This window comes from Condylostylus longicornis, unplaced genomic scaffold, assembly GCF_029603195.1.
Source record: "Condylostylus longicornis isolate FDR11 unplaced genomic scaffold, ASM2960319v2 ptg000005l, whole genome shotgun sequence".
NCBI lineage: Eukaryota > Metazoa > Arthropoda > Insecta > Diptera > Dolichopodidae > Condylostylus > Condylostylus longicornis.
Genome location: NW_026577974.1, coordinates 2,873,774 through 3,017,952, shown reverse-complemented (window position 1 = coordinate 3,017,952; position 144,179 = coordinate 2,873,774). Strand labels below are relative to the sequence as shown.

General features: G+C 25.6%; 1 protein-coding gene across 3 annotated transcripts; it reads right to left on the bottom strand.

The window, feature by feature from the left end:
* Positions 1 to 44,272: 44,272 nt before the first annotated feature.
* On the bottom strand, positions 44,273 to 138,822 carry LOC129614850 (protein sickie-like). 3 transcript variants are annotated; one of them, XM_055529798.1, is made up of 14 exons: positions 138,674 to 138,822; positions 99,506 to 99,885; positions 68,679 to 68,806; positions 68,494 to 68,608; positions 66,836 to 68,386; positions 49,141 to 49,763; positions 48,936 to 49,080; positions 48,532 to 48,843; positions 48,158 to 48,450; positions 47,945 to 48,096; positions 45,969 to 47,875; positions 45,651 to 45,906; positions 45,109 to 45,588; positions 44,273 to 45,039 (listed from the first exon to the last, which is right to left on the bottom strand). In XM_055529798.1, the coding sequence occupies exons 1-14, from the start codon at positions 138,704 to 138,706 to the stop codon at positions 44,908 to 44,910; spliced, it is 6,507 nt and encodes a 2,168-aa protein (XP_055385773.1). In that variant the 5' UTR covers positions 138,707 to 138,822; the 3' UTR covers positions 44,273 to 44,907. The 3 variants fall into 3 exon arrangements, with proteins under 3 accessions (XP_055385773.1, XP_055385781.1, XP_055385790.1); XM_055529806.1 differs by lacking the exons at positions 99,506 to 99,885; positions 138,674 to 138,822 and adding an exon at positions 70,787 to 71,041 and having other exon boundaries at positions 44,274 to 45,039; XM_055529815.1 differs by lacking the exons at positions 66,836 to 68,386; positions 68,494 to 68,608; positions 68,679 to 68,806; positions 99,506 to 99,885; positions 138,674 to 138,822 and adding an exon at positions 58,253 to 58,397 and having other exon boundaries at positions 44,291 to 45,039.
* Positions 138,823 to 144,179: the final 5,357 nt, after the last annotated feature.

The window sequence follows — 144,179 nt, the reverse complement described above, 5'->3', positions numbered from 1 at the left end:
AATAATTTTCATTTATACATTTTTTCCTGTTCTTCAAATCTAACTACTTGTACAATAATATTCTTCATAATTCACATACGTTACAAAATGCTCACACATGTGGGGTTGTTACAGAGATAACATTAAAATTCATAAATTTAAATTACTTATTAATTTTCTTATATGTATATAGTGAGAGTTTAAAAATTTAAAGAGATAATATTCTGCCTGTTTTTAACTTAAACTATAATATAATGAAAAATTTATTGAACTCCTCTCTTCTTTAAGATTTTTAATTAAAATTTTCAATTTCTTTATGTTCTGTTTTGAATTCTGATATAATACTTATATGTAATTAAATATATATGTAGTGTACATATAGCCACTTATGTAATTATAATAACATAAAATATAAGAGCATATAATACAGATGGAAAAAGAGAGGCGAGTGAATTTACTTTAATTTTAAGTGAAAAATTTTCTCACTTGCAACAATAATTCATGCGTGTGTACAGAAATACATTAATGCAATTACACCCATACCCAAACAAAATAAATGTTTAAATATATGTATTCATATACCTATAGTTCAATTGTTGTAGATGAAAACAATCTTCTTGCCTTGAAGATTTATTTGCATTATGTATGTGTGAATGTGTGTAGATATATATTTTCTATAAGTAATATTTTGGTAATAAATTTTTAATAAATGTTATAATATGTGCTATACTTTTCCCTATCGAAATAGTAGGAGCTTATGGCTTAACAGACATAACCAAAGAGGAAAGCGAAAAACGAAAACGGCGAACGATTTCCATTGTTAAAACAGAACAATAGCTGATCGGTAAAATCAGCATTTAATGTCACGTAAATACACAGAAACAGATGATGTTGAAAAATGGCGTGAGGTAAAATATATTTTTAGGCTATTTTATCGCCGTCAGTTAAAATCGTGATAGCACTTTGGTTTTATTCTGGGCAGCCACTCTCATTTTTATAATATGTGTGTTTTATATAAATTTTGACATTTAACCGTGGAAAATCGCTTTTGTTCTGCTTTTGTCTTAAAGTTACAAAGTGAACATATGTAATTCCCGATATCTTTATTTTGCGGCATCCGTATTCAAAAATATTTTTGGACTTCATTTGTAACACATATAGTTACACATATGGTTAATTTTTATTTCATGGGTAAACAAGTGCATATATAAGAATAAATATAGACAACTTTGAAAGTCCTCATCATAACCCATACGTAATATCCTTTTTAAAGTTAAATAACAACAAAAATGTAAAATTCATTAAAGTAATATACTATTCGAAAATATTCGAAATTTTGCAATATAAAAGAAAACCAACTGGCGATCTTCCTTTATATTCAACTTTTTTTTATATCCGTACGAAAGTATAAATTTGCTTAACCGTTTGCAAGCATGATGGTCTGAGATATAGACATAAATGTAAGAATTCTGAGTCGATTTAGCCAGGTGTCCGTTCGTCTCATGATAACTCAAAATTTCATAAATTTTTACAAATAATTTATTATAATATTGTAAATGCCGGAAACTTATTTCAATTGGATGTCATTGAAGCAGTAGTGCGGGTAGCTGCCCGTCAATTCAAAAGACATTTCGCTATATTTCAGAAATTATTAAGGCTATAATATCGAAATTTCACATAAGCAAATATACCATAATAATTAGGGTGTTATGTGTGATAATCGTTGAAATTTGTGATTCCTTGCAGTAGCTGCCTTCACACTTCAATAATTATTTAGTCATATCTTAAAAACTATTGAAATTATTTTATTGAAATTGTGAATAAATTAATATGGTAATACGGCAACTATTATTTCCGTGTGAACATAAGTTTGAAGGCTATTGTAAATTCGCTAATAGGATAACAAGTTCGTACTGATATCATATAGTTGACATGATCAACTCAATTTTTCCTCATATTTTTTTTTTTAATTTGAATCAATTTTTGAAAAGTAATTTAATTAAAATTGTTCAAAATAAACTTTTATAATCAAGATAATATGAAATTAAGTAAAAAATAATATTCTTTTTCTATTTTTAAATATTTTTAAATTTGTTTGCTAGCATTTAAAACTAAAAGTAGATTTAAAATAACTTTAATTATTTCTTTTTTTTTTCAGTTTACTAGTTGGCTAATTTTATTTAAAAATAAAATAAATTTTTTTTCAGTGTTTGTTCATTTATTTTTGTAGAAGTTTTTCTCATCTCTCTTCTTTGCTTATAATTGCTTTGGATCAAAATATTAATGCACAAGTTTAAATTAAAAATAATCGAAAAAGGATTAAAAATTGAAAACTATTATAAATCAGGATTTGAAAATTTTTTTTCCTTCGTTAAATGAACAGAAAATAATAAAAAATAAAAAAATATTAAAAAATTAGTCATTTTCCCATTAGGAAAATTATTTGTTTTTTTTTTTTGTTTCTGTCTTTTTTATTCTCTTTATAATTTTCACACTTAATAATGCCATATTGACCCTTTCTTAGGTACCATTTTCAAATAATATTATTGATTTGAATTAGGGAGAAAATTTCAATTCTAATGTACCGTACCGTACCGAAGCCAAAGTACTCTTCTAAAGAGAATTCAAATTATGAATTTTTATATTGTATGTACAGTAAGTATTTGCGATGAAGAGAGAGCATGAGGAGGTGAGAATACATATATTTTAAAGGTTATCGAAATGTGCTGAGTAAACAAAAATGCTATTGGCATAATTGATTTTTTTTCCATAAGGTTTTTGTTTTTTGTAAAATAGCTATATACACATATATAAATTTAAGTGTTTGTAAGTATATCTATCTACAATAACACAAACAATTCAATTTTTGAATTACATTTTTTTTTGTGCAATAATTGCATTAAAAAATTGTCTTCTTCAGCACACTAAAATATTTTTTATGTTTATAAAAATTTTAAACTTTTCTAAAGGTATAAGGTATGTAGATTCTACGAAACAAAAAGAAAACGAACGATTAATGATGCTGATTTTGAATAAGGAGAGTTTTGTATTTAAAAGTTTATATATTTTTATTTTTAGTGGGACTATGACAGAAGTATTCTGTGAGGAAACGGAGCTTGGAGTATATTTTAAGCTGCCAGACTACTGGAGTGTATTTTAGTAGACTGAAGTCGTTACTATTGATGTTGACAGCAGAGTGGCTCTTGAGGCACTGGGCTCCTGCACTGTCAAATCTAGATTAGTGAGGCGGTACAGGGCGGCATTAAGGGCTTTATGCGGGATATATAGGGTGGGTTTCCGAAGAATCGAATTTCATTTCGAAGAAAATGAGAGAGTCGATGAACTAGTGAGATAGGGGGTGGGAGCTGACAATGCGGCAATAGACTGATTAGTGCTTTCACCCTTGGGCGAGTTGAATAACATTATAGCATTAATTCAATACCAAAACCCAATATATATGATAAAAATTAGTAATAAGGAACTCAAACTTATACAGACTATAATTTTATATTTTCTCTTTCTTGAACATTTAATTCAAGAGTGGTTTTCTAGTACGTCACGGTAAACAATATGAAAGACAACATTGAAAATCAATGTAAATTTTCTCTTAAGTATGAAAAAAATGAAAAAGAATGAAAAAGAAATCAATTGCAATACTCGTATCTTTAATATATAAAACAATAATTATGTACGTGCTGAAACGGGATGACATTAATTTAAGTGCCATTGAAATAATTAAGTATGCATTATTTACATTAAAAAACGAGTCCTGTATATAAGTATATAAAATATTTTACTATCACTGTGTTTGAAGTGAATATGGAATACAGTAATAAGATATTATAATTCATATATTCATTTTGTATATATAAGTAGTTTGAATGTTGTTCTTATTGTATTCAATAGTAAGTATTATTCTTTCTTATAGAGAAAGGAAAATAATAAAATCCTGACTTGCGTAATTATATTACCTAATAAAAAATCTAATGTCGTATAAGTGATTGAATTGTGTTCTTCAAATTCATATATAAAATTTCAAGAAATATCTATATATACTTTTTCAGATATTACCAAAAATGTAATAATAGCACATAACAAAAGTTTAGTGTCCAGAGTATAGACTTCAAAGAATCTTTTGATTCGTTCTTGTTCGGACTAGAATCCCCAAAACCCTTTGTGTTTCGAACAGATTTTATATAATATTGTCAAGTATTTTTTCCCTCATTTTATTTAAAATTTACTCATCATTATACTGTTGATGAAGAAGAGAATACAAGAAATTATTCTGCTAATTAATTTAAATTTTCATATTTTCAATAATATTATACGTTAATAAGAGGAATACGAAATATGATTGAAAATTTATTAAATATAGTGGCATAAATATTTACACATAAACTTATATAATATACATATGAATTGCATACCATAGTAATCGGCATTCGTATGTAATATAACTTCCAAATTTCAGGAATCAACAATAAATTAAATTTATTAATGCTATTTACCAAAAGCATATTGGCAGTGAGATCCGGATACATTTGATTTTTAATATTTTTACTATTTAATTAACTACCTTTTATAAATTTTTAATCAGAAAATAAAATAATGCATGAGTTTGGGTGTATTATTTCCTGAAAATAATACGATCATAATTTCATTTTTAAATTTTATTTAAAATTTTTAAAAAATCTTTTAAATTCACATTCATTTTAAATAGTAAATGTGAATAATAATAATTCCACTTAATAACTTCAATATATTAATTCCATTGTCATGAATAAAATATATTATTATAATAGTATTGTAATGAGAAATAAATATCCTTGATTCGTGATGAATGTGACAATATTATTATATCATATTTTTTTTTTGTTTTTTATTTATGAACTGAAAAATACAATTGTCACATCGAATATATTCTCTTAAAGTAAGTGAACTTTAAATAATTTTAAAAAAAAATTTATTCATTGTACGTGATAGTAATTTTAAAATGGAGGGAAATATAATATTATTGTGTTGTTTTTGTGAAAATTTAATTAAAATATTCCAATATTTAATTTAATATATTCGATTATTGACATTAAGGGTTTGGTATCAGTTTGGTGTATTAAATTATTGCATATATGTAGGCGTAGTTTTAATTGAGTGCTATGGATATAAGTGTTGAAGCACTATTTTATTGTAGAAATTTATTTCGATTCAACTTGTGTTTCTTGTGATTTAAGGCATGTCGGATTAATTACTTAGAATTCAGAAAATATCCAAATAAATTTTAAATTTTAATTTTTCTTAAAATTTAATTTAAATTTAATTTAAAACATTTTTCTATATTTGAAGAAAAAATTTTGAAAAATCTAAAAAAAAATTCAAATGTTTATTTTAAATTTTATTTGTTTAAATTAAAAATAAATTTTTAAATTGTTTAAATTTTTTCTGTTTTTGAAAAAAATTCAAGATATGCAATTGGAAAAGTGTTTTTTATTTAAAAAGGACTTATTTAATTTTATTGAATTTTTTATTGTTGTTGTTATTATTACTCTTTTTGTTTTTTAATATAAAAAGAGAATCAATCAATTAAAAGCAATTAAAGAGAAAATATCCTTGCAAGTTGCAGACATTATATATATACTACATTATTTCAATATATTTTGAATACATGGTGTTCTCACTCCCTTAAGTTGAATATTGAACAAGGGCGATTTTACATGGCGAAATGTCAATATTCATATAGAATACAAATATTTAAATGAGACTGTCGTTTAGGCAAATAATTTGACTATTTTGAGAATTTAGAAAATTATATATATTATAGTCCTATAGGAGCTAGAAAGGTTTTAAGTTAAGTGACTTCATTAGAACGATTTGAATCCATGTATATGAATTTTGTTCCAACGTTTCAATGTTAGAGTACTTCTTTTTGATTATTATCTATAACTTTCTAAATTACATTCAGATTAGAAGGGTAATTATTTTCTTACCAAATAAATTGTTTCACTGAATTCTATATTTAGAAAAAAATATTTTCTATACTCTCACTTCCGACTCATCTAAAGATGAGAAGTGATGGGACAACTGGTATATGTAAAAAACTTATATTTTACTATATATATGCATTTATTCCATAAAGCTTGTAATTTTCTTCCGTCTTATTTTTTATATTATTCCAAAAACAAAAGGTAGTGCTAAATAAAAATTTTCACAAAAGCACATTATTCCGTTCTATAAAATTGACAAAAAATCATAAAATAATTAAGATTTGTGCTTTGATAACTGAAAATTTTAATATTATTAACATTATCAGGAACTCCAAGAATTTTAATTTCAAATGAGTAAATGAACAGCTTCTTAAGAAAAAAGAATATTCCATTCATAATTTCCTTATTTTAAAAGTGGTTTATTTGCAAAAAAAGAATGGTTTGTACAATAATAACCTCAAAATTTTGTTTAGCTTAATTTGCACCCATTTCAAGTATTTTTTTCGTACATATATACCCCAGGCCTATGAGACGGAAAGCATAATATACTGCAAAACAGTTCTGATATAAAGCAAAATTTTATTCTCATTTGAGAGCATTGCCGTTCATATGTTTTCTAAAACAAAAGTTTTTTTATTCAACTGCAATCCAAAAGCTCCTACGACTCAATCCACGCCAAACATTATCAAGTTTTAAATCACAAGTCGAAAATAGATCAGCCCGTCGCGAGGCTGATAATAAATGTAGCCTAAAAAATGAGGAAATATATTGGTGTTTTATATGGTTTATGAATACACCAAATATCTTAAAGCTTCTCAAATGAAAGTGTACAGACTACAACTGCATGAACATTTAATAAAATTTTTACTTTTCCAACTATATTGAAAATGTTATATTAAAAAGAATTCTTGTTTAAGGTTTTTGTTTATTACAATTTTTCATTTTTCTTATTTTTTTTTTAATGAAATTCTACCATCAATCAATTTTGTAAAGAAAACTCTAGGTTCTTGTCAAGAGGAAATCAATCATTTAAGTGTTTTACAAGAGTGTCTTAGACGAAGTCTTTTACTTTTTCATATATCTACATTTTGTACAATATTTCACGCCATATAAGTTAACAATCTCTCTTGTAAAATACCGATTATTGCAAATTTACACGCACACATACATACATACATTTATTTCTTATTGTTTTTACATTTTATTTCTACCCTTTTTAATATTATAAGAAAAAAAAAACTCAAGTCTTCTTTCGGTCTTATTGTTTTTTTTTTTTTTTGTAATATTTTACTTACATTATGTTACAATCCCTATATAATGTACTTAAGAAAGATGAACGTGTCCCTCCATATTTTTGTTTAAATGCACACACACAATTCCACATGGTCGTATACAAATTATACACACGTATTTTAATTATTTTATAATAAAATAAAGGGATTTTATTGAAAGGAAAAGGATATATAATGAAGTCCTTCGTTTTTTATATTGTTATATTATTACACAAGTATGATGTTAAACAGAAACTATAAGAGAAAAAAGGATTCGGAAGAAATTATAATGTTATAGAACAAAAAAAAAAAGGATTTTTTCTTAAGTATTTTGATAATATGCTATTAATGAATTCCGCTCTAAGAAGTCATTATACTATTAAGTGATTATTATGTGGTGTTTAGCATTAGCTGTAGGTTACAATATCATGTATATATTTGTTAAAATAGCATAAAATTAATTAAATTAATTGAATTATGTATAAATTCAGTGGTGAATCAGTGAATTCATTAACTAATTGTGATTCCTATTTGGCCTCTTTTAAAAGTAGACCCGGTTCCCAAAAATACTCAGTAATAGATGTTATTAACATATTACGGATGTTTTGTAATATAGGAGAATAAGAGTCTGAAGGCACAGCTGTCCTTCAGCTCCAGATTAGCTTTATATAATTCTACTTGAAGCCAGAGGTATCTAACTTAACGGTACAGTAATACCAATGCACGCAGCCCTTTGAACCGTACTTAACTTGGTAGACGAGAATTAGTCGCACATCCGCTGATTACAAGCACATAATGATGCTAAGTTTTTTGCTTGCAATAATTTTCTTACAGGCCCAGAGAGCCAAGTAGATTTTCCTCACACTTTCCTCCACGTCCATTCTCTACTTAAGCTTTGAGTCCAACACAATATCCAAATACTTAACCACCCAATTTGGGCAAACGGAAGTTCGGAAGAAATACTACCGAATATAAGAAGAAATTGGGCAGCGAATCGTCGGGAATTTTGGTTTTTGTCGTAAAAAATACTAGCTCCGTTTTATTCCTTTACTTCTTACTCACATTTCTCGGTATAAGAGCTCATTTCAGTCTCTCCAAGACACTGATGATCGTTGGAGGGTCAAACCCTAAAACGAGAATAGCAACGTAATCTGCATATGCAACCGCCTAAACCCACTTCACATCAAGTTTTATCTGGATCTCATTCATGACTATAAACGACAGCAGCAGAGAAGAAGCCCCAAGTCAGCTATCCCGTACATACACATTTTTTTAGATGTAAGTATGTACCTGAAAACAACAATACAAAAGAATAATATTAAAACTTTTTCTAGCATGCAAACCAATCTTAATAAAAATATTTTGTAAGCAATAAATTTATGGATTTTAAAATTACCTTATAATTTATAATTGCAAATTATTAAGATTGGGACCGGAAATTCCAATTTAATTTTAATTTTAATATATTATCAAGATGAATGAAAGTAGGCTTCTTGCAATTTGATTTAAAAAAATCCGAACCCTATTTAAATTTATTCACGCATATTATTTACTTATTATGAACCGCTTCATGTAGTATAATCCCACTTGAACGATTTACTAAAAGGAACAAGACCTTGAATTTTATAAACTTATTTAAAAATAAGTCAATTACCTACATAATAATCGCACCTCAAGTTTTTTCACGCATATTTTAATAATACGGGTAAAATTTTTGCTTTTATAGTAATTTTTTACCCAATGGTATTTACTTATATATGCTATTATTATATAATATTACTGAGTGTATGTATGATGGTAGTTAGTAGAACTTCAATATTAACTGAAATTCATTTAGTATACTTCATCATCCTCTTCATACTTTTATTCTCGATCCTAATTGCTGTTTGTTTTAATTCAAACATGAATTCGTTTTAAATATTTTTGCTGACATTTTATAAAAACAATGCATATAAATCAAGACCCACGAGTAAATTTAATATATAATAATGAATTTCCATAATTAACTTTTGACCAAATTAATTTACAAAAAAAAAAAATATAGGTGAGTAAGCAAAAAAAAAAAAAATTATTTAAATTAACAAATCGCGAATAAAATTATTTAACGTGCTGGATAAATGTAAAAGGGCTAAATGCGAATGTGCATAAACACAATTTTTAAATTTTATAATATTCAACATGATTTACATAATAATTATATTGTTACTATATACTTGTCCCACAAAATATTTATTATTTATGTATTAAACCAGTAACTAGGACCGTCAAACATTTCTATTTTAAATTGCATTTTAATTGGGTTTTCGTTTTCGAATTATTTAGAATTCTTAAGCTGCAAAATAGGGTCATATTATGGCGCGACGTCCCGGATATACTTACCTACTTTGGAGGCAATCAGTCTCTTTAAGTACTTCATTTTCTGTAATTGAGATTCCAAGAGATCATGGTTTAAGTCCACACAATTTTAAAGAAAATCTTGTTGTTATAGGGTAACTATTTTTTTCGCTCCACCAAATTTATTTGTTTTACTGATAATATTTATATATCTATATGGAACAAAATTATAGCCTTACCAAAATATTTTAAGCCAGTGCTTTGAAATTCTATTTGTTTTGTGTTATAAACTACATTAATGCTACTTGAATTGACTATAATTTCACAATAATTTTAAATTTCCACACAAGAATACAATATATGCATATTGCAGTATTCAAATGGGAAGTGTTTAACATTGCATCATTGTTGTATATGTTGTGTCGAGACGCATCTAAGCATCACATTAATCGAATTCAAATTAAGTATCCTCTAGTCACCTTTCCTTTGTTATTTTGAATTGTATTTTGTGATATTTAATTCTCTGATGACCTAAAAACATATATACATGCTCATATACCAATGGAACCGAACGAGTTAAAATGAATGTATATGTTTTTAAGGACACAAGCACAATATTCATGTAACATCTGCTTTTGTTTGACCACAATCAGACACAATAAAAAAAATTGTGTCTCATCTGAATTCTTTATATACGATTTATACATTAACGAGAAATGTAGAAAATATACAAATTGTCTGCTGCAGTAAGTTTAAATTCATTGAAACAGGATAATTTTTTTTTTTTGGATATTTTAAGTGATTCTTTTTATAGTTTCTATTATTTGATCCTGTATTTGAAAAACAAAGGAGGTGGAAGACAAAATTGAATTTCATATATAGAATAAAAAATGCAAATAAAAATATTCTCAAATTATAGAATAACAGGAAGAAAAATCATTTTTGATCATTTTGATTTTATATACAAACATTAATACCTACGAACATATGTGCTATGTGTAGTTTAGTGTTGAACTGTAACATCTACGTATATAAATTGTTTGGTGTTCTGCGGTATTATTGTAAAAATTTATAGAACTAAAAAATGGGATTAGATGAATTCAATTGTAATCTAATATGCAAATTGAAAGTTTACAGTCAAAACAAGAAAAAAAAACAGAAGGGGGTAATATAAAGCTTAAAAGTTACACAAATATATAAATATAAAATTTAAATATTTTACTTGGATAGGACAGAAATAATTGTCTGATGGGGTCTTTTATACGCCTATTATGCCACTTATCGAATTCTATATAAAATGTGAATAATGATAATATAAAACGACAGTAAATTGAGTGTGTATTGATTAAATTTAAAAATATTTGTGGTGGTGTGAAACTTGTCCCTATGTAAGGTGATCAAGTGTGGTGTTCGGCGCTCTGTACAGCTGCAAACCTTAAATTGATAAGCAAAATTCAAAGGCTAGCAATGTTATGTATTGGTGGAGTGTTGTACTCCAACCCTACTCAGGCTCTTGAGGTACTCTTGCATTTTCTTATACTTGGCCGGCAGATGGTTGCGGATCAAATGCATACGATTCGAAGCGGCATCACAGTGGTATATAGGACTACATTCATGCTTCCATTCTTGCGAACAATTGGTTTTGTTTCTTCCGTGCTTTCATTCGTGAAGAATTTTAATACTACGATTCTATCGAGACAAGCCTGAAAAGACGAAGGTGGCGTCGGAGGCCGATCCATTCATTTTTATACGGATTGTTGCGGACAATTGGTTCTGTTCCTCTCGTGGTTTCATTCGTGAATAATGAATATAGTCTCATAGATAGTTAGACTTACGTTGCACAAAATATCTGATATCTCTTCGAAACAGGATGTTGATGCGATAATAAAATTCTTTACTAATAATTTTTGAGCCGGTGTTTACACATGGTATTATCATAGGAGTTAAATAAATGAAATGTTATCAAATTTTTAAACTATTATTTTTGCATACTAACTTGTTGTAATCAAATTGAAATTATTTTAAATTTGTTTTAAAGCTATTAAAAATTAGTTATAAAGTAGAAAATTCAAAAAAATTTAAATGCATGTGTAAAGTAAATAAACTGCAACCATAATATAATGATTATCTTTTAATGAGCCGTACCATAATAAAGTGACTGCGGAATAAAAATTTCATGTATTGAACTAAGTACATATACTCGTATGTAAGTATGGTGTACATAGTAATATTATAATAAATTTATACCAAATAAAATAGCGTTATCAGAGTATTATTAATTGGTGGCTGAATTTCGCATTATGAATAAACAATTTGTTTACGCATATGTTTTATAATAGCGTTTGCAAGAATTTCCCTTTAAAAAATACAATTTTTATATTATACGCAAATGCGCTACTCCTCAGTGAAAGCATTTTAACTTTGGTATGGAATTTGTAACCACTTAAAGGAGTTGTCTATTGTATGAACGTGTATATAATATGCTCTTACTCATTGTAGAGTTCTGTGTTCTTTAAGGCATGTCTGGCTCTCAGTCACGATAATTCAAAGACGAAAAGAACAAATATCACCAACTTCCAAAAATAGTCCTTTTTCTGTCATGAACGGTTGGTATTGTAATTAAACCGTTTCGAGCAAAGGATTCTAATATAGCTACCCTACAATTCGAAAATAAAATTTTAAATATTTGACAAAGCAGTGTTTATAATTATATTGTCAAAGTGTAGGGTGTTATTTAGTCAGTTATGATCAACTGAAACAATTTTACTTGTTTTTTTTTTTTTTGCTTTTAAATGATTAATTTTAAATTTTCAAACATAGCCTTGAAAAATGTCATTTAGACAAATATTTAAAAAAAAAAAATTATTTAAAATAAGAGAATCGACTAAGGATTTTCAAAATTTTAGTTTAAATAATTTTTTTTAATTTTATTTTCCCAATCAGTTCTGGATTTTCTAAATAATGAAAGATACATAGAAGACTCAAGTAATTAAGAGGAATTGTAAATTATAATGCTTGGAAGTAGTTACTAATTCAATTTATTAAAAGAAAGAGGAATCAATGATGGCGGCTGAGAAAAATATGTAGTAAAAAAACGTATGATACGATAGGATCAGCTTACATTTATGCTTATAACAAGATCAAACTAAAATAATTAAATTTGAATTTATTGAATGCAACATACAGCCAACTGAAGCTTACAGCCATGGTAAGTTTTATCAAATGTTAAGAATTTTTGAAAGGGTATACGTTATTATCTTCATTTTAATTGAAGCAAATTTATATGTAAGTAGATTTCAGTAACGAAAACCTGCTTTTTCGGAAAAATTTTTATTACATCGAGTCTTAGACTTCCGACTAAGGTTTTTTAACATTTTGAGCCAATTAACATTAAAGGTACCGCATTTTTTGTATAACCAATTCATGTTATTCCAATATGTATAGTTCATGTACATAGAACCTATATACCGAAGATTCAAAATATATTCCTAATTACCAGCATAAATTGAACCGGCGCATATTTTTGTTTTTTTTGTAATTAAAGAATAAATTTGAAAGACTAATCAGCCAAATAGCATTTGCTTTTACTTTTCTATTACATCGTGTACATCGTATTTAACACTTCTTTAACATTGTAATATACAGCAACTAATACATCGTCAACGCACATACACACAATCTAAATTGATTTTAAAGTTTATCTATATTTTTATACAGTTACAATGTTTTTTTTTTTATAAATCGAAGGAAAATGTTTTGCTATTCTTCCTGTCATATCTTTTGAATTGCTTTCGTATGCAAATTTTCTTTGCTTATTAATTCATAAAAAGTAAAAAGCAAAGAAAGTTTTACTTTTTGATATAAAAAAAAACAAAAATAAGAAAATAAAAGTGAAAAAATAAATTTAGAGGAAAAGCGTTAAAAATATTCTTCACACCGCCATCTATTGTGGAAAAAAAAAGAAAATGGCAAAATATTTAAGAGTTTTTTTCTGCCACGAAAGTTCCCGAAAATCTTTAGTCCTCATCTGTCGGTGAAATTATTTTTTTTTTTTGGTTTGCTTTTTTCTTTGCCCTGTTTTTATGAATATTGAAGCGGATTCAAAGAAAAAACTGAAAGAGAGAATATTATAAAATCATTTTTTTTGGCATTTTTAATCCTTCATAGTTTGATAAGTTTTTTGAATACGGTGTGTTTTAGAACACATTCAAAGTTATGCAACTACATATGTATTAGTTTCTCCCGAGATATGACAAGGCGAACTAAGTGTATCAATTGAATAGACCCACTGGTACGCCTTGCTTGTCTCGCCTTTTCTTAAGGTGAACTAATATTTACTTCTCTGAAAGGGTACCCATAATCCTGGCGTCATCTTAAATAGTGACTACACTTGACATGATCATATTAATATGGTTGCTTCAAAGGTTTTTCTTTGTTTGCGTATGCTTTGGAAATTTGCTGTTTTTCTGACTGAAACGGCCAGAGCCAGAACTCCGTGATGGTGCTTTCTTCTATGGGTGTTACCGAGCTGATAAAACTGAGAGGAATCTTCAATACGTGTACTATGTTAACAGCTGGAAGGATGAGATTCGACAGCTTTGCTAGCAGGAGGAAACTTTTGCTAGGCTGTTCATTTGACATTTTAATGAAGACGTTGAAAGGTTTTGCACACAATTCACATATTCGAGTTATTAGAAAGGGTGAAGTTTTGCAGAGTTATTAATGAAGTTTGCAAAATTTCAATTATAAGACCAAGATTTTCAAATTTGCTGTTATAAAGAACCTAAGACCCTCCTGTCATCATATAAATTTTTGCCTGTAATGTTTTAGTTGTGTGCTTTATTTTAGAAAATATCCCGGTACAATATATTATATAATAAATTTGAAATTCTATCAGCATTTCACAAAAGGCAAAAATTATTTTTAATAAATTCTTTTTATTTTTTTATTTTTTTGTTATTATTATTTTCCTTTCGCATTATCCGCATGTAATTTGAAGTAAGAAAGAAAAAGAGAAGAAAAAGAGAAAAACTTTCTTTTATTGTGTGTTGCCATTTCTGTCTTTTTTTATGTTTTTAGAACGGAATTCTCATTTTCATTACGCATTTTTCTTTTTTTTTTGACTAAAACAAAAGTTAAGAAAATTTTGTTGCCATTTTCATGTTTTTTTTTTATATTACATTTAAAATCTCTGTGGTGAATAATGGAATAATTTTTTTTTTGTTTTTGTTAAAATGAGTACATTGTTTCAGTTAAGATTTCAATAAACTTATGTACCGGAATTAGAAATCGACAAATTTTTTTTGTTTTTCGTGTTGCTTTTTTTTTAAGGATGTCAAAAAAAAAATTATGAAATTGATCCCTAAAAGGATACAAGATTAGATAAGAATTTAAAGATGTGACAATAATTCTTAATGAAGATCTAGGCGACTAAGCCTATATGGTATTTTGTATGACGGCTGAAGCTCTATATATACAATAGTACTCTTAAATTCTAAAGGTTTTATGTTTAAATGATGCCTATGTCCTGTGTATTTTGAAAATTTTTTTATTAAAATTAAAATTTTCTCTTATGCAGACCTTTGTTTATTGATTTTATAATAAAAGAATAATGTGTCTAAATTATAATTTAAAAAATTCAAACTCGTGTTTCGAATTCAATATAAAACTAGTTATTTGGAACGAGTTTTGTATATTAATATTTGTCTGAATAGTTTTTTTCTTTATTTTCAATTTCTTGTTAAAGTTCAAGCTCGTGTGAGAAAATTGAAATTTGTGCAATTTAATAAAAAATTTATTTAAAATATTTTTTTGGCAATTTTATAAAAAAGACTTTGGTTTTTAAGTCGAAATTGTGGATTTTAAATCTAAACAAGACTTTAGAGTAATGTCCTTTAAAATAATATTTTAATTTTCAAAAAAATATTCTCAAAGAATGTTTTAAATTTTGTTCTGCTTTCATTTAACATTTTCAGTATTTTAAGAGAATTTCAATATGAAAAACAAAATGGAGTAATGATTTTTATTTAAAAAATGTTCTGAAATTATTAAGCGGGTAGTATATTTTGTGCTAACACAAATAAAAAACAAGTGTGTAAGAAGCTTATGCTATATTTAATGTCATGCGACATACAAAAGGAAACAAACCCATATATAGGGGGATACGATGAGTCGCAGAGAAGGGAGCAAAAACTTAAACTTTAAGAAAGTAAATTATATAAATGTATAAATTTATATAGAGTGGTTATTAGAGCATTTTTAACTTAAATATAATTATAAGAAGGTACTTACGTAAAAAGACTCGAGCGTTTCGTTTGTCTGTCGGTTGGCTTGTTTGCTTATAAGATTTTTATTTTGTTGAATACAATAACTTTAGTACGAGTATTAAACATAAAACTGTCATTTAGGAAAATCTGATTTCTTTTTAAATATGTCAGTTATTCTCTCTCCTCTCTTAAATTAAGAGGTGATTTCACAATTTCTATTGTTCAAATTGAAAAAAGAGGAAATTTAGTTGGCTTTCCTAGAAAATTGAAAAACGAGTTAATTATAATTTGATGCGTTCTGCGGGATGGTCTTAAATCCCTAATGAAATATTTACCATTGTTCTTTTTTGAAAGCATAGAGATTTGCAGATACGTCGAAACATTCTCAACTGAAACAAAAAAGTAGCAAAAATTTTTTTCTATCAGAACATTATCAAATACCTACCAGAACATAAATATGATATATATATATAGTATCTTATTGACCTCCACAGTATCGATTCAATGATACACCATCCGTAGTCAGCAAAATAATTACAACAGAGAAGTTCACAGATGTCAGGTGTTTAATCTTTCTCTCGATATATTGATGACATGAAAATGAAAGGATATCTGTACGAATTTTTGGCTATCTCTTGATAACATGTGAAAGCATATAGCGAGGTGGGATATTACCGATAATTTAATTGATATTTCAATTTTCTGCCTTCTTTATTTAAACAGTAAACCAAATTTTTCAAGAAACAAAGACTTTTCACAAAGATGTGTGCTCTTTTGGAAAACCATTGATCCAAAAACTTTCTAATGGCATCTTAAAAGGTCCCTATTTTTTACTTTTTAAAATTTTTTTTTCTGCTATCATTTTTAATGGTTTTGGAGTTACTTCAAAATTGAAGCGATACACAAAGAATGATTCAAGTTAAGGGTGCATATAAATTAGCCGGCACATACAAAAAAAGGCAAAAAACAAAAAATAACTTAAAAAAATTATATTTACTTACTCGTACACACATACAAAAACACTCTATGATATTAATGTTTACAGTGGAAACGGATTTATTGAAGGATAACGTCTGTTGCTTTTCTTTGCAATCGTTTGTAGTGTTTTTTTTTCATCCTCTTTATCATTTTGATTTAAATTGATACAAGATTTTTTTTTTATTGCTTAAATTATACAATTACTAACTAAAGCCCAGCCAGCTATCTTTCTATACTCTTATATAAAAGTTATTTATTTTCTCGTGTTTTTTTCTTTGCACTGCTGGGCTCTACTGAATATCATTTCAAATGTTAATAAATGGTTTCTTTTTTTTCTGCCCTATACTTTAATCCTAAGCTACGCCATTTTTTTTTTTTTATTATTTACTGGTATATAGTCATTAATATGTAGTTTTTATTTATTTTTATTTTTTTTGCTATTGTTTATGAATTATGCTTTATTATCATTATCCTTTATAAATGGAAAAAAAAGAGAAAAATATTACAAATTACTTATGAAAAGGATGATTTATGGAGTAAAAAAAATTTATATAGGAAAATTAACCAAAAAAAAAGCTACAAGAATTTTGATTTGTTGAAGCAAACAATCTAATTGATCATTAAAAGAATAACTAAAAGGAAATCTAAAGAAAAATATAAAGAACATGGAAAACAAGATCTTCGTTTTTTTGTTTTCAAAATTAAAGAGGATTTGATTGTTTGAAAGTGTTTTAGGTTAAACCTGTTTTACTATAATAATAATTTAATATTAATACTCCTGTTTTTTGGTAAAACTTACAATTAAAATGGAATTTATTAATGCATGTAATGCGGCCATACAGAAAAATGGATTAATTTTCAAAATGAGCATCGTAAAGCACATTCTACCTCGCATACGGATAAAGGGAAAACTATGTTCCAGATAGACAAAATTCTTGTAGTTTTTGAATATTTTTATTAGATAGACGGCCTTCCAGATAGATAATTTGCTTTTGAGTTGTCATTTCATATGAAATTCTACAATGAAACTGTGCAATGAAGTCTTACCATCAAACATTTTGTGACATGAAGTTTATGAAATTTTTTTCAAAACCTTTTTATAATAGAATAAATATTGTATTTTCACTTTGTATATTATAAAAATTTTACCAAGAAGAAGATATTTTTCGTCCATTTTTCTATATAAAATTCGAAAGGACAATAATAGCCTTTAATATAATAATTTTGTAAATTTTTCTTTTTTTTTTTTTTTGTCACATAGATTATTGATTTTTGTTTTAATTTTAACACTTTTGTATTATTAAAGCAATATTGGCAATATTATTGTTAATATAATTTGCTTTATTCCATTTCTCTCATATAATTTATCCTTTTATAGTTTCATTTTGTATTGTTATTCTTCTTAAGAACATTAAAGAGGATTATTTTCTTTCTACTTTCATTATTGTTATTATTTTACTTGAACGGCATAAAATTGAAAAATTATTTTATTTCAAAGTTTGGTTTTTCTTTTTTCTAAAATATTGTTTTAATCTATAAGTTTAACCCTCTGCTACCAATAGCAATTGTTATTATAGTAATAGTGGACAAACAATAATGTACTGTGTAATAAGTAATGAATTATAAGACGCGGGACTAAAGTAATGAATTATAGCACGTGGGAGTCAAGTAATGAATTAAAGCACGTGAGACGTAACATAATACGTAACATAACACGTAACTTAACACGTAACGTAACCCCTAAAATAACACGTAACGTAACACGTAACGTAACACGTAATGTATCACGTAACGTAGCATGTAACGTAACACGTAACGTAACACGTAACGCGTCACGTAACGTAACACGTAACGCGTCACGTAACGTAACACGAAACGTAGCATGTAACGTAACACCTAATGTAACAAACAACATAAAATACAGTGAATACACAACGTAACGCGTAACGTAATGTTAATAAAAGATATTATTGTTTGAGTAAACCCCAAAGTTTAAGTAAACCCTTAGTCCACTTTCAATTTCATATCTATTAAAAATTGGTGCAGTCCGACCATATTTTACAATAGTGATACCCTACATTTAATGAAAATATAATTTCGTCTTATTTGTATTCCAAATTATCCTGTGATTGTTAGTAATAACTTCTACTATTACCAATATTTTTCCCAATATATTTCAGTTTATCTAGATTTCATATTTTTCCAATACCACACGCACACTTTTCTTTGAAAACAATAAGGATTGCTATACGTAGGTACTTTGAAAAATACGAGTAATATTATACTTTCGTTAAAATCATTAAAAAATTATAAGTTTCTTTCCACTTTTAAACTATTATATAAAGTAAGTTTAAGTACTAAACTTTGTCTTTTTAATCTTTATCTAAGGAAAGTTATACACACACGAACCTAACTACGAACCTAACTATATTAATGTACATATAAGTGCTTGAATAAGATTTTTTAAAACAAAAAAAATATATATCTAGTAGAGAGTAAAATCATAGGTACAATTGTACTTGGATTGTAAAATTTTCTTTTATTTTTAAATTTTAACCAAATACGAGTACTCATAAACACTAAAAAAAGGACAAAATAAAATTGAAAAATTAGAAAAGGATTAAGATTTTCTTTAAAAAAAAATGATTTTGTATTATTTTTTTTTAACATGCTCCGTATTTCATATGTGTTGGTTTAGAGAAGGGTTTTAATCCATACACAAAAATTTATTTTTTTCTTGTTCGAATGGCTCAAAGTTTTAAAGAAGTTCTAAACATACCAATCCCTTCTATACATACATACGTACATACATTCATAATATGAACAGTTTTGGACTTTTCTTTAATATTATTAGTTATCGTTTCTTCTTTTATTTTGCTTTTTGGTAAGGATAAGGACAATGCCTTGTTATTTAAAACAATTCGAATAAGTTTTCTCCTCAAATATGGTAGTGTAAACAGTACTAATTTAAGTTTTTTTTTAAGATTCTTAAAAAGTTCAATTAAATTCGAACAAAATTTTGAATTAAAAATTTCTTTTTTTTTAAATAAAATGTTAAAAGAGTATAATTTTTAAATTAAATTACAAAAATCAAGAAAAAAGGGAATGTGTACCTCAAGAGGTCATTAAGAAAGTTTTCAATAATTTTCCATTATTTTAAAATTTTAATTAAATTTTTCGAAAAGGTTTTGATTACAAAAAAAAAACTTGCATAGAAAATTGAAAAATCGCATATACAAAAATATTTTATAATTAAATACAAAATATTGGATTAGGTAACAGTAGTATGTAAATGTGTTTAGATATGTATATATGGAAATTGAATATAAGATATTCAAACTTGGAAATTAGAAGAGCAGAAGGTTCATAGTTTGGTTATTGAATTTGTAGAATGTGAAAATAATTGGAAATCTCTTAAAATTTTGAGGTCAATGAATGAAAATTGAAAATTATTTTTAATAATGACGCATTTTTGATTGTTCCAATGCTGATAGAATTGAAAAATGCTTTATACAAGTGTGATTAATGGCAGTTTTTAGTTTTATTTTCAAAAGTGTTCATATAGAAGTCACAAGCCAATAAGTTATTTCATGTTTCATATATACTAAACATTTTCCATTACTTAACATATACCAAACATTTTATTTTCAGTAATTTAGCGCACAGTACTATCAAAATTCAAAACGAATGAGATGATTTCCGAAACTCGATAGTATTTCCGAAACCTACTAATGGAAAAGACATAAATCAATCATATGGGACGCTAATGAATCTTTTAATCAACATAGAAATAAGAATGTTTCAAAAGCCCTATTACAAAGCTATCTAGAAAACAGGATGCAATTTGTTTAAATTAAAGAAATTCTTAGTGATGAAGTAACTATAAGAACAGGTGTACCACAACCCTTTATGATTGGTCGTCTGTATTTGCTATCACTTTTGTATCTGCCAAAAGGCAAGTTTATATCAAACTATAACAAAATCCAAACATTAACAGAATTGGAAGATATACGAAATAAAGATTAGAAAAACCTTGCATCAACGCAAAAAATTATAAAATTCAAAACATCTAAAAGAATGGTAAACGATATCATAATTATGGTAATCCAATTCAAAATGTGGATAATGTTAAGTATTTGGGAATGATAATTGATGAAAATTTGAGGTGAGCACACAAAAAAATTAAAGAATACGATAAACACTATAAGCATATGACAATAAAAATATCTGGTTATATACCCATAATTTCCGTAATTGACGCAGAGATATTAAACACTTGCACCTTGTTGCTGAAATGATGAAGGATGATTGTCGGGACGATTTCGCTCCTAGCGCTACCTAGGGACAACATGGTAAGAAAGTGCAGCTTCGAGAAAAATTCTATCTTGTTTTTAAACAATCAAAACTAATTTTTCGGTTATCCAGTACAATCTCACGTCATCAAGTGGTACACTAATAGGTAAAAAAAGACCTGCAGGAGGACCAGGGGTGAGGGGTATTTAGACCAAGAACCAAACTCTTCGAACCTATAGCCAAATTTCCGAGCATATTTCAGGTTGACGTGCATCCCTTTGAATTATGTCTGCGATTCAGCCTTGAACGGCGGTATTGAAGACAAGAAGCTGTGATTATGTCAGATATCCGGACTCCCACCGGATTACTGAATTTATTTTCAGTATTCTCCGCAGCAGTATGGAGCTGTCTTGAGAAAAGTAGGTGCAATCGGGTCACTATGTATACTGGGTGTCACAATATATGGTCGCGCTGGTTGCCTTTTACGTGGTCCCGGTACACTGTTGTCCCAGTTTTACAAATCTACAAAACTACTTTATTAAAAAATTTAATTCAAAATTTTTAATTAAATTAACAGATTTCTTAAGAAAAGTTCTTATGAAACTTATATAATATTGTTATATTTATTTTACTTAGTAAATGTAATATAGACCTGTAGTGAAAATTTATAAATAATCTCTATGAAAAAATTTTCATATTTAATGAGAATTACAAAAACAAAAAGTTCTAAAATATTAGGTGGATTATATAATATTAAAAATTTTTGGGTATAACGGTGAAAATATCATAAAATGTTTCCTTACTTCTTCTCAAAACTTCTATTCATTTTATAATTTTTCATAAAAATTTCACACAAAAGATTTCCTTCATCTTTTTATCCTTTCTTATATAGTGAAAACATGTTCTATATTAAAAATAAGTAAAAATTACACTTTCCTTCTCAATTTCTTTTTTTTTTTTTTTCTATATTACTTTGATGTTCCTTATTTTGTCATATATCCTTGTCAGTTTATTCAAATAAAATTGGCGTCACGTGACAGTGATAAGAAATTCAAATAATAGTAGTAAAAATATAATAAAAATAAAAAATAGAATAATGAAATAAAAAATACTTTTTATTGTTGTAAAATCAAATATTTTCGCAAACAAAAAAAAATTTTTAATTCACACCATCAAAAAATTCACAATGGATTTAATATTTTGTGCAAGAAAAATCTCAATATATGATTGGTGCCGGTTATGTTTGGTGCGGATGGTGTTGGTGATAGTACAGAGAAATACGAGTATTTATTAAGAAAATGAAATTTTAACGATCCTGTTTTGAGTTCCACTTCTCTCTATCATATTTCTTTAATGTGATTCGGAAGAAACTTTGAATGTGAACATTTATTTAATGGATTACAGGATGTCATCAAAAATAGCTATATAATTTATAAAATATAGCAGAGAATAGAAGTGTTAAATGAAATTATGCGTTGCTATTAAATTTTTATTTAAAAAATTTTTGAAAATTTTGCTTCCTATTTTCAATTTAATTTAATTCCCTTAATAGCATTAGTTGCACATGTACAGATTTTTACGTTTGACAACAAACCAATGTTCCTTACCTTAATTACTTTTGAAACTAAGGTGTTCTTTTAATAAAATTTATTTAAACTTAAATTTAGTTTTCGTTTGCTATTAAAAATGTTCTTTAAATTAAATTTTCAAGCATTTCCTCAGAAAATTTAAACCTTAAGCAAAGAGGGATGCTATATGTTTTTCATTTTTTTAACTTTACTTCCGAATATAAAAAAAACAATATTAAATTAAAAAAAATAAAAAGAAATTTTAAGAAAATTTATTACATTTTGTCTGGGAAAATTTCGTTTTATTAAAAATATGATAAACTTGCGTTGAAAATTCATACAAATATGTAAAAATATGAACACAAATTTTGATTGCATACTTTCAGGCAGTTAAAAAATTTTATTTATTTTGTTTGTTTTTTGCACACTATATAATGCAATATAACTAAAATTGTGTATTAACAATAAAATAATCATAAATAAATAACAATATAGTAAATAATAACAATAATAACAGTATAACAGTATATAATATATAATAATATTTTAATGAAAGATGGCGCCATTATATGAGTATAAATTCTAACAGACATTTATTTTTTTTATTATATTATTTACTATTTAGCATATTGTCACCCTCATATTAAAAGAATGAGATGCATAAAAAACAACAACTACTTATAGGACGAGCAAGAAGAAAGAATAGAGAAAAAAAAACATTGACAAACACGGTAGAGCAGGGGGAAAATGTTGAGAATATTTATAAGTAAAAATGATTCTCATATTATAAATCCGGTGTATTTTTTGCTAGAATATTAAAATTGACTTATACAAAAAACATTAACACATAGTTTATCATAAACTTTTAGGAAATAACGAAGAAATTTCTTTTATATTATAAGAGAGAACTTGTTAACATTTTTTGAGAAAGAACGGGAATAAAGCTCTCTCTCTATACATATTTACTCAATAGCAATTTTTCAAAATTGCATAGCCTAAAAGCATGCAATTTTTCAAAATTGATTAACCTAAAAGTATGCAATTTTTAATGCGTTATTTATTAATTTTTCTTAATGTGTGCTCAAGTTTTCCGGATTTTCTAACTGAATAAAATAAATTAAATTTTATTTTGTAATTGTCAATTTCTAATTCGTATTTTCGAATGTTAATTAGAATTTTCGAATTTTAATACGCCTTGGAATCGAAAATCGATACGCGTTTGGAATTACCGATTGTCAATACCAAGGCGTATCGATTGTTGAAGCAATTTTCGTTATTAAACCCACCAGTCTACACTCTTTAATGTTCTAAAAAGCTCTTGTGTTCACTTCACGTTCACTTCATTTTTCGGTTAGAGAATATTGCAGTACTATAATAGGAAAGTACGAAAGTAAAATCGTGTAAATCGGCCCGGCCCGAATTGTAAATAATTTTGTTATAATCTGCAAAAGAATTTATTTATCATAAACATACAACTATGAATATGTGTAAATACATTATGTAGATATATTTATTTTACATTTATTATAAAAATAATGATATATGTAAATATAGGGGAGCGCAATGGAAAAAATTTTTGGCAGATTTTCATAAAAATGAAATTTACGTATAACGTACAAGTGATAATTTTTGTTGGAAAACTTCTATTTTTTTTTTTTTATAATTTTGAAATGTTTGTCTGTTAGTTTTTTTTTCTATTTTTATAACTTGTATTTCTATTTTTCCATCAACGTAATAATATTTGAAAACTGTTATATAACTATATTTAATAATGTAATATTTATAGGTATAGATGAGTTTTATACACACACAATACTCACTAACGTTATACACGTGTATTCATCACCCGTAAATTTTTACACCGACCGAAATGAATATATAAAATTATTTTAACTGTTATATCACTCCATTATATAAAAGTTAATTTTAAAATTTACATATATTACTAAATAATAATATGTTTTGTGTGTTTATTAATAGTATATTAAAATTTGTAAAATTTCAAAATTTTACATAATTTTATAACACAATGTTTGAATAAAGGATGTTAAAGGCGGAAATTAAGAATTCGTTTGTTATTGTTGCTATTATATATAAATATTAATATTTCAATTTTTGGTTTTTATATATTAATATAAAAGTGTTTGATTTGAAATTATAATTTAATATTTGAAGAGCTTAAATATTTTGTTCAAAATTATTACAATTTTATGCTTATATTTTAAATTATTATTCGGGTTTTTGTGTCAATAAAGGATGTAGATGGTAAATTACATCAAGGGTAATTAAAATTAAATATTTTATATAATACAGCAATGACTGTATTGATATTAATTTTAAAAAACTAAATTTATGTAAGTATTACAGATTAGAGTGAAAACAATATTATAAATTAATATGTTGGCCATTTGATTTACTAGTGGTATACTTTTACAAAATTATTGGCCACATAATTTTGTGGAACAAATTAACATTGTTTCATTTAATTAGAAATTTAATTAAGTAATATTGATGTATTTGGATTATTTATGTTAAAATATCAAGAGTGTGAATATAGGGAGTGACGCGTACTATAGCTTTTATGGAGGAGATGGGAGGATATCCTGGTGCACCTTCTCAATGAGTGTGAAGTGCTAATTCGTAGGAAAAAGAGCAGCTATTGGTATACATTCATCGGTTAGGCACCGGGTGGTGCTCAAGACAAGACAGTGTGCCTTATATGGGGGCGGGGCGCACAAAATATTTTTTAGGTCACATGGTGGAACCTTATTAAATATTGTTTTCGCTCATTGCGAAATTAGCTTTTCTCTGCCAAGTCGCCAGCAACCTGCAACGTTTAACTTGCTGAGATATAAATTCACAACAGTTTACCTTCCAATTTTTAAACTATTCATTTAAATACTATATAAGCTTATTGTCTATCAAAAAATTAATAACACAATTAATTGCGTCCCTATACTATATTGAATGACAAATTGTTAAAAAATAAAATACTTGCAGCTTTAAGTTAGTTATTTAATTGTAAAATTATTTTAAAAATTTAATTCCATTTTAATAATATAACATTATCTCCATATTGTGTGTATATCAATTGAAATAATCAACTAAATAAAAACCTTATTAAAATTAATTCTAAAGTTCTGTTGAACCGTTCACATTACTCAAACCCCATACTAGCACCATAAATGAATTTCGTATTTTTTTTCTAGAAGTACACAAATACCAAATTGGCTCATATTGTTTCTCTTTTTTTTTATTATTTTTTGTTGTTGTATTACAGTATACTTTATGCATCAGACCAGTATGCGGTTTTCGTATTGGTATCATATAAAAATTAAGGATACAAAAAACGAAAAGGACATAAATGAAAATTCAGTCGGAATATGTTGTTAATCCTTTATTTTGTTTTTACTTATTTAATTTTAATCTTTTTATTCGAATAGGATTTATTACCGTTTTGCTATTATATGATAAATGAAAGAAAACAAGAGAGAAAAAAACACAACAAACAAACGCCAATTACGGTTTACATGTTATTTACAAGTTGCGTGAGAAATTACACTACAAATTTTGTATGTACACCTATATAATCGTGAGCATTTTTTGCTCACATATAGAGCTAAAGAAAAATTAGCGTTAGCAATTAATTTTGAAACATTGTAAAACGAGATTATGGCGAAAAAAAATGTGCGAAAAAAAAACAAAAACATTTTATTGTTTTCATTAATTATTTTTGTTTTTTCTTTTTTAACACGTACTCTATACAAATGTGCGCTCAATATAATAAATTAAACATGATCACATGTTATTCTAAGTGGAGAGTAGAATTTAATTGTTTATCTTATTACAACCTGTGATATTGAGCACATAACACATTTAGTGTAGTGAATGAAGTGGGGTAGTACCAGTACAACCAATATGACCAGTACGGAATACGTCCGGAACGAAAACATATTTAAATGCTTTTTACTTATACAAGTATTTAGCTATATTCCATTACTACAATTTATTGGACACGCGTTTAAGCTGTTCGATGTTTCAAACTGAAATACATGCAATAAAGATTTTACGAAAAGTGACCTTAGAAAAGTGATATAAAAATTAACCATTATATATACGTACCATTTATATGTGCTCTCAGATGACAGGTAGGAAGTTCTCTTCAGAACTGCTATGTGAATGAAGAAAAATTGGATTTATTCTATTACTAGCTTCTTCAATTGACATTGTCAAACTCGCACAAACAAGAGGTAAATCGGACTCTTGTTTGTATCGGATATGGCTTGGACGAACTTATTGAGTGTTTAGCAGCTCGCATCCAACTGCATTAGAGACATTTCCAGGTATTTACTTGGGATATTACTGTGATAATATAAGTAAATTAACTGGTAAAGTTAATAAGTTAATAAAGCTACAATAAGTTATGAGTACCTGCGATGATTGAAGGGGTGAACTTCCCTTGCCCATAATTCTCTTCAGTAAATTACAATCTTCAATTTACTACAAATTAATGTTATCGGCTAATATCTATTTCACAACTCACAAAAAAGGGTTTACAAAAATGAATTTATTCTATTATAATTTAAAATTTCAAAAAAAAAAAAATGTAATAATTATATAAAATTTGAAATTGCACTATAGAAATGGCTGTCATATTTTATTTTAATATTCTCGGCTAAAACAATGAGCTGTACTATACAAAAGCTAGTAGGAAACCCGTGTATACCTGCGTATATCTAATATACGCTGCACAAGTATTACTTTATATTACTTTACAATAAATACACACATATATTCCATTTATAACTATTGAATAAACCTAAAAATATTTGTTTTAAATCATAAAAAAGAGAAAAAAAACGGTATAGTAAAAGATTTGTTTTTGATAATAAATTATTCAAAATAAAATAAAAAATATTATGTAAATATTTACTACATTAATATACATGTATGTCTATTTGTAAATTATTGTTTGGAAAATCTCCAAAACAAAATATTTCCGAAAGTTGAAAAATTCTCTTTCAAAAAAAATATAATATTTCGAATAGTTTACTCTGTTAGTCCGATGCAATACAATGTAAATCTCGGAATTGGTGATTAAATAAAACAACATTAGCTTATTTATTTAATTTAACCCTTAACTGCTAATCTGAAAAATGTACACTTTTCATTTTTTAGAGAAAAATCTTCAACAAACTGTCTCAAAAATAAGTTGGCGATATTTTTCGAACATTATAATTTTAAAATTCAAAATAGAAGTATAGGTCAGAAACGAAGTTTGGAAGGTGTATTAAAAGTGTGTTAGAAGGTAAGGGTTAAACATTCCTTAATATTGTGATATCTGCTGCTTTTAAAGTGGTCCTATTTCTTGATTATTAAATTTAGGTATCTTTTTTCATATTTTCGTATATAGTTCTTGAATTTGTTAGAAACAAAATTAAAAATTATTTTAAATGTGCTGTTTACCGCCCAACTTTTATTACCGCGTATATTGACCAGTTTTCATGTCATTACACAACATATTCCTATATTTTCTTATTTTATATATTTTTGATAATTTTCTACATTTTCTTATATTTTCGTGTTTATTTTTTAATATCGTTTCTGTTGAAACATTATATTATGCTCCATTAGACATGAAAACCAAAAATAAATATCCTTTACAGAGGAACTATAGTTCCTAAATAAATTTTTTTTTTGTTTTTCAATTTTATTGCTTTCTCACATTTCTGTTCTATTATTTTTACTCATTTTTATTTTCATATAATGCAATTATATGTAGGACTCTAATACCCTACTGAAATTCGGTTCCATATATATGAGTATACAATGCAGAGCCCTACTATATACATATATATAGATATATAATAAGGTACAATAATAATAATAATTGTATTCAACTTAAATTTTGTAGCTCACCTTAATATAATAAGCTTTCGACTGAACAATATTGTTCATTTTTTTTTTTTGCCTACATATTTTCATTACATATGTGTACAAACTCTTAAAGTAAATTGTTCATATATTTATTTATTTATTTATTTGTATGCCGAAAGTAAATAAAATTTAGTGTTGTGGAAAGACCACAATTTAATGTTCTAATTTTATTTTATTTTTTTTTTCACTCCAAAATGTATGCTTTTCTAATAGTAATATCTGCATTTATATAGTAAGCATTAGATATGTGTACATGGATGTGTATTAAATATATTAGAGCTCGTATATAGTTGAACTTGTTGTTTATACATATACATATGTATGTACAAAATAAAATTCCTTAAAAATACTTTAATTCATCCTTTTTTTTCGAGAAATTTCAAACCAAAAAACAAATGGAAATTCATAATGCAAACATTTCATATCAGCTTTAGTATATACGAGTATTCTTGTACATACTGTAGTATTTACTCCTACAATTACTTCTACTCATATATACCTAGGCATACACATAATTTATGTAGTATATACATATATAAATATATATTTATGTGGGTTTATAAAATATAATTTTTGGAGTCTTACCTAAATAAAATTTTATCATTTTCATTTAATTTTTTTCCCTTTAATTTCCTTAAAAAAACAGCCTTATATAGAATCTTAACTGAAACCACATATATGATAATAATCTATACCCTGATGAGAACCAAATGCTTTCCTCATAGTATAGAAATTCTTCATATTGTTATGTATGTATGTATGTTTGTGCATGGAACTCATAATTCAGTTAAATAAATTATAGAATTTAATTTTTTTTTCACCTACAAAATAGAATAATATGAAATGTATATTTAATAGAATTGGAGGAATTGGAGGAGAAGAATAAGAGGATTTATGAATTTATTTCTATTTGAAAGAACTTTAATTTGCAATAATTTTAATTTGTAATTTTTATTTCTCATTTCTAAGAAAATAATTTCAAGTAGACAGGCATTTTATCTTTAATTTTCAGTCGAACCTCTTTTTAAAAACCAAATATTCCAAAAATATTTGAATTTAAGGCAAAAATTTGAACTCAAGAGAAAGAAACTGGAAAATTTAATTATTTTTGCAATATAGGGTATCATAGAAGAAAAATCTATAGGCTTAGAGACGCATCCCTAATATATACACACATATATAACGTACTTAATATGCCGTCATATTTACATATATAGCGAGCATAATACATAATAATAGATATATATACATAGTATGTATGTATATAATTTATTATATAAGAATAAAAATCTTTTAATACAAATAACAAACAAAAATTCTGGAGGAAAAAAAATAAATAAAAAAAAAGCAAAAATAAACAATTTTCAAGGTTTCTCCCGGTTTTCCTTTTTCCCTTTTTTCATTACAGAGAAAATTAAGTATACAAGAGAAGGAGAGAAACAAAAAAAAAGAAAATGAGAGAGAGAAAAACAATATTTTAAAATTTTTTTAATTTAACATTTGATATTCTTTAATAAATTCTTGTATTCTCTCAATGCTCTCCAAAAACAACACTAAAGAGTAATAGAGAGAAATAAATTTTTATAGCAACATTTTTAATTTTATATTGTTCTCCTCTCATATACTATATTTTTATAATTGAAATCTTCCTTACCCTTCAACAAAGCAAAAAAAAATTCTGCCAACCCGTATACACATAATTTACTTTCTATACCTCCTATTTTTGTATTTATTCATATTCTCAGACAGAAAGGTTATCAAACCATAGACGAGGCCAACAACCCTTTTCAAAAAAGAAAGTTTGTATTTTTACATATATATACATTTACAAACACTCACAAAATATGTACATCGAAAACAAACAAAAAAAAAAAATTTCTCAGCAAAATATGGATGATTCAGCTTATTCAGCTAAATAAATGAATTCAGCTTTATAATTTCATTTTTGAGTAATATATATTAATTTTACGTGTAGCTGAAGAGTAATAGAATTCAAATTTTAAACACGAGATTATATTATATATGTGTATATGTGTGCGAATGAGTTAAACTCAATTCAAAATAAAGTGAGGGAGAAATGAGTTGTAAGCAAGGATTAAATGAATTTACCGTTTCCTGAATTCACTGAATTCATTTTTCTTTTTAGTGCTGACATTATCCCTTAAATGGGGTTGCATATTTGTTTTTCTTCTTCTTCTTTTCATATAAATTTTTAATGCGGAGGTTTTTGAGGGCATGCGTTGAGTTGAGTTTTTTTTTTTGAGTGAAATTACAATGAGTTTTTTTTTGTTTGCAGGATTATAAAAAATGTTTTTCTTAATGGATTTTAATTGTTGATTTTTATAAAAATAAAATGCCGATTCTGAATTGAAAAAAAAACAAATTGTTTACAGAATTTTTTTCGCTTTAAAATTTCTTTGCAGAATTTTTTTTGCTTATAAAAATATTTTGCAGAATTTTTTTCGTATTTTAATGATTGCAGATGCATGTTAGTATAAGTACTTATTGTTAGTCGTATAATGCTTTGAAGGAAAGCGTAAAAACGTTTATGTTTAGAAAGATAACAGTCTGTGTGTGCACGTGTGTACCTCAACAATCTAAACACGATTTGCAGTTAAAATGGAAGGGATAGACTACTTTAAATTGTTTCTCGTCAGTATCATAAAAATTTTTTTTTTAATTTTTAAATAAAATTTCGGCTGCCATAGATTTACTGTAATGAAGCCCAACATTTCCAACGATTGCCAATCCAAACGATTTTAGGGCAACTGTACATACTTCCGTTGAGAAAGCCAGAGTAAATTCCTATTGGGAAACGAGCTACTTTTGTTGCAACTACAAGACAGAATAATGATTTTATCACTGCAAAATTTACCAAATCACCCGCCACTACTTTCTATTTGTTTATATATGCATTTGTACAAATGTACGAGATACCGGCCGGTATACATTATAAAATTATCTATAATATTTTTAAATGTTATTAGGTTCACAATAGATCCGTTAGCATATACATATGTACTTGTTCATAAACTCACATTTGACTCCTTTTTCTCAATTTTTATTAAAATCCTTTACATTTTACATTTATAAGCAATAATATTATTGTGTTTTGTAACAAATTTAATAAATAAATTTATAGCGACCCTATATAATATTTTCCTAAATCCACTTAAAATATTACACAAAATTTTAGAAGACCAAGAAAAAAAACCTGAAAAAAATCAAAAATTTTTTTTTGTTTTCTTTTTTTTTATTCCTTCCAATTTAATCTTTTCCAAACGAATTCCTTTAATTTAAAACTTATGTTGTCCAATATACTATTTTTGATATTTTTTATTATTTGAAAATCTGTCATGGGTTTTTGCAAGTCCTAAAATTGGAATATAAAAAAAAAACATAGAAAATTCCAATTCTATTCATTGCAATTTTAATTTATGACCTTAGAACAAGAAAAACAAATAAAATTTCTGTGAACACAAGGAGTTGGAAGCTTACATAAATTATGTGTGTATGTAGGCATACTTTAATAAAATTATCCTTAAACTTTAGAACAAAAATTGATTTAAGGTCAAAATTTTATATTTTCCAAATTTCTTGCTTGCACATAATATTTTCTTATTCACAATAATCAGGATAAAAATAAAGAAGAAAATTGAAGAACATTTTTTTCTTTTTTCATATTCTAAGTTTTTTTTTCGGAGTCCTTTTTATAAACTATAATTCCAATTTGATTTAGTATTACTTGGGATTTTTCATTTTGGTTTTTGCTTCTGTTTCTTTATTCTTTTAACAAAAATGAAACTATGAACTAAAGACTCTGGCTAGACCCAGTGATATTATTGATTGTATATGGTTAAAATTTCGTTTAATTTAACAAACATCGAATTTGTTTCTTCTTTCTCTTTAGTTATAAATAAAACGCTCTATACAAGCATTGAAAATTTATTTATTTTTATGTCTTTCCAATGTTCGAAGGGAATGGAGAAATGTTAAATCGGTCAAATATTCACAAGTAGAAAATGTCCTTTTTCCTTAAATATTTATTTGACCTAGATGATCCTAAAAGAAAAGACAAATTTCTTTTAAAACAAAAAAAAAAATTTTCTCTTGAATTTTTTTATTTGCTTTTTTTTATGGTACAAAAGACAAAACAGTAAAGTTAAAATCCGTTAATGTAATCTTGAATGTCCACAAAACAAAAATCCTTATTTTTGGCATTTTGTATATTTTTTTTTTCTTTATTTTTTTTTTATATGATAATAAAGGATAACTATCGAATAACAAAATTTGAGTGTCGAGGAAACCGCCTTCATTTTAGTTTCTCTTTTGGAATTTCGTTCCAAAAAGTTCAATAACCTATTTAACAAAATGCTTAAATGTACAATTACCTTTTAAAGTTATTTAATATTTCGAAACCGGACTATATATTGCACCTTTTATTCCTATAAGTCGCTAAGGGAATTCTATCTGGATTATGTTTTTTCTTGCGAATAAATTCTCAAATCACTGACCTGTTGCCTATTTAATCGAAATGACATCTAAAGTAATTCAGAAAACATAAGAAATCACTCCGAATCAACACAGAAAATTTACCAAATCATCCGCCATTACAAACACAAGTTCAATACAAGATATCGAACAATTCAATTATCTTGGCAGTATAATATATCGGCAACTGGAGGAATTCATGAAAACATTTAAAATATTTTGAAGCTGGTTAAGACGACGTTTCGCTATTTATGGATTACTTGTAAATCCCCACAATTATCCAGAAATGTGAAATTTAGATTATTCAACACATGTATGAAATCAATACTCTTGATGCTTCTAAAACGCAAGGTTTGCAAAAGATGAATACACATATAAAATATAGTTATTAATAAATAGAAGCATGAGAATCATAAGTTGGTTATTCTGGGCCCAACGTATAAACAATACATACTTTGAGCTCCGGGATGTAACCCACTAAGAGCTAATTGTATACAAACTAAGGGAGTGCTGCAATACAAACATTGCGAACATAACATTGGAAGAAAAAAAGAGAATATTTGAAGCTTATTATGAAGTAACTGAGCAAAATATAGAATGCCTTAAATTTGAATTGAGGTTATGAGTTTTTTCCAAGAAAATTCAATATAGATTTATGTATGTATTAAAAAATTACAATTAAACACATAAATGAAAGAGTAATTCTTCCTCTCCCTCCCCCCCCCCCCTTATTTTTAAAAAATTATACAAAATTTTCAACTTTAACAGACACTGCCATAATCTTAACCCTAAATCCTAGTACGTTTAAAGTAAAAAAACCTTCTTAACATTTTAAATATTTAAACAGTTAAAATGAGTGAATGGCACTTCAAAAAGGTGCTTTACTCTACATTATTTAAAATAAAAAACAAAAATGTACGAGTTACACAAGAATAAATTAAAAGTAAATGAAAATTTTACAATTATTTTAAATAAAAATTTATTTGATTCATGCAATGTATGTGACTAGGATTATGTTAAATGAACACGCAAGGATTTTTACATTAAAATTACAAAAACAAAAAACAAAGAAAAACCTTTTATTTGGTGCATGTTAAATGTGAAAACTTACAAAAATTTTAAGAACTGCAGATACAAATAAACTTTTTTTTTTAAATAAAAATATTTTTATTTTTTTTCCTAAGAAACTCATTATTATTTTGATAGCCCTTAAATGTAATTATAAAGTTTAATTTATAAATAAAAGATCATAATTTTAAAATTTTAAAATTTTTTTAAATAATCATGAATCTAGTTTTAATTCTTATGTAAAGATATTAAGTATGTGAAACGAAACACAATTTGGGAAGTCAATAACCTATACGTTATATATAAAATTAAATAACGCTGTTCATATAGCATGCCACTGGGATGACTAATAGAGTACCCCTTTATAATTTTAATTGCTTTCTTATAAACTATATTAAATTTAGACAAGACAGTTTGTTATGTCCTACCCCATTAAGGATTCAAGTAAACTATATTCAACTAAAACATATAGGGAAAAAAAATTGGAAAATTGACAATGAGATCTGAGCTAAAAATATAAGACAAAATTTTTCTAATTAGATATTCCAATTGTCCTACTCATATATGCTCACTATCAGGTTTTCACCACCTGAAACACCAATAACACCGAAAAACAAAGACATCACAATTTTCATAAGAGACGTCATAATTTTCAACTGTAACTCAAGAGACCTCATAATTTTTGTTTTGTCAATATTAAGCAAAAGACGAGGTTTTTTCAGCCAGTTACATATCGTTAAGAGATTCTCTTAAATTGCATCCGTTAAATTTGCTTCACTGATTACAGCATACTTCAAAACCACGTCGTCTGAATAAAGTTGAATATAGACCACTTCAAGTTCAATGAAGTCATATCATTGATTTACAATTTAAACAATAGAATATTAAGATTTAGATATGTAGATCCCCGCACTATAAATACATAAAATCAATTATTTTATTAACTACAAATTAAATATTAAAAATTAAACTGATTACCATTTTTATTATTTAAAAATCATTGCAAGTATGTATATAAAAACCAAGAAAATTCATTAAATTTCAAGTATAATCAAATGATAATAATCATCAATAGATTCTGGATCTAGACGCACAATATTTTTTCCAACGAAATTCCTTTATTATTGTAACAATACTCGAGTTCTTTCATATAGGACATAGGTACATATATGTGTAGTTGTGCTTGTATAAATAAATTTTATCATTCTTCAAAAAGGATTGGGAAAAATTTTTATTACCATTTTAAAATAATTACACCGTTATATTTCTTGTTCTTTATGATACCGTTCTATATATATAACGTAGAAGGAGCCCCCTATATAACATAATATCCTTTTTAAAAATTTTTCCTCTGTTTTTGTTCTCGTTCTATTTTCTATTTATTATGAACCTATTACGAATATCTGAAACAAAAGTATTAAATGTAAAACATGAATTCTAAATAATAAAATTACTTTCTATGATCATTTTATGTTAATATGGATAAATTTGAAATAAAATTTAATATCCAATTTTAATAATACAAGAGGGGGAACCAAGAAAAACAACAACAAATGGGTTTGAAACCTTACGGTTTTCCATTTTCTGTTCCCTAAAATTGTTTCTTCTTCTACGTTTTTCTTATTTTGCGTTTTGATTTAAGTTTCGCCTTTTTTTTTTCTTTTTGCTTGCTATCTTTTCTGTTGAACCATAATTCGCTTCTTCTCCAAATGTTTTAAATCTCTTCGTAATTTGATACTAAAAACTGGTAACATTAAATTTTACGAGCATAATTTTTGGCCCACATTTTTTTTCTTGCTTGTTATTATTGTTTTTTTCCTAGTTTTTCTATCTTGTTGTGTTTTCTTTTTTATGCTTCTTACTCTACATAACTTCTTTGTTTTATTCCCATCGGGAAAAATTTTGGTAATCATGTATAAACAGGGTGTCTCGCAACGTTATTTATAATTAAAATAAATTTAATTTATGAAATTATAAAATGTTGCCATTTTATTCATAGTAATCTTAATCAGCGAAAACGTGTAGCATGGCTCTTCCACACAACATCAAGTACTAGGCCAAAAATGAGGAACGTCAGGAACTCTCGAAATCGAAAACCTCTCCTAATGGAAAAAATTGACGAAGAACAGCTCCCCTGCCGGAAGCCTAATGAGAATGATTTAAAAAAGTGATTTAAGGTATTTTTTAGCTTCTATTAAAGTATAAGTTTTCAGGTGCATAGTGCAGTACAAACTAAATTCTAAGAAGAAATTATTTCTTTTAGGTTTTTTGTTTCAAATTTTCGAACTGTGATCAGACCATTAAGAGATCATTTATGTTCATACATGTTCCTATACTGTACGTGTAATGGAACAATTCAGGCAAAAGTGGAATCTAACGTAAATAATAACGACAGATGTTTATCAGGGATGTCAGGATATTGCGGAGGTGCAAAATATTGGTCATGCTCTTTGTGCCTGTCCGTCTCTGATGTTTAATAAGAAGTGCATCCTTAAAGGGAGGAGGTTAATTTGCGGTTGATATTATATGGAGGCCAAGCGGGGACCCCCACATTTATTACTACTACAATTCAATTGAACTCAAATGCTAAGTATAACTTCAAATGGAGCACTTTATACCAAGAAGTTAGCTAGATGAAATTTTATCTGAATACAAGGCTATTTTGGAGAACACATCATACAATATTATTCTATAAGTGTGTATGTATAATATTAAAAATCAAATTTCCGACACATATCCTTCACATATCCTATATGTATATGATATTTTTTTGAATGAATGGGTAATAAAAATATAATAAAACATGAATCTGTAAAACTTTTACTGAAAAATTTGCTTTTTGTTTTTTATGGTGTTTTTTTTTTCGCTTTTAATTTGCTATATATGCAGTGCGCCTATACTCCAAACATCTTTATACGCATATGTTAATAAAATCTTACTCTACTTATACCATTAAAATTACTTTATATAATATAATATTATATAGGATTTTTTATTCTAAAATTCCACCACAATCTTTAATATTATATATCTTATAAATGTCTAGGGGGCAGAATTTATACAAAAAAACAAGAAAAATAAAAATTAGAAATAACTTTTTAACTCAATTATCCTTTTAATGTATCCTTTGAGATACATATATATATATACATATAATATAGATACATAACAGAAATAAAGAAAAATGTTAAGAGAAAAAAAATTCGGAAAAGAATATTAGGTGCGGATGATATTAATTGCGGCTATTTATCGGTTTTTCGTGAAATCTTTAGTAACATTATTAAATAACTGGCGAATATACACATATACAATGTACATATTTATATTCGTTTATTATAGACTCACAAGTTCAAATGTCTGCTTTTATGTGTGATTTTATCACTTTCCGGTTAATTAAAACGTTCATTGTATGTAGGGTTCAAATAAATCCACTTGAATCATTTCTGTATATAATTTGCCTTGGAAGGAAATGTACTTTTAGGAGAATGTTAGGAGTCTACTACGTTTTTTATTCATCAGATTTATTCTACGAGATCAGAAGATCATTTGTGATTCTCATCTTGACCAACATAAACGCTGTAAATCTAAGTCCTTGAATGCAATACGGCAACCGCATCATATTTCAATACTTCTTATTTCGGTGTTGCAAATCCTATTCCAAAATAAGGTTGTTTTGTACTAATCACAACTGAAAAGCAAGTGCTCCTCCGAATTGTTACCTTAAATAAAGCTGATATTTAATATCATTCTGGCTCATATGAGAGACCATCAAAGACAATGTTCAGTGAGTATGCATATAAAACACAAAAACCTCATATTAGGATGCCTAAACACTCCCAGTTCTTATCATATGAATTTTGTAGAACTTTATCCTTCCAATCGAGAAATCTCCGTTGAATAGTAAATTTACTTCATTGTCTGGTATTTTAATAATATGGAAAATGTTAAAACTTTTCAATACTTTTACTAATACACAGAATACACACAGATATACACAATATGTTAATAATGAAAAGTTAATCAAGTTTTACTTAAATTTATTGATTTTAAGGCCATAAATATGAAAAAAAAATATGTTTATGTGTCATAAACATTGTATACATTGTAAAAGAGAAAAAAAAATATCCTTACGGGTTAAGAATAAAATTTCATTTTACGTTCAAAGTTTTTTTTTCTTCTGCTTTTTTAAGAGAAAGTAAAATTTATGGTGAAAGTTTGAAATTCCTTATGATATCAAAAATCGATAAATATATTTAGTTTTTTCATCTTAATATTCTATAATCGGTTTGGTTGATGAAATATGGTAGAAAACAAAAAATTGATTATCCAAAAATAACACTGAAGAAATTTTGTGTTTGGAATTTCTTAAAATAATTTGGAGGTTTCTGTTGCGTTTGCTGTTTTTTTTTTATTAAAATTATTTATTACAAATAATTAGTTTTTATTAAATAATTTACAAAATATATTTATGTTTATTCATTAAAACAATATACACGTAGTTATATAAGAACTAATGTTGTATGTAAAAGAGAAATCGTTAGAGTTTGATTAAATTTTCGAGAAATCTTAAGATCTTAATATAGGCCTTCTATAAATTAGCACTTTATAATTAGTAAAACTTTTGGCGAAAAATATGCTATAGTAAAAATAAATCACGGTATTTTTAGAGATATTAGAGCAAACTGGTATTATTAACTTTTCTTAATTAATGTGCTTTAATGTTTCCCATACTAGATTTGCTTTAAATAATATAAACACCTATTATAATATTATAGTTCTCTTTATAAAACATCACATCATGTCGATAAATTTGACTGATTAATGAGAACACTTTAATAGACATGCTATGCGAGTTGAATGACATTGAGACTGTAATTACTAGGAATACAAATTAAGTTGAGAATTGTTGCTCATTTGTTATTCGTATAGTTTCGGAACTAAGTAACGAATCTTTCTAATTGAAAAATCGAAATTTTATGTTACATTTTAAGTTGTTGGTAAAACATAAATCCTATAATTCTTCTGATTTCTTTTTCTTCTTAGATATTAAAGGTATTCAAAAGTTTAGTTAAGAAGGTTTCCAAAGAATTCGGACATTAATAGATTGCGATCCACTATAGTCTTTGTAATGATTTTGAAAATGGTTTTGTAGAGCTTTACAATTTTTTTCCATATGCTTTTTCATCAGTATACTCTTCGAATGGATCTGAAATCCATGATCAAATGTGAACATGCGGCATATATCCGAAAAAAAAGTTATGTTAAGTTCTACGACTTTTCTTAGGGGATGTTTTTAAATTCGATTTTGGGATGTGTTGTCCGAAACTCCAAATAGATATTACCAAATATTATCCTGTGACATCTTTAATTAATTTAATTGTATTAGACCCACTTATAGCTCTTATTAATCTACACTAAGTAACTTTTAATTCGTTCATAATTTTTTCTGGATCAAAATATGTAAACTTTTTCCTTAAATCATTTTAAAACGATTTTTAATTTCAAAGCATTTCTTGTAATCACGAATAAATCCATCTTGGTTTTGTTGTTTTTATCATTTCAAAAAAGCGTAAAAATAATTCAATAAATATTTTTAAGAATGAAGAAAGCATTGTCATTCAATAATTTAGCTAAAAAATAACAAAAATCCAGGAAAATATCTAAAAGAGAAACAAAAAATTCAATTAAATTTCTTACAACCACTATAACATTTATTATTTACCTGCAATTAACTTTTAAAATACACAAAAATTCTTTATAGGAGATGAAAAAATTTTCTCATGCTTAATTCTCTTCCCGTTTCCTTCATTTCTTAATTCTTAAGAATTATTTTTAGACCTATATTTTACTACATTTCCACCACCACTTAATAAAAATAAATTATCGCCCATTTTTTAATAAAATTCTCAAATTTTTTATAATCGACTTTAATAATTCAACAGTTGTCAAATAAAATGTATCGAAAGAAATTAGATTTAATAGTGATGCCATTTATTATCAATATAAAAATATTTTACATTTTTATTATTATATATAAATATTTAAATAATATAGAAAAAAATTTAAAGATTTCTAAATTAGAAAATCTATGTAAAATACACAAGCTTTAATATATTTTTACCCCTTTTAAAGAATATTTATTTGATTAAGAGATTCTCATCCCACCCCTACTTTTGTATATAATTAAAATGTTGTAATTAATTAAGCATCAAATAAAATTTATTATAATAAAGTTACAAAGAATTTGAACGGAAAAAACACAATTTTTTGAATTAAATTATTTCTTTTACTTGTTATAAATATACAGAGTGTGTCTAATAAATTGTCAGATGTTTAATAAATAAAAATGATCTAATAAAAAATTTATTAAGATATTAAAAGAATTAAAATAATGTGAGTAAAATAAAATTCTTTTAAAATTTTAATTATTCAATTAAAATTTAATTTATATTTTATGTAGGTAACTATCTTCGTTAACAAAGTATTGATAAAATTAGGAATTATGCTTGGTTCAAATCGATTTTGATGTAGACGAATTGAGTGCATATGCTTAGATATAGATGGAGATTTACTTAGATGGAAACTATTGTCTTCCAATTATAACACAAGCAAGTGTAATTCTACAAAAAATTCTAAACACATAACAGTTTAGATGTATAACAACCAGAAATGCGCCAGCCAATATGCAAGGAAGAATTAGAGATGACTTGTAACGTATATTTATACTGGTAAGATGTCATTTTTAAAAAAAATTAATATTAAACCCTCAATATTTAAGATTAGAGATTTTTTCCTAATGCACCTGGATTTCGTTAAATTAACAAAGTATTCAAAATTGTTCCGGATTAACTTGAATTGTCATATTTATTCAAAAGAAAGGCATCTATGATGAAAACTTTCAGTGCGGACAAAAGATTGCCTAAAAACTTTAAGGAACGAAATTCTTTTGCCGGTTTAAATTTAAGTTTTAAAGTGTTTAGAGTGCCACAAGTAGTAAAATATTTGTAAAGTACTAAAATATTCTGAACTAGTTTTATAATTTCTAAAATTTATTAAGTGTACTTTGTAAAACTTAACCATATGATTTTTAGGGTTAATTTACTCTATGTACCTTTGAGTTTTTATAGTTAAAAAGTTTGATATCAATTACAATTTTTCATTCGAATCCCCCTTAATCGAATATAATGAGCATCCTAAACTGATTTCTTGTAATTTTACTTGTTATTTTATTATTTAACTCTATATATATATTTGATATAGGCAACTTAACACATATCTTATTTACTTAACAGCCTCTATATATATTCATTCATATATATTTCATATTATAATTTTTCACTAGTTAAATAGTTATACATATAAATATTTCTGCTAGCAAAAATACAGATTTCTCATGCGAAACATTTTATTATTCAATATTCACACAAAAAAAAGAGAAAGTTGAACCCTTTTAAATTTTATTCCTTAACTGCATATACAACTTTTATTAGAAATATTGATATACATACATACATTACATATAAGTATTATACAATGTACATAATTTATTATATTCGCTGTATAATAAACAAAAGGTTTATATCATTAAATTTTGAAATCCTTTTTAGTATTAAAGTTTAAACCAAAAATTATTTGAATTATATGTAAAATATTAAAAACTATGAACTTGTGTATGTATGTATGTATATTTACATTACGGTTACTGTGGATCGAAAAGCGAACGGGGACAAAATTTTTTATTGCAAAATTTAAATTGGGGATGAAAATAAAAATTTCAAGAAAATTATAAAAAAAAAAAAACTTTCACTCTCATTTTTCCATCTAACTAAATATCTAACTCTTCGTCTCCAAAAAATTTTAAAATAAAAATTGCACTATTCTTGCTCGTTATTTTCCATCATTAAATAAAGGCTAGTAACAAATAAAAACTAAATAATAATCAACATAAAATAAAAAAAAAATTATATTGCCTTCGGAAAGCTTAAATTTTTTTCTTCCTCTCCTATGTACATGTATGTAAATAGGTAGGTATTCGACCTCAACCCCCTTTTTCTTTTTCTAAAAATAAAACAAACCTTTTGTTTTTCTTTTTGTTAGTTTACTTACCATTAATTTTTATTTGAATATTTTGAAAAGCTTTAAAAGATTCATCAAAATTGCAATCATATTTTTGTAAACGCCTTTAAATTATACTTTTATTTTAGTTTATGTCTTTATAATATGGGTTTGATTAGATGTGATTAAAATTTGATATTTTGAGTAGGGGTTATTCCACATTTAATGTTTGAAAGTTTTTGACAATGATAGCTAAAAAAAAAAATATTGATGTAACACTAGAAATTTTCATTATAGGTCCTCATGTATATAAGCAATGAGTACAAATAATTAGGGAAACAACTTACTATCGTAATTGTTCACAAAGTTCTTGCAAAAGGTCTCGTTTAAGCCTTCAATTTATTACAAATATTCTATTAATTACCAAAAAATTTTTATGTATCCGAAAATAATTCCATGGAATCATATTCGTACCATTGATTTGTGAATCCATCCATTGTTCCACGGAATCTCAAATTTTTGTAAGTTTTCAAATATAATTAGCTCTTAAATTTTTTATGTGCCGAGATCCTAAAAATTAAAAAAATTATGAAAATAATTTAAAACTCCACATGTTTTTTTTCAAAAAGATATTCAAAAGACCGATTCTAATTCTCTACAACTAATTGTTTTTGAATATAAAAATAGTTTTACTGTTTATTATACCCCAGGTTCATTATATTGTAATAAATCTGCAACAAAAAAGAGGTGAAGGGGGCCGAAGAAAACAAGATTTTTATTTATATTTGAGTTTTATGTACATAAATTCAAAGAGTTATTGAAAGTTGTTTGCATACACATAAATCACCACCGTCGTCATTGTATCTTTTGATTTGCTTTCATATCCTTTTTTTCTTATTAAAATATGTATGTAAGTATAGCATTACATAAACATATACATTATACAACAATGTATTATATGAAAAAAAAAAGAAAAAATAAAAATGTTTTTTTGTAATTTATGAAAATTTTCGCCTTGAACTTTTTTCATTTAGTTTATAAACAAAAATAACAAAAAAAAATGTTTGTAGAATGGGGTTAAAATTAATAGGTTTACTTATACAATATACATTTTGTACATTAATATTCTATAAAGTTGTAATTTTACCCCCTTAATTTTTATCATTTTCAATTCAAATCTCTTTTATAATATTAAAGTATGAAATTATTATTTTCAATTCTACTTTCACTTTCTAATAATTTTCTTAAAGTTATTCTTTATTATTCGACAAACAAACCAAAAAAATAATGGTAAATCTTTATTCAATATTTTATATTGTACCAACATAATAATAAAGACATTATAAAAACTTTTCATACCATCCTTATATTCAACACAAACACAAAACACAAAAAAAAAACAAGAAGAAAATTCATAAAAGAAAAATTTTGTTGTTTTCTTTTGTAAAGGTTCTCTAAACACAAACGTGTCTGGAAAACTTTTATTTCTTCTTCAGTTTTTTTTTCATGTCCTTTTTGTTATACATTTACGATGTTCTCGTAAAAGTAAATGTATATCAAGGTGTTATAAGATTATCATTGATTTTGGTGGGAACGCGTATGAAGAAACAATTTAACATTTAAAACCCATTTCAATACAATTCGTTTTGTGGCTTTTTTTATTTTATTTTCATATTATACAAGTTCTAATTTAAAGGATCTCAAAGAAAATTTAATGTGTCATAAAACAATTTTTTAACGCGTACAAATGTGGCATATATGTACGTACATGGGCGGATGAAGGCGTATAATATTTAGAGTATGTGGTATGAGTTTACAAAATTTTATTGAAGGGGTATTCAAAATTATGTTAACTGTATTAACTTAATAAAAGAATGTTTTTATGTATGGGTAGAGTCTATAAGATTGTAAATCTTGAAATTTCAATACAAAATATTTTAAAAAAAATTGTCAAAAGAAATCAAAAATTTCATTATATGTGAGATACCAGAAGCTTTTTAGTTTCTGTAAAAATCTATAAAGTGGTCTTTATCCAAAATTTCCACGAAATTTGTCCGATGAAAATTTAATTCTTATTTTCAATATTAAAACGATCCATAATCAAATAAATTGATTCATTCATGTAATAATATTATAATATTAAGGAAAAATAATAATATAGAACAATTTAAACTTGCCTGGTTTGACTGCTTTAAAATATTTCCCACAATATACTTTTCGTATGCTACTTACAAAGGTTTAAAGATGTACCAACAGTTTCTATATGTTGATTTTAGCCATTATTCATTTTAAATTTCTGAACTTCGCCATATTTCTTACAAAGATTATTTTAAAAATATTTTAAATATTTATATTCTTATCAATTATTTTATTGCAATTTTTTGATTAACATACAAAGCGTTCGGTTTGATTTTACTTGTTTTTCTTTACATAATTTTATTGGTTTTTGTTTTCTACCTTATTACTTAATTAACTTTAGGGTTTACATTCATTCCTACCAATTTAAATTTTCATTCTCAAGTAATATGCAATAACTTAGTACAAAAAAAAAAAAACATTTTGAAATTAACAGATTTGTCACCGAAATATCACAGTATGAAATTGTTAAGTGAGCTCTTCTTTCATTTGGAAAATAACTCATTATTTATTATATTTTATTTTATTATTATTGTTGTTTTTAATTTCTTCCCTATTCAACTTCATTTTCTACGCCTGCTGAACTATCCTGTGTTAAATTTGAATCTAAACTAACACAATCGGATTCTGGTTCTTGATTTTCTGAATAATTTGCAGCCTCTTGAAGATGTATCAACATATTAAGCTAAAAATTTTTAAAAATAAAATATCATTGCAATGCTCAATTATACTCATTTTTAATATAAATAATTACCAAAGGATCATGCGAATCGCTTTTACCAATTTCGCAACCTTCTAAACCAACATCGTCAGCATTTATTTGTCGTAGTGCTGGTACTGAATCTGGGCCATATTTCCATGGATAAGTATCTCTAATAAATGTTGATGGATCATTCCATGCACCACCACGACGTCCATATAATTGAACACCTTCACGTACTGCTTCTATTAGATATGGTACAATATGATAGTTCCAAATGTCGGTGAACCAAACTTGTGAATCTTTTAAATTTAATGGACACGAGAGGAATAATCTCGGTCCAATGGTGACATCACTGCTACTGTGAATTTCTAAAAATCGATTAATATGTTGCCAAACAGTTGGTAGCCAGGCAAACACTGCTGTTAATTCAGGTTGATGATTTTGGGAATGTAATTCTAATGTGTAAAGACGTCTTCTTAAATAACGTCCTAAGAAACCTTTGACAGGTTCCATATGATTTGCTGTCAGAACCTATGAATTTTAATTTTTATGATTATAAAATATATAAAAATGTGATATGTAAATAAAGTTACCCATCTGAAATTATGGTGAAGTTGAAGATTTGTTGTATTACATGTTGCTTGTGACATTGTTCCAATAATGCATGGTAATTTCGCTGCTGGACCCGAACTTAATAATGACGAAAACACGTCTCCAAGAGCAGATGCATGGTGTAAATTATCTAATATAATCACAGATGGCAATTCTGATTCTCCATTAGGCATTGATGCTTGTTCACCAATATAACTTAAAAATTGCCGAAGCTCTTTGGATGATTTATTGTCAACACTGTAAGAAAGTTGAAAAATTTTAATCTTGGTAGATATATAAAATATAGTTAAAAATATTACTTAAATGTAGCAATTGCTTCAGATATATTATTCCTTCCCCCGCGAGCTACAATAAATTCTGCCAACTTTCTGGCTAGGTAAGATTTACCAGTGCCACTTGGCCCACATAATATCAGTCGACGATGTTCAGTTAACAAAGTGATATATCTATGAACAATACTACGCGGTATCAAACTATCAAAAGCTAAACTACCAACTCCTTGAAGACATATATATAAAGTTTTTACATTTCCAATAATATAACCACAAGGAAGTAATTGTGGGAAACCAATTTCAGGACCACGTTTTGCTTCACCCAAATGATACGAAGTTATTGAATCTGTATTTAAACCCAAATTGGTCCCTGGATCAATACGTGCTAAATAATCTTTAAATGTTTTTCTAACTATATAATCTAAATTTTGCCATGTTGTCTTGCCAGAAATGTATGTACAAGCTATTACAAATTCATGAAAGTTTGGATTAGAATACATTCTCTCATCTATTTCTGTCGCTGCATTGCTATAAATTTCTTCAGATTCTTTTTTATCTTTGTGAAAATCTGAATTGGAATAAATTGCCTCGGGGTTGGAGGAATCTATTATTTCCTCAAGATATTTCGAAAATGATTCCGGCTGCCCAAGGTACACGGCTATTTCAATTTTTTTTCCGTCAGTTACATCTGGTCCATCCTCACTAACTGAAGGTAATATGGGGGGTTGAGAACGTGTTGGGCTTGGCGCTTCGATAGCTGGTGGAGGCGGCGTCAAGTCAATATGAGTGGTAGGACTTGTTTTTTGAATAGGTAATGTTGAAGGAGGTGGTGGCTCTGGAGCTGGAGCTGGTGGTATGTTGTCTTCTTCAACTTCTTCCTCCAAACTCTTCGGTAAATCTATGTGGGGTCGAGAAGAGTCAACAAGACTATATCTTTTTGAATCACTGATGATAGAGCCATTAGGACTAATAGAATTCCTTAAGGAAATTTCACTACCAGCGAGTGATCTACTAGTAACCAATTTCTGTAGGCGCTCATTGTTTTGTTTGAGTGTCAACATTTCTGCCCTCATTTTCATAACGGTGTCTCGTAAACTTTCCAATTGTGAAGCTGAACTTAGTGCTTCTAGTCGAATGTCTGTTAAAATTAAATCTTTTTCTCGGAGTTGCTTTTTAAGATCCTCAACAACTGGATTGCCATCTAAATCTATGGCGTCAAGAGGTTTGGCATTTTCTATTATAGTAACACATTTTTGAGGACTTGATTTCGTGGAATTTGATGGTGTATTACTCGCTCCTATGACATGATTTGGTGAATTGAAAGTATTGTAATCATCCCCGCAGTTATTTCCTCCAGATAGCATTTGTTTCGCAACAGAATTGCTATCGCTCACTCTATGTTGTTGTTGTTTTTGTGGCGTGTTAGGAATGCTGGAAATATGTTTTTCAGTCTTAGAAATTTTGGCATTTTTAGAGAAAGCTTTAGTAAATGAACTTTTAAGCCAGCTTTTTTTCTTCTTTTTATCTTGAGTAGTTGAATTAACTGAAGTAATAGAATTCAAAGAACATATTGAACCACGTGTGGTATTATTTTGTTGAATTTCTAAAAGATTAGAAGTTATTGAATCACGCGGCATGCTTGATATGTTAGTTCCACCGTTTGCTGTTTGCTTATTATGATACTCTAAATTGTCTGGAGCACTTTGTTTACGCGGACTGTTTGTAATTTGATCAGTACTAATTTGAGATTGTAATCCCATACTTTGAATATGAGCTGATGTTAATCCAGCTTGAATTGATTGTTTTCTAAGTAATTCAATAGTTTGTCGCATATCAGTTAATTCACTATCCTTTCTTTCCGTAGTTTCTGTTAGTTGTTGCAAACGTTGTTTCATGTTTGACAAACTTTGTTCAAAAGCCGAAACCACATGTGCCTTTAATTAAAGTTCATGAAATAAACACTAAAATGCTTTAAAAAAATTTTGAATGCATGAAATTCTTACATTTGTTGAAAGTTGATTTGATAAACTCATAACTTGCTCTCTAGCTTCAATTAATTCTCGTTTTAATCTGCGAACTTCATTAGCTTGTCGCTCCTCAACTGATCCATATAGGGAGCTACCTCCTGACAATAACGATGCTGTGCTGCCGTGAACTAAAATTTTTTAAAACGTATTTTATTTCAAAATTCTTTTTAAGTGTAATTTTAAAATTACTATCATCGTTTCGCTTTGGATATGTTAATCTATGACTTGGTGTTATGCTGTTATATCCTGACGATGAAATACCACTATGTGTTGGGGACAAAAGACCACTCCGCCCTGCAGGGGGTGTTGGCGATGTTGGTTGACTCCAAGGTGATATTTTAGCCAAATTCCCACCCGCAGCAATGCCGTTTTGAATTTGAGTTTGTATTGAACCAACTGGTAAACAATAAAAAGGTTCGGCGTCAACATCACCACTTTGGTTACTGCTTAATGTTGAATACATTTTGTCTGATTTGGATGATCTGCATAAAATTCAAATAAAAGTTTATATAATAATTAATAAATTTTATAAATAGATATGGAATAATGGAAGAAATAACAACCTAATACTGTTACTTCTATTAAGACGTGGGCTTTGCATGTATGCACCTTCCACAATTGGTCCGTTGTTAATAATTTGATTACTTGGTGAATTCCGATGTATCAATTTATGAGCACTATGACGTTGCATTGCCGGTGATCCAAGAACATGCTGTAAACTTTCAATTGAATCACCGGCTGACAATCTGCTTGAAGTAGTATTGCTATGTTTCAACCACATTGCATAAGTGCTCTGTTCTGGTTTAACTTCAGCATATGTTTGTGTATCGGATAAAGATCCATCAAGAATTTTTCCAGAATGACGATATTTGACTCTGTAGAGCCCCAATAAAGTTCGAAATTTGATTTTAAGAAATGTATTTATAAAAAATTAAAAATGAAATCACTTTTAAAATATTTCATTTACCTATGTTGAAACATATGCATTTCAGTACCAGGTTTTGGTAAGCTGTAAGAACCATTAGCTAATCTCTCTCTAATAGCTTGACTTAATTGTGTAGCTCCAGGTCCTGTTAAGGAAAAACTTCTGTGCTGATTGGTGGGTGGTATTTCTAAAAAAAAATAATTAAAAATAATTATTTATAAAAGTATTGTAGGCTAATAAAACTAACTGGTTTGAATTTCAGCTTGTTGTGTTTGGGTTCCACCAGATACTTTTATTTTATTATTTCTTGGTACTCCCGAAACATGAGCTGTTCTATTAACATCTTGTTGATGTTGCTGTTGTTGCTGAATCATTTTTTGTTGTTCATTTGTAATTGATTGTGTTGTAGTTGTTGTTGTAACAACACCTAAAGCTGAACCGTTTGTTCGTTTTATATAACCAAAACTCTGAGGAACACCTTTCGTTTTACTTGGTGATGAAGATTGTTTTTGTGACGAAGATTTAATTTTTTGATTTGGATTTGATTCAGTTGATGTTAATTTATTTAGTGAATCATTGTTCCCATTTGACATAATTTTTGGACTATTATTGTCACGACCATTAATAAATCCAATACGAGATGATGAACGGCTGCTTGGATTACTATCACATTTTGATTCCATATTAGTGCTATCGCTATCAGAATTGATTTGATTTCCGTTTATATTACCCTTTGGCGAATTAATAACACTGGGAGGGCTATTACTATTATTATTATCAATTATAAGATTTGGTATTGCATTAGTTGGTGAGCTTAATGACTGTGTCCCAGTACCAATACTATCCAAGCTTCCATGGCTTCCACGTGCCCTAAAAGTATAAAGTGAAGTAAGTATAATATAGCGGTTTGATTATATTATATAAAAAATTTTTGTTATATAAGTTGCCCAAGGGCAATGGGGAGTATACATAAGGATAACCCTTATTTTTTTTTTATTTCAATTTAAAAATAAATCCAGAAATTTTGTTGCGTATTGAGAATTTTTTTTAGTCATTGATAAAAACCGTACTAAAATGTTTTTTTTTTCCACATTACATTAATTATTTATACAATAGATGTCACTAGGAGAATTTTCTTTTGTATTTAGCTAAGACATAATCCGAAAGGTTTAAGCCATTATTCATAGTCATGTTTTTTAGAAAAAGAAGCTTTACAAGTCCTTGTAATTTTGTACAAGGACTTTTTTAGTAACCCGTTTTGAAAAAAGCTTTAAAAGGATGTTTTTTGCACGTATAATTTTTTTTTATTTATTGATTTCTTGTAAAAAATTATTTTTTTTTCTCTTATTTTAAATGTCAAAAGCATATGTTAAACATGAATGTCAAGTTCTTTTCTTCGAGATTAATATGAATAAAAAAAAACAATTTTTCATTTGATTTGAATCAAATGATAACTTAGTTGTAATAATGATTAGGCAGAGAAATTAATAAATTCCTAAAATTTGTTTTTAAATTTTTTATCATTTTTACAATGAACATTAAAAAATTCTCAAATATGAAATCAAGGCCATTATAAAGAATACAAAGTATTACTCGTAGAATAATAAATCAAGATCGCCATAAGGGTTATGACTTAGAAGTCATATGGAAAAGCATCATATGAATTATTATTTAAATCCGTATGGCTTTCTTTCTAGAATAATCGAATTATTATTTAGATAATTGGGTCGAATTTTGAGCAATACGCCCTGATATATATTTTTAATTAAAATTTGTTGAAACTACCAAATTTATTAGACTCACTACTTCATTTAATATCATAATTTTCAACTTAAAAATCAAAAATTATTTTTTAAATTTTTTGTAGGATTACATATGTATAAGCACATACATATAATATAAATATATATGTACTTAAATTTTTTAAATATTTAACAGGCGAAAATCCAATTATGAATGAAATAAGTATGAAAAAATTTTTTTTTACATTTTGTAGTAATTTTTTTTTTGTTTCTTTATAATAAAAAAAGCCCTATTTAAAAGAAAAAAAAAATGTTAAATACAGGTGTCTTATGAAATTAAATTTTAGCTAATAATATTTACTTCGATGTATATGTACATATTTCTATTTGTACAATAATGATTTGACCGATAAAACTCGTGCGAATAATAAGTGAAATGAAATGAAAAATATTATTGTTTTTCTTCTTTGAAGTATTTCGATCCCACCTAGTTTCAGAATAATTGTAATAATCTCTGTACTCGTATGTATGCATTCTGCGGCTATATACTTAGATTTAATTTGATTTAAATTTTACATAGCGAAAAGTGTTCTACCGGCAAATTGATTAGTATTACACGCAAAGCACTTTAACCCATTGTTAAACAAGCACGGATGGAACTTGTGTCCTCATTATTGCAATAAATTAAAATCAAACTTAAGTATAACAAATTAATTGTATCAGTAAAAGTTTAAATTCTATTGATTCAAGTTATTAAGTACATATAGCTACGAATTAGGCAATTCGGTAATTAACGAAAAGTTAATAAAGATTCGTATCTGAAAAGGTTATTATCTGAATTAATGTCCAAAATTCGAGATGAAAAGCAATTTCAAAATACAATGAAGTAAATGGAATACAATTGATACTGTAAAACGTAACATTAGATTTGTTTTTAAGAAATGCTCAAATTGTTTTTAAGCAACTGTTTTAATTTCTTCCTAAGCAACTGCTTTGTATTTTTCAAAAATTTTCCAAGTCTGAATTTTTGCATACTAGTTATCAATGAGTTAATTTTCACCGCCAATTCCAAATATTATCAAATCAGTATGAAATCCTTAAGAATGAATTCTATTAGTATAGCACATTCAAATATTCAATTATAAATACATATACCTATATGAAACATGTTTTGCAAAATTCAAATCGCTTCTACTAACTAGTTTTTTTCCAAGATCTAAAACAGAAAAAAAATAAAATTTAATATTCCATTTTTAAATCATTTAATTTGAAAATATCAAAGTATACTACGTTGTACATAGAAAACGCATTTAGTATTTACAATTGATGTCATCAGTGTTGGATAATAATTTATGACCGAGTATTATTCTATGAGAGGGTATTCCTACATATGTATATACGAATAAGAAACAATAGCAAAGAAATATTTAGATGTATGTACATTTATACATAATAAATATTCACCCACATTTTTTGAAATTTTATTGTGACAGTAGACAAGCTATATAGACCATAAATATAATATAGTTATTAATAATATACTTTATATATAGCAAAAACACGTAATAATGTATAAACATTTTGTAATATAAAAAGAAAATCAATACACAAGAATTATGTAAAAAAAAAGGAGGAAAACCATTTTAATAGCACATTGTATAGGTATATATTGTAAGTTCTTAGATACGTGGGAGAAATTTGAAAGTTAAAAATAATATATGTATATATATGCATGTGGGTATATATATGTACATTTATTAAAAATGAAAATACAATCAATAAATCACAGGTGATTTTTAATTGGTTAAGAAGTAGGTAATAGGAATAAGTGTTGGGAAAATTAAGTATACATAAGGAAAAACTTTCCTTATAACTAGTCATTTACACGATTTATAAGATAGTTTATATTGGCATAACAAGCAAAAACATATTTATGTTTATAAATTAATTATATATTAAGTTTATTTCGACAATCGAATTGCCGTTAGTCTTTAGTTCAGTATACACTCTTGAAAATGTTAGAATGAGTCGAATTAATGTTCTATATCAAATAAAATAGGTATACAATTCTTTTAAACTCTTTTATGTAAACTTCATATACTTTTTTATGTATGTAAAATGTGTTCAAGACATTTTTTTTTAATATTAATAACAGTTTCTTAAATAAATTGCCAACCAAAAATTTAATACAACACCCCTAACTAACAAAAAATTTTATGTTTGAAATTTAAATGATAATTAAAAGAGCATTTCCATTTAATTTACTTTAATTATTATACAGTGTAAATAAAATTGAGATTTTTTTTTTATTAAGAAAAATTTTAAAGTCATTTTTGAAATTCAATTACTAAGCATAAGTACATGTTCTGCTCAAAATTTTTAAATTTTACTTAACAGTTCTAATAATATTAACAATAAAAAATAATTTCAATTTATAATTGACTTCTTTATTCAAAGATTTTATATTAATTACTCTTATTACAAGAAATTTCACACCAACTTAAACACATTTACTTTAAAATTTTGTGAAAGTATTCGCGCGTGTTATTGTATTTAATTTGTATATCAGTAAGCCACAAACTTGCTCGTAATTATTAAAAATTGTAAATTTAAAATTTTATATTTCAAACTAAAATTCTAAATAATAATTTTCATTTAGAAACTGAAAGGAAAGGAAAAACATTCTTAAATTTTATTATAATTACTTTGATTATTATTTAAAAAAAATATTTCGTCCTTGATATTGTTAATATACTTAATATCAGAATATAAGCAAAATTATCAAACATTAATTAATTGTACATTTAGAAAGAATTCTAAAACTGCTTTCGACCCTATATAATTATTATTTATTCAAAATTGATCTTTTTATGCATAACGAATTTTACTTTATTGTTTTTTAAATAACAATTTGAACATGTTTTTTAAATAATATAAAATTTAAGATATTCAAAATTGAAGAAATATTTTAAAGCATAAGCTTCTCAGCGTTATTATTATACATATATATTCATATATGTATACTAAAGTAAAACAAAAGAAAAAAAAAAACCATACAATATTGTCCAATTTTGATAGATATTTTAGATAAATATAATAATGCAATATTACAATAATAATAATGAAATTAAATTTATTTTGTCTATGACATTGTATGGTATGTACATTTTAAACATAAAAGCCATAGTAAATTTTTTAAGTACATAATTATATTCCAATAAGAATATTAAGAAAGAACCTTCAATAAATGAGTTCTTTCTCTCTTTATAAATACTTAAAAATCATAATAAGATATCATTATATATAGTCCAATAATAATAAGGTCAATAAGATTTAAACTATAAAATAACATTAGAATTATGCGTTTTCTTTATAATTTTCCAATACTTATAAGTATTTCTAATTTAATAATAGAAAAAAAAATTATGTGCCCAAAAAAATATACACAACCAGTAAAAACATTAAAATAAGCTTTTGAAAAAAATAAAATTTATTAATCAAAAATAAAACCTTTAATATAAAATTAATGATATTTTTAAGGATTATTTGCGATTAATTTATAGAAATCATTTCATTTTGCCCTAAGTATCCTATTCGTGAAGAAATACTATGTAACCATAACATGGAACAATAATTTTTCGCTAATTAAACAAAACTTAATGAATAAAAACAAAAATTTTTCTTTTTTAAAATTGAGAAATCAATTTCCATAAATAAAATATTTGATGTTTTTTAATAACATTGTTTTTTTTTTTTTGTTAATTAAAGTGGAAAATGTGAAAATATACTAAAACATATAGCAAATAAAGATTTCGTTTAGAAAATAGTTTATTAGTATTGAAATTCTAGAGAAAATCATTAATCTAGTAAAGCAATCATACTAAATATTAAATATTATTTTATTAAAACTTCTATAAAAGCAAGCGTTATCAATAAAGATGCGAAATGGTAAAGAAAATATGCAACTATATGGTTATAATAATTTTGTAGTAAAACACTACAATTTTAAAATAAGAATTAAAATTACAAAAACTTTCAATAAAAACTTTCGCTTGATGAGTGGCAAATAAAAAAAATTATACAAGACACACAACGTAAGCTTGATCATCCTAAAATGAAATTTATCAGAAATCATGTTAAATGCAAACGAGTTCCAGCTCAAAATTAAACCTAACTTTTACTCAAACTCATCAAAATTTACATGTACTTATAGAAAATTACTCCGAATTAATTATAAATAGATAAATGGAATAACAGTTTTTCAATACTCGTTATTTTTCATTACACGTTATAATATTTATTACGAATTTTTATTTAAATTATGTTCAAAAAAAAAAACTTCATGTGTAATTAATTTTTTAGATTTTGTAGATTTTAAAAAGAATTTTTTTATATTTGAAAATGTTAATGCAGTGAAAATAATGTTCATTTTGAAAATTTTATAATATATTGTTAAACAAAATAATGTTATTAAAATAGCCTACAGCTATAATGTGGTATAAAATTAACATAAAAGAAGTAAAACCTAATTACGGTTTGGACAATAAAAGAATTTGTACATATATAAAATTTAATTATAATAGAAATAACTATTATGATCACAAAATTATTTGTTTAATTTATTTGCACTTAAAAGGGTGTTTTAATTAATTAAATAATTTTAAAATAATTTTCTTGTGTTTGAAATCATTTCATTAATTTAGTATTATATTGTACAGAAAATCTTATGTTCCTCTTTTCATAATGTGAAATTATAGTACATATAACACACAAATTTGAAATTAAAATATAAAATTATGACTAAATAATTTATATTCAAAAAACATGAATTTAGTTATAAACTGCAGAGTTAAGCAAATGTTACACTTATTAAAAATTTTCATATAATTTATCATTTTTTTCCATTAAAGTTAATTACACAACTCAAAATATAATTAATTAATTACAGAAACTACTTTTCAAAACATTATTCTACAAAATATTTAATAAAATAAACAATTTTTGAATTTGAAAAATTTAATTAAGTATATCAAACACGACAGCACCCTGTGAACATTAACTTAAACACCTAGTATATTCTGAACAATTTTGAATTCAATTATGCTTTTGATTTTCCTTTTATTTTATTATTGCCCTCATATTCTATTTTTTAAAATATTTCTATGTTCTCTTTTTATTTTATTTTTTTTGCTTTATATCGCAAAAGCTGCAGAATCATAAATACTGTTTTTGCAATTGTTGTATATGCAACATAGCATAAGGAAGTTGAAAAAGAAAAAAAGGATATAATTTAAATAATATTTCCTGCAATTGTTTATAGACAACAAAATATTAACAATAAAAAGAAGAATAGAGGGAAAATAAGGAAAAAAATATTATATAAAATTATAAACAGTAATGGACCTACATATTTCACACCGAGGTTTAACGTCTACAATTTATATCAAATCATCTTTCTTATTTATAAATTGAGGTAAACGATGTTTGCACCGGCAAAAACCAAACCAAATATTTATTGTCTTCAATATTGTAATTTTCTGAAAATTCTCAATATTATTTATCAATAAAAAGTTAAAACTATTGTTAGTTCGAACCAAAAGTATTTCCCTATTTTCAATGAGCCTGCAAATTAGTGATTTCTCTGGAAAATATTCACTAAAATTTTCAAACTTCAATTAATAAAATTTTTATTTAAATATCAAATTAGCAAGATTACTCTCATAATGGAACCGAAACCATTTTTAACCACCATCTTTGAGTTTTTTTACTAAAATCTTTAACATTAATAAAAAGCATTTCCCAAGCAATAATTTTAAAAATAATTTTTGAAAATTTTAGTTTGTGGAATCACTGTGAATTTCATATAGATTCATACTTTGCTTATCCTTTTTCTATACACATATAACGATTCATACTTAAAAACAAAAACAATAACCCTAAAGTAGTGTCAACAATCCTGTTATAATTCTTCAATGATAGTTAAATTTGTCTTTTTTTTTTTAAATAAATCGTAAAAAAAAAGTTTTAAACACAAGTGTATTTGTTTGTGAATAGGCCGAGTACAAAATAAGTATGAAAGGAGTATTTTTCTATAGAAATAAAATAATTGGGTCAAAACTTGAATCATTATCGGAACGTATTTCCGTTTTTCAAACATATACATATATGCATTAGATATACGCAATACATACATATATTAAGTGTAAGAGGAGTATACGTTTTATTTGTTAATGCTGAAGAGGATAAATTTAATGTAAATTAAAATTAAGGACAACTTAAAATGAAACAAAGAAAATAACCAACTTTCCTTTTTGTATAAAGTCGATTTATTTTCCTTCTATCTTTTGTAATTTGTCTACTATTCTACCAAATTCAAAATGGATTTGAAGATAAAAGAAAAATTAAATCAATCTTTTAAGTAAAAATATTTAATTGATAAAACAAGAGAGAAGTTAAGTGTATGTAGAAAAAACAAGCATACAACCTGAGTCACGAATTTCAAAAGAAAATTTAATATTTTGTACGAGTAAATCAGAATATTTAAATTTACACATAAACAATTACATATCAGTGTGAGTATTTGTAAAGGAGATTTTAAAGATATTTTGTGTCAACAAAACTGTTTTAAATATTAATTAAAATGAGCTAATTATAAAAATGAGCTAATTTTTGTGGGATTCACGACAGCAACAATCTTAAGAAATATGTATGTGGGATCAAATTCATTCTCATATTCAAAAACCACAAACTAGCTAGCAATATCTGGTTGCGATAGTTTCATAGCGATAGTTTCACCTCCCACGTCGTCGAAATTTATTATGGAGTAAGTTCAATGGGTTACTCTGTTAACTGAAACCGATCTACTAGATAACCGAGTTAATTTAAATTTCTTTTCAATATTAAATGAGATACATTTTAAATTCCATCACGCCACGATTAGCTGCGGCTACATCCAAATATCCCAACTATCTACAAGCCCATATTACAATCTTTCAAAATTTTTGACCTAAAAACAAAAATATAATGTTAGAATTTTGTTATAATTAGATTATCAAAATTTTTATAGACAATCTCAATATTTATTTTAAATAATACATAAATTTAGCATCAAATTTGCTGCTAGAAGAAAATTTCTTCGATTACCTTTGTCTTGAATTTGTTTTCGAATAATATCATTGAACGAAATTGCTCAGATTATCTCACGAATAAGATTACAACAAAGTCCCCCAAGATGTGTATATTCGAAATTCTTAGTCACACGGGTCAGTTTTATTAAGTCTAATATAATCTTCCCATTATAATTATTTAGCTAGCCGTGTTGTTGATGATCAGTGAGAAAATTGAGCAAATAATATATTTTTCAATAGATTTTAAGCAACAAAATATGAGAATATTAAAAGTCCTCTTAATTTATTCTAGTTATAATAAACTTATATGAAATTTTAGAAAGTACAATATTTACAATTCATGTGGATCAATACAGAACCGGCTTTTAAAGTAAAGATTAAAAATTAATAAATTGTACATAAATAATTAAAATTTTCAAAAAGAAATTTGTTTAAAATTAAAAATTTATCTTAACTAATATATTATTTATAATTTTTTTTTGTTTTATACCTAAAAAATTAAATTTGAATCCTTCTAAGCAAAAATAATCCTTTTAGTTTTAAAATATTTAACCCTAATTTTTCTCCCTTTTTTTATATAACAATATTATAAATACTCATTTCATTTACGTAGTTTTAAATAATTTAAAAAATGAAAAGTTAAAATTTTAATTTTAGTTACCAAAAAAAATGTACATAGAATTTTTTTTTAATTATTCATTAAGATATTTTGTAAAAGGAGTTTATGTGAATATTTTCAATATATTATTTAATTAAATTAATTAATAATTCATAAACTAAATTAAATAAATTATTACATTATATAAAAATTAAAATAAAAAAAGAATGATTTTGGTATTTTTTTGTTAATTCAAAAGAATTGTTTTTTTATAGCACCAGCAATTTTTTTTGGAATTATTATTCAAAATGAGAAATCAATAATTTAATAAATGCTTTTTTATAATATTTTGTTATTAAATTTTTAATTTAATTTTACAATTTTTTATTTATTTGAATTTTATTATGGTTGATTATGACTTTTTTTTCTCTCTACATATTGTTTACACATTTCGTTTAAATTATGTAAACAATCGCTATTTTTTTATATATACCATGCATATATTTTTTTAATATCACAGAATAAATCTCATAAATATTTTTATTTAATATTTTGATATTTGAAAAAAATATTTGTTATTTTTCAATATATAGGATAAAATAAACTTGTTGAAAAATAATAATTGTAAATTTTTAATTCCATAAATTAATTTTCACTAAATAATATTAAATAATTTATGTAGGAATATTTTTTCTTTTATATTTTTTATAATAAATTTTAATTTGTTTATTAAATTCAATATAAATAAGTTATATATATTCACAATACATTTAAATCTTTTATATTTTAAGCGGTTTTTATATTCAATATATTAAACACTATAAATAAAGGATTTTCTCCAGAATTATTTAAAAATAAATTATTTTAAATTATATTTTTGCATTCAATAAACAACACAATAGCAATATTATGAGCCCTTAAATGAAGACTCTTTGAGTTTTAATTCCGAATTAAAAATGATTAAGAGAATTTAGTCTGTTATATATCTTAACAGTTCTTCTCCTACACCCACAAAATAATGTGATATGTGATGAGAGAAAACATTATCAGAGAAACACTATACTAAAGAAGACATTAAAATTCAATTAAGTCTGAAAATCAATTTAAGTGTTATACTATAATAAGTATAATTTAAGTGTAACATTCATAATATGCAAAAACAAGTAGTTATTATGCAAATATTTTGATTTTCTTTGAATATTAATGATTTTATTATGAATAAATTTATTTAAGTCATTTAAAAAAAATATTTAAAGAATTTTTTCTTTAATTTAATAAAATTTTAAATTATTGTTAGTTTTATAACGTATATATGTATATGAAAGGACCTCTTACAAAATAATTTAAGAAAATAAAACCAAAAAATATGTATAATAATATTAAACAAAAAAAACTTATAATAATGAGAGCGTCCTTCTTTAATTGAAAGGATATACTATTATACAAAAATAATGCATTAATCTTAATCATTTGTAATTTGAAACCCTTTTCAAATATTTAAAATAAATAAAGAAAAAAAAATTTCATATTAAGCATTTTATGTTTCACATTTTGTGGTTTTAATATTAAAAGAGGGGCGGCTTTAATAACAATAAATTTAAAAAGTTTATCAATATTTAAAATTTTTTTTATACTTATGGTATGATTATAAGTATGAGATAATGTAAATTTTCATTTTTAGAAATGTTTAAGAAAACCAAGGACTTGTTATTAATTGAACGAACATATTCTTCTTTTCAAAACAGTGTATAAATTGGTTTATCAGACGGTTGCCAATAGTTTGAAATAAAAATTTTTTTAAGTCCTTCCCTTTTTTTTTTGTATTAAAAGAGTTTTCATCGTTTCTATGAGAACCATTACACAAAATAGTTTTGTTTTTTTTTAATTGACCTTCATTAATTGGACCTAAAATAAGAATTTTAATTTTGTAGTATATTTAATTTCAAATATTTTATTAAAAAATAGCTATACGTGTATTTATTACATTTGCTCTTATATGATTATTTCGCATATAAATGGAAATAAATGCATAATGAAAACATTTTCAATTCAACAACTGCAGATTTGAAGGATGGCGACGTAGACAAAGGAACATAGTCAAGGCAGCAAAATTATAAAATTTCTCTCCCCAAAATGGACTCGAATCAGTGACCTATCGCTTTCTAGGTGGGGGCTCTATCAATTGAGCTACAGTGGTATGAAAACCTTATCAGCAAATTGGGAGAGCACCCGGCTAGAAAAAGGCGGCTCACTGGTTCAAGCCTGTTTTGGGGAGGGAAATTTGTTTTATCTAATTTTTTTTTTGGCTTCTGACATTATCCTTCTGTTCTGCAATTGTATAAAGATGTTTTTTATTTCTACTTCATATTACAAATAAAATAAAATAAATTTTTCTCTATGCAGGTGAAATAAATTTATTGTTTAATTTAAAATTTTTCTCAATAACAATAACTTCTCCAATTATAATTGAAATCTTCCGATAATAATTATTACAATGTCAATATTCAATACGGCAGACAGCAGACTACAAAACAAACTTTTTTTTAAAATAAAATAATAAAAAAAAAACATTGAAAATATTTTAAGTTTTTTAACTATTTTCATTATTTCTGTAAGTATAGGAAAAAACAAACTTTTGAGATTATTCAAATATCCTTTTTCCTATTTTTTTTTTATTTCATTTCATTATACTTATATCAATAATACTTGAAAATTCAGTGAATACAAAAAAATAGAAAGGAAAAAAAAAAACAAAAATTTCCGACAAAAAGAAAATTCTTCCCTTTTCCTCTTTGATTTTTTTTTTCATTTTTTTATTCTTATTCACATAAAAATTATCCTTATAAATATTCATATTTTACATATTCTTCACCATTATCGATATAACTGTGTTATTTATGAATTTATTTACATACTTATATAATTTCATATATGTATGCTTGAAAATTGTAATAATAACAATTTTTAAATTAAATAAATTATGGAATGTGAAAAGGACATGAAATTTAATTCTAAATATTTGGTCAGAGCAATTGAAATTTTTGCTTTTTAAATTAAAAGGTTTGGAAAATTTTTAATAATTATTTGAACTTTTGAAAACTGTAGTTGAATGTGGGGATGAAATATTTTATACGGTTAAGAAAAAGGCTTTGAAGGATTTAAATTAATTTAAATCCTTAAAAGCTTCTTTAATAAATTTAAGGACATGAATCTAAAATAATAATCTGGCCAATAATAATCTGGATGGCCAACAATAATCTAAGTATTTAAAAGTTGCAGAAAATTGCTCCAGATTACTAATTATACTTTCGCTACTAATTATACAAATTAAACAATTTTAAAATTTATAACTGAAGAGCACTACCAAATTAAAGTGAAAAAGTGAGTCAAATTGTAGGAACCCTTTCAAAATTGATTTTTTAAATTTAAACACATTTTACACTTAAAGACTTTACCACTTCCCATATTTTTTTAATATAATATAAAAATTTAAAGCTAGACACAAAATCTTTATTTCAAATTTCCTAAAAACAAAACAAAATTATTTAAAAATAAAAACAAAAACCCGAAAAAAAAAATTTAAAGAGAAAATTTAAGTGAAACCATAATAAAAATAGAAAATATTCAGACAAGGGTGTGTAATTCATTCACAATTCACATCAGTGAATAATAAAATAAAAAAGAGAAAAATACTAATAATAATAACAACCGAAAGGAATAAGAAAAAAAAACACAAAAGTAAAGTACATACAAGGAATAAAACATCGAAAAGGACAAACACACTATGTTCTATAGTAATAAAATTTGTAAATAAAATACAGTCAAATCCTTCTAACACGAAGTCCTGTATAATTTGAATTCTCGTTTAACTAACCAAACTATTTTATTATATTTTGTATGGTAAACAGAATTTTCTTGAATTTTTTAAGTTCCTCACATGAAACCTTTATAAATTATTAGCTCTGTGGAATATTATCAAATTAATGGAATTTTTAACCTATTTTGCTTCCGAACTATAAAATATTTATTGGTTTATATCAGCCTTAAAAAGAGCTTAAAAGTTTTCTATTTATGAATGTATTTTAATCGAAAATTTTTTTGATAATTTCATCCAAATACTTTTCAAATTCGAATTCATTCGTTAATTATAAATTCACTACAAAAAATTATTTTCACTTTAAGGAGATTCGACTGTATATTTTATATATGTATCTAGATATTTATCCCTATATCATATATGTGAATAATATATATATATTCTATTATATCCATTTATTTATGTGTATATATAATATTTAGTACATATGTATATATTTAGTTTGCCCAACATTATATGAGTATTATTATAATTTATCCTATATACATATATATATATATATATATACATGTATGTATTATAAATATCACATTATAACATTATATACACATATAGCTGTGTTAAATATGTTCACGTATATAGATAACAGACATTATATTACATATGTTACACTGTTACAGTTATGATTATCCTTATTTTTTTTTTTGTTTTTCTTCCTTTTTTTATTTTTTTTTTATATAGATGGTGTCATTTTAACTTTATATTGTTCCCTATATACCATTATTGCGCGGCATGCAAACTTCATATATGATGAGAAAAAAATAATAATAATAATAATAAATAGAGAAGAGAAAAAAAAAGGACAGGATGAAAACAAGTGAGGAAAAGAAAACGTCACGACATAAAAATATTCGCCTGATCCTTTAGTTTTATTTTTTGTAGTTGTTTTTTTTTTACTCTTGATTTTGTGTTGCTTTTTGATGCAAAAACTTTTCTTATTTATTTTTATTTATTTTTATTCTCTATATTTTTTTTTTGTTTTTATTATTTTGATTTCTTTGTTTTGTTATTATTCTCATTTAACGATTTTTCCCGATACAAAAAAAAACAAGAGAAACACAACAAAAAAAATTCATAATTTTTCATTTACTTTCCTTTTTGTTTGTTTGTTTCGGTTTTTGTTTTATTTAAATTTTTTTTTTGTTATCCTTTTATTATCCTTTATAATATTTCTTTAATTGTAGAGTTTTCGAAATTATTTTCAATTTTATTATTTTTTTTTTTGTTTATTTTTATATTGTATTTTTATACTTTGATATTTTATTGAATATTTTAAATGGTGCCGACATTTTTGTTTTCACTACTGCTGATGTTTTTTTTTTGTTTTCATTCTATTATATTTTTTTTTTATTATTTTTTAAAAAAAGGACATTTTTCGCGTTATTATTTTCATTTTCGTTTTATTTATTATTAAAAAAAAGACAAAAAAAAGCAACAGAAATGACAAAACAACAATAGTAAGAAAAAGTACAACAGTTTTACAATATAGAATGAGGAAAAAAAAAAATTCGAATTTTCTCTCCGATTCAAATTTTATTCGTTTTTAACAGTTATTTTCTCACCGACTGAACGATTTCTACTGAACAAAATTATTATTATAGAGATAATAATAAATTTTTTTTCTACCTTTTATTTTTCGATTAGATAAAAAAAAAAAATAAAATAAAATAAAATTTTAGACGATTTTTTTTTTTCATAAAAATTCACCTTAAATATTTAATTGCTTTTATTCACCATATTTTAATGTAGAAGGGGATTTTATTGTTACACTGACTGTGATTGTGATTTTATGGTGTTATTATGAAAATTTTTTTCTGTTATGTTAAAAATGGAAATGATATGTTAATTTATTTACATTACACTATACATTAAAATTTCTATAATATTTAATTCTGTCTAATAATTCTGTTTAATATTTAATTCTATTTAATGTTAATGGTGAGTTTAAATTCTTTTAAATTGAAAGTAAACAAACGAATGACGATTATATTCTAAATTCACCAAAATGTTGATAATGGGAAATTATCAAAATGTTGATAATGTGAAACATTGCCAAACAAAAAACTGTTTATTTTGTGTCTCATAAATAACAGTAAATAATTTTATGTTGTTTAAACTAAAATCTACATTTATGTTATGTTATAAGGCCCCTGTGATCCTTTTATCCTTTTTTTATCTTATTCTTTTAAGTATTTTTTTAGAACTGTTATTATTACATAACATAAAATTTGAGAATTTTAAATATTACATATTTAAAATTCTCAAATTTTATGTTATGTAATGTAATGTTATATTACAAGTTTAATAAATTTTTCGATGTTATTTTGCATGTTATTACTATAAATAATAAAAACGTAAATATGAGTGGCCAATATTTTTTACTGAAAGTAATGAATTTATTACTCTTCAATTTGATATTTCAGAGTAAGGAAAATAATAACAAAATATTAATATAACATTTAGTCAAAATATACAAACTGTTTTCAAACTAAAAAATATTATTATGTTTGCATACGACCGGCAATCTGTATTAATTTTAATAAAACCTATAATTTTAATTTTAGTTCCAAACTTCATATTCCAACAAAGTAAGTATAAAGGCTAACAATATATTTTATAAAAAATTATTTTCTATACTTTTCAACACATTTTTAATATTTTATAGTTCATTATAATATTTTTTACGCTTGAAGAATTTTCATAGTTTTAATATACCAACAACGTACATCCATACATGTAAAATGTATTATATTTTTTACTATAATATTATATGAATTTCATTTAACAGGATACAAAGAACCGGATATAAAACATTTTGTGTCAATGTTTTACATGTTATTTTAAAAGATTTAATATTTTTATTTTTATGTTTTATTTGTTATTCTTTTATATTTTTATTTTTTTCTTAATTTTCTTTTAAACTATATTATGAAAAGTAAGAGTTAAGAGTCAAGGATTTATGTTTATTTCAGAATAAAATACAGAACAAGGACAACATTGGGCGGTTTTGTAAATAGAGAAAAAAAAAATAAGGATATTTAGAAAATTTATGTATTTTTTTTTCCCCATACGTTTTTGTTCACATTTCAATTTATGCTCATATTGTGATATGAAAATGTGTGTATGTATATATAAAACATTGAAATTTTCTATAGTAAAACTAAATGCGGGTGTTTTTAAAATGTTAAGGGGACAAGAAAATGAATGACTCATATAATTTTTAAAATATGTAACATAAATAATATAGATACAAGAAAAGAGTAACATGGTTTTTAATTTTCATGGCCATTGAAAATAGCAATAAAAACTAAATATACATATTGAAAACTATAGGGAACAGAATACGCATATATTAAGCATTATGAGAAATGAGGACAGAATTTATAAAACTGGAGAATATATTAATGATATTGATAATTATGAATATATTAAAATATTTTAAATGCAACTATGTTTCCAAACTCAAAGCATATAAAATACAATTCTAACGCAGTTTTTTGCAATTTAAAACAAATTTGTTTTATATGCACAACACTGCATTATAATATAAAAATATTTGGAAATTGTATGTATTTTATAAAAATAATTTGTTTATGAGGTTGAATGTTTTTTATGTAATTTCTTAATGACTTAATAATAATAATATTATATAGAGGACTTTTTGTGTATTTTGTTATGCAAACAAAAAAAAAAATTTTGAAATCATTATGCACAGGACATTTAAGTGTACATTATTCAAATAGCAGAACAAATAGCTAATTTGAATAGTACTGCATTTTAAAAGTGTCACAAACATATTGGAAATTTATTTTCATTTAAGTTGAAAGTCGAATACAATAAAAATGAATTTTCATTTGCTTGACTATAAAACAATACTCGTATGCTACTATTACTCATTAAAAGCAAATTTTCTATTACCAGAATGGGGTATACCCTAGTTCACGGAGAACAAAAATTGGTTCTTTTGTTGCTTGAGACAGTAGCTTAGCTGCAGCTGCTTAGTATGCATTGAATTTGAAATTAACACCGATATTCTGTTAGCCGCATCACCTGACGTGATGGATTATTCTTGAGAAATCTTGAAATTTTCTGATTAAAATTAATTTCAAAATTCGATATTTTATACAAAAAAAAAAACAAAACTATTTTCAATAATATCTCATCACCTGGAGTAACGCGACTAACAAAATATGGGTTTCGGTTTAACACTTCTATTCTATTTTTCACCTCAATGCAATATAGCACGGACAACAATCATCTTTTGTGGCTTTTCACATTTTTTTCACCATTTCTTTCCTCACAAGGATTTTTATGGTGTGTTATTCGTTAAAATATGGTGAAGTCATAAACTATTCACCATAAATTTTTTATCTACATTTTGTGGTGAAGTGGTAGAAATATACTTTTTCAACGACGACGAAAAAAATAAATTACAAATAGAAATTTACGTGTTCGTTAAAAATCAATAACAATTATTTTAAAGAAATTCTCGTAAGATGTCAGTGTAGTAACGGTTATATTAAAAGTAATAAGGAAAAAAAAAAACAGTTTAAAGTCGATTCTTATGCTATGGTGCTAACAAAATTATTTGAACTTACTTTTCTTCTATGATAGTTGTGGGTAATAATTGTCTTCCTCTCAAACCATTTAAAAAATGTTTGCCACGGTGTGGTGTTAATGGTTGCGATTGCTGTTGTTGTTGTTGTTGTTGCTGCTGTTGCAAATGGTTTCCTAGTGCACCAATACTACCATCCGATAAATAGCCATTATCAATTTCAAGAAATCTTGAAGATAAAACTGGAACTTTACGAAATGTTTCCCCACCATCGCTCATATAACCTTGTCCAATATCAATATCACCATTTGAATATTCAGTAATTAGATATTGAACTTTTTGATTGGTACGTGTCGGAAGTATTGTCACATGACTATTATAGCCTTCTAATAAGGGTTTCATGGGTGTTATATTGATAGTTTGTTCTTCTTCATATGAATCAGTATTTGGATTAGTACCATTTAAACTTTTAGCTGGTGATTTATTTATTGTCAATGATTCATTTATATTGTTTTCTTCACTAATTGACTGAAAATCAACACCAATCGTTTTCATATTTCTGTTATTAATCAAATTATTGTTGATACTATTAGAAGAATTTATATCATTGTCACAATTTTTAAGGATACCATTTAAAATTGGTGCTGGTTTAATACACGGAACTAATCCGTTATTGATATTTAATCCGTTATGTTGATGCGGATGTGTAGGTAAAGGACGAACAATATGTGTTTTTGATTGTTCAGAATTATGTTGTTGTGAATTAACAACACCATTATCACAGCTATTCTTTGATATGTCCTTTTGTGAATCTTTTGCCATTAAATTTGATTTATCATCGGAATTGATATGCATATTTTTAGTTTGTCCTTTAATAGCTGCCATTGGTTTTGGTATTCCTGTGTTATTATTGTTGTTATTATTGTTTGATAGGTTACTTGAATTTGATCTCACCATACCACTATTCAATTTTGAATCAGATGATTTTGTATTTTGCTCAGAAGATGATGATTTAAGTGCTGATTTCAATTTTTCTTGTTCAGAATTTGAATTTTTTGAAGAATTTTTTTGTGATTTAATTATTCCTTTTTCATCCTTTATAGATGATTTTGCAGGACTTTTATCTTTTGTTTGTTTTGAAGAGTTTTTCTCAGGATTTGAAGATTGTTTTGAATGCTTTTTAACAGAAGATTCTTTATTACGATTAATTTCATTATTAGCAGTAGATATTTTAGAAGTCGTTTTCATCTTCGTAATTGAAGGTGGTATATGATTAAGACTTGAACTTGAATCGCTCCTTTCACTACGAGCAGAAGAAAATCCACTACTGGAACTAGTACGCTCGGATTTAGTAGATGAATTTGATGAAGATGATGATTTTTCGCTTTTAAATAATTTGAATTTATCAAGCATTGAATGTTTAGGTGGAGGTGGATTTGCTGCCGGCAATGGAGGTGGTTTGTCCGAAGGCAGCATATTTGAAGATGAAGTAGTTGTGTGAGGTGAAGTTGTAGTTGAAGTTGTTGATGAATGCCCACCCATTTTCGGAGACGTAAATGGACTAGACGGTATTTTACATTGCGGTTGGCGCAAGCTGTACAGAAAAATAGGAGTTATGTATTTAATAGATTTACTGTTTTTAAGATTTGCAAATTTGTTTATTTTTCAGATGTTTAAAAGTATGTTATATTGTTTACCTACCCATTACTAACTTTCTGCGGTGATGACTGTAAACTAACATGTGGATGACTATTTATAGGGGAATTATTCAATGATCCAGAGCCACTACTGCTAGTTTTAGCCAATCCAGGTATACCTGAAATTCATTAAAAATAACAAAATCAAATTAAGAACAACTGTTGTTGCTACTTATAATAAAATATTACTTGGCACATGATTTGGTGTTGGTGGCAATGGCCTAACTTTATCCGGTGGACATCTTCGTTGCACTAATACTGTTGCTGGTAATGGTATCGCTGTTCCGTTGGTTTTGGAATAAGGCGTCGATTTTTGCCTGTAATATGTATTAGTAAAACTTAAATAAATAAGGTTTCAAATTTAAAAATTATATTAAAGTAATTATTTTTATTTTTAGGAGAGATTACGCAAACATATCTACAAGTGTTTTTATTAAAATCAAATGAAATTAAATCCAGAACAAATGAAGTTTTAAATCTTTCGAAATGTGCTTAAATATTTTCAGATTTTCTTACGGAAATGTTTAAATATTGAAGAGAGGGTTGAGACGGCATAATATGCAGACCACAAAATATCCTTTTCTTTTTTCTTTCAAAATTTCTAAGTTGGTTAAAAAAATTCTAATGCTTTAGCTTAACAATAGTATACAAAATTAAAACACCAGAATAGAAAGGAAAACTTAACTATTTTTTATTATTTATTTTTTTCTTTATGCTGCCCAAAAAAAAGTAAAATCTTTTTATAACTTTTACAACGGAACTACAACTTTTCCCAAATGTATTACCGGTTTTTCGACAGTAAAAATTAATAATGTTGCTTTTTTTTTCTTTAAATTTTCTTTACAAAAGTTTTGCATTTCTTAGAAGTAATAAAACATAAATTGTAGGTTATTAGGGTTTTATTGTTCCATTTCTAACACAAAGTTAAAAAGAAAAATGAGGTTGAATTTTCTGTTTTCCTATTGTAAATTGAAATCTTCATTTTGAGAGAGCAGAATATAGATGTGACGGAAAAATTTTCTGAGGTCCGCCTTAAATTCTTACTTAATAAGAAAAAAACAAAACGCGGTTGATTATGACCGCTCCACATCTATTTGCTTTATTACAGAAGCTAACAGAACAATAATATTATTAATGTTACGTAAAGCTACCCTATTAGTCGATTGTTTCACTATTAAATTTCTTGCTTTTGTATATACTTAATTCTCATTTGTTGAAGTTTATTGTTAACAGTTTATACTTATTTCATTTATAATTTAAATGAGTAAGTATGTACGTGTAAAAATTTACTTATATATTTGCATATTTATAATGCTATTATTAAATTGTAGGTGTACGTTAGTGTTTGTGCACAATATAAAATTGTGCACAAGGATCCTTCAAAAAAAATCGCAATACTAAGTACCTAAGCATAGTGCATTAAGACTAAATTAAAAAGGTTTTGGAATGAGGGGACAAATAAAAGACTGTTACAATGGTTTAAGGCTAAATGAATTGTTTTTCATTTTTTTGCTGATATTTATTATTGTTTTTTCTACTCCAAAAACATTAAAATAATGAAGTTTTCCAGAATGGAATCTGAAAGGCATGTTTTCTTTTCTGTTACATAAATTTTATAACGTTCCATTTACCAGTTCGAAATATTTAAAATATACTTACTAATGTAAGTATATTTAGATATTTGTATGTATGCAATTGTTTTAAATAAAAAAAAAGGTACAAAAATTTCCTGCCCAGACGATATGTCCTTGTTCTTGACTAATGGTATTTATGAAATTTATGTGTTGATGGCATTTTTGTAAAGATTTGTATCTCCTTTTATAATATTTTATGGCTACTGTTTTGAAAATTGTGGTGTAGAAGTAGAAGAGATGAAAATTTAAAAGAGGAAAAAAAAAACAGTTTTTGTTTTTTGTGTGTCTTGCAAAAGAATGAATATGAAATATGAGTGGGAGTTAATCTTTTATATAGAAGTTATATAATACCCAGAAGTTATTTAATACCCAGCAGGATTGGAGCTTGGTTTAAACAAAAGTGCGTGATACAACTTGGCGTTGTATGTGAAAAACTTTAATTCGAAATAATTTCAAATTGATGTTTTCATATAAAACAGACTAGACTCTTTTCTAGCATAACTCTTCTTCTCGTTTTTCTTTTTCATTTATTAATGGCACATGCCCAAATAAATGAAAAATTGCCTATAGGCCAAAATTTGAAATATAACAAGAGTGAAGTTCACTAGTAATTTCCTAAAACAACACAATTGTATAATTGGATATTTTCGAAATTTTTTTTACCTTTTCACATCAGGAGAATTTGGTAAACTCCGACATTTTCTATTATTTTTACTCTCCCCATGTGATGATGATGAAGAGTTACCCATTCTAATATCCTCATTAAAATTATTTTCTTTTTTTATATAAATTAATCAGCTTTTTTTATCTTATTACTAGGCTTATTTTTAAAATTTACATTTTTATATTTATTTTCTTTTTATTCTAATTTTTAATTAATAAAGTTTTTGTTGTAAAAATTAAATATTTAAATAATATTCTATTATTTACATTATTGTTTTTTTGCTTTTTTTATTCACTATATTATATTTTTTTTTTTAGCACATTCAAATTAAATTATTTAAAATATTATAAAGGAAGGTTAATCTAGTTAGATTTCATTTTGGCAGTAATTTTTTATTTTTATTTTTGTTAATTATAAAATATTTTATACGTATTTTAAAATTATTTTAATTTTTTTCATAATGTAAGCACTAAAATACAAAATTTTTTTTTATTAAAATATTAGAATTACAATAATATGTATATGTGTGTGTAGTGTATGTATGCAGGTAAGAAAGTTATTTTTGAATACTTGAATGGATGGATGATATTGTGTAGTTGAACATAGAAAAAACGAACAAAAAACAAATTCATTTAAAATCCCGAAAATAAAAGAAATCAAAAATTTAAATAACTTCAAAAAAAGGGTATCAAAAAAGTAAACCAAGTAAATTATATAATATAGGACTATAAGTACCGTTAATTTATGTTACAAAAAATTTAGAAAACAATATGCTTGAAGTAAAGTTACGAATTTTCAAATAATTAGTAAATTTTTTTATTTAAATTAACAGAAAACACGAGGGAAACATTCTATAACTACCAAATATTCAGTTTGTCATAAGTGGTAAAGTGTATTAAACGTATAAAACTCCTAGCTTAGGTACTTACAGCAGCCTGTATAAAATTAGTTCAAATGTGTAGCTTGAACATACCGGTAGATCTTAATACTTATACGGAAAATAAGTATTAAGTCTAATATAGAACCATTTACCCTATCCTATTAACTATTATTAGTATTACCCTATTAGTATTGTAAAAAAAAACTAAAGTATTCCACCAATAGATGGTTTAATGCCTTTAAATGAAATACAAAAAGTATAAGTTTCAAAAGTGATTTAGAGTTTATATATTACGTACTTAAGCGATCTTCTGCTTTTTATTAGTTCACTTAATAATTATTTTTCAAAAAGAATTTATTGTATGCAATAAAATAATTTTAATTTAAATGACAAACATCATAATTAATAGTTTTGAATTCACGCAATGTGCAACCAATTAAATTTGAAAAGTTTATACATTTCGTATATTTGTAATATTGTAAGAGCTCAAAATATTGCCTATTTTATTGAATAGAATTGCATATAATTATAATAATTAGTTTCATTTTTGAATTCATTTTAATAAATCATTTTTGAATAAAGCACACTTAATATTAAAATTATTTTAACAATAACTTGTGAAAGTTTCGACTAAAAATAATATACATATATATACAGGCATAGTAATTATCATTTGAATACAAAACTTTTAATCACATTAAATTATTCTGTTTTTGAATAATAAAGGAAAATTATTAAATTTTTTTATCTGTATTTTATTGTAATTCAATAATAAAAGAATTGGAGTAAAAAAAATTAATTTTAACTATTCGAAAACCTAAGCCGTGAATACAACATATTCATATATGTACACATTTCATGTAAATATATATATATAAAAAAAGAGAATATTATACTATGCTTATATTATATGAAATAAATAAATAAAAAAATTTTTTATGTCAATTATATTCAATAAATTCAGATAACTTCATTTAAAACACTTATTTCATATGAGATTCTTCTACTCTAATAAAATTATTTCAACCAGAACAATTTCCGCAACAAAGTATTATAGTTATAATTCAAAACCACGAAAAGCCAAAATACTATGATATTTGAATTAACAACAAAATTCTTATAATAACAACAATAAAACAGTACAAAATATAATATAAAAGAGAACACGTCAATTTTTTGTTGTTATTGTTTTGCTCTTTCAACTAAGTGTGACAGCACATAGAGTGAGTGAATATTAACAACCTATAACCTATCTTACCTAGATTTGTTTTTTTTTTTGTAACAAAATCTACAAAAAATTAGAAGTTAATTTGATGGGATTTTGTTATGTTAAGAATAAAAAAAAAAAAAAAACTACAGAGGTATGAAAATTATTATATCAAAATTATACGGGTAAAGATGTTATATTTATGTAAGTTTGTTTGTATATTGCCACTCTTAAAGTTTCATATCATTAGAAAACCAAGGTCGTGATTTCTACTTATATAATAGGTAAGTCTTTTTGCTTTATAAAATTCAAGATTTTAACATTTTTTTATTTAATTTTTTTACTACACGCTTTATAACAATTTATTCTATTTTTATCAAATTCATATTTCGTACACATGTAGTGGCCGTATAACAGATATTTTTTTGAAGAACGTTATTAAGGTACTTTTGAGAAATTTATTTATGGTGTGAAGAGTTTATTTTTAGGATTAAGTGTGTAAATAATGTGAAAATTTAAATATTTTTGATGTACTACTTGTTAAATTTTGGCAGTACGCATAAAAGATTACAATATGGTTTTAGTCTTAGGAAAATATTTTTGGTTTCATTCTTTGGAGTCAGAAAAAATTTTTTTAATAAAGTCGTTTATTTTAGTGTGAATATTATTAAATTGTCCCAATTTGTCTTAGGTTCGCCGGAGTGGAGACTATTTAATCATTTTATTTGGAAAACGAACAACCCTTACTTCTCCCCTCTCTCACTTCTCGTTCTTGTTATTGCACCTCATAAATTTGGTTATTATAGTAAAAAACGGTAACTATAAAATTAACACTTATCATTTTAGATCCGCAATAACAAATCAAATAAGTACTATTATTTCTGTTAAGTCTTCAGATATGGTTACTATAATCGTATTTTCATACCGTATTTGAGAATTAATGATTTATTCATTTGTACTGATTTAATAATTGTGCTCCATAAATATCATATTTTTATAAATGTATATGTAAGTATTTAGAAAGAACTCATTCATTGTGCGAGGAAGTTCAAATTAACTGAACTGGAAAATTTATAATAATGGTAATGTTATACATAATTTATTAGTTTAAAGTAATAACGATGACGATGATGAAGGTAAAAATGATGAACACGATCATGGTACTATAAGTATTATTTTTTTAATTTTGATGTGTTTGTGTGAAATTAAGTAAGGTATATATATGATGAGATGATCTGACAAAATTATTGCAAAAATCTTTAAATATTAAGTTAGATTGGAATTCGTATTATTTGGAATAAAAAATTAAAATCGTGATCATTATTCTTTTTTTGTTTCACCTTTAATTAGCAAAATTTTTTTTTCATAAAAAAAAAATTGCGCATTATTTAATTAGGTTTTATGTAAGATTTTAATTTTGAAAGTAGAAAAAAAAATCTTGATATTATATTGCTATTAATTTTTTTTTCTTACAATTGTATTTAAATTTAAAGACGTCTTTTCCTAATTTCGATGTGTTGCTAAATTGTGATTGTAATAAATTTAGACAAGCGCAATACGATAGTGATTAATAGTTGACTTTGTATAAATATTAATGTGTAAAATGTGGTTATATAAATTTCAATCAGGTTATTCTAAGACAGGGTTTAGATATCAAATCGTGAAGTTTAACACAAAAAACTTTCATCAAATTTTAAACGAATCAAACAAAATCTATGAAAAATATTTAAAAACACAAACTCTCACTAATATCGATTAAGAATTAAGCAAAATGCCCCCATAAAATCATCACGGTTGAAGCGATATATACGTCCATACTCTGTAAGTCAAGGTTCAATCGGTTGGACTCAAAATTATCATAGTAACAACAACACTTAAAAGATTTATATCAACATATAATCATAATTTATAGTAAAAATTATGAAGTAGTCTATTTTACACCTTATAATTATAGAATTATTGCCGTAGTAATATGTTTACATTTATTAATAAAAAATATTATACAAAAATTTAAGCACCAATATAAAACCTATCATAATGTAAACCTAAATTCATGTTTAAAATATCCTAAATTAATATTAAATGATTTTATAGTTATCTACAAATTATAAACACTGATAAGATTTTTCTTAAAACAAAATATTTATACACCTACACCATAAATTGCAAGAAACAATAAAAGTTTTTTTATTTATTTGCCACTTAATTTTAAAGCTACTCATAGTGGGAGAAAATGTAAAATTTGTTTGATTGTCAAATATGCCTGGAAGATGAGTGGTTGATTAACTATTTATGCCGAATCTGTTGTTATGAAAGGGGACTGTGTCTAACCACATTCTGCTCATCACACACTCATGATCCTAGTTTAAAGTTTACGAAAGGAAGTCACGCTCTTCTTTGGATTTTTAATCTTTTTGCTTGTAACGAACTTAACTTATGTGTAAATGCACCTGCTTTCAACTATTGTATCAGTTTTTCAAGTCGTTTTGGTTCAAGTGATGGTGCAGAATAAGAAAATCTGATTTAGTTCCACAATTTTATTTGATTTAAGTGTACTATTTGGGTAACGACAAGAAGGACATTCAACCTAGCTTACTCAATTATAGATATTAAGGTATGTACTTTCTTTATCTTGTTATAAAACAAATTTTTAAAATTATTTTTAAATAAAAGTTAAAGGTGTACTCTTATAACTTGGTAAAATTTCATGAAATTTTATAAAATCCCAAAAATAGTTGACATTAATTATCCCAAATGTAAGCAAAATTTTGTCAAACTATTAAATTTTTGAATGTGAAAGCTAAACACAATTACATACTTATATTTTAAAAGTTAATTTTAAATCTTCTATTTTTTTTTGTTTTGCTTCTGAATTGTTTACAATTTTCTAAATGAATCATTTACTTACACCCCTGTCCATCCAATACACAAGATTTTTTGTTTTTTACTTTTAGATAACAAAATATCTAAAAAGTATTTATTAGCTTTATAAATAGATTTTCGAATAACAAAGTTTTTACATTGAACCCTTTTTTTTATTTTAATCTTTTATAACTAGTTAAAAATCAGTTATCGTTTAATATCCTTAAAATAATCTTTATGATTCGAACACCATATTTGAACCCTTTAATACACAAAAAAATATATTCAACACTTGAAAATAGCACTGGTTCCTTTTGAGACAAAAAAAAAAAGAAAAAAAAATCAGGAAAATCAAACGCTAATGATATTTAACCAAAAAGTTTCCGATAAGAGCACTGATTTTTCTTTATAGCTTTTGGTACATAACATATAAGAAAATAAAACAGGAAGTAAAAGAGAAAAAAGGTTTCTCAGTAAACTATACAAACAGGAAAAAGGATCGTAATAATAATGAAAAAAAAAACAAAAATTGTTTCTTTGAGAAGAAGAAAAACAAAAAATAAAATCATAAAGGAAAAATACAGGACTTTAACATAATTAAACTGACAATCGCAGGGGTCAAAATGAAATGAAGTAGAAAATAATTTTTTTTTTGCTCTCTTTGATACTTTTAGAGTCCTTGTTCTTTCTTTTTGTTTTATTTTTTGTTCATAAAACTAATACAGGAAACGTTATCATACTAAATACCCCATAGCTAAAATTTATGAAGTTTTATACTCATTTCTCATCCCTTGATAAACTTTCTTATATTTCGTTTTTGTTTTGTATACTAGTCGTATCCCCATTAACTTTAACCTTATTTATCTCTCCCACCTCTTCCCATAAAACATCCTATTAATCTGGATATTCTAAAAATATTTGTATATATACATACATATGTACATATAAATTAAATTAGACTGGATTTTATATTTCAAAAATAATAAAAATTGTTATCCTGTTTTCCTTATAAGGATCCTTTCATTCGAATCTCACATAGTTGGGCACATTGAAAGCAGAAAACCTTAAGGAAATTTTGTGGATATACTAGGATAATTTGACTCATGTACGTGATGTATATTAAGTAGATATATTTGTGAGTGCGGTATGTGTACACAACAGGATGAGGCAAATGAAAAAAAAATTATTGTAAGTAAATAACCAGATGATTCTCTTCTGACGAATTTAATTGCTATTCAACTATAAAAGAAAGAAAACTTTTTTATTTTTTTACCTCCACGAATAATTGTTCATTTTTAAAATGAAATCATATCTCGCGCATAAGGATATTAAAACATTTGAGTATTTTTTTTTTTTTTCAAAAACAGAAAAGAAAATCAAACTTTTTTTTTGCCTCTCTTTTTTCATGTTGTTGTTTTTTTTTATTATTGAATTTCGTTTTTATTGTTGAAAAACACGTGAATACAATTTGCAAGGTATTATAGGTTTACTTTACGATTTATGATTGATTTGGAATGAATAATTTCAAAGCCGAGTACTGCGTTTGCTGGGTTATCTTCCCGCAATGTCAAAACTGGGGCTATGCGTATAGCCTTAATTGACTTATGGGGCGTTTGTAGGGTGATCGTGAGCGGGTGTTCGAGGCACAGAAACGTCAGAGAAATGAGAGGACTAACGAACTTAATAAATTGGGGGCAGTGGTAGACATCGCAACAATGGACTATTCGATCCTTCCGCCATGGGAGAAGTTGAAAAAACTAGAAGGGGAAGGAATTTGCTTTGGGACAGCAGGCGAATTAATAGAACAATAGCCCTGTGGCCGAAGACGGTGAAAAAACGAGTTTTGTTGGTATTAATCAGGAGAAATATCAATATTGGCATTTTATCGGGGCATGTTTATTGGGCAAAATGGTAAAAAGACTAGGCATTTCTTGATTGGATGTTTTCGGTGCTGCCAGGACGCCAGGGTAGTGAACGACGTCTAGAAGTGCATACCCTGCGTGTGTCCCAGTCTGATGTGGAGGAAAAAACTGTAGGAAAAGAGGTATCGATTTGACGGATTTGGGAAACTCTCGGGAGCTCCTGCGGCTAATTTGCTGAATTTTGTCAATGATTTTAGATTGAATTAACGCGGAGGAGTGTGCCGTGGAAACATGCCGATGGGCCTACTATTAGCCCAGTACTGGGTGACAGCGTTGAGAAGGAAATTCATATGTGTAGAATTCTCATTTCTTTAGAACAACCGTTATTCTCAAAGAAATATTATAAGCATCTGATGGAAAGGTGGGATAAATTATAAATTTTTCTCATTTTTCTTTTAGTTCGCTTTTTAATTAGTTTAAGAAGTTATTAGGATTTTTTCCTTCAGTTTCTTTTTTTTTAACATTTTTTCATTCAATTTAACAGCGTGCAAAGCAAATCTACACAATTCCTTTTTAACAAATTTTTCTTTTTAACTTGTTATTGTTTTATTATTTTTTTATATTTGTAGTCTTTTTAAGAAAAAAAAAACTTTGTCAAAACTTTTCTATATTTTATTTCTTTAGCTGGTTGATTATTTTTTTTTCTTCTTGTATTTTCATTCCTTATTGTATCATGTACATATATAAATCTTAACGCAAAAAAAAATTCAAGATAGAAAAATTCTTAAACGAGTACAACTCCTCTAAATACTTATGATTGTACAATACAAAAAAAAATTAAAAAAAGGCAACAAGACAGAAAACTCGGGATAAAAGTTTATTTGTGGGTAAATGAGATGCAGACGTATTGTAGGAACGTGAAATGAATTCATCCTAATTAGATTGAACTTATAAATTACTTTAAAATTGAATTTTAAGAAAAACTTTTTTTTTTATTTCTGAAAATATTGTGGAGAATAAAAAGATAAAAAAAAAGTTTATTTGTGTGTTTTTATAGAAAAGTGATTCTTAAATTTGTGGGGAGAAATAGTTGAAATTTTATTATAAAAAAGTGAAAAAAAAAACATTGAAAGAAAACTTTCTTAATAGATTTTGGGGTTTTTTTCGGATACAAATTTTTTTAAAACTTTCCTTAAACTATTGAATTTAAACAATACTTCAATGCTTTTGATCGTTTTTTTTTTGTTTTAAAACAACATTTTTAATAAGAAAACATAAAATTGAACAAAAAAAAGTAATAAATTTAATGATTTTGCAGAAAAATTTATTTTATTTGGTATAGTAAAAAACTTAGTTATAGTAAAAATGAGATTGTACATTAAGTATTTAGATTGGGGTATGGGCTGAGCTTTATTATGTACACATGCCAAATAGTGAAACAAAAAGAATTTTTAAAAATAGTTTAACGACCTTTTGCGTTGATCTTTTACCCCAAGGATTTTATTCGATTTGAGCATATTTTAAAATTTTTTAATTAATTAATATATTTCTCTCTTTTTAAATATGAGAAAAAATCAAATGGGAGAAATATAAATATGCAAATTCGAAATGGAGTAAATAGTTTTTATATCATAGTGAATTTTAATGTGCCTGTAAGTAAATAAAATTAAGGGTATTCTTAAAAAAAAGGATTGAAAAAACCGAGACCTTGAGCCTAGCCCTCCTACCTACCAATCCACCGAAATATTTAAGCTTTAAAAAGTTCTACACCAGAAAAATTTTAAGAAAGCTGGGAGAGTACTCGTTGAAAAGGATTCGGTGACCCATACTTTCGATTCTTAAAAAATTTTGTTCCATAACAATTACAGGGGGGTTAACTGCTTGATTGACGTGACCGGTGCAGCAGGTCGACCGCACCTCAATAAGCACTCCATTACTTTTTCTACCATTACCCCGTGGTCACTAGGCCATCATTAAGCTTACGATTATAAGCGGCTTGTGTAAACCACCCGATTTTCTGGTGGAATCTTTTTAAACTCTCGATGCTTATCTTTGATATCCCGTCTAACCCCGGCACACCTACTCCGCTCCACATCTGGGCTCGCCCAGAACCCAGATAGTGAAAAATATATAGCAGAGATAGTGAAAAATATATAGCCTCCTCCTTGTCCATTTCCCGGCAGCTGCTACACACCGCATTGAAGGGCAATGCGAACCTATTCGCATGCTCCTAAAATGGTCAGTGTCATCAGACAGGCAATTTTCACTCGGGACATCACCAAGGGCCGACCTTATTTAATAAGATCGTATTTTAGCCACATTATTTTTATTGCCGTCCCGCCTGTGGACTAGGCTTTCCAACTGCAGCCGGCGCACGATAGATAATTTTTATGTTTATTCAATACCACGGTATTAATGAAAACAAAAATCCTTTCCTGCTATATTTTTGGCCCGAAACTCAAAAAAATGTGACACTATGACGAGCACACAGTGTAATTAGTGAAAGCGATTTAAAAGAAAAAATATATGTACTAATTTTCGGTAGAATTAATTAGCGTTGCTCTACTCACTTAAATAGTCTACTCTGCTCACTCACACTTTTAATAAATTTACAGAACTTGATCGCTCACTACTTCTGAACAATATACTTATAGGGGTGTATTTGCTTAAAAAAAAGTTTTTATGTACCTAGTTTTTAGGATTAATCGATCAAACACACTTTTCTATGCCAATAATTTCGTTAAAAAAATTAAATAATCAAATATATTGAATGATAGACTCGTGAGAAAGTAAATACGAATGTGAAGTTCAAAATAAGTTTTAACAATAAATTAAAATTTTTATACTTAAATTATTCAAAACTCATCACCTTTACACTCTAAAACATCAACATTAATTTGTTTTTGTAATTAACATTAAAAATTTCTATTATAAAATAAATAAAGCTTCTATGCAAAAAATTTAATTTTAAATTCAGGAAATGCGTTTTTAAGAGAAATTAAAAGAAAAAAAAAGCAGCAAATAAAAAGGAAATTCATTTCTAGACTGCAAAAGAATAATGAATCGTATAGAAGTATGAGTGTGTGCGAGCAAATTTTTTACATATTTACCACTGTAAATTTTTGTAAGTATAGTTTTGTTTCTCTCCTTTAATTATTATGTATTTTAATTTTTTTCTTTTATATCAACACCTACAATAGTATATTTATTTAAAGTCATGTACATATACGTACCGAATAAATGTGTGTGTGTTTGTTTAATATCAATGATTAAAATTCACTTGAAAATGGAAAAAAAAAGTTATGAAAAGAGTTGCTCATGCAAAAAACATCATTAAAATGAAACACACACTTTTTGTTTTTTTCTTCTGTTATTCTCCTTTTCTATTTAGAATAATAACACTTTATTCTTATAGTGCATAAACCTAAGAAGTGGTACATAACATGATGTCGTATATACCAAACATCATCATATTGCTTTTATACAAAGAAAATTTTTAACAGAAAAAAATTACAAGTGAAATAAAAAATAAAAAGTCATTAATACAAAATGAGGGATGGAAAAAATTTTTCTTTTACCAACCTTGGGAAACATGCAAAATAACGTATATAAAAAATAGCAAGGTCTTGTCGACAGGAAAATATCACTGATGCTGACGAAATATTCAAGTATAGCCACTGCTCTATTAAAAACACTTTTAGTATGTAGGCAGACCGTTTTGATTTTAGTGCAGGTTCTATTAAAATATTGACCGTATTGACAAAATTTTAAGAATTCACGTAATTTTGACGAAGAAGAAACAAAGAAGCTTTTGAGCAATTATAGTCAAAAGCGCTTTAAGATAATGATAAAGATGCCTCGGAATCATGTGCGAATTCTCGTGGGTTTGCTAACGGGACACAGCGGACTTAAGAAATGCCTAAGAAAACTGAGCTTAAGGTCTTGCCGATTCTGTAGGGAAGGAGAGGAGACCCCGATGCAACTAAACAACTAAATTTCGTTAGGAAGATAAACAAACTCTTCTAATATTTTTTACGTCCCTATTTAGAATTAATAACAGTTTTGAAACTAAAATTAATGTTTACATAAAAAAACCTAAATAAAAATCAAGTACGAACCATTTTCAGAGTATTATAAATGTATAATGAAAAACTTGTTATACTCTTGCGAACAAAATAATGCACATTGTTGTGAAAAAATACATTAATCATAAACAAAAAATCATAAACTGTGAGTGACTGACTACTCGTATATGAATGACTTCTCACGGTGGTGCCTTTTTATTTTTACACTTTTGTTTTAAAAATTTTTTGCGTTCAATTTGTAAAGGTTTTAACTTTACATTAAATAACCAAAATCTGGGATTTCTTTTTTTAAATTAAACAATCAAAAGGGGATGGATGAAGGAGATGGAAGGTTTAATTTAAGTGAGGTAAAAACTGTGACAAAAAAAAATATTTTCTGATAGGTATGTGAAAAAAAAAAACGCGAAAACTTTTAATTATTAAATGAATAAATTATCGCTTTAAGTCGGCTATTGTTCAGTATAGTTAAAGTTTTACACAAATTACATATATGTAGGTACAAGGATATTCATGGTTGTGAAAAATAAAATTGTAAGGCAAACATATAAAACTAAAAAAACCGGAAATTATTTATTCACCCGTTGAATTTAGTTTGTTATTAAAAATGTGTTATAAAACAACTTGAATTATAATTATATACAGAGTGGTCCAGTCAAAAAATATATGACTGTATAAAAATAGTTTTAGAAGCTTGAACTAAGAAGTTTTTAAAATTTTTATGTCTTCTCTTATAGCCCATATACGTATTTAACTTTTAATACACACTTTACAGGCATTATTTAAAAAATCATTTTGAAATAATAAGTACATTCACTTTAGATTATAATTTCCCCATAGTTTCACTCAATATGACATAAGAAACGTCTAAGTTTTTGATGAAATCTTGGGGGAAATGAAAAAAAAAACATTCCTCGGTATTCTTTTAATTGAACTGAAATTTCTCTTTTGATTTAAAATAATTATCTAATTTTATTTTAACCTAGTTACTCATAAAGATTTCTATATAAGGATGAAAATAAATCACACACAAAAAAAAATTTATATACCTTATACATATACAAGTGGGATTTCATGTGTAAATAAAATCATTTTTGAGAATTTATAGTACTCGTATTTTAGAGTTCAACTTATGTTATTGCTCTAGATAAAAATATTTTTATATAAAAATTAAGTAGAAGTATATATTAAAGCACTATATGAGTTGCATATAGCTATGAGTTGCAAATTTTACAAAATTAAAAAATTAATTATTTAAAACGACGTATATAAGATTGTTTTTAGTTTGTTGTCCTTTTAATTTAATGATACTTTAATAAAAGAAATTATTTTAATATGCAATTTTGTTTAGGAAACGGACTGGATGTCATATGGGATGTATAATAACAAAATAAATTATTCACGTTTTTAGATAATAAACTCATAGTAGATCGAAATTTTAATTTTTAAATATGAATAGAACAAATATGAATAGAACAAATAATCAGTATCGAATTCAGTTTTATAGTCAATTTTGAGCGTTTAGGGAGTGCAGAATAAGATTTAAAGTTATTATAATGAATAGAGTGACAATGGAAACCAAGCGAAATATACTTTGATCTTGAAAATCAAGAACAGGGACGGATAAATTGGTAGATGGACAAATTTTTAATTGTCTCCGCTACAAGGAAGGGAATTGTGTGCTTAAGAAGAACGTCTTACATATACATATAAGACTATTGTTTTGTCTCACTTTAAAATCTAAATTATCACTATTTTTACTTTTTTTTATAGAGCTATATAAATTTATTAAAAAAATACACCAATTATATTACAATTCTGTGTGAGAACTGTAAAAAAAATAGCAAATATTATTTTTAAAAATTATCATAAAATTGGTGCCTATTACCATAGTTGTCTCTTTTGATCCTAATAGGCTCATATCAGTATATAAACATAATAGTTATGTAATTTTTATATACATACATATATACAATCATATTATTACGATTACGGATTATGTTTCCGATTTTAAACTCAATTCTAGGCTTTATTTAATCTAAATCTATTTTCATTTCCTAATATTTTGTTTTTTTTTTACTTTTTTCTACTTTAAAAGTAAATAAATACTTGATTTACACACATACACTTGTGTGTATAGGTATAACTATGTTATATAAATATTTATTCGCAAGTATATTTCGTGTATGTTTGTACTCCAGACTTAATTATAGCCATTTTTCTTATATCTTTGTATCCTCTTTTTTAATTTATACACACATATATAATATTTATATACTAACATGAATGCTATGAATAAAAAATTTATATGTGTGTTTATATAATTTTATATATGAAAAATCATAAAAGATAAAGAAAAATATAGAAAATTAAATTCAAAAAGAAAGGTAAAAAGGAAAAGAAAAATGCTTGACATTAATATATAATTGCAACAGGAAACATTTTCCGGCACAGATTATTATTACTATAGTTGTTATCCTTATGCATCATTTTTATTTTGCATATACTTATATGAACAACATTAAGGTATTTATTTATACATGTTTATATGTATATTTATGTTAACATATTAAAATTCTTTCTTGATGTATGTTTTTAGAAGTTGACGTATAGATAAACCTATATGACACAAGTATGTATATATATATATGTATGATATATTTAAGTGAATGCCTCATAAATAATGAGTCATGTATAATGAAGAAAGAAAATAGAGAAATGGGAATACAAAACCATTTATGTACAAAAAAAAAATAAATAAAATAAGGAGCAAGTATGGTAGTCCTTAAGCAAAATACAGAAAGAGGAAAAAAAAAACAAAACATGAAAAAAAAAAATGAAATTCTTTTTGAGTGTTTTGTTTTTTTTTTTTTACTGTTTGTTTGCCTTATTTTATTTCTAATATTTCTCATTTTCTTTTAACTAATCTCGTTCCCTCTTTTTTTCTTTTTTTTGTTTTTTACCAATTTTTAAAAGGCAAACTCTCTTTTTTTATCTTGGAATGTCCTATTTTGCAAAACAAAATACAAAATGAAGAAAACAACAATATCACTATCATCATCGCAATCATCATAATCACTGATCATCATCTTTACCGTTAACTCATACTCTTCCAGTAAATTTTCAATTTTAAATATAAATAAAAGTAATTCTACTGCTATACAAGTTAAAATATACGGAAAGTTAACTGGTATAATTATGGGAACATTTCAAGTGGTCAAAAGAAATAAAGCTGTCGAAAAAAGCTTACATATTTCGACTAAACAAACTTCAAAACTATGATTTCATTTAAAGTTGCGGATTTGTCATTGGGTGATGACGATAGGCCTACTGTTATGGACGAGTCTAGCGTTGGAAACTTAAATTCTACAATTTTATTGATACTTTAAATTACTATAAGTGCCAGACTGCCTAATAGAAGTAAGTTAATCAAATTTTTAAATCGCAATTATGGAAATCTTAAATTTGTATATAAAATAAAATTAATGATTACCGCATGGTAGACTTAGATAATTACTGCTTTTAACCACAAATATTTAAATATTCTCTTAAAATATTTGATTTTAAGATTTTAGCACTAATTTCATTATTTTTTTTAAAGCTTTTTATATTTTAGATACTAATTAACGTTTGGTCACAATCCCGTATTTGAAAGATATATCAATGGATATTGAATCTACTAATAAGTATTTCAAACAATTATATTGTGAATATTCTACGATATTGTGAATATCGAATGAAAACAATTGAAGAACTTAAAAGTGTTATAAACAGAATGACAAAAATACAATATCAAAATTTCAAAGTATTTAAGTATGCAGATATTGAGGAACCAAAACAGCATATTATCTGAAACTTAAACAAAAAGTATACTATTACATAATAAAACATAAAATCGTTATTATTAATTTTTATACAAGTTAAGAAAAAAAAATATCTATAAAAACGAAATCTTTATATTTAAGTATATTGAAAATTTGCACAAAAATTATTATGAAGTTCAATGAAATCTACTTATATACAGGATATACATGTATGTACTTACATATATTCATATACATATATACATCAATCAGTAAAGAATAGAATATTAAAATTTGAGAAATTATTAAATTTTTTATTATCTGCACTATGGCTGTATTATTGCCATAAAGATTGCAATAGGAAAATATTAAAAATTAGAAAAAAAAAATCAATTCAAGAATATTCTTCAATTTGAAATGCTTGATTACTGCTAGAATCATTAGAAATTACTTTTCATTTTATAATATATACTTACACCACACATATTTGTTTACAAATAAGTACTGGGTGTTCAAAATTTTAAGACTAATATTTTAAAGAGGGAGAGAAAAATTTTAAATATAAATTTGCACTTTTGTAAAGGTTTTTACTACTTATAATGCTTTGCTTTGAAAAATTAAGATTACAATATAAAGATTTCTCTATCTTATACTATTTTGAACAAAATCAAATATTTTTATAGCAAAATATTCAATAATACTATAACAATCTGCCTAAAATACCTTACAGTATAAGTTTTTGTGAATCGTTTAGTTTAAGTAATAAATTGTAAATTATTGATTCACCTATACAATAAAAATCACTCTGTACAATACAATAAAAATGAAGATTAGATTTTGTTTTTATTATTTATACAGTACCAATTTGTGCAACATATATATACATATATACAAATTTACAAAGATGCTGCAAAAAAAGTATGTCCGTAATCAAAAAATTTATTACAAGATGAAAAAAAAAATTTATTGGCATTCTTAACATTTTGCTATTTCTTTTTATTTTATCGGTTATAATAAAAGCTTACAATAGCATTTTATTAATTTTTTTTTTATTCTTATTTCTTTTTTCTATATAAAATACAGGTAAATTTTAATTATAGAAAAATATCCTTAAAGCAAATTTTGCATAATAAAATCCAATATTCTGTAAACAAATTTTTTTATTGTTCGGAATAAATGTAGCAATAAAATAAAATAAATATTTCCCCCCTCGTATATTTCCAGAGTTCATCCAATTAAGAAAATTCTAATTTAAAATGAATAAAATACAAAACAATGTCTCATAAATTATATTCGAACCGGGTTAAAAGTTATGTTTTTCAGTTTAAACAAGTTAAAACAGATAATTTATTTAATATTATATAGATAGGCATAAAATGTTTAGAAATTATTGGATTGCAATCAAATCACTTTGGGGAAATTTTAATTTTTTTATTTATAATAGAAAAAACAAACGAAACAATGGATATATGAAGTATTTGCATTGTTTTTGTTTAAAGATTTAAAATTTTTATTATTTGTTTCTTTGTATAAGTATTTTTCTATCACTCTGTACTAAATGTATTTTAAATTTGTGTCATCTACTTACAATTTCAACTACTTATTGTGAATACAAATTAATTACTAGTTTTTTGATGATACTAATATGAGTTTTACAAGCCTACCTATTTCTAATAAAAAGATGCATTGAGGTTCTAATATAATAAAAACAAAAGATTCAAGGTCATGGAATTTGTTTTCGGTTTAAATTTTCTAAAAATTTTTGTAAAAAATCTATTTTAAATTAGAATATTAAGTATTTGAACTCCAAAATGTTTTCTAAATTTTTCTTTTGAATTAATTTCGTTAATAATTAAATAAAAGTTTCCAACAATTCAACATTTACAAATTAATTGTTTTACGAAATATTACAATTGCGTTTACAAAAAAAGCAATTGTAAATGTTGTGTCCGCAATTGTTATAAACCGCAACATTTGAAATTACTTAAAGTTTTCTTTTGATCTTGATAAGCAATAATTAAAAGTAGCTATTAATACTTGGTTTCTTTTTTGAAATACAATAATTATTTGAATTCTTGGTTTCTAATCAAACACAATGTTTTAAACATAACGTCAAGAAAGCAAAAAAATTAAAACAAAAATCAAAATATTTAATTTTATAAATTTGTAAACAATTCATAAAATCCAAAATTTTATCAATCGTGTGTTAAAAAAGTAAATAATATGAGATAAACCCAAGTTATAAAAAAAACATTTTCAAACAAAATAAGATATAAAACTAAAAAAAAAATATTTTAAATGAAAGTTTCCAAAATTCAATTAAATTTAATTGAAAAATCACCAATAGGAAATTTTTTTTTTATTTTATTCCGATTAGATTTTTTTCTCCACTCATTTTTAATTTTGTAACAAACAATAAATTTTCAATAGAAGTTTCACATTTTTTTTTTTTTTGAATTTTCGCCATAAAATTAATTTACTTTTTTTTTTATCTTTTCAATAAAACATTGTTGAAATTATTTTTTTTCTTTTATTTTTCTTCAAGCACTACAAAAAAAATTTTTTTTTCTATTATTAAAAATTATCAAATTTCACTATAAAAGTTCAAAAGAAAAAAAACGAATGAACTCGTCCTATATAAACACAAGACACAATTGCACTATGGCCATTCAAAAAAATAAATTGAAAAAAAAAAGAGTTCATCAAAAATAAACAATACCCAAGTTGTTAAAGGCAAAAATTAATTTTTTTTTAGATCCCGTTAAACAACGCGTTTATCCATAGTAGTTAACAACGGTAAGTTCGTCCGAATGAATTTTGATACTCTTAGGCGATTTTAAACACGACAATTTTTCTTTTTAATTTTTTCAATTTTTATTAGCGCACATCTCATATTGCTGTTGTTATCACGAGTGCCGTTTAATCTACGTCAATATATTTTCCATTTTATACACATAAATTTCTTTTTGCAATTATTATTAATTACATATATGTACATACATAAATATTTATATAGAGAAACTTATTCACTTAAAAGTAAACATTTTTACTAATATTTCACGTTTTTTTTTTACTTTGCATACATGCTATACTAAAATTTATAATAAAATCATAAAATTACTTTGTAAATTTGCAATATAATATTATTTTTAACTATTATATATTTGCACAATAATATATGTATGTATGTATAAATAAAATTTGAAAAAAAAAAAACAAAAATTTAAAATAAAAATAACAAACACATTTCACTTATAATAATATTAAAAAAAAAATTTTTTTTGTTTTATTAACACCGGTTTACCGAAAATATATTTCATTACCTTGAATCGTCCGAAGTTGAAATTCAACTGAGTTCAATAATATTTTGCATTATTTAAATGAAAATAAAAATATCCAATTTTATCATAATGTAGTAAAGTAAATTGTAGCAGCAGTGAAAAAAAAAACAATTATAAGAAAATGTGTGTAAACAATAAACATTAAAACACACGCCTGATTCTGATAGCTAACATTAAAAATTGCCAGTAAAGTAAAAAATGTAATTGAATGCGAATGAAAATTTTTGTAGCTGAGAGAACAACTAAGAATAATAAAATGTTATGCTAGTGTAGTGATATACTAAATACATAGTGAGTAGCGACACAAAAACAGTATTATTATTGAGGAACATTACATTATAAACAAAATTTTATTCGCAACATTTTTATTTTTATCTCGACATTGTTTGTAGTTAACAAAATATCGAGATAAAATAAAATGTTGCGAACGAATATTCTATCCGTGTGTGTCAACATTATTTCAGCTGCAATTTGTAAAATATTGTATTCACGAGAACCATTTAAATTTGCGTGAAATAGAAGAAATTAATGTGCATCTTGCACATCGCATTTCGAGTTTGTGAGTGTGTATAAGACCCTATCTGCTGTTTTTAATAATACTTGATTTAAAGATTTTTGTGTGTCCTTCAGGTCATAAATTGTTGGAAGGATATGGTAAATAATATCGACTGTTGCGTTTCCTTGCTATATGATTTTTTTTCTCTTTTTGTTTTTTGAATAAAAAGGTTGAAAAAAAAAATTCAAAAATTGGCGAGACGTTTTAATATTTATGTACCTATATATATTATTTATATTTTTTTTCTAAATATTTGATATAAAAAAGGGCAATATTATGCTTTTTTATTTTATTATTTTTTTTATTATATTTGCATAAAGGACATAAAGAAAGCATATTTTTAAAAATTTTATATATTAAAATAAGTTTTTTTTTGTTTTTGAATTATTCTTTGTACATTGGTACATACATAATATTATTATTTTGTAATATACATGAGAAGAATAAATCATTGCAATAATTTTATTAAAAAAATTTTTTTAAAGAGAAAACTGAAGAGAAAGCTAAAAAAATTCATTCAATTTAATTTAATAGAATTTTTTAAAATTTCAGAATAAATTTAATTCAATGCAATTTAAATATTAACTTGTTAATCGGCTTCATATTGTGGATTTGTACAAATTTTGGCATGAATTTAAGAACTAAATGAAGGAGAAAATGAGACGGGAAATGAATAAGAGGAAATGAATGAACAGGAAAAGATCAATTTAGTAGATTGTTATCAAAATCAAGAAAGAAAGTAAGTGAATTTTATAATAGTTTAATTTTATTGTTAATTTTACTTAAAAATTAAGTTTATAAATTAAAATTTATTCAGCTGGGAAAAATATTTTCATATTTGAATGGATTAGACTTGCACACTTCAATTGCGTGATGAATTTTCAATTTTTAATATTATTAGTGCATTGGTAAGATTTATACATTTAAAAAAAACCTCTTCAAATTTATGTAACTATTTTTAGTTTTTAGGGAAAACAAAATGAAAATAAATTTTTAAGAATGGTCTTATAGTAGTAAGCTATATTTATCAATATAGTGCTAATACTTTACAAGAGTACAAAATAAAAAACCTTCTCGTCAAATTCGTCCCTCGTTACAGAAATTTCCAAATTTGCACATGATATTACAAAAACTTCAATAAAATTATATTATATACTTATTATAAAAGAATAAATTATACTTAGGTAATTAATAAATCCCATTAATGCATTTAATAATTTCTATTATACGTAATAATGCTGATTGTGTGAAAATCAATCGATTTTCACTTTCAATAGAAATTTATTAGTAAAACTTTACTTAATAACAATAATAACAATATTAAATAATAATTGATGAATTCAATATAGTAAATCAAAATCTAATATAAAAATTGTTAGTTTAATAAAAAGATTTTCTCAAGTTTTTCAAAGAACTTGCATTAAAGAAAATTTCTTCTATTCAAAAAATATGTATTTAATTTTCAATATATTTTATTTATACACGTAATATATTATTTAATTTTCAATTAAGGATTCAAAATATCCTTATTTTGTTAAAATCATTATTCAAAAAAAAAAAAATAAAAAAAATCATTATAAATCTATTACGAATAATTTTCTTTGACACCATTTTTAAAGAAAATCTCATTTTATTTTACATACAAATTAAGCAAAAGAATACCAAATTTATAAAATATAAGTAGAACAAATTTCTAATGTAACACATTACAAAAAAAATATTATAATGAAATTATACACGAATTCATACAAAATACACTATACATGCACACATATTTGAAAACAAATTCCTCTTAATTCTGGAGGAAAAATATACAAAAAATATTAAAATATACGAAAAAAAAGGGAATAAATAGGAAAAATTTCACCCCTAACCCTGAATTATTAAAGTACTAAATAAGTATTGTATACTGAATTATTGTATAACAGGCTCGCTCTCGCTTCTGATACATCGTTACTCATATTATTATTATTATTATTTTATATTCAATTCACCATTATATCATCTTTCAGTTATCACAATATTGAGTCAGTATGTTCATTCTCATTGATATACTCTGAATATACAAAAATATACAAATGTACAAATTATATATGAATTACGTTTGTACATTTTTCAGAACCGTTATTAAGGGTGACAAAGTCATAATCAAAAAATATGTATTTTTTTTTAACATAATTTATATAAAAATATTATGGGGTTACCAATAATATTTAAACTGTTTAATGAAAGTAAAAAATTTACTAAACACTGGTTCAGTAATTTATTCAATTTTCACTTCATTCGACTGCAATTTCAATTAAAATTCCATAAAGTGGAATTGATGGAAAATTTGTATCGAAAATTAATATGATAGTTTTCATGCTAAAAATAAAAAAAAAAGTATTATCACAACTGACCAATTATTTATGAATCAAACTTGAATTAAAAATTTTGAATGGTTCTCCAAATTGAATCGTACTCTACTTATTCATAAAATATCATACGTGTTGCAAATATGTCTTGCAACGACAACTTTGTGTCTAATCTGTCTGTATCTAATAATTTAAGCAAGTATGGTAACCCAATTTAAAAATACAAATGTATAATTTAACAAAACAGAACGCATATAACATTCAAATGAAGTGAGTCCTTTTATACCACTTTTATACAATATTTTAGATATTCTTTATTATGTGTGCTACTGTTGTAAATATACTCTTTCGTCCTTATATTTAAAAACAAAAATAAGAAAATCAAATCAAAGAATGGTAGTAAGGAAAAAAAAACTTTATTCGCTTTCTTTCTTTTTTATTATTTCCTCTTATACGTGTTTTTCGTTGGTTTTTTGTTATTCTATTTGATTTTTTTGTTTGTGATGAATTTGTGACATTCAAAATAATTTTTTTTTCACTTTTCGATCTCATACTTTTCTTCTTCAACTGTGTGTGTTTTACATTGTGTTTGTAATGAAAATGATGAAAAGGACTTGTTTATTTTCTTTTCATTTTGTTTTTTTTTTTTATTTTTTGTATTTATTGTGGTTTGACTGCTTTCAACAACTTTTATATAACATTATCGAACCGATTTTTATAATTAGAATATATTTAAAAAGTATAGTAGGAAATTTTAACAAATTTTATTCTTACGTTTCATAATTTAAAAACTAAAAGTAGATCATTATCTTTAAAGAATTGGGTTAAAATTGTTAAGTGCTGAGGAAACCCTGTTCAAAATAGTTATGGCAGGCGATATAGTACATGCGTAATTTAAAATCTTAAGTATACGAATAACATTATTTATAGCTAATGAACTCTATATAATATAATGCTTATATTATATTCACCATATTAGCCTAATATGGTGAATATAATATCGAGTTTCTTTCTTGAGTCTTCCTAATAAAATTGATGTTATAAGATGTTGGTAAAACAAAAGATTAAAGTTTTTGAAAATTAACAACATCAAAATAAATTTTCTTTATAATTATTTTATAGTAAAACTAAAAATATTCGATATAGCTTAAATTAAAGCGATTTTCACATCAAGTGAGTGAAATACTCACTTGATCACTAGTTTTTATTTAAGTAATAGATTAAGATTAGATTAGATGGAAATTATTTCAGAAATAAGAGTATGTTACATTTTTGTTCTTTGCATCAAAGGAAAGCCGTATATATACAAGTTTTAATAACAAATTTGTACTTATAATGAACTCTTATATTTCTCTAAATAAGCTAATAAATTTCGTATATAGATATGTACATTTCAAACATTCCCTATTTTACAATTTATATTACTCTCATGTGTATCTCAAAACATTATTTTGTAATGGGTATGTGGGTTTTACTAATGTGTTTCTGGTACAAAATATGATTTACTAGTTCTTTTTTCCCGGAATGGGGGAGACTCAGTATATATGGTATAATTTTTATATTTATTTAAATTATATGTTACTTGCACTAAATTTATATAGTTATACTATATTAACTTATAAATATATACATATATTTGTATTTTTTTAAGGTGTATACAAATCTTATGATGTAAAAATAATTTGAATAGACAAAATTTTGATATTGAATTAAAAATTTGAATTTTGTATAGATGTACTACTATTTATCTAATTACTCTATAATTAGCAGTGACACACCTTTCATTTAATATTCCGGAAAAAGAAACAGCAAAAAAAAGCTAAAATTAAAAGATACATTCATATATTCATTCATTTTCCATTACCCACATTAAATAATACTCGTACAAGGGAAAAAAAGAAAGTAAAGCAAAAACACATCATAATCATCATCGTCTATGGACCTTTAACAGAAAAATAAAAAAGTATGTGTAATTAAAATCCCGTGAGGGTGATGAATGAAAACTTTTTCCTCTTCTTTTCTGTTTTTCTTCTTATATGCTCATGATGTACTTCTCCTTCTCATGTAGACCCCTCGATACTCTTTACTATAATACACAAAAATTTCCACAGAAACGCATATATATGAAAACTCATGAATAAAAACATTATGAAAATTATTAAATAGTCGGATATTTTTTCACTTCAAATCAACTCTCGCACACAATATAGAAAAATTTTTCAATATCAATATTTTCCATATGCAAACCTTAAAAAAAAAAAAGAATAAAAATCAAAAACACACATAAAAATCCATATACTTAAATATAGAAAAGCAAAAAATTTATGACAAATTTCTATTTGGGGTGAAAAATAATATTGTACATGGTTACCATATATGTACATATTTATGCCGTAGCCTTATACTATTTGTACCCTCATTCCACAATATTTATTCAATTCTTAATATGGTATAAAACCCAAAAGTGTGATAAGAGATTTTTAGAGGAAGAAAATAGAAATAAAAGCATATAAACATAATATTGAAAATATTATATAAAACACCCATATACACAAAAAGCATTAAACGCACATTTACTCCTTATCTCTAAAGAAAAGTGAGAGTTTTAAGAGAAAAAAGTGAAGAACAAAATAAGAACACAAAAAAAATAACAAGAATTTTTTTTTAAATCCTTCCTCTTTTAAGATGACAAATACAATAAACCTCTTCTTCTATAATATTCTTAATTCTTACTTATATAAGTATTAAAAAGTGAGAACTTTAGAATTATTGAATCATAAGTATAAAATTTTTAACTTATAAACACTCTTCTATATTTTATGATATTCATTTCAATGGTTTATTACAAAATTTCCGAATATTTCTTTTTGATTGGCTCTTATCGAGAATTTATTATAATATATTTTTGTAATTTTCATAAATTTCAGCATGAATTCAGTGGACAAAAATATTTTATAGGCAAATTTTATATCATAAATTATTAGTAATAAAGGTTATTTAGCTCTAATGGTTTTTAAAAGACACTTGAAATTATATAATTAAATACAAAATTATTTTAAACATTAAACAATAGCTCTAAAAACTTTTTGTAATTAATTAAAAAAAAAAATTCTGAAACATTTTAACAATTGAAATTTTCTCACTATACGCCAATTCAAAAAAAGTGAAATGTAATATTGATTTTGTAATTTAAACTAAAAGAGAAACACAAACAAGAATAGCGATGAAAAAAATTTTTAACTAGTATATTTGAATTTAATTAAGATTGAACAATAGTCTTACAACAAAAATTTAGATTTTTTAAAATTTTTCGTCTGTAACAATAGGTGTTCAATATTTGATTCTACAATAATAAACTGGGACTGGATACCATCAATTATTTTTACAGTATCGCAAAAATATTACCGAATCATTCAAATTCAAATTTTTCTTTTGCTTCGTCTCATTCAATTGGTTTAAAATAAAAATCATTCAAAAACAAAAAAAAAAAAATATGCAGTTATAAAAGAATCTAACATCTACTCTGGAAATTAATTTATATAATTGAATCAAGATTTCGTGCCCAAGCATATGAAATATTAAATATTGTAAATATGCAAAATATGTATAAAATCGAAATTCATTAAAATAATTTAAATTCAAAATTTTGTAATCTGATTTGACTTTATTAAGGGATGCTTTTTGAACCAACGCACCTTACTAGGATATGCGTATATGATATACGGTTAATAATAAGGTATAACTCGATTATTAATAAGGAAAATTTAAGTATAGATTCTAATATTAATTTTAATAATTTAATCCCGGCAATGCAATAAATTTTTAAATTTAATGCCGAGAAGGTTTATATAAACTTGTTTAAAAATTTTTAAAATACCATAACAAGAACATAATTTCCTAAGACGTACATTATTTTATTGCAACCTTACAGCATTCATAATACTCATTTGACAATTGATATCAAACGTATGTACGATTATAATTTACAAACCATTGGATATCCTTAAGGAATAAATAAAAGAAAAAATACATTCTTTATTACGCACACATATACATATGCATTTGCAAATGTTAGAAAATCTATATGAAATCTCTTTATTTTTATTCAAAAATTGTGGTTGCATCGCTCATATATATATTTAGAAAATCTTTTAATAATATTCCCCATGGGATGATATATTACGAGAGGGGTTAAAAAAGGACTTCAAACTCTGATATCTTTTTTATCTTAACAAATATAAATTTATTTTAAATATAAAAATTCATTACCAGAACAAATTTTTGATTTAAAAATAAAAAATATTAAAAGACAAAAAAAGCAAAAGTAGAAGAAGACAATACAGAGTTCAACTTTCCCGTTAAATACAAACACAAGTAAATTATAAAGAATCAAGGGAACGGATAAGTAAACAGAAATTTCAAAATTTTATTTAATAGATAAAAAACGTATCTAAATTAATACTTTGCATTTTACACAATAATTGTGTTGAATAATACAAAAAAAACAAAAAAAAAGAATCAAAAATTTATTGTAAAAATTTTGAAAAAACCAGGAAAAAAATATCAAAATTTTCATATCCTATTTACGTGTGTTTAAGAGTTTTGAGAAAAATTAAAAAAGAAAAAAAAATTAATATACACCAAAAAATGACACCAAATTTTAACCCGCATATTTATTTTCAAGTACACATAGTGTTAACTTATCTCATGAATTGTATCAGAGGAAGTACTAATGGTAGAATATTTTACAGTTTTAATGTCCTTACATTGCCTTTATAATTGTAAAATGCGGTTTTTGTGGTTACAACAACACAAAAACAAATATATACAATTTTACTATTTAAATTTGAGCTTGGTGCTTATTTTAAAACAGGGTGATTCTCGAATATACATTGGGAAATTTTTTTTCAAAATTATTTTCAGACCATTTCTTAAAATTCTAAATTTGCACATTTTACAAAGCTTTTAAACAAAAAAATGAATATACTTTGAATAAACAACGTGATGACGGTACATAAAATAAAAAGTCTAAAAACTGCAGTTGACTTCATAACGGAGCTTTTTTTATAGCAATCTTCAAGAGATCTTGAATGACAATGTTTTATAATATTTTTAAATCTTCCCGCTTGCAAGGTTGAAACGTTCTCTCTTCCATACTTGAAGACACCGAGAAGTACGAGGCTTGAATTAGTGCTCTAATGGTTATTCGCTTAAGGTATTTTTCTGTCTCTTTAAGGTTTCGTTTCTCTTGGCACGTTATGCAATTTCGGCAAACATAATTTTTCAGATCGAAATCATTTCATCTTCCAGTGATTACCTCTCGTTTTAAAATAGCTAGAGCACGTTGCGGAACGAAATTAAGGAATTTCGCCGTTTTTCCAAGTGCTTTGGCTTTCTCTTCCGCGTTTGCACTACTATTTGTGCAGTCATCAGCATCAATGCTACGTTACCGTTATGTCGATAATTTATAGAATATCTAAAAATAAAAATAATTAAACAATATTTTACATATTTTAGACAACCTACACAATAAACTACCTCTTTATACCATACTAATTTGAATATTTTCTAGGACATTGTGTACTATTTGTACACATTTTACACATTGGTGAGTAGCACGTAATATGGAAGTAAATTTTTAACAATAAAAGACGAAAACAGGGGGACGATAAGAGGACTACATACTTTGTATAATAAACTTCTAATATTTCGTTTTCTGTTGTTTTTTTATTAAAATTCTGATGGAAAGGTAAATTAATTTTATTCTGTATTTGTTTTTGTGCTTTTCCTATTTATGCTTTTGTTATTTTTTAGTCCCTAGAACAAATTTATAGGATAACACGAGAAAATAAGTAAAGAATGACTTTGAAATTTAATGTAAAAACTACCTATGTAAATAAATACCCTAAGATGGTAATGGTATAAGTCGACTTTGTAAGACTGTGCATAAATACATACATGCAAACAGATAAATATATATACATATATGTATATAGTTTCAGGATCTATTCGATACTATTCGTATAGGTTCATTAAAATATGAATTAAAAAAGAAAAGAAAAAGGGATGAAACCGAGGATACAAAATAACAACAAATTAAAAAAGAAAACTAAGCAGAACATAAGAAAAAAAAAACGAAAAGAAAAAGAAATTAATTTAAACCGCATTCATAGGACAAGACAAACAAGAGATTACAATCAGGAATGAAACCACCAGACAGTACAAAAGGGAATCCACTGAATTCTTTTGGTAACAATAACTAGGATAAAATAGGGAAAAAACTTTAGTATATTTTTTTGTTTTGTTTTCATTTTTATTCTTATTTCTACTACTGCTATTATTATTATTGTTATTATAATTCGTATTGTCCTTTTTTTCTATATAAGCAAGTGTATTTTGCTTCCCTTATTGTATAATTTTGATTTTTTTGGTATTTTTTTAGACTTATTAAAGCACAACAGCCGCAAGCAATTTGGATAAAAGCTTAAAATTTTGTGGATTTTCATTTGAAAATTTTCTCTCTGCCTTGATTTCTTATTTTTTCACTTGTTTTTTTAGGGTATCGTCGACTTTTTATTCGATTTAAACAACAAGAATAAGAAAACAAAAAATATTATAAATTAAAAATTAAATAAGAAAAAATATAAGGAGTGAATGCATATTCATATTTCATTTATTCATTTGCTTAAAGATTTTTAAAAAGGATATTAAAATTTTAGAATATTTAATTTATTTTCTTTTTAAAGAAAAAAATTAAAATTTAAGAAAATGTTTTAATTTCTAATAAAACTTTTAATATGTATTACAATTTAAATCAGTAATGAACCGATGAAATAACAATATATTAAAAATTAATTTGAATTTCAATTATGGTTATTTTACTTCATGGTTTACTATAATCAAGGGACAATTATCAAAAATGTTGTGGTAGTTTTTTGGGAAGTAATGGAGAAAAGGCTATTAATAACATAGAACTAAACTCTAGGCAAAAAAAAAATAAGAATTTCAAAATCTTTTGAACCAGTGCATGAATGCTTAAATCTCTTTAAGATAATTAAGTATTAAAATAATTAAGATAATTAAATAATTCAAACTTTATAATTTACAATAGCTGGAGAAAATTTTAGAGCAAAATAATATCCATACGTAATTTCTTAATTTTTCCATTCTGCTTTTCGTTTTATTTTATAAACAATTGTGAGTTATAAATATGAGATTAGGTTAAAGCTAAATTACAAACTTTTAGTAGTATTTGAAAGGTTGCATATAAAATTATAATACAATACGTTTTGGCCGTGTTGGTCCTTATACACAACGCGCAATGAACATACATTAGGCTAATTATTAGGGGAATAATAATACATAAGTACTACAAGCAAACACAATATAAATGGAAAAATATTTATGAAAACGATAATCTTTTAAAATCTTATTCGATTTTACTGAATTTATAAGGAAGAATTTGTAGCTTTAAAATTTAAATCTTGTCAGATTTATGTCTATGCCATTCAGATTTATGCCTTGTCAGATTTATGTACCCCATGCTTCACTTACTATTTAAGCATTATCTTTTAAGAAAATGTATGTTAATAAACATTGTTGATTAAATATTTAGCAACATTTTAAAATTTCTTCATATTATCGAAAACCCAAACCATTTCTTTTTTCTCTCACTCAACAATAAAATTATATCACCAAATATCAACAGTAACAATTCCATACATCAAAAGACTCCAACTTCAACAATAATAATAAATTTTTTTAAGCTCACCAATTCGCCTTGTATTTTAATGTTTCCATATCTTCATGTTCTTCAATACTTTTATTCTCAAAACATTGTTGTTGTTGATTTCGTATATATTTCGATTGTGGTTCTTGTATCTGCTTATTCAGAATCAATTGTTGATTAAAATGTGTTGTTGACTGTGATTCAACTATAGGTGAATTAATTTGTTCCGAATTCTCTTGTGGTTTTGAAATCAGCAATAATTTCTGTTTTTCTTTTAAATATTGTTTGTAACGACTTAAACAGAAAAATAATGTTAAAATAGATTTTAATCGTCCAGAATAAATTTCATATGCTGTTATTTCTTCTGTTCCATCAATTGAATGAGTACGTAGTGTTGTTAGACAAGAATGAACGTTTTGAATCTGAAATATAGAAAAAAAAAACTGTTAATTAAAAATATTTCATTTACAAATTGTAAGACATTATTTATTGTGGATAATTATGTTTAAAGCATTTAATTTCAAATAGTTTAAAAATTTGGTTCTCAATTATTTACCAACTGCAAAACAAGTATAAATAATATTACTAGTATAATAATAGTATAAATAATTTTACTAGTAAGTAAAGGAATAATATGGAAACATTTTTGTACCACAGATCTAAATAGTCAATGTTCTCATTGATAACAATTATAATCTCGCAACACTTGCAATCTAGTGCTTCTCCATTATAAGTTGAACAAATGTTTAATAAGCTCTTGTTCGCACAATTGTTAGTATTTGTAAAACATTTTTATCTATCTACTATATAAAATTAATTAAATTAACATCTATTTAAAAATCTTATAACAATGACTTACATAATTATTGCTTTCTGATTTGAAAATTCTTTAATTAACAATTAATTTATTTTTTCAATTAATACGCTAATTGTTATATCGAATTTTAGTTAATTAAAGTATAAATATTTTTTTTATTATTTCCAATAGCTACCACATTAATTGTTAAGCTGAAATACAACATAATTAAGGCACAAATCTGTAACAATAGAAATAACAATGTTTGCCAGCACAAAAAAAAATTGTATTGCAACTGCGAATGTTTACAAAATAATATGAGCAAAAAACATAAATAGTAAATCACATACAACAATCAAGCCAATCATGTAAGTATAAGTATGTTTGCATGTCACAATTAATATATGATAATATTTAAAATTAAAAGTGGTTCGAGGCAAAAATATTCTTGGGAAATTAATCAAGTCAATCATTCATTCACTCTTATTGAAAACACAGCACAAAAAAAAGAAAAACTTTTCCGAAAACAATTATATTTTTTACTGTCATAACAATAACTTTAGATAACAATGCAAAACAAATTTCAATATTATATCGTTCGGTTGATTTCATCTACAGATTAAACCGTGATATTTTTTTTTTGTAATTTTTGTTTTGATAGAAAAAATCTCATAACATTAACGAATTGCAACCAATTATTACCTACTACAATAATAAATCTATTCACCTTTAACACTAAATCAAAGTTTACAGTAAAACTTAATAACTATTTCTCTACAAATGACCTTTAAAATTTTTCACTATATCGAAATAAAATGATTGAATTGAGAATCTAAATATTATGTAAGTATGTTTGTATGTACTTATTATGAATTCAATTCGTTTCGAATAAAAATTTTCAATTCCCTTTCTTGATTTTAATAAAAAAAAATTTAAATCGATTTTTCAATATTAAAAATATTATTGGCATAAACAAAAATCAGAAACTTTTTTTGTAAAGTACATAAAAAGTCAGTAATCGAAAAGTTTTTATAAATAAGGAATTTTTAAAATTGTAGAAGAAACAATAATGGTGTTGCCAGAAAAGTTAGTCTTGTAGTTTACTATAAAATATACTTAGTATATAGAGAACAACAGTGTTCAAACGTGGTTGAAATGTTGGATTTTTCCACCCCATAAGTTATACGAAAAAACATCTCAGCACTTGTTATTAAATTACTCTCTTACTTCATTTACTGACTTCATTTGCGACCTCTAGAATCCGTTTACGAGCTGGTTTGCTAATAGCAATTTTTTGAATATCCATGTTGTAAAAAATAAATATTAATATATTATGCGTCGAGTTCCATGAATGAAAGCACAATTTATTCAAAATACTTATTTGCTTGACCACAAAATCTATAGTTATAATACGTTTAAATTACAAGATTTTTTCCTTCTACACATTTTTGCAACATTCAGTTTTCATAAACGCTTGCCTCATTTTTCCAGTTTTTTTTTCTTCTCTGTTCATTCCCGGTGAGGACATAGAACTTCAGAATATCGTATGAATAGTAATAGTGCTCTGTTTTGGGCTAGGCACTTTATTTCTAACCTACATTTTCCATTTGCTTCACCCTCCTTAAGTGTGATTCATCGTCACGTCTTACAAGGCCTACTCGCTTTCCTTTTTTTTATGTGAATTCCAATCTAATATCTGTCTGGATACCGTATTCGGCCTTTGTAACGTATGTTCCAGCCATCTTGACTTTTTTCATTTTATAGCCCCGTTTGTAGATTTCTAATCTATAATCGATCATAGTTCGTTGTTTGGTAGTATTCTCAGCTCTCTGACAGGACAAACATTTCTTAAAAGAAAACTATAAGCAAAAGTAAATTTTTTAAACAAAATTTTATCTAAAAGAAATATAATTTGGAATCTGGCAATACTGTTTTAAATTTATTTTCTAATAAATTAACTTTAAAGCGAACTTTTCATCAGATTGTCGCTCTATATTTTTGCTCTATACAATGTGAACATAGATACATACATATAAATGTACATAATAGCGATCATTATCAATAAACTGATTTGATTCACAATAATTTTAAGTCATGATCAACTCTCTGTGCGTAAGAAAGAACTCAAGTTATGGCAAGTTAAAGTTGATTCACAAAATTTCATTTTTTTTATTATAAGTAATTTTTTGACGTTTTTTTTTAAGAGCTTTGACCTTCAAGGTTTTGAATTCTTTTTTGCTGTTCTTTTTGTTTCAGTTTTCAATTTTAATTTTTTAATCATGTAATTTTTTTTACTACAATTCGATATGCCTTGCGGCAAGACATGCTTGTTTTACTTTTCTTAAAGAAAATATTGTATAAATAAATTCAAATTAAGTACATACATACATACAAATTATGTTTAGATGTAGGTTTGTTTGTGTGTATAATTTTTGATACATTTATGTAAGTATTCATATAGAATTTCTATATAGATTTGAAAATATTATTGAATTTTGCACGCAATAAATCTTTGACTAATTGAATGATTCTTTCAGTTTTTCTTGAAGATGAAGAGCGAAAAATATCGACATTCTTCCGCGTATCGCTTCTATTCGATCTCTTCAGTTTTGAACTCTTTAGCATCATAACTTTTTAATTTCATGTTTTTATGAGGTTAATGATTGAAATATTTCGATTTTTTTTTTTTTTGAGTAAAAACTCATAATTTATGATAAGAAGTGAGAGTGATTCATCATAACTTTGGTGATTTTTAATGTCAAATTAATTGAATACTTTTAGAATTTGGATTGTGGAATGTTGGTTCTTGATGAGTAATAATTTAAAAAAAAAAAATAATTTATTTTACTGTTACTGTTAAAAGAAATGGGGAAAAAAAAGAAACAAAAAAAAATAAATTGAGTTGACTGTAAAAAAAATTTCATTCTAAAATTTTTTTTTATTGTGAATTTTATTGGTTTACAGCTTTTAAAAAGCACGTAAAATTGAATGGAGAAAAGAATTTTCTCATTTTTGGACGATAAAATATGAGAAAGTATAGTTAATAAATAGAAATAGAACAAATTTTAATTAAGTAGAAGATTATTTTACATACTCTACTGAAACAAAATCAGTTCTAAACTGATTTTTTCTCCCGAAGAGAGTAAATATAACCGACAATTTGTAAATTTTGTATGTAAGTTTATAAGTTATAAAAGTTTAATGCGGTCTGTTTCAGTATGGCCATAATAAGTACAACTTTTCGATAAGAAGGTGTTGAGTTCATTTCAGTTACTACAAATTTATGTAGAAACTCTACAAATTGAAGCCAAGTTAAGTTCTTAATATGCAACTTTTGCCAGAAATTAAATTTAAATACAAACTAATAAACAACTTTTAAAAAACTATAAGTGAAAAGAGACTAACTAAAAGCACTAACTAAGTAAGTATACTCAGTTACGGTAATTTTTCTTACACGAAAAATTTTATTCATTAAAGAGGACAGAGGTTAATTTAATTAAATCATAATAAATTTTAACGATATTTCCAAAAATTTCAAATCAATATTTATAACAATAACAAGTTGTTTTAAAATATTTTTCAAATTCTTATTGTAATTAACGCTAATTTGTAAATTAAATTATTCTAATTTATTAACACCCCAACATATTCTCTTTCATTCATACAAATTTTTAGACACAAGTATACACGTAATACAAGTGAAATAGAATATTTTCTAATAAAGGTGCTTTTTAATTACTTGTATTATACTATAAAGCTTATTTATTTCACTAAATCACGATTTTAGGAACAAAGTCCAATACTAAAATAATTTATTACACATACATACATATATATACATATATATATATGCTTCTAAATTAACATTTCAAAAGTATCGTACAAAATAGTAGAGCTCCAGCACGACATTTTCAATATCTTATATAAAATACAAATAATAGAATAAAATAAATTAAAAACAATTAACTGAATTAATTAATTTGTGATGAAAAAAAAAAAAAGTTTCTTTTTGTTGTTTTGCGCAATTCAAATGCTAAATTTTAAATCATCTTTTTTATAAAATTTGCATATTAGGTATAAATAAATATGTATGTACATATATAGAAATTAAGATCATGAAAATTTGAATTTGCTTACTTTGCGGTACGAGCATAAAATATAAAAAGTTTAAACCGTAAACAGTGAGAAATAGATTAAAACTTAACATAAAGAATCATACACGCAGGTGTACAGACCTGCCGTTGCTCTTACTATTAGAGCAATTTGGTAATATGAAATAGCCAAATTGATCTAATGGGAGCGATGGTTTTTGGATAGGATAAGTAAGGAACTAGGTAGCAGACGAAATCGTGAGACGTCTACCGTAACTAGTAGGAGTATCACGATTCTGAATGATAAAGTGCGTGGATCACATTCCTTTCAAGTGTTTGTTTCTGACAGAAACGAGAAAATGTATAATAAAAGTGTTCTGCTATAACGAGTTATAGGTATTCCTTTTCCGAGATTTTTGATATTTGCAAACAAGCGGTTTTATTAAAATAGATTAATTGCGACAATGTGAAGCAATATATTAATGATATAATCAAAACACTTAAGTATATTTGAAACGAACAACGTAATGGCATATACTTATTTAGAATACTCCTTAAATTACATAATATATACGTGAAGTATACAAAAGCTTAAAAATAATTAATAAATTTTTTTATTTTTTTGAAATTATAATTTATGTACATCTTGATATTTGAATGATAAATGAAAATCATTGATGCATGTTCAAATTCACATGTGTATTTGTTTATATGTATGTGTTTAAGTCCTATGATTACAACAGGGTGAATTCTATTTAAAATGTACTTAGCTAATTGAATATATGCATATATTTATTAGCGTATTCTTAAGTTTAATACATAACTTACATTATTTTGTAATTATTTCAATTCAAAAATTCTTTAATTCGAAAACAATAGACATCGACAATTGTTAATTCAACAATTCTATTTTCAATTTAAAATCATTGAAAATTTAATTAAGTAATTTATATGAGCAAATTAATTTTTTAACTTTCTTTATTTTCCGAGTATATAAGGTACCTGTTATACCCTATAATGCATCTCTTATCTAAAATTTTATTCATTGTTCATGAAACAAAACATAAAAGCTTTTTGAAAGGGGTGGGTAATTTTTATTTTCAAACAATGTCAAAAAGCATAATAGTTACTATAATCCGGTCCAATTTTTTTTCTAAATAGTTGAATTAAGTAAAAAAAAAATCTAAATATATAATTATTTAGTAATCACAGTAAAGGGGAAAATTTCAATGAAAATTTACTTTTTTTTAGTGATTTTAAAAAGAGACAAAGGTTTTTAATAATAGCATTACTCAGCAAAAATTGACATAATAATGTAAGCGAGGGTCTATATAATTAACTATAGATTAAAATCTTTTATAATTTAAAGTTAAATTAAAAATAATTTTAAAATTTTGCGTTTTTCTTTTGTTTTTGTTACTAACTAATAATTAATTTTTCAACATTTTCTTATTATTCATAGGTACACATGAGTAGAAATATAGCTGGTATAAAATATTCTATAGATAGACAGATAATTTTAAAATACATGTAATTGCGAAAACCATATTAACATAAAGCAAATAATAGTTAAAAAAAGGTACATGCTTATGACCTTGTACTAAACTATTTCAATAGTTTTCAATTATGTAATCAACTTATTAAACATTGAACTAATAATATAATTTATTAAACGAGAAAAAAAATTAGTTTTTTTCTTTTAAAGTACAAAATGATTTTTACTATTGTTTTACAAAAAAAACAAAACTGAAAATCAGTGGTTAGTATTAAGGAAGTCACAAAACTACAAAACCACAATTATTACATTTTTTGTATATGAGAATCGAATTTCAGTAAACATTATTAAAAAAGTAAAATGAATTCGTTTCATTAATTAGCGTAATCAAATTGGATATTGAAAATTTAAATTTAATAAAACGCTTGTTTTAAAACTTGACACAAGAAGGTCCCCTGTTTTAGTTATTTAACTATTGCAAAACAATAGGGAATATTGTAACACTTACATTAGTACTCATCTTTAAAAATTTAGTAATTATGAACAAGTTTTAAGAAAAAGTGAAGCCTTTTTTATTTAGAGTTTCAGAACGCAATCCGAATCTATGCAAAACTACGTTATCTTCTCTTGTAATGTTAATTTTACCATTACAAATAATAGCAAAACTTTTGTCTCAGATAGAAAAAAGAATTCTGCATTTGTTGATATTAAATTAGAAAATGATTTTTTTTGAATGTTATGACACTTTTGTTTACAATCAAACGATTTAATCGTTAAATATTGTATTTTTCTCTATTTTTTTTTCTAATTTAACAACTAAATTTCAATTCAGCGCAACTGTACGCAAAATTATGTACTAAAATTTTAGAACCGGCCAAAATTTTTTGCAAAACCAATTATTAGAAAATTACTCTTTTTTTTTTAGTTATACAAAATAATACTTATACTAAGCTAATACTTATACTATAATTACTAAGCGTTTAGTATAATTGCAATTGTCAATTATAAATACAACTTTTTTTATATGGAAAATAAAGGGAAATATTTAATTATTTAATTCATCGAAAAAAATTTTGATTTCAACAAAAAAAAAATTAATTGAAATTTCAAAAGTAGGACAATGTTGTTATAGCAATCAAATTCAAAGTTATAGTGAATAAAATTCATTCAATTAGTATTTTGCAAAAATTTTGTTTGAATTTACTCTTATAATCACTGTGTAATTTTATTGACATTCTTTATCTTCCATTTTAAAAAATAGTCAACAGCCTACATTGTGTTCACACGTAGTTTGACATACATATTTTTCATATTTTTAAGGAAACATGTAATAATTTTATGTACTATAACGAACACTAATTTAATTTATAACAAAAATGTCTTCGAAATTTCTAAAGAGAATTACAAAATTGAAATTACTGAACCAAAAAAAATTATTTTCTTAAACAAAAACTTAAATTAAAGAGAAATTACACTTGATGAAACTATGATAAAATCCTTATTCTTACAATTACATTAAGTGGGTGGTCATATTTAACTCAAATCCCAAATACTTTGTATCTAAAATAAAAATAAATTTTTATATATAATAGTGTTAAAATTATTTTAATAATAAAAACTCGTATATAAATCTAAAATCTAGCTAAATAAAAAGCACACCGTCATCGGAATAAACATAAAAAAAACTCAACTCAGCATAAATTCTAAGGAAATCAATTGACCGCGTAGGTGTTTAAAAATCTTTTTATGTAAAAGTTTTTGTCATCATTTATTATATATGTATGTATGTATGTAGAATGAAAAGTGGTGAATCAAAACAAAAATTTGCAAAGCAACTTTGTATGTACACCCTCATTACACAAACAAATTAGTTCAATTGCATGGTCACTGTACATAATTTTCCTAATTTGCAAGAGACAAAAAAAAATAATAAAAATATCCATATAATTCTATTATAGATTAGATATTTTTAAAGGAACGGGTGCATAATAGCGCCTTCTTGCAGCTACTCTCTAAGACCCCACCTGCAGCATCACCGCTAAAGTTGGATATATTCCCAAGGAAACGGAAAAACTAAGGCAACCCTTAAAAAAACAACTTGGATATAAACATATAGTACAATTTTTATATCGCTTATTTTGATAGACTTTTAGACAGATCTCTATTGCATGTATATTTCGCTTCCAAATACCGTACAGAATGGGTCCAGGCTGGCATATATGCGTGTCCGGCGGGCGAATACCGTATACACCCGAGCTCACACCCGTTTATTTCTTGCACCCGTCCGTGTACCACACACTGTATTACTTATTAATAAGTAATAATTGTTGCTTATTAAGCAAATAAATTTACTCAACAGAAAGGACGGTTCATGTTCTATGTGCTTCTTTAAAAACAAACTCAAAACGGGGAAAAATAAGATAAATATTGCCAGCTTATTTGAAATGTGAGTATGAATCGTCTATCTATAGGATTATATGATCTATATACCGTAATATTCTCATATTTTTATGAGTAAATGTTACATACTCACTTTGTTTTTTAAGATTTTCATATTTTGCTCTTAAAAACATACTCGTATATGTATACATACGTAAAATTCATATATTTGTTTAATACAAGGATTAGGAGAACACGTGTAAATTATTTTTAAATCCAAATCATGTAACCTACATAAATGTACGTTCAACCTATATGATATCTATTAAAGTAGTAATATATTTACATAACAATGTTAATAGAATTTGTAAAATAATCTCTAAACAACCAACAAACAATAAAAAAGACAAAGAAAATTTAGCGAAAGCACATATATTGTGTATTTAATGTTAAAAGTAAAGGTTCCAAATTTTAGTAAAGGTGATGTTAAAAGTTCAACATTAAAAAAAAATATTGAAAAATACTTTTTGTTACCCCTACATATTTACAAACCTACATACATAAACAAAGAACACTCATAGTGTAAAAATAAAATTTTTAGAATAAAAGTTCACAGACTCTACACACAGCTAATCTAAATAGATACACATTTATTATAAAAGTCTAGGTACAGCTTCTAATTTTATTGCTATCATCTGCATTATAACAGATATTCATATATACATATGTACATGTACATACATCTAGGTGTATTATATTTCCCTTGCAGCAATTATCTTATTATATTTGAAAGGTTTTCCTTTTCGGAAATAGTAATAAAAATTTATTCAACCGTATTTCATTATGACTCATATGGTAACAAAATTAGTATATGAAAAATTATCTATATTTTAACATGAAATACTAAATACCTACATAAATATGTATATATAAATATGTATATATAAATATGTAAAAACCAAAATGTGAGGAAAACTTTGTATCTATTACAAAAGTACAATTACTAAAAATACGACTAACTACATACACACCAAAGTTAAATCATACATATTAAAATAAAACATGAATGCATACATAAAACAAAAATAAATACAAAAAAACAACATTTGAACAAGTTACAGCAGCAGTAGCAACAGCAGCTGTTCTGGCATCACGTATTATTCAAAAAGTTATGCTAAATCTAAAAAAGAAAAGAAAAGAAATAAAAAGAAAAAGACAAACCACTATCAACTTCAATTAATAATAGTGTTATAATAGTTAATTGTTATTGTTGTTGATGTTCTTGTTATTATATTACTATTATGCTACTTGTGTTCCTTCATAATATTATGCTGAACTTCACACCGGTATTTGTACTAATTATGTTTTATGAATTAAAATGCCTACATACATACTATTGTAGTCTAATTGAACAATGGCAAAGTAAGAGTTATGACATTTAAAGAATTTTTGTAACATATGGGCAAAGTGGTTTAAAAAGAAAAGTGATAAATTTTTATGTGTAACACTACTGAAAACTTATTTGAATTGTTTCAAAATTGAATATTACTATATTGTACACCCATAAACAGAGACTGAGACGCCAAAAGACTGGAACGAAAGAAATGTGATAATGACATAAGAAAAGAACACATTGTAAAACAATAATTCTTTGATGTTAAAAATGAAGTACGTTTAGCATTTAAAATTTAAATTAATTTTAGTTCAAATTTAAATTATTTTAAAATTCATTTTCAAAATATAAAAATAGCGTTCACTGCTGAACACAATTTTACAATTTTGACCCATCTACAGGTTTGATTTTTCTTTTTGTGACTTTACAGATCTGCGCGAAGTGTTCTTGAGGCGTCGTGGTGTTCTTGAAACCTTGTAAGTTCCACTCCAAGCTAGTTCTTGCGAAATTATTGGTGGATTTTCTCAGAGGTTGCTCAACCCATTTCTTTTTGTTTTGTTTTTATTTTTCTACTGATTGGTTCCTCGAATACTAATATCCAGAGGTCTTCGTTACTTATATTTGTTGGCCAAAATCCTCGGTATACATATTATTCTAAGGTATCTTTTAATGAATTATTGCAACTTCTGATCAAAACATATTTTAAATTTCAGTTGAATTAAATTTAAATTAGAAATATGCTCTCATAAATGATCTTGAGAGATCAAATTAATTTTTCAATTAAAAATTATATGCATACCTATGTACATAAAAATAGCAAAATGGAATTTGTAAAATTTTTCAATTGTAATATTCACAAATTTATTGTCGTACAAAGAGGCACCATTAATACCAAAAATAATATTGCTTAATTGAAAAATGACACCAAAACAAAGCTAAAAAAAAAAAAAAAATAATTCAATTTAGCAAGTATAATTATCGTAAATTTCCTTAATAATATTAAAATAATTGTCATATTTCTCTTTAAAAAAGAAAAAGCTTTCTTTAATTAAATAATAAAGCAAAAAACTTAAAAATAAACTTTCCAAGAAATTCATGAATCAATATTTTAGGTATTCAAAAACAAAATGATGAATTGTTTGACCGTGCCCTATTAAAAACTCTAAAGAAATTTGTTAGTATTTCGCATTCATGTGATCTTTCTGATCATAATATGAATGCGAACAAAAACTTTGCTTTTATTTTAAAAACAAAACGCGGCGACACACAAAAAAAATATTTTTAGCATTTAGTTATTTAATTGTTAAACATTATTTTAAACACATACATAAATACATGAATAATAGTGTTTTTTTTAACCTGACCATTATTTTGGAAACAAAGGCCCGGTTATATTCGTAAGATGATGAATTCAGTTTTCTTTGTGTATCGTACATAACTCACGTATCTTTTGTTTTCGTTATTTTCTTAAAATGTTGGTTGCTAAAGAGAACGGCAAACAGAATTTGGTGATCGTTTAGTGTTACCACTTTCATGTTGGTTGCTAAAGAGAACGGCAAACAGAATTTAGTGATCGTTTAGTGCTACCAGTTTAATGTTGGTCGCTAAAGAGAACGGCGAACTGAATTTGCTGATCGTTTAGTGTTACCGCTTTCACGTTGATTGCAAAAGAGAACGCCAACCTTATTTTACTGATTGGTTAGTGTTATCGCTTTCATAATTATCCACACTTTTACATTTGAATATCTATTTAATCTTAGTATTAATATCAATAAATAAGAAACAACGAAAATTTCATTAAAAAAGTTTTTATTAAAAATTAAAGAAGTGATGTTTTTTTTTTAAGGAAAAACTTGTTACCTATTAGTGTTGCAATACGACAACACTTTTCATAATGTTTCTTTACAAGGTTTCTTAAAAACTACTTGACTTATACGTGTTTTAACAGTATTTCAATAGACTGTTTTGTCTAAAGCACAATAAACAAAATTTCAATCCATAGAGGAGCTTTTTGTTTAATTTGCATATTACAATGCAGACTCCCCCAATATTCAATAAATGGTCTAACACAATAAGTTCACATGTAAGTGAAAAAAAATTTTTTAGCTAGTATTTCCTTTTTTTCTTCCCTGAGTCAATGATTTTTCTTAATTAATAAATTTGAAAAGTAGCTAAGTAGCTGTATAGCTATATGTAACTGGTAATGGATGGTAGATGAACATTTGAAAAAAAAAACCGGAAATTGTTATCGAAACACTGTCAAGTACATGAGAGAAAAATATATTTAAGTATATTTTTTTTTTGTGTTGTACATTTTATGCTTTTCATCGCGATTCTATTGTTTCAACCTGTCTAGAGATCAAATTTTTAAGGGTTATCAACTTGGAGAGTTTTTATATTTCTTTTTTATAATAGAAAAAGGAATACGATTAAGGGTATTTGGAAGGAAAATTTTATTTTTTACTGTTTTTAAGAGTAAAAAGTTCAATAAATTCAAGAAATCATTATATGTCTAGAGAATGATTTAAATACTAAGGAATTAGTGGTTCAAGTTATTTTTAAATTAAAGTGTGAAAAAATATTCCGTCAAAACAATTTTTAGCGACACAATTAATGGGGCTATTAATTAGCACTTTTATTTTCGTTTTCACCTGCACTCTGTACTAAATGATGTATCAGTAGAATTATATAACTACAATTAAAACAATATAGTTTGTCAATTATAACAGGGTTGCCGTTGTGCAAAAGTGTGAATGACTTACTTCTTTCATTCTGTACATAAAAATAAAAAAAAAGTTCAAAATTAATGTTTAAATGATAAAGTTACAAAAATAGAGCACTAAAATAAAATAGAATAATTGAATTTTACGACCCTTGTTAATATAAGCTATGAAGGTTTACAAATTTTGATTAATTTTTGATTACGAACCTGACTTGAGTTCCCCCTCCGGGAAAATGATGCGATTAACAATAAGTTTGAATAAGAATTACCCTTTAAATCACAATTCTGTTTATTTATTCGTCATTTAAGTATCCCTAATAGATTGCAAAGAATTCCTTCTTTAAGCATTCTCATTTTCCACAACTTGTTTACAAAAGTCTTAATTTAATTACTCGATCAAGCATAAGACTAAACTGTCATGATTTTGTTTTATATCAGTACAATATGTATCAAAATGTTGATAACTACACAGTTACGAGACAAATTAATCTTCTTAATGTTATATAACTTTAATTTTCCTTAGAAATCTTAACTTTTTAATTCTTTTATAACCAAAAAAAAAAACTAAATTATTTATACATTAATTAATAATTCATTTAATTTTCACTTCTGAAGAAAAAGAAGTTTTGTTTTTATCTTTTGCCATTATTTCTGGAACTTTCAAACTCAATCAATCATATTATCATGGATAATATCAGTTTCTTATGTCTTCATGTCAATCAAATCTAATATTCCATAACTTAATACTAATGGAGACTTTTGTTTACTTCGGCTATTTTTTTCTCTTTTTTACTCTTTCAAATTAAGTCAGTAAATTTATTAAAATTCATAGCACAAAGCTTGAAATACTGAAATCGAAAATATAAAATTATCAAAACAAAAAATGCGAGAAGAAAACGAAGAAACAAAAAAAATTAAGACATCAAGAAAAATAAAGTTGGGTCAAACCAATGGTTTGTATTGTAGCACTTTTCCCTTCAACAAGTGAAAATTCTGCTTTTAAATACAGTCTATGTATACCTATCACACTATTAAAATTATTTTCATTCATATACAAAACTCTTTCTAGGATTGCATATATTTAGGATGAACGATTTATGCAGTCTTTGAAATAAAGCAAAAATTAATATAAAAATGGGTTAACATAATGCTCGATTTTAAGGGTTAATTGTGTGAGTTAAGGAAAATAATTATATTTTTTAATGTCATGGAATTTACCGTTAGCTTTTTGCGTTTATAGAAATTTGAAAAAACGTACGATTTCGGAAATATAAGGTGTCAAAAATTCAAATTTTACAAATTTCAAGGGGCGATAACTTGAAAGGGGGTGGAGATGGAAAAAAATTTTCTTCTAACGAAATGAACTATTTTTTAATGTCTATAAGCCACTAAAATTTCAAGCTTCTACAGGCTGGGGTCTAGAAGAAAAATGACATAAAAAATTTGGAAAAAAAGGACTTTAGATAACGGTAAATTTGAACGGCCATTTTGTTTTTCTAAATTTTGACTATAGCATACCGCGCTAGGGGAAGCAAGCCACTGCCTTTTTGCGTTTGCAAAATTTCAAAAATGCTTATGGTTTCATTGCAACAAAAAGTTAAAAAAGGCCATTTTTAAGGTTTTGGGGGGGTATAACTTCTAGAGGGGGGGAGATAGGTAAAAATTTTGTTCTACGGAAGTAAGTTTCTAGTAAAGATCTATGTACATATAAAATTTCAGTTTTCTATCTTCAAGGGTGTAGAAGTTTTGTAAACAAAAAAAGTGTCCACGGACGGACGGACGGACGGACGGACAGAGTGAAACTAATAAGCACTTTTTTCAAAAAATTTTTTGGAAAAGTGCTAAAAAGAGTAAAGAGCACAACAATGTCAGAAATATTATAAATTATCACCATAGATGGCGCCATTCAATATTAAAAATGTGGTAAGTATACAAAAATTAAAATAAATTCACATAATTAGATTTTGAAAACAGATTGTTGTTATTGTTCGGAAAAAGAGGGTCAGTTGAAGAATATTATAATTTTCTTTTAATAACGGAGCGAAGACAAGCAATAAAAGGTATTACCAAAGCACTGCAGCAAATTTTTGCGAAAAATAAAAACATCTAAGGTATTAAATAAACGGTTAAAAAAAAATATTATTATTTTATGATTTGCGAAATAATAGAAAAATTTTAAAGAAATAAATTTAAATTTTCAAAACCAATTCCAATTCCATGTTTACTTTATATCGAAAATTCAAAATTTATTTTCTCTATATACGGTAAAAATAATGGACATTTTGAATTCATTTTTTTTTCTCACGATTCTCTACATATAAAGGTCAATATGAACCATTTTAAATGCACCATAAATAAAAGAAAAAATTCATCTAACCATATAGAAAAACTCTAAACTAAACTCTATGATGTCATCTTAACAAATTTTAAAGAGAATAATATAGAATGGAAAAATAATTCAAAGCGCAATTTAAAGACACAAGATATTTTCTCGCAGAAAACCAAAATAAAAAGCTACCACAAAAATAAATAAATCTACGTGCATATATATGAGTGTATCTATGGATGTATTTTCGGACATACTCATTGCAATAAAATGTTTATGTTGCAGAATAAATAAAAATAAAAGTATAATATGTGCGGTGTACATACACACATATGCAACACAGTACAACTTCTTGTTTACTATCCCATTATACATTATTCTTATGGGCAGAGTTTACAGTAAATGTTAGCAACATTGATCTTCTAAAATTTAAACTAAATTTTATATTTTTATTTTAAAAAACTTCCATAGCACTTACTAAAAATAATCACCAGAAAATATTTCATAGAAGCCGCCATCTCAAAAGTTTCTATTACTTTGTTTTAATGCCAAACTTGTTAAATATGTACGAGTATAGACTGAAACATATGTACGGCTCAGAAAAGATTGAATGAGAACGGCAATTGTACTAAGACTCGATACAAAAAATCTTGATATTGCAGCCGATATTTTGACGGGTGAACTGTTTTTTGGATGAAATATGGTCTGTTAAATAAAATGATGATAAATAAAAATGTTCCATGGTGAAAAACATACTCCAAATGTAATTTGCGACCGCCTCCGATACCCGATCTAGAAAAGAAGGAAATCTTTTTTTAAATTTTAAATTTGAAAGATTGAAGTAGATTTCAACAACGTCCACGATATGAATCATGAACTTCTAGGGGGTTGGGTTTCCAGGGTTCTTTCTATTTACGGGCTTTCGACGTTGCCACCACACTGAATTGATTTAAATTTTCTTAGTAAAATACTATAAAAGTCGGCAAAACCTAATAAAAATTGACCAAGTTATCGTTATTCTATTATTTTTCCTAATTTTAATGTTAACCATATGCAACATTTAAAATTCCATTTAAATTCATTTATTAACTCATACTGAGCTGGGATTTTAATATTTACAGTATCAATAAAGTTTTTAACTAAAAAAAAAGTTTTTTCCTGATTTTCATATACGTACAACAGGAATAACTAGAAAAGAAGGATGTTGTGTTTTTTTTGTGTTCATTTTTTTAGTGTATTTTTGCAGTAAAACATTAAGCATTGAAATTATTCTACAATTTATAATGGTTTTTTTTTTTCTATTTTCTATTTATTTTTTTTTTGTTAATGGGTCGATTGGTCAGTTATTTTGGAAATAAAGCGTAACCTTTACCTCATTCAAAAGAAATTCTATAAAGTCACAACATGAGATTTGAAAGAAAACTTTTCATTTAGTTTAAATGCACATTTATGTAGAAGCACTTATATACCGTACGTGTATAATACACTCGCTATAAAAGTGACTGTTGCCGCATTATTGAATTGAAAAGAAAAATCAATGTGTTCAAGGAAGCAAAATTAATTATAATCTAACGTTTGTATTAGTTTGTGCAAATAAAACATTCTTTTAGCTCTTTTCTTTAGAACGAATAATAGCTAATGTTGAATCTACAACAATTTATTTATTACAAAATATAAATACCTACATATGTATGTACATATGTGCATGCATAATTCTTTTCGCTTTTTCGTTTATGCTAAATAAGCCCTCCATAGTGTGTAAAATCAAATAGGTATATGCAATGAATTGCAATATTATAAAATTGTTTTAAGATCACAGGATCCCGTGTTGAGCTATGAAGATAAAAAAAAAGAAAATAGATAAATATCAGGTTATTGAAAAAAAATTTTAAATCAAAAAACCTGGAGGAGTTCGAAGAATAATCACACGCTGAGCATTTCTATAACAAAATACATTATTACATTATAAATTTTCTAAATGATGTAGTTAATATAGTTTTCTATTATTCTGTAGTAATTAGGAGAAGCATTTTTAAAATATTTATTAGAAATTTACGGATTCTTTAAAATTTTTAATCAGTTGTATCTAGCCATATAGCAAGAAACGTCGGCTAGAAACTTAAAGTGTGATCACTAAAGATTTTTTACCTCCTACTGCTAAATATTTATCCGCAACATAAAACCTGCTTCAGAATCTGGCATCGCACTGACACCAACACAGTTCAATTTTTGCAGTTAAATCAACATACCTAACCGTACCAAAAAATAACAAAGATAATGCGTTTTTCTTTTACTGTGGTAGAAATCCTACAAAGCCGTCGTAGTCGCCCGAAACAACGAACCGGAATATCTTGAATTTAATTATAATAATAATATTAAAGTTTACATTTTGAAATTCACCTCATATTAAACTAATTTCTGAATTTTTCCCACACTAAACGTTGAATTAGCGATAATAGATTAAGTTTAAATTTAAATATATTAATTATTACTGTGGAATCACCCATATTTTTCTCTATTTTATAGTATATGCCCCTATAGTTATCTTACTGAGACCTTGGAATATTTCATTATTAAACTAGAATATAATAGTTTTACGATAAAAGCATTGAAGCTTTAAAATGAAAATGTAAAAAGAAAACAAGATGTATGCCTATAGGTTTGTAAAAATTCCCACGCGGTACCAACCAATTTGATATACTATTATTCTTTACTCAATATGTACGAGTATACCTAAACTTTCATATGTTCAATTTCAATTAACTCTGTATATGTGATAGAAATATACATTATTATATAAGTACTGTATAAGGCTTATAATTACATACATATGATACCAATATGCAAATTTCTGAAGATATACGTAAGTGTATACATGAATGTACTCAGGTTACTTTAATTTTACTGCACAAAAATTTTATTTTGCAAGCAATAAAGGCATTAATATGAATACTTTTACATAAGTGGCTCCATGAAAAATCAGAATAACTTGATTTCAATAAATGAGAGCAAAAACGTTTGCAAAACCTCCACTATTTCAGGATAATCCTCATCGGCAATTCTGTTGGAGAACCTGATACAGCGGTAGTTAGGTAACTCGTTAAGAGAACAGTTCAGCAGAACTATCCTCTTGTCATGAATGCTGTCGAATTATCTCCTTTCACTTGGGAACCTTGTATAGGTATTGAAGATTCCTCTCAGTTTTATCATCTCGTTAACACCCATAGAAGAAAGCACAATGTCACAACATATGACAGAAAGAAGCACCAGTGAGTTCACTAATTCAACCCTGGACCCCTCAGTCAGAAAATCAGAAAATCTCCAATGGAAACGCAGATCTAAATAAAAGCAATTTTGTAGACCAATTTCAATCTTTTACAAAACAATTCAGATTTTATTACAATTGAAAATTACTACTCATAACAAGATCTTAGGACCATCGAATCAACAACCCAAATGTCCTATACATACATACGTATACAAAATTATTTAATAAATACTTATAAAAAGTAATTTATTTTAAATAATATTATTTCCTGAATAGAATTTATTATTTATTATACTCTATACAAAATACTATTTTACTATACTCTTTGCATTTTAAAGTTCGATACTAATAAAATAATAATAAATACGTAATATGTATAACAACAGCTACTCCTATTGATATGCAAATTACTGTGACCTACGACATCTGTATTGTATATAAAACAAAAAAAAAATTTCAGTTATTCTTGTAAACATTATAACTTCTTTTATATTCCTTTTAAAATGCAAAATATCCTCAATCACCTCCTTTTTAACAATAATAAAGTTTATTGACCTAAAAAGTATAGTAAGGTGCTTCATTTTTATAAAGTGTACAAAGTGATGATAAGAAAAATGAAATTTATTTATGTAATACATTGTTGTGTATATATACGATTTGCGTGGGAGTTCATCGCTATAATATGAAAAATGAATCTAAAAATAACAAAAAGGGGAAAAAAAACAAGAAAGTTGAAGTTGTCAAACGGAAGAGCAAATTTTTTTTACAAGAGCAAAAAAATAATAGATTTTTTTTCAATTGAATGTTATATGCAAAGGACATTGACTTTGACATTTTATGTATATGAATTATTAATTTACTAATTGTAATGTCAATTGTAGTAGGAACAGGAAAAACAAGTATGTACTCAATAACTAATAATAAAACTTTAGCTCAAAAAAATTGCACTTGTGCAAATATATAAAAAATTTTTAATAGAAATTAAAATATTTCAGAAAATTTACGAAGACTTCAATCAAGGGGCATTAAATACACAATATAAAATGAGCGGGAATTTGAATAAAAAAATTGAGACTATGAAGATTTATTTGTAGAACAACACTTTCATCTTGAATTTATTGGGACGATTGCCTGGGCCTATTTCACTCCAAAGAATTTATATCTCTATTGGGGCGGGGCAGAAGAAATCTGGTCAAACATGGTCGTTCAGATTTAAGGTTATTGGTGATTGTACTCACTAGACACAGCCTTTCGATAGTCCATCTGAAAAGGATGGGCAAGACTAAGAGCGGGGTCCACCATCTTTACTCAAAGAATAGCGAAAAGGTGGAGCACTTATCGGAGCCTTGTGACCCCGATGAAAGTCTCGCGACTTGAAATGGCTGCTATACTGCAATTTGTCAGGGACCTAGATATAGCGCTAATATATGTGGGGATGGGAATAATAAAATATCGATCCCTTACAGCAAAAAACAAAAATTGTATTTATTTTCAACAACAACTACACCGTAAAAGGAACGTTATCCTGGTATTCTGTTAATGGAAGCGATACTTTTTGAATCCGCATACCACGCCGAACAAACCAAAACCGGGTCTGCTCTCAACTATACTATCTTATAAAAACTTTAGGAGCGACACAACTTTTATGCAACTGGTATAATTTACCGTTATACCTTAAATATCTTCTTTAAAAATCAACAATCAACAGATCAATTTACATCTGCCACATTTGATTATCAAAGCAATTAAATGGTAGCCAAAATATTACTCGAATATAAATAATTTAGTACCGATACACACTTATATATTTCATTAAAAATTCTGCTTTACCATATACATACGTTAGCACTTCATAAAACTTTTCAAAAATATTGAGAGAAACGACTTCCTTGTACGGTATATTAAATATAATTGACTATTAAATAAATTTATTTTTAATACAAAAAAAAACATACCTAATGACATTATGTCATAGCTATAATCAAGTAGTTTACTCCTTTAAAACCAAAATTCTTTTAATAAATTTCCATTTTTTTAATATAAAAGTTTTCTATATTGTAAATATATGCCTCTTCTCTCTTATCTCTCCCTGTTCCTACCTTGTATATTTTACCATATCAAAAGAGAAACTTTTCTTTAAATTATTTATAAATCTCTATTGTAAATATGAAATACATACAAGAGCATAAAAGTGTGGTGAAAATAATTTGTCAAAACTTTTCAATTTTTTCTTCAAAACAAAAATATTCAAATGTGTGTAGATTTATAAGTTACAAGTATAAAACTTCATCATATGTGCATAATACACAAGTGTAAATATTATTTTTATATCTTAAAGAACACCTTATATTATAAATCTTTTTCAATATTTTAAGGATATTTTCTATATCCCATCCGAATCCCAGAATATTTAAGTTCTATCTGACATCATTTACAACAAAATTGTAACAAGCCAAGAAAAACAAAGAAAGCAAAAACATACTAATAACTCAGTGACTAATAAAACTGTCAGGAAGATTTGCAAGTCTTGGTTTTTTCTTCCTCTTTTTGTAGACATACACAGACACATACATACTTATACCAAGCCTCCAAGTTTCCATATTATGAAAAACTTTTCCTTTATAAAAAAAATTTTATTTCTTGAAAATTATGATGATCTTGTTCCAAATATGTACAATATTACGTGCAATATTTTTAAAGGAATGCATCACTCCGCTCTCAAATACTACTCAAAGGGTGTAGTTGGGTGTAGTTTGGAAATAAAAATTTATTTCACATATTAAAATACTCCTTTCAACATATATATTTCCGGCCTTCATTGGCGGACGAAAGGGTGCCCTCATGCGAAGGTGTTTCTTCCATCGCGCTCTGAGCGGTTCACTTCAGAGTTGTTGGGGATTGATAAAAACCGTTCGTTTCACTGCGAATATCAACTGCATAAGCTGGGATAATCAGATTCGCCCTTACGTAGATTTTGTGGAGACAATGACAAATCTGCCATACACATGCGTTTGCAACTGTCTGCTACTTTTTCAGAGAGGGATTCCCAAGTATTCGGTGGCTCCTATTTAATTTCCTTATAGATATCTCAAATTTTGTACTTGGAACGTAGATACTATAGAGGTGTTCGTGAGAAATGTGAGTTTGGGAGAAATGTGAGTTAGGCAGAAATGTTCTCCTGCCCTAACTCGGTTCCTCCGCAATCTGCAAATTTTTATTTACTTTTCTCAACTACACTTTCAGTCTACACAGTGTAATTGATAGTATTATACACCTTTATGTGGTGTTATACGTCTAGATTGTTATATATCCTTAAATGAAACGCAAGTGTTAAAGATAAATTTTATCGCACGATAAAAAGAAAAAACTGTTCTAGCTGAAAACTGAATGAATATAGATTAATTTTTAAAATTCATATGCGTCTTTATACTTTCTATTTTAAAGCATAATTTTGCTTATAAAAGCAGGCGAGACTTAATATGAATATTTTAAAGCTAAACTTTCTTAAAATTTGAGAGCTCAGGAGCACATAGAAGTTTGCGTTTATAGTTTAAATTTAATTAAAAATAAATCAATTTGGTTGCCATTCTATTTTCGTAAAAGAATGTTGTATGTAATTTTCGTACAACATCCTACGTATTCATACTAATAAAGTTCTACATGCATGTAGGAATACTCAACTTAAATTAAAGTACGTATGTATTTTTTACAGAGACGATACAATTTTGTTAAATCTCTCAGAATTAAAATCAAAAATAACTATGTATGTACGTAAGTACTACACTAAAATTTTGCACATAGGCAACATGAATAATGAAAAATTACCATTTTATTACGAACAAGAAAATGTTGTAAGGTAATAAATTATAAGCAAGTAATTTGACATTTTATGACAAATTCTTAAAGGTGTCAAGAATAGTTTTGAAGAGTTTTAGAACACATTTTTTTTAAAGGTTTACGAAATATGTACAAATATATGTATATACATACTTATGAAATGAACTCGTGCTATTTAAATACTGTTGTAATTTACGACATAAGTGAAATATATTGGTGTTTTGGAACAGTTAGTGAAATTACACGAAAAATGGGCTCTAAAACGAATATTATGAATATATCTATGTGTTGTATAGGAAAAAGCCTGCGCACATATGCGTACATCGAACAAGAATGAGATGATTTATTGCGCGCCCCCGGAGTTTTTCAAGTACCACGAATAAACCACCCCCCAGAAAAACAACATACATATCTCATAAATCCACGATTATCCACGATCAGTCCACGATGCGAGACATTTTCTTCCCGTGTGAAGTAAAAAATTGAAGCTCCTGAATCAAAGATTCGCATTCTCTCAGTAGGTATTTTATATGAATTAAATATGGTATCCTTAAAAACGTATTTAGCACATTTGAACAGATTTGAAGTGATTGCAGTTGAAACCTTTGATGTTATTAAAATTTTATATAAAAATAATTTGCTAGTCATAATATGGAATTTCCGGAAAAAACAGCGCCCCGCATGTTGTGACAATATTTTTATTAAACATAATTTTTTTATATTTAATTATGTATGTATGTATAACGCCAAATAAAAAGGCTTTTATTTCACATTTTTGTCCTCTGTTTTTGAACAAATTAATATTAAAAAAAGAAATTTTAATAAACTTGTGCCCTTGGAATTTTTAATTAGCTAGCAGACAATGTCGACGTCGCGTCTGCGATTTCTATAATTTTATCTTTAAATAACCGAAAAAATAAAAAGAAAAAAAAAGACAACAATAAAGCATCGAAAATCATAAAAAAAATTTGATATTAAAATCAATAAAAAACGGGAAACCCATAACTTGTTTTTATCTCTCTCTCTCTGTTATGCATTCTTAAATCATATGAAGTAGAAGAACTAAGTAAATAAAAATTCATTTTTTGCTCATGATTTTTTTAAAACTTTGTTCTTATCCTCAAAAAAGGAATCTAATATGGTTCTTGCTTATCTCTCTTTCACTCTCTCAGCCTTTTCTCATAAACAAAATAACCTCACGCGCCGAAAATAAACCTCATTTTAAGGTCGTAACGTTGTATTTTATAATAAAATCGATCTGTAATAATGTTTAAATAACCTTCTTAAATTCAACATTAAGAAAACATTTTTTTTCAGGGTCATATTGTTGTCATAAAATTTAACATGTCTTGTTTTAAATAAAACAACAACAAATTTAAAAATTCTCGATGAAAGTACACACAAACATATATTTATGTGTATATAATAAAAGCAAATATCAGAAGTCATGTTTAAAAATTTTTTATAGTAAATCTTTTAATAATCTAAAAACACGCTAAATGTTCATTCTATTTTTCGATGCTCAATATGTTGCATGCCTTAAAGAATAAAGAATTAAATTGTCTCCTCATTAGTATTCAACCCAAGCTGAAACCGAAAGCAACAAAAAAAAACGAACAAAGAATCTTTAAAATTAAATAGCTTTTGAAAAGCAAAAGAAGAAAATATAGGAGTAAATGAGAAAATTATCTTACCCTTAACTTTAAGGTATTGTTAATAGTTGAAATCAGTAATTGGCAAATTATTCCACACAGTGCTGACAGGTACTATTCATTAAGTGATCAAGTATTCGTCTTAAGTGAATCTTCTCATTAAGTGATCTTCGGCATTCAAAAATTTTGGCGATGGAAGTAACAAATACAAGTATCATAACATTTCTATTATAACTCGAATACAGAATTCACTATACCCTTCCAATTTGATTTTCAACACAGCAGAAAATTTAAAAAAAAAGTAGAACTTCTGTTTTTCATCCGTTTTGTTTTTGCTCTCTGATTTAGTTTAGGTTTAAAATTATAAATTATGTCAAGATTCTCCAAAATTTTTAAAAATGAACTCTTCTAGGTATAATAATAATATCAAAGACAATATTAGATATTTTTTAGCCTGTTGGGATGCAAACTTAAAAAAAAAATGTGTTCAGTATACACAATTATGTTTTAGAGAAAACAAAGCGGTTTTAATTGTGTCTTGGGTTGTAATTCTTCGGGAGATTATACTTTCGAGAGTAGTTTTTTTGATAATTTATTAGTTTTAGCCGATTATATTCTAATTCATTTCAGCAATTAATTTTACTTTTAGCCCCAAATTCGACATGTTATTTGCCTTTATATTATTTAATTGGATTTTGTAAATACGTAAGTACATACATATGTATATATTTGTATAAAATTTTTAAAACATGTTAAAACATGTTTTTTAATAACTTTTATTGAATAAATTCTTGAGAATATTTTCTCATAATTGAGCTTATTTAAAATAGTAATAAATGACTGTATAAAATAAAGAAAATTCGATCCAACAACCTAATATCTCTTAAATTATTATTAAAATAATATTATCATTATTGTACGGGCAATATAATATATAATACGAGTTGAAAGTTATTTTAATTCACCACAGCATTCTTAACATTAAATGAAATTTAAATAACCCTTCTGTAAATAAATCTCTCAATTATTTATTAAATATACTTAATTAGTAAACAATAAAAACCTCATAAATTAATTAATTAATTTCATTTAAATTACTCAATTTTTACTATAATTGACAATATGTTGAATAAAAATATGCCTACTTATATAACACAATACTCGTACAATATAAATTAAAGTGCAGCAATAATAATAATTATAATAAAATAAACTGCTATACTGCAATTAACTTCATTTTATTTCGGCCCTTTTAAAAATATTTTTTAATATTAAATTTTTTTTAATTGAAATTTCAATATTTTTTCATATTTTATTAAAGTTATCATTAATTTATAATATCGAATCGAAAATATTAGAAATCATTTAAATGTTCATTAATAATATAACCCTATATACAACAGAATAAAATTGAAATTTTAATAACAAATGCCACCATTAAATTACGCTTTATTACAGTCAGTGAACTAAAACATAAATCAATTAAAAATAGTCAAAACAAAAATTATTCTCCTCTATTATTCCACATTAGTTTTTATAATTTAATATAAAAAATCACCCTCGCTAGATTTGTATTCTTGAATTTCTGATTTTTTTAAGTTTAAAAGTAATGGTAGCATAAATTATTTAATGTCAGAAAATATAGGAAAAAATTATTGGGACATAAAATCAATTATTAACTTAAGTAGTTTGTCTCATATATTAACCCCTTCCGACCTGCAAATAGATTGTAGATTGTGCAGATATTATTGTGCCCTCCACTAGGTATGGAACACGCCTCAATAATACCTTTTCGAAATTTCAGAACATGCACCAATATCTGCGACCTGCAAGTATACTCGTAACTTTACCAAAGACAAAAACCAAAAACAAATAAATAATTTTGATTTTGTCTTTCCTTAATTGTTATAAAATACGAGTAGTTGCCTATTCGAATAATTAATTTAGCTCTGTAGCTCAGTTTTCAAAGCTAAGAAAATATTAGGTTTCGGTTCAGTTTGAGGTGAATAATTTTTCAACTCTTACATTTTGACTCGTTTTGTTCATATTATTCATCTGTTATACAATTGTATATAAAATTTTTCTTGATGCTTAAACACAAATGATGCTTAATCACTTTAAAATGATTGAAAATAACCGATCTCGAAACAAAAGGTTAAATGAAGTATCTCAAGAAATTCATAAACCTCATAAAATATGAAATAATCAGGTCACCTACTAACGATTATATTTATATAACACTTAAAATATTGGAATTTTTTCTTGAATATTAAATTATTTGCTTCGAATATAGCATCACTTTTTTATAATATACACATTCATATGATATGTATTTTATATTATATGATTTCATTGGCACACTTTAATACCACCACCATTCACCATCGCACTAGAAGGAAGCAAAATATTCCAATTTTCTAAGTTTTACAATTTAAAATTTTCAAGTAGTTTGTATTCTGTTTCTTGGAATGAAGAAGAATAAAAACAAAATATTCATGTTTAATCTCAATAATAACAAAAAAATATGTTTTGTTATTTATGCATGTGTGCATAATATTTAAACTATTTCGAATATTATAATGGTTTATGTGTATAACTGCATTAAATATTGTGCAAGTCTTATCTAATAACATTACCCATTTTTATAGTTATTTGAATACTTTAAATATCTTTAATATTTTACTTTTATTCAACATGCACATACATTTTGATATTTATAACAGTTCAATGTGTGTACATAATACGTTATTCACGATATACCAACTCTTTGTTCAAACAATCATACAATACGTATACATAGCATAGTGCCATCTATGGTATCACAATATCAACTCCAATACAAAAGAGTAAAATTATCGGGTTATTCGGGATTGAGGAGAGGCAAAAAGACACAGAGTTGTTCTACGATATTTAGCTCTTGTCAGTTGATCGCTCAAGGACTGAAAAGGAAAACTACCAATGTTTGTTTTACAATCTTCTATTTTTATTATTGTTATATTGTTATTTTGCCGTTCCGTTGTTTATTTGTTTGAAAATTCTGTTAATTTTTTATTCCATTTTTTTTTTTTGTTTGCTTCGTTGTTCGTTTGTTTTTTCGTATACTTTTTATGTATTTGGACAGATACTAATCGTTTGTTTTATTGCATAATTTATGACTTATTTTTCTTTTTCTGAATTATTTTGTTTTTCCATTATTTTTTTTTTCAGTTTTTACGATATCGATTACGCATTCAACTTTTCTTTATTCAACCTACATATATAAGAGTATTTTTATTGTTTTAGGAAAAGGATACATTTTTAGTAAAAGAAGAAAGAAATTTCGTTGCGTTACGCTCGCATTTCATTCATAAGTAAAATGAATAGGGAAATTGGTAACTAAAAAGAGAAACAAACAAGTTTTGGCTAGGTACTTTAACACTTCATTGGCAATATCATGTGTAAGGTACCCTTCATAGGACCACTGTACTATGAATGGTACAAAAATTGTCGCCTTCTTCTTTTTTCTAATGATGCCAAATCACCCTCTTACTTTTAGATAGTACAAAAAGTGTTCGACTGCAATAAGAAAAGCTCTAATTAATTCCAACATTGACAAATTTTATTTTGTGAAAAATTTCTTTGGTCGTAATTGAAGGTCGAATTTAGGGTCGGAAACCGACTCTAGAGAACGCTCTAAAAAACGCTTGAAAGGATCGACATATATTGTTGTTAAATATAAAAAAAAAACAGATTTTTTCTCAATTCTATATCACGTTTCCGCTCAGGATACCAAAGATTTACTTCTATCAAACAAAGGTTCATACTTTGTGTCATCATCATGTGACATTCGTTGTTGGGTTATCTCAGAAACTTATAAAGTAAAATGTTTTGTTAACAATGTTCTTCAAGACAAAATAAAAGCATTAACCAAGTGGAATAATTCAAAAGCCTATATGAATATGGAAATGCACAAATCATATTTGTACCATACAATTACAAATAACACAGTGTGTTATTAATGCCCCATATTATTTGGTTAATGTTAATTTTTTTAAACAAATATTTTATTTTTTTTGGTTTGTTTAGGGAAATGCAAGTCTTCATTTAGGGTAACATTAATAGGAAGTTATAAATATACTTGAATATAAGAAATGAAAATATTTTTTTTTTCTCGTTTTACCCAAGATAAAATGATTTATTATTGAAAAAGTATTAATGTTTTGAAGAAGAACAAACGAATAAAATAAATAAATTTGTTTACTTCATATTTATGTCACGTGGTTACTTTTGATAACTTTTATATTGGTAATTCATTATGACAAAAGGGTTTTAAAATTTCTCTACTTCAAAAGGAAATGGATGATAAACGAAATTGGGTCATATTTATAAATTGAAATACATACTTGTTTACCGTAATTAACGAAGGTACATACATATATTTTATATTAAACCAAAATTGAGAGGTATAAATTCAAGCTTTCATGCAATTTTAATTAATTTGTTTTGCACATAAATGTAAATAAGAAATTACCGCGACGACTTTTTCCAGATTTTGTCATGAAGAGGAGTGCATGGCGGCAATACACATTGTTTACGAATGTTCGCCGTTGACGAGGAAGTGGATTTTATGGCTTCTAAACCCAACCCCTATTTCATCAATACCCATATTTCTCTGTAACACTTTAATAACTAAAATAATTTTCATTTAATATGATCTTAATCATAATAATAATAATAATAACGAGCATCCTGAATTGTACAATTTTCCGCTTAAAAATTTATTTCTACACATAATGTGAGATGAGTTCATTTTATCTGTGAAACTATGATGAAAGTTAGTGATTATAGATCTTCTATAAAAAAATATTGAAAATTTTCCAAAACCAACAAAAAAATAACAGAGAAGAGATAATAATACTTAATTCCATATTAATGAAATCTGTGATCCATTCAGATTTATAATTAGTATTACAAGATATTTAAAAAAAAATTAATGCCTTTTCTCTTTTGATACATTTTATGTATACATAATAAAAAATTGACCTCAGATAATTCGACCCTATATATTGCCCTCTCGATAATAAAGATAATAAGACCCCACTGCATACTTATGAAAGTAAAATTTTTGTACTTTTAAATTAAGTATGGAAAATTCAATAAATATTATGTAAATCATTTTAAAACTGAGGATTATTCAAGTTTTTTTCTTATAATATGGCGCTTGGATAACGTTTCACTATCGTTTATATGATTCTATATTGTAGTAAGTGCATATAATAAAGCCGTCAGAAATGCATTGTGCATAAATATGCATATAAATCCAAATTAATAAGTTTCTTTAATCTGTAATTGATATTCGGTTTTCAATTGTACAATAATATAGATAATATTATATTAACATACCAACATACATAAATATGTACATAATCCAGTATGTGCAATTATATTTGAACTGAATTGCCACTCTGAATCTGTTCATAATATAATTATTGTACATTAAATATGCTTGAGAGCATAAAGCATTGGAATTTTTGTAATTTCATATTAAAACGACAGACAATCAGTTATTCTTATATAATATACGCATTTGTACACACACCGTTTGACACAAGAGTACAACTGAACATTATGATAAAGAAAATTTTTTTTTTTAAATCTTCTTTCTGTTAAATGACATATAATATCACTTGGGGAGTACATACGAGTACATATGTATAGTATTCCAAATAATGAGACCATATGTTCTTTGGTTTCATATATAAAAGTGTTCAAGTTCGTTATTTTTCCACATGCTATGTACATAAAAATTCTAATATGGGGTGATCCATTTGTTTTAAAGTAAACCATGGTAAATAGTTTTTGTATGCGGATGTTCGATGTCATAGCAAAATAAAAATTTCTGATGTAGTCAGCACAAAAAGTCCAGCTCACGAGGTTTAACACATCACAACAGCTGATCAATTCGTGGCATAGCCAAAATAAGATCGGATATTAATTTCTATTAAATTCGGTTCAGCCGAACGTGACATACACGAGTCCAAACTCAGATCGACAGAACAACATTTCTAAAAATAGGTTAATTTACGTTTCGCTATATGGAGAAGCGCTTTTCCACAGACAACTCGGCATGCGAACGTTAATGCTATCGCACAATAGCAGAAGAAGAAAGTACAATTCTTCAATTATTCTTGGTCCTTCATACCTTTTACCTTAACCTTCTCCCACTCGCAATTTTTCAGCTAGAATTCATCTCGATGTCGAATCCATTTAAATTTTATGATCTTCTTATATCGAATAAATTTTAAAATAAAAACGATCAAATTCGTAAAACAATTTTCACAAAAAGAAAAAAGTGTGTAGAAATGGCAGCCCTCAAATCCTTTCAAATTAGACTAGTCATCGGAAATGAAACATCTTGTACGTTTACAATTAGTACATAATTATATTTTTTATTTTGTTAATTTCGTCAAGTAATTTTCCAGGCCATTCACTTAAAAATGAAAATTTCATGGTAAAAATAAAAAATAAGAAAAAAATTTAAAAAAATACAAACGAATAAAATAAGATAATGAAAATGATAAATTAAAGTTCATTAAGTAAGTTGTGAGGCAGTACATTATCATTAAAAAAATTTTAATTTTAACTCAATTTTTGTACACGAACAAATTTGATATTAAAATTTCGATCAAAAATTCACGTAAATGTCCTTACATTATTTGATATTTGAACTACAAAAGGTTTTAAAATGATTAATGGTTAATGAGGGGGCAACGTAACTTAGATCGAAATTTTCCCTAATAAAACAATTTACACCTTACAGCGCGATTTTTAATACATGGTTATATAATTAAAAAGTTCAAATTTTCAAACATTTTCAAAGAAATCGAGGGTTTTAAATTTTTCATTTCATCAAATACATTTCACAGAATTCGTCAATATTTAAATTTATTATAAGATAATTGAAAAAAGTCTTGAAAAAACTTTAAAAGCGTTTTTTGACTAAACTATAAGAGATAGAGCGATTCTAAGTGTTTTTTGTGATCACTAGAAATCCACAGATTCTCGTAAGAATCAGTATTCTAAAGTAAGAAAGGTAAAAAACGAACTACCAGCAAGCAGAGTATAAATCAATCATATTGATCATGAATAACAGGTAAAAAAAAATAACAAAGAAATTAGCATAATTTTTTTCTAAAAATTTTACGGTAAATTTTTTTTTTCAATATTCTAAAAATAAATATCAAAAAATGATTGCCTCTATAATAACTGCTGCAATCAATATTCCTAACCACAATTGTAATTGAATCAATGATCTTTTCAATGTTCTTGCTTGTGGTCTTAACTGTTTCTCGAGCAGTTTGTTGTAGGTGAACTTTGAAATTATATAAGATTAATTTTTCACCAATAAAAATTTCAGAAAATAATTAACACATAATATTAACTACCTTATTACAGATTTTACTATATGGATACCTTAAGCGCATAGAGGTAACGACGTCAAGTACAATACGATATTTTATAATTATATATAAAGTATCTTAGAATGACATTATTTGATCGGCCAAATCAAAGTGGATTTACGAGTACTTCTATATCTAATATGATTTCTATTTGATATTCGAGTCAATTCAAATAGAAATAGAATAAATTTTAAAATATATTTTTCTAAGATCACATTGAGTGAGAGTACACCTTGAATAATTAAAATATTAAAATTAATAAAATCAAATTGAAAAATATTTGTTCAATATAATTCATATGTAGGCGCATATAAAATGTAAATGATCATATACCTTTAATTTCAATATAAAATATAACATTACACAATGCACTTCTATTGCATTTATATTATTTTGTAGAACTTCTTAACTTTTATTAATTGATATGCAATTCTAACTTTTGACCTTTCATTCCTTGGAAATCTTTAAAAATTTCTTCAAAACATTTATGAAAAGAATTTTAAATTTTAAAAATATCAAAACAGAAAAATTCAATTAAATATGTGTTTGGTAACCCACGTCAATTTCTAAGTCAAAAATTTCTATTCAAATTTAATTAAAATTATTCATCGATCCTCACTCTATGTATGTATTTCTAATTCAAATATTACAATTATTATTCTATAGAAATATAATAGAAAAGATTCATTAGAATTTTCTTTAGAACTCTTGCCCATATTTAAAATTATTTTTATTTATTATTTGATTTATCATTATTTCAATAAAATTTCAAGATTTTCTTTTATTTTACTCTTAAATTATTTCAATAATTTACCTTTAAAAATGTCTTTAAAATCTCATAAAAATCGATAAAATCAATAAATTTATCATAATACTTATATGAAAGAATAAATAATCAATTTCATAGAAACCAAAGATAAAAACAAACTAAAAAAAAAAAACACACACACAATAAAAAATGATGTTAAATCAATTAATCATATTGAGTCCATTCGACCACACATTCGAATGTAAGTGTATGTGCATTTATACCATGTGCTTGTAAGATTTATGATTTATACTTTCAGAATAAAATTATCATTCATAATATTTTAAGATTTCATATTGCGGGTGTACATCAAAAAAAAAAACACGAGATAGTAACATAAATAAAGGCTACTAACTTAAATCAGATGGTAAACCTGTTTTTATCGGATATGGAATGTGAGTAAATAATATCTTAAATTGGTAAGTATGTACATTTATTTATTGCATTTTATCACTGAAGTATAAGCATTTTATGTATACATACGGGAAGAATTTTATTTGTAGGCGGAACGAATTAATGTCAATTTTGACGTTCATATTTAAAAAAATTCCAATTTCCGGGAAATATCAAAATAACAGTTAAAATATTGCTCGGGCAGAAGTTTTCTCAAGGAAGGTTCAAGTGCAAATTAAGTATGATTAGAACAATATTTGCACCACTGATTTAAACACTGTGGCTGAGAAGAGTTTTGCCGAATTCTCTAAAGCCTTTCCGACGACATATTGCAGTTATAAATTAATTTAGCAGATTTTTTGAAGCTGTGTTTGGGACTATTTCAAGATGAAGCCAGAAGAAGGAGAAAAGATAACGAATTTTCAAACATGTTCTGCCATAAAATTCGTAAATCTCTTGGATATCACTTTAAAAGTGATAATATCATAGCACAGATTATTTGGTAACCTACGATTTTGACTTTGAATTTAAAAGACCATTGCAAACCCGAAGGGAGCCAATATTTATGTGATCAGAAACAACATCAAACACAAGATAAATCTTGTTTCATTCATAGAGCAATAATTGTCATGTTATCAATAAATTATTGGCAAAAATTTCCTTAAGCTGCAATTAATCGAATATAGGTACTTAATTTCTTTGCTTGCAAAAATATTTCATAAAACACCACCACTTTATCGATTCAAAATTTTTAAAAATGAAAAAATGAAATGAAAAATTAACCAGAAGTTTATGTTAAATGTTTATTAGCAAATTTATTGTCATGTACTTTATTTTTCTTTTGTGTTTTTATTTTTAATTTTATTGCAAAATTTATCACTCACACCTTATTCTTATAGGAGTATTAAATTATACCTGGAAATTCAGTGCCTACCTTCTAAGTACATTTAAAATTGCTTCAGGTGTATATTTGTTAAAAACAAGGTGGGTAGGTGAGATTTATTCATTTAAATAAATAAAATAATATTACGACATTCTGATCAAGTGATCAGAAATTTTCATTTCTTTTACCGGTTTAATTTTCTATTTTTATTTTTTAGTTTCTCTTCCTGTCATAGGTTTTCTATTTTCGAAATAAACATGTTAAAAGTCAATAAATATAAAATAAAACTTACAATTTATTGGGAAAATTGTAAACCGCAAAAAAAAAATGTTTTTTTTTAATTTCACCTCCTCGATTTCCAACAGAAGAACTATAACTAATAATGTAGGTGAAGAAAACCGCAATTGCACAAATGAAACATTTTAATGTTATCTTTTAAAAGGGAAAAATTATTGCAGGTTTAAGTAAGGCTGTTTTAAACACTAATAAAAATTTTTCTTTTTAATCTAAATTTTTCATTTCTTAAAGAATTTAACCAAAGAATATCTTAAGTAAAAGTAATAAAATTAACCACAATTTTAAAATTTTAAAAGAAATAAATTTAGAAAAATATTTTTAATTTCCCAGGATTGTCGTTCAATTTTATAAATTTTATTTTGAATTCCTGGTTTCTTTATTTTGTCTGGTTATTAAAAATAAAATTTACCACAATAATTCTTGACCGCAATTTATTTCTGATTATTTAATTATTCAGAAATTTTTATTATTTATCTTTTTTTTCTCCGGTAAATTCTTTTTAATATCGCAACAAAATTGAAAAAAAAAATATTTTGTCTCTCCTTTAGTTGAGAAATTTTGGCTAGTAACGCCACTATTATCAAAAATCTTTTTTTTTTTTTTTACAATAAATCAAATTTTAATTTTGATTTTCGAAAGAAACCCAATTTGTAATATCACAATAATTAAAAATCATTTCAAAATATATGTTTTGGTTACATTTTATTAAAAATTACGGATCATCAACATTATTAATCAAATAAAATTCAAATTTAATAAATTATTTCTTAAAAATTTCTTAGAATCGTCAGATGATTTCAAAAAGCTTCACCGCGCTTTTTGTTTTTATTTACAGACACATATTTATATATAGTAAAAGTAACTAATTAGATATTTCAAAATTAAAATTTACAAACACTTAAGAAATTTGTTTTTTAATTAATTATGTATAAATGTATACAAAATTTACACATAATTTCGAAAAAAAGAAAAATTCTAATATAAGTAAACAAACAAAAACACAAACTAAATAAAATTTTATAAAAATTAAAATTCAAAAATAAAAAAAAAAATAAATTCCGCTCGACTTTTAACTCGTTCAAAGTACGTCCGAAGACTAATTGTATTATTTTTTTTTAATCACAATCAACTTGAGCGCGATCTGTAAAATGAACGTTATGCTACATTGAAAGTAATCTGTGAATAATGATCATAAAATCGATGATTGATGATTTTTATATTTCTGTTTTTTCTCTTTCGCTTTTATATTCGTTTCGTATTCGCTCAGAATTCAGATTGAAATTTTTATATCATGTGAGATAAAGCTGAAATGTGTTAATTAATATCTGAATCTGTGAATAAAGTAATTTGTATCATGCTAGAAATTTATGTCATGCTACAAAATTTCTATCATGATACAAAATTATTTAAACAATTGCGATTATCTTTCCATTATTATTCGACTTTCATATTTTATACACAATATTTTGTAACGCATTTTAAATGACCAATATACGGTAGAGTACTCGGAAGCCTATAAATCATGCATTATGTAACTAAATTTTGTATTTTGTATGTTAATGAATTGTAAATGAGTGAAAGAACTATGAAGGCTATAGTTCGTTTTCATTATGGACGTAAAAGTCTAGATTGTAAGTTAACGAAATATTTGTTTAAAGTGGAAACTTTCTACTTTTTACAATTTGTATAAGAATTAAGACTTTACGGAAGCGGTTTTCACAAAACCAAAAAAAAAAATCGTGGAGTAAATATTTTAATAGCACACTGCACACCATGTGTAAAATTATATCTGGTATTTTTTTCTTTTAAAAAACTTCCTCCAATCACCTTTTCAGTCTAAACCTTCAAATGAAACATTGTGTATTAGAAACTGCAACCAAAAAGTGGACTGAAATTAATTAAAATACAAAGATGAGGGTATTCGAAGAAATAAGAGGAATAGGCAATAAGAAACTTAGCGAACCTTATAAAAATTGTTGCCTAATTTGTTACACAATTAGTTATCTACAAATATTTTATTAAATTCATTAAAATATCAAATCAAATAATAACGATAATTAGAAGAAATTTAATTTTAATTGAAATGTAAATTTTATATAGAGAGAAACACATAAATAACATTTCTATTTCAATAGCCAAAACATTTATGTATATTGAGAAACTTTTATTATCTCGCTTAGGAAATTAAATTAATAAAAAAAAAAATTTTTGATTTAAATGTAAATCTGTCTATTTCAAATCTATCAAAATTTATTAAAAAAAAAAATTAAATCAAATTTAAGTATAAATTGACGTGTTATAAAAAGCACTCAATTCAACACTAAATCAATTTGTAAAATCTGCGAAATAAAAAAGAAATTTTTATTTTTTCATTCAGTTTGGTTATCTTGATATAACAATGGGATTGTCACAATTTTTAATGCATAATATATTTTGACAATCAACTAAACTAGTTACATATGGATAAACATTACAAAAAGTAGAGAGTTGAAATCGATTATGTACGACAACAAGTTGTCATTAAAATGAAAATTTATTTCTAAGCCGCTTTTTTCGCTTTTTTAACAATTTTGTGCTATAGATATAGGCGTGTAGATACTCTAACTACTTAAGTACATACATACTCTTATATCAAATATTAAATCAGAGACCATATGATGTACGTGAGTCATGTAATCCAAAAACTTATAAAATTTAAACATTACATTCACTGTACCATTATGCTTTGACTGCAGCTTCTTAACTCTTATGGTATAGGTTTATTAGAGAATTCATAACAGAAACTGATTTGTTTGCTAATTATTAAAGATTTCTTACGTTTAAATATCATATTTATGTGCATATTCCGACCCAATAAAGTATTCCAGCCTCTAATACTTAATGATAATATAAAATTCCTTACGCTTAATAGCGTAAATTAAATTAATGCCTAAATTTTTATAGCAAAACAAAATTTTAAGATAATAAGGATTTCGCAAAAAATGTTGAACTTTGTTGTAAAATTAATTTTGAAACAAAAACAATTTTTGGATCCCAAATTAGGTACGAACGAAAACAAAATCGAGTACCGTTAAAATAATAACAGCGTCTAAATTTTACCAAAAATTTAACTTGTTACATTTTATAATTATTATTCAACAAACATTTGTACCAACAGATTAGAGCATTTATGGCACACAAAAAATTTTATTTACAAAAAGCACTTAATTTTTTTTTTTCAATTTTAAGCTATGAATGACTCAAATTAGTTTGAAATTTTAAATATTTTTTTTTTTATTTTTGTACAAAAATTGTAAATTATTTAATAATTTTACAATAGCAAACAATTTTAGTCAATTATCATTGTAAAATAATTAAGTACTAGTACTTATATACAATAGAATATTGAAAGCGTGTCATTTTCAGATTTTTCTTTTCAATTAAAATAATTTTTTGTAAAATTTTAAATGTGTAATATCCACGCATAGATATTAACTACAAAATGATAAAATCAATAAAATTTATGTTAAACTTTATCTCAAAAATTTGTAACACCGATAAGCACTCAATGATATCTCGTAAATAATTAATATCGATAACACATCTACATTGTATTTTATCTGATATAAATATTAAAAATATGAAATTGCTTATATAGATCTAACAACACTCATTTCAAATTTTTTGATTCATAATCAAGTTAGTTTCAATCATTTTTTAAAATTATGATAAAAATCATTAAAAATGTTTTATGTAATAAGTTCAAAATGCATTTTTCTTATTTTGTTTTTAAACAGAGTCAACCTACACTTTTAGACAATACGGCAATTATTTCCTATCTCAACCCACTCATCATCATCATGTTATATTAATAATAGTCTACATTTTAATATATAGTAACATTTTCGTACACGTAATTATGCATACTAGAGATTTGTATACCACATAGTATATAACATTGGTTATGAAAGTTTCTTCTGAATTCTTAAACTAAATATTATAATATATTTAAATTTTTAGAAAAAGTAAAAAAACAAAAAAGAAAATTTCATTTTAGACGCGACATGTCATGAAAAGAGTTGAATAAAAGACTTTCCAACTAAGTCAAAATTTTCATATGAAATCAAAATCAAATAGCTACATATAAGAATTTTAAATTTTTACCATAAACAACAAAAATTATTATTTTAATAAATAAAATTTTCATCTATATATTACAATATATGAGCATACATAATACAATATTCATTTATATCTACGGTAATAATCTAAAAATAGAATTCTTTAACACAATTTTAAAGTGAATTACAAGTAGAAGAATAAACAGTGCAAAAAAAAATTAAAACGCGAAAAAATTATGAATAATAAAAGCAATGAAATGAAAGATTGCGAATTTTATTAACGACAATATTTTTCCCTATATACATACTCGTATATGAAGTAAGTACTATTTTAACCTTAAAAGTATAAGTCATATTTTATTCATTTTCTATAGAAATTTTGTTATTTTGTTCATAATGGTATAAATATTCCTTTTTAAAACATACAGGGCTAAAAATTTTAATATAATATGGTAAATTATTTTAGTTAATCTGACCAATGGGTTCAAATCCCGATCACTGTAAAAATTATATTCAATATTAGATAGCTTAATATACATTAAGCTATCCTACTTCCCAGGGTCACTGTTAAGTTGTCGTACATCAGTCGAACTATCAGGATATTGAGACGAGAATAAAAAATAAGACGCATATTTAGGAAGTTTTTGCTAAGGACTTCTCTGGCAAAGTTATTGATCTTTGAGCAAGTGCTTAACTAACATCAATTATCAACACTTTTTGTATTTTTAAAAAGCTTTGCATTAAAATATTTCAAATCTGTCCTTTCAAATTCAATAGACTATCTCATAATTACCATGAATTTTTTCATTATTCATTTTGCAAGTGTTTATTAAATCTGTCAGTAAATCATTTTTCATAAAAAAACAAAAATGAAAACCAAAAAAAACAAAAAAAAGAGTTGAAAATTGATTGGAATATCATGAACTGAGAGAGAATATTGCAAATTATTAATTGAAACGTTTGGAATTTATTCATAATTTTCATTTTCTTAAAAATTTTATTATTACAACAATAATAATAATAATTCTTTGAATTAAATCGTTCACAGTAGAAAAAAAAGGAATGTCGTTTTTAATAATTGAATAAATATAGCTAGTTTGAGGAGAACTTGAGAAATATCTTATGGAATAATATTGTGAAAATAAAGTAATTTATATTAATCTACTAAAGTCAATAGATAGACGATTATAAAGAATTCGTTTTTTGTAAAGTTCAAAAGTACAATAATAGTGCACATATGGAAATATAGTTCATTTTTGAACTTCATGGAAAATATTAGTAATTGAGTTAAAATGTTTTGTTATATAACAATTAAATAAAGTATAACTTACCATTTGTTGTTGAGTTTTAGGATTTTTAATCATATTTTCTACTTTAAATGTTGTTACATTTTCAATTATATCAGCTAAAATTAGACCATCACAACAATCTGTTGTTAAATTAACAATTCGTCTCTTTGATTTAGCCCGATCTAGATAGAAATTACCCCAGTCCGTGTAAATCTAAAATGTAAATAGTATAAATAAGTAAATTTATTAATAAGTAAAATTATATCAAAACATTTTTTTTTAAATTAGCCTACTCTTTTAAGGTAAGGAAAAACTAACAAAATTTTATTCCAAAATCAAAAATAGTCAATATCAAATATTGATTTAGTGAAAATAGAGAAAACCTAAGTGAATGACAATCTGACTAAAATATAAAGATAAGAAAGCTAAAATCTTATCTGAGCTCGAATCCTTTTACTTTTCAATATGAAACTAGATTTTGGGTGGCCGTTACACAAATGCTAATCTATTGCAATTTAAAAAATTAATTGCAAAAATTTTTGGAAATGTCATAACAAAATCACTTAAACCAATCCACATTGCCTTAAAAAAATAAAAAGAATCAAATCTTTACAATGTTAACCTATATTTTTTTGGGGATTTTTGAAATTTTCGCTATAAAATTCATAAGGACAATGCAAACCTTTGCAATAAAATAATTTGAAAAAAAATCAAAACAATTCTTTTTTATTAAATTAGTCTACAAGTTCATTGAATTCAAAAAAAAAAAAAAAAAGAAATTTAAATCAAAACAAAATTTTAACAAAGGTGTTTAAAAGTTTAATTTTTTTTTTTTTTTTGAAAAAAGGACACCATTGTAATATGAAAGAACAATTTTTAATACGCCACCTTTATTTAGGTTTGTGTACCTTTATTATAATAGTAAGAAGATTTTATGCTTTATGGTTTATTTTTATTACTATATTCCTTTTTCTTTTTTTTAAAAAAATGACAAAAGAAAAAAGGATAATGTCATTTAAAAGAACCGGCCAAATACAGAAAAAACGAAACCGAAAAATAAGAAAAGCGTCACTAAGTACAATTTTTTTTTCTTTTTTTTTTTAGTTTGCTTTTGTGCTTTTATTTATATTTTTATGTCCTTAGTACATGAGCATCATATTTTTAATATCCTTTAGTGTCCCTCCATTTTATCTTTAAAGTATACAGAGTATTACTCTAATAGTGTGATTGAAAATTTTAAAAGCAGGAAAATAAGGAAGAAAAATCATTAAATTGTAGGAGTTTTCACGACAATCAATCCTCTTCCCTTCCATCGTCAGTCTGTTTCTAAACGTCCTCAAAAAAAATTGGGGAAATCTTCCTCAATATTAAAGGAACCTGATCCAAGACAATTGTTTCGTCAATTGTGCTTCTATAAGCTGGCAATAAAATGGTCACTGTTTCTAAAAAATTCGCAGAAAATGAAAAAATATATTTTTCAAAGTTGTTTCCAAGAATAGTTTAGTATTGATATCACTGTACACTCAAAAACATCATCCAGTCGATCGAAAATCTTGTTGCCTCTATATCCATTGTAGCCAAATATTCAAATATGTGCCACTCTGTTGACTAATGCGCAACTGCTGTTTATGTAGTTGTTTTCTTAATTAACTCAGATGTAATATAAACCGATTGCAGTTTTAGCAAAAAAGAAACACCTAGTTGCATCTGGTCTTTGCAATCAATTTCTCGAATACTGTTTTATTCGTGACACTTCCAAAATTTCTTCCTTTTTACAAAATTTTATATGATTAGGTGGTTGGCTTGTACACAAAGTTTTCGAATTCAACATCTTTCTTTTATGTTTCTAAAACTTATTATACAACTTTAGCTAAAGTTACCTAAAAATTTTTAAATTCTCTAATTTCTTTTCTTTTTTGTTGTTAAGTACCTTAGTAAAAGGTAGAAAAAAAAACCAAAAAAGTTATTACTTAACAATTTTCGTTTTTTTTTATGAAAGCCCTTGGTGCAATAAATAAACTTCTTTTAAAAAAAAGAAGATTGAAATTTTTACATAGTTTTCTTTTTAAATATAATATTTTTAAGAGGATTTCCAGAAGTTACTTGATGAATAAATAAATAAAGGAGTTTTTAAATTCTCATAAAATAATCAAATTTTTTGATTTTTATATAAGTTACTTAAAATATATAAAGAGGTTTAAAATTTATTACCATCTATCATGGTATATCTAACAAACATGACATTTATATTGTACACTCTAGAGTGTGGTTGTGATTTTATTCATAACATCATCTATAGCACTATAAATTTCTTTTATTTTAAAAACATTCTCCTTCAGTTGTCCTTGTCACGTTATTCTCATAAATATGTACAAGTGCGATGCTAATAAATATTTCACTGAATATAGTTGTTTAACCACTCAATTTTAAATATGTTGGATTTTGTTGTACTTTATAATTATCCAAAATTAGATCACCAACGTCATCAAAAACTTTTATTTTATATGACACGGGTAGCCACGGTTTTAGATTTAAAAACTAAACTATTCCTTAAATCTAAAAAAAAACTAGATTGATTCCTAATCACAAATTTTCATTTTCAACTCTGCAACCGTTCAGAAAAATCGCCTAAAAATAGATTGTAATTAACAAAACCTTTAAATTATGCTTACAAATATTACAAAGCACAACAACAAATATATCAATATAAAATAAAAAATGCATTAAAAAAGTACAAAATATTCAAGCAAATATTTTAAAATTTTTTAATATTTTAAAGAAGGAATTACAAATTTTCAACTTTCATCAAAATATCTTCAAAATTTGCTACAAAAACGGAAAGGGAAATGAGGGAAAAAGAGGCTGAAGAAATCTTATGAGCCATTCCAATGTCAATATTTGTTTTTATTCACTAAAATATTAAAAATTTTGAAATTTTCTTTAGTTTTTTTTTCCTGGGCCATATTGACTTCATTTTTACCTTTAATGTAAATCGATGTTTACTTTTCTTTTTTTTTTTTGTTAATTTTCAAGCAAAAACGCAAAAAAATTGCCCTTCAGCTGAAACACGAATATTAAACGAAATAAGAACCGAATCCCCCACTTAGTTTTTGTTTAAAAAATATAAAAGCGGAGGTGAGAAATAAAAATGTTTGTTTAAGTTTTTCTCTTGTCTCTTTATTGATAGACGACAATTTGATGAAATAAAAATCAACTTTACAACAATTTCTTTTTTATTTTTACCTACTAAACTTCACAAATGATAAAACACCCAGGATATGGGGAACGTATATCCTTCCTGTTTTTATTTTGTTTTTGTTTTTTTTTTCTCTCAGCAAATTTCCCTCATTTCAAAGTTACATATATTTTTTTTGAATTTTTTTCTCCCCAAAAAATTATTCTTTACAAACAAAAATCTTTGATGACGTTAAAATGTCATAAATTAAAAGAAGTTATGAGCATAAATGACACTTTCTTATTTAAAAAATGAATTTGTTTGGGGGGTTCTAACTGCTTTTTTCATCTTTACCTTATTTTTTTTAAATAAATGAAAATTAAAATTAAATTTTTCTTTGTACTTTTTACAACTTTTTGTTAAATATATTTTTTGCATTAGATTCGATGACATGAAAAATCCTTTATTGGATTCGTTATATCACCAGTAGTAAGGAATAAAAACACAATCTTGCTTTTTTTTAAATAGGTAAATGATGAAATTTATGGGTTAAATTATTGTTTGAAGCAATATCGAAATCGATCGCAAAGTGTAAAAGTTTTATAAAATCAATAAGAGGAAAAACAGAAAGTGAGAGAAAGAAGTGAGAAAATTAGTTAAAATTTTAACTGAATTTCTTTCCACACAAACACGAATAACATAAATTAAATAATATAGATAAAAGACAAAAGGGTGAGATGGGGAAAAGAAACAGAGGGACATAGGGATGAAGAAATCGATGAAAAGAAGGACAAGAAACCGATGAACAGAATGACAAAGAAGCTGGTGGACAGGGTGACAAAAAAACCGATCGATAGAGGGACAGAGAAATAATAAAATAAAATCTGTGAAATAAAGACAGACGAATATACACAAAGTCGAACGGAGGGTTGCATAAACCTAAGAACGAAGACAAAGGAAGATAAATCTAAAAAGCCGAAAGAAATGAAATAGCCGATGGGGCGAAAAAAAAAACAGGGCGTTATGACTAAATCAAAATTTAGCACTGCAGAAAAGCATTTTTACATTTCAGGTTATTATGGGTACAGCTATAAATAAGCCCTATATAAAATTGAGGGCAACTGCTTAACTAAATTTCAAGTCGAGATTTTCATAAATGGCAACCAATTCCCAATGAACAGTAATCCAATTTAAACATGCTTTCATAATACTCATTAAATAAAATTTATTTTAAATGAGCCTTAAAAAGTAATACTCAACTATTCTACACAATTCAACTTTCTTTTATTATAGATCCTTCATATTCATGTACCACATCATTACACTAGTATAGACTAAACTTTAAAAGTAAATTTACAGGAAAACGAGAAAAAATAAACTTTTTTATAATGCCTTAGGAAAACTTTTACGAATTTTACACAAGATCATCCAAAAAAACAAATTCACACATGTACACATAATTGCATCGCAAAAATTCATAAAAAGTGAGAATATGAAAGAGATAGAATATATGTGTAAGTTTTCCAATAGAAATAAATGTGAATAAAATGTAATTTTTATAAAAAAAAAAAACTTAATAAAATTCTACATTTTCCAAAACTTTATTTTTAAGTAACGTAATAAAATAAAAGAAGAAAAAAGTAAACAAAATAAAATTTGTAAAAATGAGAAAGTTAAACTCTTACAAATATGCTATTTTAAAATATAAACAAAACTACTTTCTTCGACTTCAATAAACTTTCATTCTCTTATTTCTCTTTCAATTTTTTTTTTGTATTTTATTTTTGCAAAAGTTAAAATTTAGCTCTGGTGGCATTTTTCTCATTTTCTTTTCCCTATAATTTTACAATAATAACAGTAAACTTAGTCTACATACATTTTCCTAAGTGTTATGTATGCATGTTGTATGTGCAATTACTGACATAAATATGTAAATGTCAATAAATGTGTGTACAAATGTGTGAAAAATTGATGATTTCAAATTTTATAAACGTTCTCTCTTCAATCGCAAGAATGGAAATTAAATTACAAAACTCCTTTTACATTTTTTTTACTTTAAATTTTTTTAAATTTTTAAAAATTTTTTGAAAATTTTATTGAATACAAAGTTGAATTGCAAATTAACGATGGCTAGGGAAATGAAATTTTGTAAAATAATAGTTAGAGAATAAATTATTTCAATAATTATCATTGTGATACGTTAGGAAATTCAGTAAAAATTTTTATCTTTTATACTTGCACTAATTTTGTGTCAAGTATTCCCAATTCAATTTTCACATAAAATAGTTTCCGATCCGTTCCATATATAACATTTAAGAAATACTGACGATATTATAAAAATATCGGTGAAATTACAGAAAAAATTGCCAGACA

Excerpts from the sequence above, each read along its gene's own strand:
- LOC129614850 (XM_055529798.1), bottom strand. The coding sequence starts at position 138,706 with ATGATTAAAAATCCTAAAACTCAACAACAAATG. Across the intron at positions 48,451-48,531 it reads AATAGAAGTAACAGTATTAG|ATCATCCAAATCAGACAAAA; the intron begins GTTGTTATTTCT and ends AATTTTATGCAG. Across the intron at positions 45,040-45,108 it reads GCGATTCGCATGATCCTTTG|CTTAATATGTTGATACATCT; the intron begins GTAATTATTTAT and ends AAAAATTTTTAG.